We start from the raw sequence: 130,590 nt of genomic DNA on the forward strand, positions 1-130,590 counted from the left end.
GAGTCCGGTGTTTGGGAGAATGGCCGCCTCTCCCCAGCTGCAACTCTAGTGGGCCGCAACGTGGGTTCCGGCCTCCTGGCCTTGACGGGCTCCAGTGAGGTGTCACTCAATTCAGTGGTGCACCCCAGATGTGGGTAGTGTCTGCCCATGTCTGCACAGCTCAGAGGTCATGTCCACCCCGCTGAGGTTATCAGTTATGCCAGAAATTGTGTAAAATTGAGTGTAAATAACTTTTTCTAACATTTCAAGTGGATTCGACCTATTCTGTTAATATGCCAGCATATTTTTTTCCCTGCTGCAGTTTGGGCAACGTATAAACATGACTGCTGAATAGGCTACATTTCCCAAGATGCTTAGCTTTAAATTTGGCTAAAGCTTAGTAGAATGCTGAATAGACTACATCATTTTGGCTAAAGGCTAGTAGACCCTATTTATTAAGAAATATGTACACTGGGGGGCGGGGCCTGACTGCAGAGGGGAGCAGACGCATGTCGCTGCTGCTCCCGCTAATCAACTCGCCTAAAGCCGATTATCGATCACCGGAGGCAGTAAACTGGAATCCCGGTGCTCCCAAGCGTTAGGGGACATCGAGACCAACATGATGACACCACGCAAGTGGTTCTGTGTTCCGGACCCGACCCACGCAAGTTTGCGGCCTACAAGCATGGTAGCGGTGGGAGAGACGGCCGCTCCCCCACTGCAGACACACACGGCGAGGCAAAGCTGGAAACCCCGTTCCCCCCCCTATGGACCGGCGGGGGTTATCCCGGTCCCCACCGAAGCAACACACATGGCTATGCGGAAGGCATCTGCCCACTCGGGCTTGGGCTCCGGACGCACCGGGCCTAGCAACTCTGCAGAAGTCCCTAGCCTTATAATTCCTGAAACCGCACAAGCCACAAGCCTGGATTTAATATTCCAACAATTCATGGAAAAGCTGGACAGAATCTTTGCAGCACCCCGAGTACACAACGTAGGTACAGAATGTGGGCCGGGGAAACAGGGACGGACAGGGCCTACTACGGGCACCATATACCCTTCAGCGCTAAAATCTAGCACCGACCGCCCTCCCGGGCCGGGGGTCACCAGGAGGCTAACTCCACAGCATCAGCCACATCGCCGGAAGCCTAACCGCCGCTGGCGGCGACGAACCACCGGGGCTATCCGAAGCGCCCTCACAGGGAAGAACTCGGCCCCTTGTGGCACCCGAGTTCGTGGAACCAGGATGCAGACACCACACGGAGCCCGGGGCCAAGGGGAGACCCGACCGCCCCCACACCCCCCCCCGCACTCAACGCACACAGCCCCTCACCGGCAGCAGACACGGATGGAGGTTCTCGTCGGGAACTGCCGGAGAGGGCGACTCACCAAGGCATCATTCCGACCACGATACCTGGCCCGTCCAGCCAGAGGCGGCTCTAGACTTTTTGAGGCCTTAGGCGAAAATCAAATATGAGGCCCCCCCCCCCCCTGCGCCACGCACGCTAAAAAGAAAAAATAAGCAGCCGATATTAAAATTAACTGTATAAATTATATATTTTAAGGCAAACATTAATAAACCTCATAATCTCACTATTCACAAACTTATTTTTGTTATTAAATTATTCTACAAAATACCTATACACAAACATAGGGTTTGTGGCTGACTACTTAGTTATTCTTGTTGATGTCTCCTAAAACTGAAATAAAGTTGAAATAAAGTTCAACAGTGTATTAAAAGAACACTACAGTATCAGGAGCACAAATGTGTATTCCTGACCCTATCGTGTTTAACTATTTAGCCCCCACCCCCCCCCAATGTAGTAAAAACGTACCTAATTTCTAGAGCTGCACAAGTCCGCCAGCGCCGGATCCGCCCAATTGGCTAACATAATCTAAACTGATGATCTCAGTCAATCACAATGCTTTCCCATAGGAAAGCATCGGATTGGCTGAGATCTTCAATTTTGATGTCAGTCAAGGAGTCAATACTATACTATAATACTATACTGTGATTAGAACATATTACATATTATCATAATATTATTGTTAATATTAACATATTAACAATTAATATAGGGACACTCCAGGCACCCAGACCACTTCTGCTCATTGGAGTGGTCTGGGTGCCAACTCCCACTACTCTTAACCCTGCAAGTGTAATTATTATTTTTATAAACTGCAATAATTACCTTGCAGGGTTAGCTCCACCTCTAGTGGCTGTCTACTAGACAGCCACTAGAGGTCACTTCCTCCTTCATAGCACAGATTATCTGTGCTAGAGCGTCGCTGGACATCCTCACGCTGTGTGAGGACCTCCAGCGTCGCTCATTTCCTCATAGGAAAGCATTGAAAATCTTTTTCAATGCTTTCCTATGGGGAGCGCTAATGCCGCGCATGCGCATTAAGTCTCCTCGGCCGGTGGGCGGGATTAGTCTCGCCCACCGGCCGACGGAGACAGTAGGAGGAGCGGCGCGGAGGAGGAGACAGCGACGAGGGACATCGTCACTGCCTCAGGTAAGTGACTGAAGGGGTTTTCACCCCTTCAGTAACCGGGTATTGGGGGGTGGGAGGGAGAGGGTACCTCCAGTGCCAAGAAAAACCGATTGTTTTCCTGGCACTGGATTTTTCCTTTAATGATAATAATTAATATAATAATTAGGATAATATAGGGGATAATATATCCCCTTTAATTTATTTTATTTTGCTCTCCTTTAATTGATTTTACTTTGCTCTCCTTCCCCTCCCCTGTAATTTATTTTCTTTGTCTCTCCTTCCCCTCCCCTTTAATTTATTTTGCTCTCCTTCCCCTCCCCTTTAATTTATTTTATTTTGCTCTCCTTCCCCTCCCCTCCCCTTTAAATTTATTTTATTTTGCTCTCCTTCCCTTCCCCTTTAATTTATTTCTTTTGTCTCTCCTTCCCCTCCCCTTTAATTTATTTTATTTTGCTCTCCTTTAATTTATTTTACTTTGTTCTCCTTCCCCTCCCCTGTAATTTATTTTCTTTGTCTCTCCTTCCCCTCCCCTTTAATTTATTTTATTTTGCTCTCCTTTAATTTATTTTATTTTGCTCTCCTTCCCATCCCCTTTAATTTATTTTATTTTGCTCTCCTTTAATTGATTTTACTTTGCTCTCCTTCCCCTCCCCTGTAATTTATTTTCTTTGTCTCTCCTTCCCTTCCCCTTTCATTTATTTTCCTTTGCACTCCTTCCCTTCTCTTTAATGTATTTTCCTTTGCTCTCCTTACCTTTTTCTCTCTTCTCCTCTGCTCTCCTGAGTCCTTCTGTTTTCTCAGTTTTCTCTCTTCTCCTCTGCTCTCTTTTCTTCAGTAGCAGCTACTCTTCTCTCTTCTTCTTGGTACCGCAGGCGGGGGAATGCAGGGAGGGGTTACGTCGTGACGTCGCCGCGTCGTGACGTCATCGACATCGCGGATTGGCCGATTACCAGGAAGTGTGCAGGAGGAGGGGAGGGGACTCACTCCTGCACGGGGAAACCCATTTGAGAGGGTTTCATCTTTTAATAGCGCCGGCGCCGTGGCAGTCTTGATGCGGCCGCCGACCGGCATTAAAGTATTTAATTTTTTTTTTTTTTTTTTACTGGGAAAGAAAGCCCTGAAGCGGCTCTCTAATTACACGGTTTAGGCGGCCGCGAGGCCCCTTCTAGCGCGAGGCCTTAGGCGGCCGCCTAAACCGTGTAATTAGAGAGCCGCCTCTGCGTCCAGCCAGCACTCAGAGCCGGTATAGGCTGAGCATACCGTACTGTATGTACGATACTCCTGCTAACCTCACAGTGGAGGCAAGACTGGACTCTGTCGGACAATATATCATTTAACAACTCGTTAGCAGTATAGTGCTTAAGCATGCAGTATTTACCTTCCTTTGAATATTACTAACAGATACTCACTGCTCACAATGCTAATGAGTCTTAAGCTCCCGTTTGCCAGTATATAATACCTAGACTAGACCTCCAGCTAAGACTAACTAAATTTGTATACCAATAATACTTCTAGTATATAGCCTGTTCCATCTGTTAAATGACGCATGCGACCACAACAGCTTTAGGTCACCTTTTCTATTTGTTCAGCTTGAATGTCTAGGCCTCTCCTTATACTTTGTCGATGTACATAAATTTGTGTAGCAGTGTTCCATGCCTGATCAGCCTGACACCAGCTCAGAATACCTGTTTAGCCAGGTCGTGGGCCCCATAGCCTGTTTATCTCTCTGTTATTTCCATGCCACACTAAGCATAGATTGTATACCGTATGTTAATCATCAGTTATACGCTTGTTTCTTTTACTTTATCGCTGACGGTATCACCGTATAGTCTAAAGCTACCTTTCTCGTTACTACTTTACGCAGGATCTTAACTATTTGGAAAGCGTACTTAATAAAAAATAATGAGGCTCCCAATCGTAGGAGATGTACTACTGTGTTACAATGATCCCACTATGTACTTTTACTATGCATCCCCTCCTCTTCATTCTGTATCCCATTTAACCCCTGCCTCAATAAAAGAAAGATTGACAAAAAAGAAATATGTACACTAGGAATGTATACATCCAATGAGAAAAATACACATATATAAAATATGTTTTGCTTTGATTCAGTTTTCCAGATTTAAGGATTTGTTTTTGTAGCCCACTGATGAGTTTTATACTCCTTAACCCAAGTTATAATAAATTTAGTGATGTTAGATCTGCCATTCTTTGTGAAGGTGAAAAATACTCATGATATAGACAAAGGCGTAACTAAACACCATGGGGCCCCGGTACATCTACCACATACGTCCCTGCCCCCCACACACATGCAGAAAAACCGATACACATGTAGACACACACATAGAAATACAGACACATACATACAAACACACACATGCACACACAGAGACCCAAACACACTCGGACACATACAGACATACAAACACACACACACACATACAGACAGACGCACACACATACAAAGACACACAAATACATAAGTCACCCTCCTGTTTCTTACCTTTTTGCTGCAGGAGGGTGACTTTCCCTGGGGTCCAGTGGCTCAGGCTGATGGGAGTCCGAATTCCCACTCTTCCTCCCGCTCGGCTCACGGTGGTTGCTGGGAGGATGTTCTACCGCATGGCTGGGGCCGCGACACATGGCCCCTGGAGTGGCAGGCCCGGTCGCAGCTGATACACCCGCGGTAGTTCCACCACTGGATATTGACTGTTATTAACCGCTTACCCTCCAATCCATGTATGCAAGACTATATAAGGCACACAAAGCTCTGCTTATTCACTCTCCGCTCTCTTGCTAGTCTTCCTCTAGCAGGAAAACACATTTCTTTTTTTTTTCTTTCTTTTTGGCATGACATTGCAATACAGTGGTGTGGTAGAGCGTACATTACATGGTATAGGCATTAATCAACATAGGTTTGTAGACAGGTTATACTCCATTTTACATCTGTTAGTACCACATCTCCAATTTGAATGTACTTGCTATTTAGTGTCATTTTTCTTCACTTATATTTTGTAGAAAACAAAACAAAATAACTAAAACCAAAATCAAAATTAAAATTGTGAAAACACATTTCTTAAAGGGTTACTCTAAGCACTATAACCACTTGAGCTTGCATCTAACTCTATATATCCCACCATAACCACTATCTATATGGTAATTCATACCATAACCACTATCTCATTACTGAATCACACCATAACCACTATCTCTTTCCTTACAAAATCACACCATAACCACTATCTCGTGAATTAGTCCCACCATAGTCACTACCTCCATACTAAACCACACCATAACTATCTCCTCAAAGAATCCCAGCCTGACCTCATCTCCATCTCCACATAACATCCCACCATAATCCCTGTCTGTCCCCTTATTGTATCACAAAATAACTCCTTTCTATCTCCTCACTGAATCACAAAATAACTTCTGTTTATACCCCTGTGTGTCGCTCATTTTAACCCCTTACGGGACCCGGCCATTAGATGTCTCTAGGCTGTCATGATGATCTGGTCTTTAAATATCCTGATTCAAACTAGGTTATCATCTAATTTAGTGACATGGAGCTGCTGACGGTAATAATTAGGACGGTTAATAATTGGCATAAGGTCTTTAACCCCTTAAGGACACATGACATGTGTGACATGTCATGATTCCCTTTTATTCCAGAAGTTTGGTCCTTAAGGGGTCAAGGGCCAGATTTTGACGATTGTTAGGAATGTGACATTTCAGAAAGCGTTGAAGGTTTCCTTGTGTTTCGTTTTTCCAGAATGTCCTTTGTACTGCCTGTTGGTGATGTTTCTGTATAATTTTTCCTTGGCTGTCCTCACGCAGTCCCACTGCCGTCACGTGACTCCCCCGCTGTCCTGCATTCTTCCAAACAAGCTGTCATTGATTGTTTTCTGGAAGATGTGGGGTGACAGCGGGCACAAGAACGTGGCATGAAGGGTACTTCCCATGATACAGCAGGAGAGCAAAATGAAAACCTGAGCTCAGGGAATATTCCATTCAGTAAAGTAAAATCGAAATAAACAAAAAAAAAACAATGTTCACGGCAAACAGTGCATTTATTAATCCCGGGTAATGAATTGGAATAGCTGGAATTAATTTAAAATGGAGAGCCGTGTTATTCCAGAATATGGCTTGGAACGGTGTGGTTTAAGGTTACTCGCGGCACAGGGAAAATGTCACAGAGCTGTCAAAGGTTTTTAAGATAATTTTTTACATATCCCCAATTTTTTACATTTATGTGTTTGTAAGATCTGCTTCAACGTCAATCATTATTATAAACTCTGACCTACTGCACATAGTATGTGGAGCTAAATTAAAAACGAGGAGATGATTGCATGTAAAAATCTTAAAGTGGAGAAATTACCATGGAAACCGATGGAATGTCGCTGCCGATTGCTCCATTTTTAGAACTTTGCTCCAGAATTTATCTTTATGTATAACGCACTACATTCCTGTTTCTCCGTCTCCAATGTATCAATTGCTAAATCTTTCAGACAAAATTCCACTATACATTTTAAAGACACATCACATAAAAAGTTAGCACAAGTCATATTTGATCTATTATTTAATAGTGCCATTCAAGTGAAGTGAGAGTTTCCCTTTAGGATGTGAGTGTCCCCTAAACCTACATCCATGTTAGTTAGGGGTTCTCCTGCACCCTGGATACTGTCAGTTGGACCCCATCATCACTGTGTGTGATCACTGCCTGAGAGTGATGGGACTACAGAGTCCACCTTACAAGGGACTATCCACAAGATACAATTGATTTTAATTCTCATCATTCTGGGATTACAAGCTCCCTAGTGGCCACTTTTAATTATTAGCAGTCTATTCCCAGGGGTTATGGGTACGCATGCAATTGTGACAGTCACAATATTGACACTATTGTAATTCATGTAACACCAGTGGAATGTCACAAAATGGACGCTCGGCCTTTTAAGCTCCATCGTTTGATTGTGCATAAACATACCTTATAAAAAGATATAGATAGAGGTTAAACAACAGGGGGTACGTTGCATTCAGGGGAGCTAGAAAGGGGCCAAAAATATTAAAAGGAATGTCACAGAAGATAAAGGATATACAGAGTGTTGTAAAACTAAGCACTCAATTACAGAGAATTGAAATCGAAATGTCAAAGTTTGGGGTAAAATAACTCAGCTTAGAGAATTTTTCAGATCTACAATTGTTCCCACAATTTAGCAGTTTATCTTTCAATTCACTCCAATTTGGCATTCAGTGAATACACGTCAGTGTGCTTTTTCCCAATGGAATATAAAAGAACATGTTTTGGGGGTGCTGTGCGAGCTATGAGAATCCAGGGACCTGTATAAAGGACTAAATGTTTAATTGCTCCCCTGCTAGGCATTGTACGGAACATAAGCAATAAAACATGCTGTCCTAACGTGTGCGGTGCCAACACGACACAGTGACAGCAGAACATTGCTTTTTATTACAAGGGGACATAGAAATGAAAAAGAAACACGGAGGGGGTGGGCAGGTGGACAGGCCTTTCAAGGGGACAGGTGAATGACATGCAAAGTGCGTAGTAGGGGGATAGGTAGAGTGTCGGATAAAGCGGGGAAGGAAGGATATGGGATAAGAGTAACATAGAGTACCATGGGGGACCAGTAGGAAATATTAGGAGCAGTCCGTGCAGAGAAAAGAGGGGGCGGTAAGTGAAGGAGACTGGAAGCACATACAGAATAAAAGGGGTAAAAAAAAAACAGAAAGAAAAGGGAGGCGATAGAAAAGAAAAGAGGAGGGCTCTGTAAAAGGAAAATAGAAAGACAATCACAAAGAGGAGGAGAGGAAAACTGTTGGGGAAATAGAGAGAAAAAGAAATCAGAGCAGAGGAGGGAATCACAGGAGGAGGAAAGAGGGGGTGAGAGAATCAGAGGGGGAGGAGGAGAGAGAAAGGAGGGGGAGGGAGGGAGAGGCTGCAGCAGAAAGAATTGGTGCAGGATCAGAGGGAAAGCAGTGAGGGGGGGAGACAGTGACAGGGGGCGAGGAGAGACCCCCCATCCTGCCATATTCATCTGAGGACCCCCCCAAACCCACGCAGCTCCCTCCCCTAGGAGACATGTCCAGCGAGAAAACAGGTGAGGAGGGTGGGAGATGGGGAAACGAGATGATGGAGAGGAGATAAGTCTATAGTGAGACAGGAAAAGGCGATGGAGGAGGAGGGAGGTTAGGAGAGATGAATGAAGAAAATCTGAGTAGGAGTGCGTGAGATGAGCCTTGAACATGTATCTATTATCTGTCAATAGGACTAGCCATTTCCATCTGCTACTCTGTGTCTGACAGTCTATCTGTGTCTAACGGTCTATCCATCCATCGTCCGTCCATCATTTATCATTGCAAGTCTCTGCTGATCTCATCAGCACCACAGGAGAGCTGGTGGTCAGAGGAAGGGCATAGGGAAATACGCAGAGATGCAACAGAGAAGAGAGAGGATTCATGGAGGAGACTGGTGAGCAGGGATTGCATTGACAGGAGAGGATTGGGAGAACATTTAGAGGTTCCAAGAAAAGATTGGGGGGAATGGAGGAACCTGGTAAAGTGAGGTAACAGGAGAGGGCTGAGAAGAATGGATTACACTGGTAAATAGGGGTACCAGGAGAGAATTGGGGGGATGGAGGAGATTAGTGAGGGGAGATAGAGGTATCAGGAGAGGATTGGGGGATGGAGGTATCAGGAGAGAATTAGGGGGATGGAGGAGATTAGTGAGGGGAGATAGAGGTATCAGGAGAGGATTGTGGGGATGGAGGAGACTAGTGAGGGGAGGAAGAGGTATCAGGAGAGGATTGGGGGGATGGAGGAGACTAGTAAGGGGAGGAAGAGGTATCAGGAGAGGATTGGGGGGGGGGGTGGAGGGAGAAGGGGCAGGTTAAAAAAAACATATAACAAACTTAGAAAGGCCTGGGGAGGTGGTGGAGCAAACAAGATGACAGATAAAGATCAATTAAAAAGTGGACAATGGAGATTTAACCAGCTGGGGAGTCACAGAGAAGGCTGATACATATGTAGCATAATTATAAATCCGTGTCAGTGACCCTGACCCCAGGTAGAGTTTACGGGTATCTGGAGATGTGAATCATTTTATGTTAGTCTATTCAGGTAGCTGGTTTATGTGTTTTTTGCAAGAAGAGGTGATTTCAATGTATATAATCAAAGTAAAATAATGTCCTAACGATGCTCAGTGAGTGGTAGTCTGTACAGTTTGTTAATCGCATGTAAAGGGGTTTATTTACTAAACAATACATTGGAATTGGAATTTTGCGTATTATGGAAACAGAGAAGCATTGGAGAATTGTTATCAGCTTTGTAACCAGGACTTACATTTTACAAATTGTGCTTCACAGAGACACTCACCAGAGTACTGATTTTGTTGCATAGATCCTGTCCTTTTTATCTGTCTTCAATGTGAAATATTGCCATTTCTGCCAAAGGGCAATGTTTAAATTTTGCCTTATATGTGCCTTTATTGGCTGTTAGACATTCTCCTCCTTCAGACGTTTTATTTCATGAGATCTAATGTTCGACATCATCATCACGCACAGCATGATGATGCTGAATGGTGCTAATGCTTCTCATGGCCATTTATTGGATTCAATCCTCTTCTACGAGCAGCATTGAATTGGTGGAACTCTGAGATTGCTGCGCATGTGTCCTCTCTGACCTCAGATCCTCTCAATGAGAAGCATTGAATTGGTGGAACTCGGAGATTGCTGCGCATGTGTCCTCTCTGGCCTCAGATCCTCTCAATGAGAGGCATTGGATTGGTGGAACTCGGAGATTGCTGCGCATGTGTCCTCTCTGACCTCAGATCCTCTCAATGAGAAGCATTGAATTGGTGGAACTCTGAGATTGCTGCGCATGTGTCCTCTCTGGCCTCAGATCCTCTCAATGAGAAGCATTGGATTGGTGGAACTCGGAGATTACTGTGCATGTGTCCTCTCTGGCCTCAGATCCTCTCAATGAGAAGCATTGAATTGGTGAAACTCAGAGATTGCTGTGCATGCGTCCTCTGTCCCCAGTGCTTTATAAACAATTTGACAACAGGCAGTGTGTGGGGTGGAGGGTCCAGTACTCTAAACAAGGAACACTCTAACCGTAAATTATTATGTATATTTAGTATTGTTTCTTTAAGTTCACTGTTTATTAGTTATTAGGAGAATAAAATGCATTCACAATAATATATATGGGACTATTTACAAAACTCTGTATTTGTTGTAGTAAATTCTAGAAAACGAATTCATAGCAATTTGGGGCAAACATTTCACATTTCCTGTACTTTGTATTGTATTTAGCTGGTTTTGGGTTTATTTATTTAGCAATTAAATTGCTCCGAATCGAATACGTACATTTGGGTGAGATGTCTGACTTAGCATTTATATTGATATCAATAAATGTTCTAATAGCAATCTCTGGACAGATTTATATTTGATTGCAAATTTTGCATTATGTAGCATTATTCAGGGTTCAGTAAAGAACCCCCGCTGAGACATGCACGCATTCATGAACCGCTTGTATAATATCATGCGACAAATCTATCTATTTATCTATCTATCTTCTATCTATCTATCTATCTTCTTTCTATCTATCTATCTATCTATCTATCTTGTATCTATCTATCTAGTCTGTCTGTCTGCCTGTCTGTCTATCTATCTGTATCTTAATGAGAGTAATGTATGTAAATGTATGCTTCTGTATATATATCTTGTCCCCTGTCAGTTCTCATGTTATTTATCCAGTTTTTGCCCCGGGGGGCACATTGTGCGGTAATGTCCTTTCTCCTCCCTCCCTCCTGTTCTCTCTCTCTGTCTCTCTCTCTCACCTTCAAAATCCTATTTTCTTTCCCCAGGCCCTCCGGACTCCGGACCCCACAACTCACCCCCACCTTATAACCAGCCTGCGGGGGATGGACCATGTAATGGAGTAATACCTGGCTATAATGACCCTCCACCTCAGCCATCCAGTGCCACACTCCCCCGCCAGGATCCCAAGGGATACCTACAAGAGACCCAATTTACAGGTCCTCCCCCTACTCCCCAAGGCTATGTGGTGCAGACTCACACTCAAGGGGGAACGTTACCTGGAGGGGGCTATGTTCCACAACAAGCAGGCTACCCCATGCATTTGCAGCCATGCACAGCGTATGTACCCGTTTACCCAGTGGGAACGGTAAGTGTCAGCATTGGAAATGGAAGAAAGGGTAGGTTGTTATGGGAATTGAATGCAGATGTAGAGCTGTCACTGAGCAGAGGTGATACATTTATTTTTTTTTGAAATCTTGTAATATTTTATAAATATGTTTAGTTTGGGATGGTAGAGCATAGGACATGATAGTTTAGGACAGCGGAATGTAGGTTAGGATAGTTTAGGAGAGTGAAGGATAGAATAGGATAGCTTAGTACATTAAAGCATAGAATGGGATTGTTTAGATCAGTAGACAGTAAGATGTTTAGGACAATAGCTTATAGGATAGGCTAGTTTAAGACAGAACAGCGTAGAACACTATAGTGTATACTGCTAAGAGCAGTAGAGTGTAGACTAGGGTAGTTTAGGACAGTAGAGTGCAGGATAGGATAGCTTAGGACAGTGAGTGTAGACTAGGATAGTTTAGGGTAGTAGAGTGTAGACTAGGATAGTTTAGGACAGTAGAGTGTAGACTAGGATAGTTTAGGACAGTGAGTGTAGACTAGAAATGTTTAGGGTAGTAGAGTGTAGACTAGGACAGTTTAGGACAGTGAGTGTAGACTAGGATAGTTTAGGACAGTAGAGTGTACACTAGGATAGTTTAGGACAGTAGAGTGCAGGATAGGATAGTTTAGGACAGTGAGTGTAGACTGGCATAGTTTAGGGTAGTAAAGTGTACACTAGGATAGTTTAGGACAGTGAGTGTAGACTAGAAAAGTTTAGGCTGGTAGAGTGTAGACTAGGATAGTTTAGGACAGCGAGTGTAGACTAGGAAAGTTTAGGACAGTACAGTGTAGACTAGGATAGTTTATGGTAGTAGAGTGTAGAATAGGGTAGTTTAGGGTGGCAGAGTGTAGACTAGGATAGTTTAGGACAGTAGAGTGTAGACTATGATAGTTTATGGTAGTAGAGTGTAGACTAGGATAGTTTAGGGTGGCAGAGTGTAGACTAGGATAGTTTAGGACAGTAGAGTGTAGACTAGGATAGTTTAGGGTGGCAGAGTGTAGACTAGGATAGTTTAGGACAGTAGAGTGTAGACTAGGATAGTTTAGGGTGGCAGAGTGTAGACTAGGATAGATTAGGGCAGTAGAGTGTAGACTAGGATAGTTTAGGGTGGTAGAGTGTAGACTTGGATAATTTAGGGTGGTAGAATGTAGACTAGGATAGTTTAGGGTAGTAGAGTGTAGACTAGGATAGTTTAGGGTAGTAGAGTGTAGACCTGCGTAGATTAGGGCAGTAGAGTGTAGACTAGGATAATTTAGGGTGGTAGAGTGTAGACTAGGATAGTTTAGGGTGGTAGAGTGTAGACTAGGATAGTTTAGGGTGGTAGAGTGTAGACTAGGATAGTTTAGGACAGTGAGTGTAGACTAGGATAGTTTAGGGTGGTAGAGTGTAGACTAGGATAGTTTAGGACAGTAGAGTGTAGACTAGAATAGTTTAGGGTGGTAGAGTGTAGACTAGGATAGTTTAGGACAGTGAGTGTAGACTAGGATAGTTTAGGGTGGTAGAGTGTAGACTAGGATAGTTTAGGGTGGTAGAGTGTAGACTAGGATAGTTTAGGACAGTGAGTGTAGACTAGGATAGTTTAGGACAGTGAGTGTAGACTAGGATAGTTTAGGACAGTGAGTGTAGACTAGGATAGTTTAGGACAGTAGAGTGTAGGAAATTAGAGAGCAGCCTTCATACTTTCCTTCTTCTTTCATCCCAATCAGCAATATCCGGCAGGATCTGTACCACCTCAGCCTGGGATGCCACCTCCACAAATTCCCCCTGGACTGGCCCTCTTAGAGCCACGGCGTCCCCCTCATGACTACCTGCCTATCGCTGTTCTCACCACCATCTGCTGCTTCTGGCCCACTGGAGTCTTTGCGATTATAAAAGCAGTTCAGGTGAGACATAGCTGATTCAATGACCCCTCGGACTTATCTACTATATACCATGTTACTATCATACTGCTCTAAAGAGGAGAGAGACAGACGCTCCATCATCAATGTGTCACCCTGCAGGGGAAAGGCCATACTCATATCGCCCCCTGTCTGTGTCACCCTGAAAGGGAAAAGGCATTCTCATACTGCCCCCTGTCAATGTCAGAGGGAAGGTAACCCATAGCTTCTTCTATCCATGTCACTCTACAAGGGAAGAGACACAGCTTGATCTGTCTTCGTTACTATGTCACCCTACAAGTGACACAGGGAAGAGACAGACACATGGCATCGTTTGTCTCTCACTATGTCACCTGTGTGGAAGAGATGGACTCAAAAGCTCCTGCCGCCTCTGTCATTTGTAGCGGGAGGGACAGCCTGTCATATAGCTACTTCTTTATGTGTCACTGTGTTACCCTGCAGGGGAGGGACAGACTTGTAGCTCATTCTGTCTGTGTCACTGTGTCACCCTGCAGGGGGAGGGACAGACTTGTTGCTCCATCTATCTGTGTGAAAATGAAGATTTTCAGATAATCAGTTAATTGGTAACATTTCTAGCCTGAGATTGAACACAGATAATGTAGAGCAAGCATGTCAAACATGCGGCCCGCGGAACTGGAGGGTGGACGCTCATCATAAGGTAGAGGAAGGGGAGTTTGGGAAACCTTCATGTGTAGTGTGTTCAATTGGGGAGGGGGGGGGCAGTGTAATAATTTGGGGGAGGGAGTGGGCAATGTATTAATTTGAGGGAGAGAGGGGTCCAGTGTATTAAATTGGGGGGGGGGGGGGCGTGTATTAATTTGAGGGATGGAGGGGCAGTGTATTAAATTGGGGGAGGAAGTGGAGCAGTGTATTAGAGTGATAGGAGGGGCAGTGTTTTAAATTGGGGAGGGAGGGGGCAGTTTATTTAATTGGGGGGAGGGCAGTGTATTTGATTAGAGTGGAATTCATTTTATTAGATTAAGGGGTAGTGTATTGGATTTGTGGGCAGTGTATTAGATTGGGTCTGCATGGAGGCACTGAACACTCCCCATACAGATATTGATTGGCCGCGTAGCTTTTCCCACACATGCATAATAGCCTCCCATGGGATTGGCTGAGATCATCAAGTTTGATGATCTCAGCCAAAGTGAAGAACACACTCCAAGGACTTCAAAATCAATAAGTTAATGTAATTTAAGCATACATTCACCATTTCAGTCCCATTACCAAACTTTTCTTAATATGTCAAGGTAGTTGGACTGAAACATTGGTTATATGCAAATACGTGAGTCGTTAAAATTAATTTGCTCTTTTGTTTACTTTAAAGCCCTACGAGCGCGAGGACATCCAGTGTCAGGCATCTTTTTTTTATACTGTACTTTTCTAAATACACCTACGTTTCTATGAAAACTGAAGTTTTTGTTTTTTTCGGCCCACATAAACTTAAACCTTGTTTATTTGGCCCGTTTCGCCTTTGAGTTTGACATGCTTGATGTAGAGTCTATAAGACTCAGTTCTTAATCGATTGTTTATCAGCGTTGTATCTGAAATCTATTATTTTGGTTCATTTACTGCATTACATTACATTTTTTTTTTTTTTTTACCAAGAAACGTTGTTTGATCTGTGGATCATTTACAGTGGTTATGGTTGGATTTTAGTGATAGATAGATAGATAGATGGCAGGCATGTTTATAGGTATTCTTGGTATTTAAATTAAACCATCATCAAAAAGTGTGGATCCATTATCTTTAAAAACAAGTCGATGACAAGCAGCTTTGGGTAGATAAATAAATATCATCAATGCCTTGTGTCAGCAGATAGCAAATGAAACAATTCAATACATTGTTTACCTCCTCCAAAACCCAAAGATGGACTGCAATGGTGGTATTAGCAATCCAGAATTGAGTTTGGTAAAATAATTAGCATTCCATTTGTCAAAAGAATCCTCCAAACACCATAACCACCACAGGATACTGCAGTGGTAATGGTGCATGGGGTTTCTTTTAATTCAATTTAATGACAAGTCGCAATGTGATTGTCATTGCGCTTTGCAGTGAGCATTGCGTCTTTTGTAATAAATGTGCAATTTTCTTTTGGTTTTGTAAGTATTGTTAGTGTTTGTCTTATTATAAAATCTATCAGTCTGATTGCACAGACTAAGCAATTCCTTCATATTTCTTTTTTTGTCTCTTTTTCACAAGATTTACCATAATTGTGTTTTTATCAGAAATAACGTGGAATGCTAAGCACCATAATCTCCGCAGCTTGCTGTAGTTATGGTACATGGAGTCTTGGGTTGCTACCCCTGCGGTTTATGTCAGATTTAGTTTGATGGAAACAGGGGCACCTAAATCTTCTCTGCTGCGCGTCGGCTGACGCAGAAATAAACGCACACGTATATGTGTTAGGCAGGGAGTGCTAGCTGTGCGTTAACCCAGGGCTCACAGACTATTGTTGCCATAATAGCTTAGGAGAGCCCTATTCTTCTGGTACAACCAGAACTCTGGAATGTGTTTATTAGATGGAAGTCGTTTTCCAACAACGATTCGATTAGATGAGATAAGCTATTGTAATTGAAGAGCAATTTTCCATTTGACTTCTATGGAAAAAAATGCTATTTAATTACAAAAGACATAATAGAATCTAGCCCAGTGTGTTTAATTGTATCCATTAGTCTTTCTGTTTTATTTATTTATTTTTATAAATAATGGCATTTAATAGCTACAGTTTCAGTGCAGGTTCTTTGGACCTGCATAGTTTGTTAAAAGCAACTTTTTTTTAGGTATAACGAGTAACGATAGCATTCAAAAAGGACGTAGCTACTTATATCCACTTCTTTAACTCCTTCATGACCAGTAATGGATCTGCTTATAACAAAAAAAAATATCACAGCCAAAAAAGTGATTTCAGCCCCCATATGTGCATTAAAGCAGTTAGGTTCTGTCCCTTTACCCCTTCCTCCCAGTAGTAGAAGCAGGGACACTTTCACTGCTGGTAACAGCAAAGCCCGGATATAATCTGGATGTTCCGCCTATAAGCAAAGGCCAAAATGATTGGTTCCACGCTAACGGGTTGGCTGCTTGAAGCCTCAGTTGAGCACTATGTATATCTATGGCATCCAGCCTGGCTGCTCACTCACGAGCAGCACAGTGACGTCATCTGAGACATGGGCTGCATTCACAGAGTGCTAACGGTGTGCTCTGCACTGTGCATACTGATGTTAATTTGGAGTTAGTATTGGAGTGGGCAGGGCCGGATTAACATAGGGGCTAATGGAGCTGAAGCTCCAGTCCCATGCTCATGGAATAGGACCATTGATTAAAAATGCATTCACTCTGACTGACCTTCCAATTCTTCGGGCAGACCTGTCCCCTTTCCAGGTGGGACTGCCCCTTTGTGCGGTGCTAGTGAAACATGATTGGTACTGTATTAAATATTTTTTTCACCGTTAAATATGAATAAAGAAAAAACAGGGTTTATTTACCTCACAGTCATATATAAAGACTGGAAGTAAATAAATATATAAGGGTTACACAGGCCAGGAGTAGAGCTTCCTTGGAGAGATATCCGGAGGTTTTAAGCCCTTGGGACACCGGTGTATTTTACACAATTTGATTGTGCTTTTTACTTGTCAGGGTGTGTATATACATATGTTTTTAAATTGGTTTGAATTAAAATACTACACCATATACGTTAATATATTTCTAGTCTTTATATATGAGAATTGTGGTTATGCACCACTTCCTGTGAGGTAAATATACAGTTTATATTTTTTCACATTTGATGGAGATAATAGAAAACTATTTAATACAGATTGCACCACAGACGTTCTTTTGTTTGGAATCTGCCCTTTTTTGGGAATCTAGAGGAATTCCACCCTACTTGGCAGCACTTCGCCGTATATGTGCACAGTTTAGAATTTTTGCACATTGACACTTTGTATATAAAAATAGCGCTTTATTAGAAATTGTTAGCAGTTGTACAAAATAATGATTAAAAAAAATCATTTGGCAGGAACACACTGCGGCCTAGCCGACCCGATACCTCAACCGCAGGAAACAGAGGAAGGTCTCGGCTCTGATAGAAACGAGAACAGCCGGTAGGACAAAGGCTTTGATTTAATAAGCTTTCCAAATGATTTAATTCCATTAGAGAAACTTTCAAATTGATTAAACTACAAAATGCCCAAAGACCTTAATGGGGAATTCTATAGATATATCATTCAGTATTGAATCATTAGAATAGCTTATTAAATCGAGCCGTTGAAAGGAATGCCTGAGACTTGGACAAACCTTTCTGCTCCAGGATGGGTGCAGTGGAATGCAATAAACTATTTGGGGGTCCAGAAATGGCCTGAATGACAGTACCTTGAGAACCCTGTTTTAGAACTTAATCCCAGAACTGATATTACTTACTGAACCCCCAGCGCCTGCTTTGAAAGCAATGGACAGAACCAAAGATCCTGTTTTTGTTACCATGTCACTCTCTTACTATGTCACTGTAGCCATGTCAGTGTTACTACGTCTCTCTGTTACCATGTCACTGTTACCATGTCACTCTCTTACTATGTCACTGTAGCCATGTCAGTGTTACTACGTCTCTCTGTTACCATGTCACTGTTACCATGTCACTCTCTTACTATGTCACTGTAGCCATGTCAGTGTTACTACGTCTCTCTGTTACCATGTCACTGTTACCATGTCACTCTCTTACTATGTCACTGTAGCCATGTCAGTGTTACTACGTCTCTCTGTTACCATGTCACTGTTACCATGTCACTCTCTTACTATGTCACTGTAGCCATGTCAGTGTTACTACGTCTCTCTGTTACCATGTCACTGTTACCATGTCACTCTCTTACTATGTCACTGTAGCCATGTCAGTGTTACTACGTCTCTCTGTTACCATGTCACTGTTACCATGTCACTCTCTTACTATGTCACTGTAGCCATGTCAGTGTTACTACGTCTCTCTGTTACCATGTCACTGTTACCATGTCACTCTCTTACTATGTCACTGTAGCCATGTCAGTGTTACTACGTCTCTCTGTTACCATGTCACTGTTACCATGTCACTCTCTTACTATGTCACTGTAGCCATGTCAGTGTTACTACGTCGCTCTGTTACCATGTCACTGTTACCATGTCACTCTCTTACTATGTCACTGTAGCCATGTCAGTGTTACTACGTCTCTCTGTTACCATGTCACTGTTACCATGTCACTCTCTTACTATGTCACTGTAGCCATGTCAGTGTTACTACGTCGCTCTGTTACCATGTCACTGTTACCATGTCACTCTCTTACTATGTCACTGTAGCCATGTCAGTGTTACTACGTCGCTCTGTTACCATGTCACTGTTACCATGTCACTCTCTTACTATGTCACTGTAGCCATGTCAGTGTTACTACGTCGCTCTGTTACCATGTCACTGTTACCATGTCACTCTCTTACTATGTCACTGTAGCCATGTCAGTGTTACTACGTCTCTCTGTTACCATGTCACTGTTACCATGTCACTCTCTTACTATGTCACTGTAGCCATGTCAGTGTTACTACATCTCTCTGTTACCATGTCACTGTAGCCATGTCAGTGTTACTACGTCGCTCTGTTACCATGTCACTGTTACCATGTCACTCTCTTACTATGTCACTGTAGCCATGTCAGTGTTACTACGTCTCTCTGTTACCATGTCACTGTTACCATGTCACTCTCTTACTATGTCACTGTAGCCATGTCAGTGTTACTACGTCGCTCTGTTACCATGTCACTGTTACCATGTCACTCTCTTACTATGTCACTGTAGCCATGTCAGTGTTACTACGTCGCTCTGTTACCATGTCACTGTTACCATGTCACTCTCTTACTATGTCACTGTAGCCATGTCAGTGTTACTACGTCTCTCTGTTACCATGTCACTGTTACCATGTCACTCTCTTACTATGTCACTGTAGCCATGTCAGTGTTACTACGTCGCTCTGTTACCATGTCACTGTTACCATGTCACTCTCTTACTATGTCACTGTAGCCATGTCAGTGTTACTACGTCGCTCTGTTACCATGTCACTGTTACCATGTCACTCTCTTACTATGTCACTGTAGCCATGTCAGTGTTACTACGTCGCTCTGTTACCATGTCACTGTTACCATGTCACTCTCTTACTATGTCACTGTAGCCATGTCAGTGTTACTACGTCTCTCTGTTACCATGTCACTGTTACCATGTCACTCTCTTACTATGTCACTGTAGCCATGTCAGTGTTACTACATCTCTCTGTTACCATGTCACTGTAGCCATGTCAGTGTTACTACGTCGCTCTGTTACCATGTCACTCTTACCATGTCACTCTCTTACTATGTCACTGTAGCCATGTCAGTGTTACTACGTCGCTCTGTTACCATGTCACTGTTACCATGTCACTCTCTTACTATGTCACTGTAGCCATGTCAGTGTTACTACGTCTCTCTGTTACCATGTCACTGTTACCATGTCACTCTCTTACTATGTCACTGTAGCCATGTCAGTGTTACTACGTCTCTCTGTTACCATGTCACTGTTACCATGTCACTCTCTTACTATGTCACTGTAGCCATGTCAGTGTTACTACGTCGCTCTGTTACCATGTCACTGTTACCATGTCACTCTCTTACTATGTCACTGTAGCCATGTCAGTGTTACTACGTCTCTCTGTTACCATGTCACTGTTACCATGTCACTCTCTTACTATGTCACTGTAGCCATGTCAGTGTTACTACGTCTCTCTGTTACCATGTCACTGTTACCATGTCACTCTCTTACTATGTCACTGTAGCCATGTCAGTGTTACTACGTCGCTCTGTTACCATGTCACTGTTACCATGTCACTCTCTTACTATGTCACTGTAGCCATGTCAGTGTTACTACGTCGCTCTGTTACCATGTCACTGTTACCATGTCACTCTCTTACTATGTCACTGTAGCCATGTCAGTGTTACTACGTCTCTCTGTTACCATGTCACTGTTACCATGTCACTCTCTTACTATGTCACTGTAGCCATGTCAGTGTTACTACGTCGCTCTGTTACCATGTCACTGTTACCATGTCACTCTCTTACTATGTCACTGTAGCCATGTCAGTGTTACTACGTCGCTCTGTTACCATGTCACTGTTACCATGTCACTCTCTTACTATGTCACTGTAGCCATGTCAGTGTTACTACGTCGCTCTGTTACCATGTCACTGTTACCATGTCACTCTCTTACTATGTCACTGTAGCCATGTCAGTGTTACTACGTCGCTCTGTTACCATGTCACTGTTACCATGTCACTCTCTTACTATGTCACTGTAGCCATGTCAGTGTTACTACGTCTCTCTGTTACCATGTCACTGTTACCATGTCACTCTCTTACTATGTCACTGTAGCCATGTCAGTGTTACTACATCTCTCTGTTACCATGTCACTGTAGCCATGTCAGTGTTACTACGTCGCTCTGTTACCATGTCACTCTTACCATGTCACTCTCTTACTATGTCACTGTAGCTATGTCAGTGTTACTACGTCTCTCTGTTACCATGTCACTGTAGCCATGTCAGTGTTACTACGTCGCTCTGTTACCATGTCACTGTTACCATGTCACTCTCTTACTATGTCACTGTAGCCATGTCAGTGTTACTACGTCTCTCTGTTACCATGTCACTGTTACCATGTCACTCTCTTACTATGTCACTGTAGCCATGTCAGTGTTACTACGTCTCTCTGTTACCATGTCACTGTTACCATGTCACTCTCTTACTATGTCACTGTAGCCATGTCAGTGTTACTACGTCGCTCTGTTACCATGTCACTGTTACCATGTCACTCTCTTACTATGTCACTGTAGCCATGTCAGTGTTACTATGTCTCTCTGTTACCATGTCACTGTTACCATGTCACTCTTTTACTATGTCACTGTAGCCATGTCAGTGTTACTATGTCTCTCTGTTACCATGTCACTGTCACCATGTCACTGTTACCATTTCTCTCTGCTACCATGTCTCTCTATTACCATGTCACTGTCACCATGTTTCAGTTACCATGTCTCTCTGTTACCATGTATCTGTTACCATGTTATTGTCACCATGTTTCAGTTACCATGTCTCTCTATTATCATGTCTCTGTTACCATGTCTCTGTTATCATGTCTCTCTGTTACCATGTCACTGTCACCATGTTTCATTTACCATGTCTCTCTGTTACCATGTCTCTGTTACCATGTCACTCTATTGTCATGTCTCTGTGTTACCATGCCACTGTTAACATGTCACTGTTACCATGTCACTCTTTTTTCATGTCACTCTGTTACCATGTCACCGTTACCATGTCTCTCTGTTATCATGTCACTCAATTGTCATGTCTCTGTGTTACCATGCCACTGTTAACATGTCACTCTTTTTTCATGTCACTGTTACCATGTCTTTGTTACCATGTCACTCTATTGTCATGTCTCTCTGTTACCATGTCACTGTTACCATGTCACCTGTGGGACAGACTTGAAGCTCTTGTCTATGTGATTTCCTTACAGGTGAGGACGGCTCTGGCTCGTGGTGACATTATGTCAGCAGAGATAGCTTCTCGAGAAGCTCGGAACTTCTCCTTCATCAGTTTGGCAGTGGGAATCGCTGCCATGGTCTTGTGTACTATTCTCACCGTGGTCATCATCATCGCTGCCCAGCACCATGAAAACGAGTGGGGGCCATGAGTTATCCATCGTGGCAAAAGGAGAGCAGAAAGATGTGCCAAGACCTCCAAATATTCCTAATTCTCTCACTCTCTTCACTTTCTTTCCATTTCATATTTTTTCCCCCGATTTCAATTTCTTTACCTCTCCTTTCACAACGCTCTCTCATCTTTTTTTCATTGCATCTCTTTTCACTCTTTAGATATTTTATTATTTTCTTGCCCAACAGGTTCTATCATTTTATATATTTTCTATCTCCCATTAATTATTTTCCTTACATTAAACTTTCTTTCACTTTATACCTTGTCTATTCTTCTAACTTTGCACCTATTCTTTTGTATCTTCCACTTGCTCCCTACCTGCACATTTACCCTTCAGCCCATGACTTCTCCTTGGTATAACAAGTAATACAGGTGCCACCTTGGGGGGTATTACAGGGACACTAGATGAATATTATAAAAGTATTATTGGGGCTGTGAGAGTATTATGGGAGTATCTTTCAACTTTGTTTTAATTAGACCGAGTGCCAAAAAAAATGGGCCATGATATATGTGGGTTTGGGGAGAAGCCACAAAATGGTACAGATTTTGAGAAATCAGACAAAGAATGAGTTAGGCGGACTGTGAGAATGCTGATTAATGAAAGAGGATGGGAAGGATAGTGAGCTATGAGTGAGTGAGACAAAAAAGATATTTTTAGAAGTAAAAATCATTGTATGTGTGTGAGATTTACAACTTGAAGGAAATAGCGTTTTAGACAGCCATACAGAACTTATTGGATAGAGAGAGGACTCATTTTATCAAGTGATCAAAACACTCTCCAACATTCCGTGAAGTCCTCTAGTCAAGCGGTTAGATGTCTCAACCCTTGATATCAACAACAAGAGGAAAGCAACGATTTGGAATGTTTTGAGTGTTCTTTCTCATAGTTTCGTACAGGTAGATTATTCAGAAACAATGCAAAAGATAAAGGCGATAGCGGGGCTATTGTCATAGCGTGACGTCTAAGGGTTGGCGTAACCCCTGGTAAATGTCTGAGAAGGTCTCCTGCTGCATTAATTGTTAATTACACTCCCGCCGTTCGCTAATGAATTTTATTTAATGTTGTATTGCGTGAGGTCCTGTCTACAGTGTGATCGAGAACGTGATCATTTTCTGAGAGGGTAACTATGAATGTTACAACGCTGAGTAATATTTCATGTTGACTGGTAGGAGTTTAATTAACACTTGCTTCTAGTATATGTGCTGATAGCCAAAATATCTAATGGTAAAACTGAGGGAGTTAAGACAAAAAAAAGGAAATTATTGTGATAGGGAACTATCTAAAATAACTAGATGAAGAGTTGGACAGTCAGATGGATATAAAGTTTGCTTCTGGGGCAAATTTGTAAAAGTGGAGCAACCTGCAGGAACATTTAGGTGGTGTCCATGGAAACTGCTCCACTGTATGAATTTCGCTGTCCGGTTATTCTTTATAAATAACTTCTATAGCGTGCTGGGGTGTAATACGGAAAGATGGCTGGTGGGCGCAATAAACAGAACTTGGGAGACCGTTCATATATACGTGACTTGAGACTGTGTGTTAAAGATGAAGCTTCTATATTTAAGCACAGTGTTATATTGGGTGGGAGGGGTGGGGGTTCTTATCTCTGTGATATACAAATTATTTATTGTTCTAAGTAATATTCTCCTGATTAACAACTTATTTATTTATTGGTTGGAAGGATGCATTGTGGGTATTTATTCATTAGCGTTTGGAATGATAATTTAGCTGCATTATCTATAATAAAAGAGAAATTTATTGAAATATTTGTTGTCACGTCTCTTTATGTAAAAAAAAATTAAAAAAAATTTATAGAACACATTATCATATATTTTTAACGTCAGCGTAAGTGGTAAAACAATTGCACTAATTGCGTAAGTACTAAAAACTTGCAAGCTCCCAATTCTCCTCCCCTGTGCCTTCATCATCACACTGAGGATTCACTTCCTTATTGCCGTGTAAATAGGCAATGTTTGCTCACATGGTGTAATGTTCTGCTGTGAGCACCGGAAATAACCGGATTCACTGATCAGCGTGCACAAAAAGGGTTAATAGTGATTCTACACAACAGAAAGAAATAGATGTAGCTCTACGGAATCTGTTGGCGCTATATAAATGGCAATAATAATATTAACAATACCCTGCAAATCCTTTTTTTTGTTGTTTTCAATCTATGTATTGTGGATGATGAGTACTATAGTCATTGCTGCCGTCCAGTAGTGGGAGTTTGAGTGCAGGCCTCCATTTTGTGTTTGAATCCTGCAATAGCCCAGTGCGGGTTGTAAGTCTGTTTGACAAAATCCAGAGGGATGTAATTTATTAGCACTATAACCACTGCCACAAGCTATACTGCTTATGATGCCTCGTGTCCCTTTAAATGGTAGTTGGCTGTCAGAATGTGCTTGTCCCTCTGAATCTTTTTTCCTCCTGCAACCGAACTCATTTTAAAGCCATTATAGTCTCCATGGTTACCACATAGCCCAAAGTACACAATCCTTTGTGTTATCCTCTACACCGACCCCGAACCCTGCAGGATGCCCTGTCACCGTATTAAAGAACATTTATCACCAGCAGGAAAAGTAATTGCGGTTTGTCAAATAAAACACAGTGAGCCATTACCTCCCCCATAAACCTGGACCATTCCTACTGAATTCAAGGCAAAATCCATCTGCTTCCAGCGCATATTGGTTTAAATGATCCATTTAGTATTTAACCAGCACCTCCCCAAACATCATATTGTAGCTATGGCTATTGATAAAACAGCAGATGTTGATGAACTGCATTTCCCATAATACTCAGCTAGACTTTAGGTGAACCACCAGTGTTCTATGGTAATGGCGGCAGACCACGTACTGCGGATGCTGGTTCATGCGCAGGCCTGGATCATTCTGTTTCTAGCATTAATAAGAGCACAAGCATGTACGCAGTCCTTGTTACCCCTTTTTATATTTTAATAATTGTGACTTTTTTTTATTCTCACAGTGATCTGCATTACTTTATAAAATGTTCTCCAAAAATCAGAGCCTCAAGTATTAACTGAAATAAATATTAAAATGAGCTACGAGAGCACAAAAGCATTAAAGATAGCTAAACTGAACAAAAAGCTGACGTAGCTCTCTGGGGGAGACTATACAATGCTGCCCTCTGTCACAGGAACTGGGTCAGAACACTGCAGAAAGATGTGGATCTCACCTGGCTCAGTTCCCCTCACAACAATTTTGTTTATTTTTAATTTGGAGTTTAGGTGTAGTGCCTTTTTTTCCGCATGGTATGGGGGATATTTAATTTTTTTTTATTTTTACATCTGGTCTATTACACCATCATCAACCATAAGGTTACTCTAGCAACTCCCTCCCCCCCAACTACAATTGCATTTTATTTTTAATTATATATTAAATAAAATAAAAAATATATATAAATTACTTTTACCTACACCAATCCAGGATTCACCAGGAGCTTTAAATTCCCCCCCCCAAAAAATGGAGAGGAATGGTATTATTGATTCTGATTGGAGGCCCTTGGTTTCTAGGACAAAATGATGGCGCATGTACAGGAATTCCAACACACACGTAAAAAAAAAAAATAATTAAAAAAAATTAATAGGAGAACCAGGATCAGGCAAGAAATGTGAGTCCTCTCCTCGTTGCAGAGAAGATTCCTGGAGGAAGCACAAATCCTTGATGGCGCTGATAGATACCGTATATACACTCGAGTATAAGTCGAGTTTTTCCGCACATTTTTTGTGCTGAAAAACCCCAACTCAACTTATACTCGAGTCAATGTCTGTATTATGGCAATTTACATTGCCATAATACAGACGGGGCTGGCAGGAAGCACTTACCTCTCCTGCAGATCCTGTCAGCTCCCTCCTCCTCCGCGCCGGTCCGTTCAGCACCTCTGGCAGCTCCCAGTGTAAGTCTTGCAAGATCATAGTGCGGCTCTCGCGAGACTTAGCTGGCAGAGGTGCTGAACGGACCTGAGCGGAGGAGAAGGGAGCTGCAGGAGAGGTAAGTAAATGCTCTGCCAGCCCCCTCCTACACAGTGCCCATCCACTGGACCACCAGGGAGTGAGAGCCCCCCCTCCCTGCCATGTATCAAGCAGGGAGGGGGGACGAAAAAAAAAAAAAAAGCCCACTCCCCACCAAGACTCTGCAACACACACACACTGTAAATAAATATTCAATTGATATAATTTTATTTAGAAATTTACCAGTAGCTGCTGCATTTCCCACCCTAGTCTTATACTCGAGTCAATACGTTTTCCCAGTTTTTTGGGGTAAAATTAGGGGCCTCGGCTTATACGGTATACAAAAAGGTAATGGCAATTTTTATTGGACCTTAGTAATAGATTTCAAATAATGGGTGGTGTAACCAACCAGAACTGCACCTTTAAGCTTGTTCCTCTTCAATATAAAAATCTATATAATTCTAGAATTAACATGAGGCCATAATTAGACAGACACAGATAATGGTTCATATGTTTATTAAGAACACAGCAGGTATATTCCTCGCCCCCTCTCAATCCAGAGACTGCTGAGAGGAGGGTCATTCTCCTGCTATGGGGCACTTTCCTATTCAGTAAGGCGAAGGCTCACATGGTTGCAGAGCTGAGGTAGGTGGCGAACCTTCAGTAGGCTGAGAAGTCAGGGGAGTGGAAGGGTCCGAGGGCGGAGGTCGCACCGTAGCATCTTTCCTTTTCCCACCTAATAGTAACAACAACAACAAAAATAAATCAATAATAAATTCTGAATATGAAAAACTTTCCATTGAGTGCTGGCTGGTTCTAAACATCATGGAGAGGTTTTAACACATTTGTAGTAAATCGAAAACAGGATCCATTTATCAAAAGAAGCAAACAAAATACAGGCATCTATTCACTAAAGTGTGAATTGAAAACCAAACTGCAAAATTCAATATAAAGCACCCGGGCTACGGTTAAGGCAGGATTTATTTATACCAGGTAGTTTATGCATTTGATTTTTCAGTTCACCATTTAGTGAATACACCCCACGTTTGACCATAAATTCCATGGCTGACACTAAAAGCCTCCCCCACAGACTAAAAATAATAATTTTGGCCTACATTTTGACGTTCGATTCACTGTCAGCGACACTAGCTATCTGCATACAGTCAGGTCGCGGTGTGATTACCAGTTTACATTACACTATACACTCCGCTACAGCCCATCTAGAGTTCATTAATAAACCGGCTTCCCTCCTGTAGAGTTACTGCGCACCTGGGGCGCTAGGAAATAGGTCAGATCCCCTGAAGCAAACAAGGATAGGATATCCCTTCCCCTCCATGATTTATAGTCTACACGGAAACTTTATATCCACAACAGCACTAATTAAAGTGGTCTGACTGTTTAGGTGAAGATTTAGGTTTTTAAACTAATATTCCCATAGGTTTTCCCATCATTGATCAACCACATAATAAATCAAACTCCATCCCAGGAGAGCATGGCAGCCCTGCTCAAACACACTTACATAAGATTATATTCCAAGTGTGAACTGGCTGACACATCCAGTCTAATTAACTAAACAGTGAGATACTGTGAAATGAAAACAAAGTCGGGTAGTTTAAAGTAAAAATAGTCAATTCCCAGCTCTGGCTTTCTAAGATTTACTACAATTCCCATTTTACTGAATAAGCACATTCAGTGACTTTTCATGCTGTGTAGTCCGTGTCATGGTCACATTGTAACCAGGAGGTTTTGGGATCTGTGGGTGTTTGACAACATGCAACTCACTCAGCAGTGCCCTCTTCAGATCTGCAAACTCTATAGAATTGGTTCCCCCTTTGGATTATGTGAGAGTAAATTTACAAAAAAGGTGCTACTCTAAATTTGGACAAATAGTTCAGGTATTACATAATAAGGGGAGGGGAGGGGAGGGAAATTAGGAAATCCCCCTTCCCCTCCCCCCCCCCCCCCCCCCCCCCTCGGCTAAAATAGAAAATTAATTCTTCATAAGGGTGTATTTTTAACAAGCTTTGATTTGAAATTGACAGAACATGAAGGTGCCCAATATCAGAATACTCTTATTTTAGAAACGGTAATGAAGACATACGGTAGGGGGACCCCCAGGGGGTCTTTAGGGTTAAAATTCCTATTAACTCTTCACCTACTGCAAGCTGTGCAAGAGGGTAAATATGGAGCAAGACGCTCCCTCCGGTTTCATTGCCAAGGAAACCACCAGCAATTACGAATATAGGTTGAGGTTAGCATCCCATTAAGCCATTTGTGATGTGCAGTATACCTCCCAAGTGTGCCTATTTAGAAGAGATAGTCTCCATTTTGGGTCCAATCCCTCTGCCCCTCTTTTCTAGGAGCTCCATATTGTTGGTGTGTCGGAGTGTATTACAGAGCTCCACAGCAATAATACTCCCAGTAATGTGCCTGAGTGTATAACAGAGCTCCACAGCAATAATACTCCCAGTAATGTGTCTGAGTGTATAACAGAGCTCCACAGCAATAATACTCCCAGTAATGTGTCCGAATGTATAACAGAGCTCTGCAGTAATAATACTCCCAGTAATGTGCCTGAGTGTATAACAGAGCTCCACAGCAATAATACTCCCAGTAATGTGTCTGAGTGTATAACAGAGCTCCACAGTAATAATACTCCCAGTAATGTGCCTGAGTGTATAACAGAGCTCTGCAGTAATAATACTCCCAGTAATGTGCCTGAGTGTATAACAGAGCTCCACAGCAATAATACTCCCAGTAATGTGTCTGACTGTATCACAGAGCTCCACAGTAATAATACTCCCAGTAATGTGTCTGACTGTATAACAGAGCTCCACAGCAATAATACCCACAGCAATGTGTTTTTAAACGGCAATAAAAGGATTTTAGAAATCAGTCTGTGTAAATAAGATACATTGCTCTTGTTTGAAGTTACATAAATTGTTTTGGTAACTACTTAAAAAGTCTCCGAACAGCTTGGCCACACCCATAATATGACGGTGGGTGGATATTAAGGGAATACAATAAATAAGTAAATTTCGTTCTCACTGGATTTTATTCCTCAGACATCATCCAAAATAAAATAATAAACATGGATAATATTTGCACGCAGCCCGTCACATGTCACGCCTGGAGTGTTTTACAGTGATACTGTGCCTTTTATTACTGCAGCCTACATGGCAGAGAGGGGAATGTGGCTGCTATGACAACATACACAGACTGGGCATCAGCTACCTGTACGAAGAGCACAAGAAGACTTCATGGAGCCCTTGGTGGCTCCACAACCTCCATCTTTCTTCTCGCCATCATCTTCACGCCCAACAGCTGCTCCTATTTTCCTGGCCACATAGCGGCAGGCTGGAGAATAAAAAGGAAAAATAGTTAAACCTGTTCATTCAGATTCCTCATAACCAGTCCAAGAACCGACCTATTCACTTAACCCTCAACAGGCCAATGGGTTATTAGATATATTATGATACATATGTAGAGATAAAAAATATCAAATATACAAACATTGATTAGGTCATCAGAAGAAGTTTATTTTATGCTAAAGACACAGGGATGCCCAGGAAGTCTTAATGCATCCTTACTGGTATAAATAAAATTCTACAGAGCAGTCCATCAGGTAGAATAATGTATAATGTCTAAATCCATACCCTCTTCTAGCAGTGGTTATATTTATAGAAACTTTACAAATCACCTAATAGGGACAAAAAAAAAAAAAAAAAACCACACACACCACAACTTGTGTAACGTATGTTGTAAACTCTGTAAATTCCCAGAAATATTACTTTCCTAAAAAAAAAAACAGGAAGAGCAGCTCCCCCCCCCCCCCTTTTAATCCATGTAACAAGATATCCAGCACTGTAGCAGACACAGTACAGAGCACTGCAGCATTTATTAATATAACGCCAACATATTCAGCAGCGCTGTACAATTAATCAATAACAGATCACAGCAACCGGTAGTTTTAGTGTGTTTACCAGAACGTTTATCAGCCTGTTAGTGTAATTTAACATGAATGTGCAATAAAATACCTTTACATTTTCTCTAATTCCCCAGTTTGTGCCTCAATACCTCAAAACAGCTTATTCTTCCTTCCCATAGAATCACAGGCCATGTAACACATTGCCATTATTAATAAACTACATACCACTGGCTAATAGCACACTGCCATTATTAATAAACTACTACTGGATAATAGCACATTGCCATTATTAATAAACTACCACTGGCTAATAACACATTGCCATTAATAATAATAATAATAGGCTGCTTACCACTGATTATTAATCACACCATCCTCTCCCAATCTTGATCTGCTCTTGATGCAGTATTTGATAGCTGCTAGCTGGGTCTTTGTCACTGAGCTCCTCTGATCACCACTCCCTATTACACAAACAGGGCTCACATTTAAAGGGCTGCAGTGCATGTGGGCGGGGCCGCGGGGCATTCTGGGAGATCCATGCATGCTCTTCCTGGTCTCTCTTTCTGTCTGTATGTAAGTGGGTGTAAGGTGAGTGATATGCAGAGTGACATGGCATGTTACTGCACTGCCTGTCTCTCAATCTTCAGTAATGTTAATGTTTGTGTATGTGAGGTAGGAGCAAGGTAAGTGTGCATGCTGGAAGGCTCCTATAATCATTCTCCAAGTCTTCATTTCCCTTTTATAAAATAAATGGCTTTGAATGACGTTATTTAGCAAAGCATCATGGGAAATGTGGTGCAGTAAGGAGTGGAGTGCCAGAGGTTAGCCATCACTACTGCAGGATGGATAAGGAAATATTCCCTGTAAAAAAGGTCACAGCTGTCAGGACAGAATTCAGATTATACTCTCATTGAATTGAGCCACCTATAGCATAGACAACAGGCATCAGTCCCCTCAAATTTAATATAAATCCTATTAGGAAAGCTACCGGTGGACAAAATGCTGTTGCGTAGACCTGGGCACAAATGCCTTTCAGCAGCGTTGAACTAATCAAATACCAGTTAATCTATGGGTGAACGAATGGATTTGTTTGGGGTTACTTTATAAATCGATTCGTTCCTCCATAGGATTAACAGGCATTAGATTTGTTAAATGCTGTCGGAGGGGATTTCTTTACAACACTATTGTTCCAGAGTTGTATATCAGGCCTGACCTCTCCAGTTAAAAACCCTTTTCCTTGTTTTCTCCGACAAACTATCTGCCCTAAGTTGCTGTGAAATTCTACAGCATGTAGAGACCGGTAACCCTAAGTGACCATTTACAATGCTCAGTCCGCAGAGAGATGTTCTGACTCTAACCCAAGCACATCCTGGTCCAAGAAGCAGTTTCAGTGAGGCCGTTAACAAAATCTGTGTTCCGATGAGCCAAAGCTGGACTTTGAACCTGATTCTTCACTCCGTTTGCACTGTGCCCTTGTCCGTCTTCTTCGTTATCCTGAAATGAACTCTAGCCAAGCTGCTCCTGGTCTCACTCGCTTCTTGAAGTTGTTGCTTATTATAACATAATAATGTAATGCTGATTTTGTGTTTCTTTTTTTGCAGACCTTATGCATGAACTTTATATCAGTATTTTCTGGCGGGTTCCTGAGTAGCAATGGAGGTTCTTGATTCTTCCTGTCAAGTCAAATTGCTATCCTGGCACTGTCCTGATGGAAGCTTCACCAAGACTGTTCTAGAGCAGGGATCTGGAGTGGACAAACCCAAAGAATGTTCCCGGTGCATGATATTTCTGGATTCAGTTTCCTCCCCTCCAGAGCAGTTAGGTTCCCCTACAAGTCTTGGGTATCCTGAAGGGTCCTGGTTTCAAGTTGAATTAGGGGAAGGGGATACATTTCAAGATCGTCTTGTTGACCAGTGCCTTGAAACCATGCTCTCTGGAGAGGCTTGCCAAGTCAACAGCACAACGGGTTTTAGCTTCCACTTGCGGATGGCAAGTTTTGAAAATGGAAAAGAGACTTGGGAGCTGGAAACCGATGAAAAACTCAGGAGGGCAATGAGAGACAGGGAAAGAGGAGGGGTGGCATACAGGGAGGGGAACATAGAAGGGGCAGAGAGGCGATACTCCAGGGCACTTCGACTTTTAGTGTGTACACCTGGAGAGGCAGAAAATGACAAGGTAACTCTTCTAGTCAACATGGCTGCTTGTGATCTCAAGAGGGGACGGCTGTGTGAAGCTGAGAAGAGATGTACGTGGGCACTGGAGAAGGAGCCAGGACATGTCAAGGCACTGTACCGAAGAGGGATGGCTAGAGCTGGCATGGCAGACTGGAAAGGGGCAAGAGGGGATTTTGAGGCGGTGCTAAAGCTGGAGCCGGGGAACAAGGAGGCACGGAGGGAGCTGGTGAGGGTACGGGAAAGGGACAGGCAAGAACAAGGGCAGATAAGCAAAGCTTTAGGGAAGATGTTCCTTTAAAAACAATATTCCCGTTCTTCCAGCTCTTGCCTTTGCTTGAGGGTGATCTAGTTAACTGATTGCCCGATCTGTGTGACATTCATTAATTTGTTTATTGTCATGAATGTGACATTGTACAGTTTATTGTAACATTTGTCAATAAATATTGTAATTTATTTCTGTGAAATCTCCATAGAAAGCATGGTATATGGCTAGTTAGCAAATGGAAACCTAATTTGACTGCCACAGTAATATTTATCCTTTGTTATAGGTCAGGGGTAGGCAACTTCTGGCACTCCAAATGTTATGGACTACATCTCCCTTATTGCCCTTACAGCCAGAATGCTTGCAAAGCATCAGGGGAGATGTAGGCCACAACATCTGGAGTGCCGAAGGTGTCCTACTCCTGGTATAGGTGGTTATAACCCACAAACACAAGTCTGCTTTAATCCAACAGCGTAATGTGATAGGTTTAGAGTTGGATGTCAGTAAAAGCACTGATTCTGGCTTTTGGCTAACACGCTATTTAGTACATTTCTGGCTGCGGGGCATTTTTTCCTCTCATCGTTCTGGTGGCTGCTTTGCCTCTAGAACTGAGACTGAAACACCTTATGCAGCCTCCATACTGTGCAGCAAATGAGATCACCCTGACCCACCCACCCACAGCAGTGAGACTCTAATTAACCTGTATTAACACCTACAGTGAAATCTTCAAACACTGTCACAAAAAAAAATAAAAAAATGGTACCTCATAGGGATAATTTATTAAGTGTTGTCTTTTTTTTTATCACCCTAGTAAGCTTTCACATCAACATATGCCTCGTTTCCACTGAGCGGAACGGTTCGGTACTGAATCGCACCATTCCTGGTCCTCCTTCAGATGTAGGGCGGAGCTACTAGCGTCACTATACAATCCATTGAATGGCGGACAGGAAAACGTCAATGCTCACGACAAATGACACTCTAGGCATTTTTACACCCCGCATGGCCCCTGAAGGTCTGACTTGCAGTGGAAACGCTCACCTGAATAGGCTGGACCATTCTAAACCTTCCAAACTGTACCGACCCGAACCGTTCCGCTCAGTGGAAACGAGGCAATAGATGCCCGTTTGTATAATAGTGATATTGCCTATCCTATACTTAGAACACCTATCTCTTCCAATCTGGTAAGAAAACCCATTCAAATCTTTTCTTACTGCCTTGCCATAATGAGAATGAGAGTCTGTATCCCGAGATACTCCAGAGGCTATTAACCTAAATGAAGCAGCTGTGTTAACTCATTGGAAGCGAGACCTTTCCTTAATATTGTAAAACTAAATACAGACTCTCTACAGCCATGTTTTTGGTGCAAATTAGGAGCACTCTGACATTTATAGACTGTGTGCTTCGTATGATGCCCCACCAGTAGAAAGCTACTTAAAAGCTGTGTACACTGTGACGTGTGTGCCTGGCTCCCTTTGGAGATATTGATTATTGGGAGTGTCCCTCTCCCCTCAGTGGAGCACCATGTGTGGTTTTATCATTATTATGCGCAGTTTCCATTTAGTTAATTGACATCTTTACCAAACAGCATCACTTTTGAAAAAAAAAAAATCTTTATTGACAACCTTTATTTACAGAATCAAGTAAAAAGATCGATGTGTAGAAGAACAAAGGGTCAGAGTGTCAACCAAGCCAAGAATCATGAACAAATAACATTATTACCAATACATTTGCAGCATACATTTATTAGCAACGAAATGTTATGTATATCGCTTGTAAACCCTCAATTGAATTGGGACCAATATGATTCCGTAGCTAGAGAATTGACAACAATTTAGCAAGGAAATAGTCTTTTGTAGAGAAGAGAAGTTAACAGTTTCAAACAGCATCACTGAGTAAAGAGACATGTCAAAATCAGGACGTGTGTATTGTTTGATACGTTATGTTATCCAAAAACCCAGCAGAGAAATACATGTGGGATATTGCTATAGTTTGTGGTCTTTGAAGTAGTTAAACAATTGGCGATGAAACAGCCAAGTGTAAAAGCCCTTAACCCCTTAAGGACCAAACTTCTGGAATAAAAGGGAATCATGACATGTCACACATGTCATGTGTCCTTAAGGGGTTAAATAATGTCCTGCATTATATTGCTCAAGTTGTCTTTTGTAACAGGTATGTTAGATAGGGTTAAAATGCAGTTGGAAATTTGAAAACCGACCCTATCATTTGTCACGAATCTGGTTAAGGTCTACATGGGGAGGCGGGTATTTCCGTACTGTTCCCATATTTCACGGTAGCGATCTCCCCCCCAAAAAATAAAATTTGTGAAAACTCAAAAACTTTAAATATAACCGACTATTTTGACGGAGATTGCTGATAAAATGTTTTAATGAAATGTCCAATTGCTGTCTTAATACTCTATAGTACAGTAGTACAGTGTTTTTATTGATCAGATTCGGATTCAGTGATTGCTATTAAAATCTGATTAGTAAATGGTTCAGGATCTGTAATTCACTGCTTGAAATATGTGTCCAATTACTTGTAAACACTATTTGCATTCCTAGACGTATTTCTGCCATTGCTCTGGGAGTTACACTGACTGCATGGTAATATGAGGTAGGTGGGAAAATAAGATTTTAGGCCAAAAAAAAACTAGGGAAAAAAATGAATTCTTCACCCTATTTTTTTGAATATAGTGTACAACTGAGTAAAGAACTACATTTCCCGAGAGCCTCTTTGTTTACTTGAAGCGGAAGTGTCGGCTCCGCAAAGCACGCTGGGAAACTTGTCAAACGATGACTCCTCTTTACGGTCTCTGAACGTTTACCAATCAGTTCCCAGTCAGCGAAGCTTCGCTCTGCTCCCATTGGCTTACGCACTCTGCGGACCTGTCAATCGTATCCGTCAGCCAATGCAATCGCGCGCTTTCTATCCTATCGGGAGACGGTGTGATCTCTCCTACTTCTCCGATTGGCTGAATGTATCAAGCAGCGACTCGTGATTGGCCGGGTCTTGCCGCTGGGCCCCGCCCTCTCGGACAGGGCTTGCTAGCGCTTCCTGCTATCGGTGAGCCCGAGGTCTGCGCAGTCGGTGATGTCACCTGAGGGTCTGGGCCTAAACGTGACAGTCCCACGGTATCCCGAATATTACGTTCAGGGCTCCCAGCATCCCTCGGGGCTGTGACGTCACCCGGCCAGGTCAAGACCTCCTGCATCCCTGGATTCTAGCTAGGTAATGAGACGGTTGCCTAGCAACTGCGCCATGGAATCCGCGCTGTATGAGGCATGTGACGTCATGTCTGGGTAGCAGGGGTTACCCCGTCCTCATATTACCATGCACTGTAACCCCAAGAGCTTGCAATCTACCTCCTTAGTCATCATTCATCCACAGCTTACTATGTAACCCCTCTATGACCATAAACTCTTATCCTTATTTATTATCATTTTTCTATATAATATCAGAAGGTTATGGGGTCTTTATTGACTAATGCATAGAGATATATCAATAAAATATCTGTACATCTTTTAATAAGGAATGATTGATTTTGAGGGATTGAACTGGCAAGCCTGCTCTCTAAATCTGACACTTTTTTTTTAATTCTTTCCCAACAGGTACCCGAAGCCAGAAAAATTATCACGTGCCGCCATGGGAACAGAACTCCTCTTGAGTGACCTGGACTCCAAATTCTGTGCCGATAATCTTTTAACCAACGAGGACTGGGGTACAATTATTATTTAGATTCATTTTTATTCTTACAAATATTGATCATTTTAAGCAGAGCTAATGTAGTGTGTAGAACTCAGAAGGGGACGACAAAACAGATTAGTGACAGCTCAAACTCAAGTGCGCTGTGATAAAAGGAAAGGATGGCCATGTGGGGAGTGTGCACACACCCTAACCATGGCCTTGGTTCAATGAGGAAGTGTCAAACATTTATACAATGTTAAAGCCCCAGTCAAGTAACAACTTGTGCTACAAGTACACGATTTGCATAATTCATTAGTTTACTTTCATTGTTCCTCATTTGTCTTTTTAACAGAGTACTATTGGCATCAGATGTTTTTTTGTTTTTTTCATTACATCTCCATTAGCCAGTGATTTTTCAGGTATTTTCCAAGCATTGTGTGACTGGTGTTTCTGTTTTCCGTTAACACCAATGGTTCTGCGTAATGAGACACTGTTTAATAAATGTTAAAGGTTCAGAATGTTCTTACTTTATGGTCTGTTGTCAGATTCTGAAGCAGTGTTTGGAAAAAAAATGTTCATGTGCTTGTTTGGAAAATAGGGACTCTCTAAGCACCAAATCCACTTTGCCTTTAAGGTTTAGATGCTGCCCCTTTTTACCTTACAATAAATAAAATTGCCATAAAGTACGATGACCCTCTGTGTGCCCAGTGCTTTGTCTAGAAAAGCATTGGATCCAATTCTTCTCTTTAAGAAGTATTTGTTTGGCTGAGTGCAGCCATTGCTGCCGTGCACCCTATGTCCCCTCTGTTTATTTATGGGCTTTGATTGTGCAAAAGTCATCATAACTGATAACTCCATCAAAAGGGTAGTAACTGTGTATGGTCTGGATTCTAAGTAGTGATCCTGCCATAAAGACTAAAATATATACAAAATACAGATTAGGGAACCGTGCACAGGCCAAAAAAAGAACAGTATTACTTTTTAGAAGTCTATTTAATATCACCTATCTTAGGGGGGGCGGCGGCGTTAATGTAGTTTCAATGCAGAAAGCTGTATTTCTGGGCATGGCAACGTAGGATAGAAAGAGAAAAATATATTTCTGCATTGCAAGACATCCCTTAAGTGCATTGCATCGTATAGCACAGAGTGGATAAATTAGGCTAAGGGTGGGCCTTATCCCCGTTCACACGATTCCATGGAATATCAGAGATGATCTCTTTTGTGTGAAGAGTTTGCCTGCTTGTCAGATTTTACCTGCTCACAAAACTCTCTCACTAGTTGATATAGAAACGAGCTGCAACTTGGAACATGGCAAGCCTTCCCTTTAGCTCGTCTTCTTCACATGCTTACCATTTGATATTGAAACAAATTAGAACTGGCAACACAACAAACCTCCTCCGCAGTCAGTCCTTCTCCCACTCTTGTCACAATCTGTACATAGGAGCTGCAGTCTACCACATGTTGTCTCCTTCCTGTCTGCCTGCTTCTTGCACTTGTCACATTACTGATTAGGGTTCCTTAGCGCCATTATAGAAGAGCAAGAGAGTTTGTGCACGCAGATAATTAGCAGCATTGAAGATAACCTTATTCAGCAGTAGCCAAATAATAACCAGAATCTATTTTATTGAATAGTCCAGCAATGATTCAATAATAACCAGAATCTATTTTACTGAATAGTCCAGCAACGATTCAATGATAACCAGAATTTATTTTATTGAATAGTCCAGCAATGATTCAGTAATAACCAGAATCTATTTTACTGAATAGTCCAGCAAAGATTCAATAATAACCAGAATTTATTTTACTGAATAGTCCAGCAATGATTCATTGCAGCCATAACTTGTGTAATGTGCATACCATGTTTCTTTACTGTCAGAACTAGATTACCTATCACAGTGTATGGAATTATCAGATTGCACATTGTTCCTGTTAACATGCACAGTGCAATACCTACTATGACATTTGTGTCTCAGAACATCAGAAGTATGTAGGGCTTTACTGAACTGGGTGTGACGGTCACCCCTGAGTAGTCGGGGTATTTACCGCCTAGATGTCCTTTTCCCCAATCTGGAAGGGCGCCGTGGAGTCTCAATACGACATTCTAGTATACTGCTATGATAAGCAAGTTCCTTAGAGCTCTGAGAAGAGCTAGTGATTACAACAGGTATAGCATTTCCCTACAACACGAGACGAGGCTGCGAGTTGAGGGTAAGAAGGTCTGTCAGTTTAATGGCACAGGCCGGATTTTCATACAATTCCTCAGGCCAGGGGAACACCCCCTGGACCTGTTGGAGCACCGAATTACAAGATGTACAAACCAATAAAAACAAAGTACAATGTCTGAAACTCCCACATACAGCACACAATCCCTATGGGTGACCAACATATCCAAAAATCACCCAGATCAGATCAGGGGTTCAGAAAATACCTAGAAGTCTCTTTTGACTGACCACACGCATGGGTTCATGCCCAAAATAGTTCCAGAGAATTAGGTTGTGCCGTCGGTCTATTTCCAATGATTAAAATGCACTTCCAATATTCGAACAGGACCGTTTATATTACAATGTCAGAGTTGAAGTGCGTTCGGTAGATTACTTTTACTGAACGGCGCTCTGTTCGTGGAGATTTAGTCAAAGTTAGCTGGAGGTGAAAGTTCTAGCGGTGTTCGTGCCGTCGAGTGTCCGATTTTAGTTCCATGCACTCGACGACAAAACACCGCTGGTCACGTTCGACTAAACAAGATGGCCGCCGCCACGTGTTCGACTATACGAATGGCAACCACCCAGCAGTTCGTCAATTAAGCTGCGGTTAACCACAACTTCTGGGAGGTTAACAAGCAGCACACTTCCCATTATGTGTGGTCCGGTACTTCGGCTGTTCGACGGTTCGAAGTACCACTTCAAATGACTTTGACAGGTCGAAGTGGTATTGGTAAAAGTTCCAGCAGGCAGAAATAATGTCCTAGAACCAAATAAGTCAGCGGGGCCATAGTTCCAAGGTAAAATACTGGCATATTTGTCCTTCCCATAACCCAGGGGCGAAGTGGCCTTCATTACACAGAAAAGGGAAACCACTATAACCACTGGGAAAACAGAGGGTTCCTGTTGCACTGGGGTTTGTGGGGAATTGACGAGGAAACTGCACAGTTTTGGCCATGGTAGAGGTGTTTGACACTTTTCTATTTTTTTTTTTCATTTCAGCAGTTTTATACTAATATTTGCAGTTCTGTTGCCAATTCCCTACAACTCATAGTTTATTGAATAACCCAAACGTGTGTTGTACCCTTCTAGCTAAAAATGTGTGTATACATTGTACAGCATTATCCATAATATGTCAGCATTTTATAAAACAAATAATGATAAATATCCACACACCCAGACACATTTGACTACTTCTCTGCTTATGCTAATTTTTCCAATTATTTAGCTACAGGCCTGTACAGTTACATTGATGAGACGGACGATAGCGGGGATTTGCTTCCCTCCGGGTTTGATAATTACCCTTTGCATTTGGTAAGTGGATCGCCATCTCGCTTGTCTTTTTCCCATGCCCCCTGCTCTTTCTGAAAAACGCTGCTTTTCTTCCCAGTATGACAGCCAGATGGATGTTGAATCATATTCCATGTCTTCAACCTGGGATGAAATCCAGAGCAAGAATTTGTCAGGTTTGTATACATTGGATTCCGTATTTCCATTTGCATGTTTTGCATTCAAGCAAGGTTTTCACTCAAGGGTTTATTCCCTAAACAGGGAAGTGAAAACTTCACTTCAAACATTTGCTCAAAATAGCTGCATCTAAAAACACTTAAGATATTCTGACTTCTTCTTCTGTGTTAAGATGACAGCCTTCTGATGTGTGGGGAATAGTAGATTAATTATTTTAGTACTCAGCCAATTCCACAACAGAGAGAGCTGAATCATTTCAATGGCCTTTAATAGCACTGAGATATAAACAGATCCTGGGAGTGCTGGAAATGGTATCCTGGGGAGAAAATAATTTATAGGGGAAAAAATGGAGCCTGGAAACGTGTATCAATACAGAATGTACACTATATGGACAACAGGGGGGGACATCGCTTAATTATTGAATGCAAGTGTTTCCATCAGACCCATTGCCAAGTGTATAAGTTCAAGCACCTAGCCATGCAGTCTGCATTTACAAACATTTGTGAATAAATGGTCGTTCTGAAGAGCTCAGTAGCGAGGTACTGTGATAGGATGGCACCTTTCTAATAAGTCAGTTTGTGAAATTTCTTCCCTACTAGATATTCCATAATACACAAGGTATTATTGGAAAGGGTGAAGCATTTAGGAACAGCAGCAAGTCAGGGGAACATCATGTCAAGTCACAGAGCGCTGAGGCGTAAAAGTCTCCAGTGCTCTGCTGAGCGAAGCAGAAGACCACGTGAAGTCACAGCGCTGAGAGCCTAAAAGTCCCCAAAGCTCTGCTGATTCCTGAAGAGTTTCAAACACTTTCACTGGTTATATTATTAGCACAAAAACCAGGTTTCCATGGCTGAGCAGCTGCATACAAACCTCACATTGTACACCCAAGTACAATGCCAAGGGTCGGAACAAGTGGTGTAAAGCACTCTTGAGCAGTGGAAGCGTGTTCTGTGGAGTGATGAATCGCTCTACTCTGTTTGGCAATCGGATGGGTGAGTCTGGGTTTGGTGGATACAAGGAGAACGTTACCTGCCTGACTAAAGTGCTTCTTCTAGTGAAGGGAACTCTTAATGCTTCAGCATACCAAGACATTTTGGACGATTCTATACTTCCAACTTTGTGGGAACAGTTGGGGAAGGCCCTTTTCTATTCCAGCATGACTGTGCCCCAGTGCATAATACAAGGTCCACGAAGACATGATTGGATGAGTTTGGTGTGGAAGAACTTGATGGCCCGCACAGATCCCTGACCTCATCCCCATCGATTGTAATGTTCAGGTGTCCCTGAATACTATTGTCCATATAGTGTATCTCTCATTTACCAATGCAAAGCTATAATCAGGAGATTCAATAGCACAGGGTCTTATGGAACCAGATTGGGATAATATTGTACACTTGGGGGAGCACAACAAACTGAAATAAAAATGTATAGGCATGCATAAATTCATAATTGCCGAATATAATCTTCGCCGTTTGGACTTTTATGATATACTTGGTTTTAGTGGAGCGCCAAATAATAAATAAATAAATAATACAATGAAAAAATATTAAAAATGAGAAAAGGGTATCCAATGAAAAAGCCACCAAAGCGGAGAAACACGTTTGGAGGATTGACTCCTATCACCAGCATCCAGTACACGCAAGATCCTGATTCTAATTTGATGCAGAAAGAACATGCTTATAACTCGGGACGCTGAGCAACTCGCTTGAGGTCCGCACTTTACTTAATATTCTATAAGATTTATATATCACCGTACAGAGACATAGATTGTCGATATTTTATAAATATATACTAATGCTATTTTTATGAAATATGTTTCTAATAAAGTAAAAACATTTTGAAAGTATTAAATCTTTGCTTTCAATTACCGGGGATAGATACTTTTATGTTTGATTGGTTTTGATATACCGGGATGTGTGCTATGGCATGAGCTGCTAATCTGGATTACTTTAATACCAAACGAATCTAAAGGACTAATTACAGGACTCTATCATATATATTTTTTGCAAAGGCTGAATATTTCCTTTTTTTCCCCCACAGACTTATGAATTGTTTTGTACTTTTTAAAAATATATACCAAGTTTGTTTTTTAAACCAGATGATATTATTGGAAGAATACTATATTGATCTCTTATAAACCAGAACAAGTGGTATACCCAGAGAATTGGGGAAATTGTGTTTATTTTGCATTTCAAATGTTGTTTTTATTTCACTACAGTTCACTGTTTAGTAATTCTTATCTTTTGACTCCATACGCATGTTGTGGAATGCTCAGCAAATTCATGATCAGCACAATATGAGACTTAGTTGTGTACTTTTTTGTTTCCCAGATATAAGCTTAACACATAGGTCTAGGTTCTATTATAACACATATTGAATATACATGTTCTCATAGCCATTTTGAGAACTTCTGTTCAGTTCCTGAGTTATGCTTCTCTTGTAATAGAATCCAGTATGCCCTTTACTCTTGGCTCATTGTTTTTTAGAAATTAGAAAAGTGTAATATAGTAATCAGCCACTAGGGGTCCCCCAGCACCAGTGTATGTGTAAGTTAAGCAAATCAGGTGGAAGTAGTTTATTGTGCATTGTATATTGATCATCTATGGTGGGATGTGGCAAAGGATTATGGAAAGTGAAGTCAAGCAGTCCTGTTCACATGAATCGCTTGCGTACAAGCCACATCATTAAGTTTCCTCCCCAGTGGGTCCCTTATTTAAAATATGACTCACATCAGTTAAAATAAATGGTATTAGTGAGAGGATCCCAGTGATAATAACTGTCCAGTTAATATTAAAGGGTTTGTCACTGTATACTTCATAATCAACATTATCCAGTTATATGACCAGGATCTTAAATGGTAGAGTGAGTTCAAATTTGTAGTAAAATGTAACACCATTAACAACCAGTGCACACTCTGACCGTGTAACAGGTTAGGCATTCATTGGTTTTATTGGCTAATGCTCATCTTGCATCAAAAATCACATTGGGTATAAATACTGAATACTAACCCAGGTAGCATGGCGGGAGTACTGGTAAGTGCAGATTAGCTAATGAGCTTGCAGGCAATCAGGTTATGAAGATGTTCTGTAACGGCTGTTTTAAACATGGTGTGTAGCTTATAAAATGACCATTCTTTTCACAGATCTCTTAGTAAAGACCGAGCCAGCATCTCCGTTCTCCTCGTCATCTTGTGACTCCTCCTCCTCCTGTGATGCACTTTATGCAGTAAGTACAGATCCATGTGACAGTCATGCTCCTTGTCTGTCTGTCTCTTAATAGCATTTTCATGACTGTTCTCTAAACACACATTTTTGTTCCATCACACAGTTTTAACGTTTTGCTTTATGTTTTCTCCAGCAATCTCTGGAAGATTTGGGAGCCACAGTGAAAGTTGAGTTCCCCCCTCCACAGCCATGTCACAACCAAGATGCATCACTTCAAACCTGTGGCGCTCTCCAAATAACCCTACTTCCTGTGCCTGCCGTGACAGGTGACTACCCACTGTCTGTTCCTTGTGTGTGGCTATATTGCGTTGCTCTTGGGTGTAATGTGACACATAAAACATTGATCGCTACAAATCCTCCATAAACCATAGATTATCTTCAATAAAACTGTGCTCCAATTGCTCTCTTAACTTGTTTAGGTTTGCCTTTGCACCTGATATTGTTTTTCCCCAAAGCCGTTGCTCACATTATTTATTTTGTAGATTGTATAGTCATTCCTTTGACTGTTCCATACATGCTGCAGATGTCCTTGCTCTGCTTTCCTCAAGGCATTTACACCCTTTTACAAATGAGACTAAACTCGTTCTTCTGCCTGTGCTGCCGCGTATGTCCCAGTCTAGTGGTTAGCAAATAGCAGGTCAATGTTTTGTAAAAACAATGCAAATGGTGTTGTGTCTGTGCTAAGCAATATGCTGGGTAGATATATCTTCCACAGTTGCACAAAACTGACCAAAATCAGCACTTACTACAATCAAGATGAGACTCTGTGTGCCCGAAGGGTTAGCAGCTATACAGCTTGATTTGTAGGAAGGGTTGCATTTGATCTATGTTGTACCAGTTAATTTCTTATTGTTTAAGTAATTTGTATGTTATGGAATTGATTACAAGTGGTTGTTTGCTGCTCCCAGCATCCTCTTGTTATGTGGTTGCTAATTGTTGATGAGCATTTCTGATAACATTGAAACTGCTTGCGTACCCCAGAAAACCGTGTATTTCTCTCTAGTTGTATGGGACCAAGTGAGATCAATGGAGTCCTTTCCGTCGATTTTAAAAATGAGCATGTCCCACTTTAAGAAACAGTGAACTTAGGCGACCCCCTTACCTTGCATTCTTGCAATCTCACCCGTGTGGTATCTTACACTGTAAATGGTACTTTTCCACCAAAATCAAGTGCAGTTGTTTAACATTTGTTTTTATTAAATAAGCTTTATTTTTTTTTAAGTTTAGTGTCTTTAAATTTCCAGCCTGCGTAATTGCAGGTGTTACTCCAATCAGTAAGATTTTCCTCTCTTATTAAATCAATAAATCCTATAAATGATGGGTAGCGGGGCTCCAGATTTTCTCTGTATGCTCCTTCCTACCCCGGGGGCCCGTAGTGCTGTAATGGTAACTCGACATTGTTTGTTTGTTTACGTTCTGTAACTGAGGAACAAACACAGACAGTATTAGCGCGGTTTTCCGTGGTGACTACTGCTGGACAGTCTGCACGGAGAATTGTCTGTCCAGATCTTCACATATTGGAGAGGAACATCAGTTTGGGGCGTAATTAAGTATTTAACATTAGCAATACGCAGTGGAATGTTTTAATTTTTAATTTTACCTCCAGGGGTGCAAGAGAGCAGTGCCTGCATCTGAATAATGTGACCGTGTTAAACTGGAGCTGTCCCCTGTCTCATCACGCAGTATTTTTTATTTTCATTTGACGTTTTTACAGCTAATTTTGTTGTAATACTATAATTATTAGGGATATGGTAGCTTGATGAAAGCTTACTGGATTCTTCCAGTGACGTATAGATTATACCAGAGGTATGAGCTGTAGAATTATTGGTTTATTATGGCTAACTGTATCAATGATTCGATAATTCTCTTACTAGTTAGAAATCTTTTTTCTCCCTTTCTTTCTTTCAGCTTCATCCGGATGCCTCTCTAAGTCTAACAATCTAGTTCCCAAGAAACCAGCTTTGCAACCAAGGCCTAGCCCAGGAACCAAACCTCCTCCACCCCAAAGCAACACGTCCCACGCCATCATCCTGCACCCTGTAAATAACGCTTCTACCCCAGGACCTGCACCTGCACCAGCTCTCACAGGTATAGCTCCCCTTTATACAGCCTTTCATACAATACATGTGGGATTGCTGGGTGATCTTTTCTTGTTAATTACCCAAGACTTGTGGATAGGTTTGAGTTAATATTTTTTTTATTGAAACATTATAAACTCCAACGCCATAGAGACTTTTCAAACCAATGCTAGGAGAATGGCATGTTGGAAGTGATGCTGACCTCCAGAACGGTTTATAATGGAGGATCTGTACTTGGTTCCAGACAGAGGGTTTGAAAAGCCTTAACTTGAACAGGAAGGGTTAATAAGCACTGAGTTTATGCAAGTACGGCTTCACAGTAGCTGGGCTTTTACTTGCACCATGTTACCTTCTACAATGAATCCGTTTCCAGATCAAACGCTGTAACTCATGAAATACAAGCTGAGTACGTAAGTCAAAAGATGAAGCACTTCTTGCAGTAAAATGCTGTCAATATGGCTGGAGTTTTAATTACACATGATTGCCGCGATGGCCGTTTTGATAGGATTGGCTTAGCCTCTTATTATAAGAGTTAACACACTGCAATAGAGATTTTTAGATTGAGATTTTGATAAGTTTGGCCCCTGTAAGCACTCTTTAATTAGTAAATATCTGTTGAGCTGTGATTTTCCTTTTTCAAAGTGTTAAAGAGGAGGTTAGCCTTATATGTTATACCAAGGATTAGGCATATTATTGCAAACCACAAAACCCATTTCATCTCTGCCCGAGTGCCGCCTTAATATAGAGTTTGTTATGATGCTTTATAATCACTTTAAGGCCTGCCGAGTCTTGGATCGAACAGTGGAAACCAGAGCGAGAAGTGTTACATCAGGGACCTAATAAAGAGACTGGGCAGTCTGCGGAGCAGTGCTAGCCAATCTCAAATTCCCCAGCTATTAGCGGAATGCAACTCCTATCACTTCTTTTCAACAGTAGCGGCTGCTCAGTGCTTGCTATCTGTAGCCCTCCTTTAAAATTCTGAGCCAAGACCTGTCCAGAAATGAACAGAGCATTAATGCAGTCATCTATTTGAAAGCCAGAGGCAATGCATTGGACTCACTCTTGGCACTCAAAGGGTTAAGTAGATCCAGGATTGGAGTCCATGACAAACCCGCCCCCACCTTCTATCCTTCTATCAGCCAGTAGGACCCTACCACTGCCAGAGGCTGCTATTCAGTGTGTTGTATTTTCAGCCAATTTTGCCAGTGAGTGTTTAGTCCCTTCCGTTGCAGCTTTGTGTGGACTTGAAAGGGTTAAGGACCTGGCAATAGACCACAATAGCTGTTTTCAAGACTACTGTGGAATCAGGACCAAAAGCCAGATATTGTTCCTTCCCTTGCGTTTTGAATTTTAATGAAATAACCTTTCAAGACTGCGGAATGTCCCTGTGATAGTATTCCCACAGGACTTCTCTGGAGCTTTACACTCTCAGCCAAGAAGTTTGTTTTTGTGTACTTTCCACTTGTAAATGGAAGCCCTTAAAAACATCACTGGAGAAAATGCTCTTGGGTAAGGTTTCACGCTGTCTACATAGCTAGCTAGGTATTGGAGATAGCATCTAAACCATTCTGTGGGTGGAAAGGCGGAGAACTGGTCTAACTTTATTAAACCCACAGAGTTCTCTTGTGACCTGCCTGTATGCCACCTGTCCCTGGGACAACAACGAAGAACACATTTTAACTGACAATACACCTACAACACATAGGGCAATTTAGCCAACAGGGTTATATTTTCCTACTTTTTGGATTCAATTTTGGAAATCCATTGTCAACTCACTTGAGAGAGCGAGTAAATTTCCGCAACATTCTGCTAGGCTTGGCAGGGACACAGTGAGTTTTGCCAATACGTCAAGCCTCCAATCCGGCATAACGTTTGGCAACCTGCAACTAGTGGATTTACAGAGCTGAACTCTACAGCTGGCTCAAGGTTTAATGAACAAATCCCCCTACACCCCTGCCGAAGGTCTTGACCCTCTGAATGATCTTTTTTTTTTTTTAAATACTTTATTTTTGCATCTTGGTAGACAGAGTTATGCTTCAAACAGTGTATGGGCTTGCGCAGAAGCCACGAAACATATTCATCATGAGTACATCATTTCAGGCTGAACAGTTATGCTGAGACAAGTCCTCCCATATCATAATGCTATCATCATCTCAGTCCGCCAAGGCATTTTTTCTTATATTTTCCTTCTTTGCGTTGTATAGGTGTAACCATTATAAAACATTAGAAAAAATAGAAACATAACATGACATTACGGAACATATCGTAACTCAATGGGCCTGAGCGACAAGTCCCTCCACTCGGGACCTCGCCAGTTGATGTGTACCTGCGTATTTGTCTGGCACTTCGAGTTTGAGTACTGGTCATGCACTGTAGTGTGTTGTGTGGTTATTCGCTAGTGTTCTGGAGATTATGAGAAGGATCCCCACGTTCTCCCTACCCCTATATTGTAGGGAAGGAGAGACGCAGAGGGAGAGAAGAAAAAGAAGAGAAGAAAGAGAGAAAAAGCGGAAGGGAGAGGGGGGGAGGGGGGGGGGGGGGGGGGGTCCTATGCGACGTCCCAGCTCGGCTTGCAATTAATGTGAATTTTTGGTAAACTGTAGATCTAGGGGGGATTGAGAAGAGCATAGGCATGCCAAGGCTCCCATAGTTTGTCGAATTTAGATGTGGTCCCTCTCAGTCTAGCCGTTAGGCTATCCATTAGGTGTACCTCCTTTATGTTTCCTATTACTCTCTGGATGTTGGGTAATTCCGTTTGTAGCCAAGTTTGCGCCATAGCTCTCCTAGCCGCCAGAGTGATTTTATGTACTAATTTTTGTTCCTCTCTCGTCCAGTTAACTATGGGTCTGTTTAGGAGGTATGTCCATGGGACAAGGTCAGGTGCTTTATGGAAAATTCCAAACAGTACGAGTTGAATCTGAGACCAGTATCGTTGAGCTTTGGGGCAGTCCCACCACATGTGAAGGTATGTGCCCCTGTGTCCACAACCCCTCCAACACTCATCAGTGGGTGTTTGTCTCATGCGGTGCAGTGTGACTGGGGTGGTGTACCACCTAAACATTGTTTTGTAGGATTGTTCCTGTAATGTTACACAGATGGATACGTTGTGGTTTGCCTCCCAAATGTCTCTCCAATCCTCCCCCTCCAGCGCCTCCCCCAGATCCCTTTCCCACGCCTCTGTGTATGTTAGTGGACCCCATTCCTTTGTTTCTGAGCATATGTGTGTGTACATTGTCGTTATTAAGCCTTTTCGCGTGGATTCGTTTAGGCACATTCTCTCAAAAAATGTCATAGGGCCGGTCGCTGCCTGTCTAACGTCTGGCCGCTGGACATAGTCTCTTAGCTGCATATACCGGAAGAAATCAGTGGGGGTGAGGTGTGTTCTCTGTTGGAGCTGATCAAAGGGTACTAGTATCTTATGTTCGTACATATGACAGATCCTCTGGATCCCTGCGGTCTCTAAGTTAGTGAATTCTCTAGCTGCTAGGCCTGGCAGGAAAGCCCTATTCCTCAGTATGGGGGTCAAGGGAGATAATTTTGATGTTAGATGATACCTGTGAGCATGTGCGTCCCAGATGGATAGGGAGTTCAGGATAGCTGGGCATGCCGTTCTCATGATAGGTCTATCTTCTCTGCGTACCCACATATGATACTGTGGGAGGTCGGATCCTGTCATGAGTGACTCTAGGTCTACCCATCTTCTCCTCTCTAGAGGTGTATGCCACATGGCAACCTGTGCTAATTGTGCTGCTAAGTAGTATGAGTAAAGGTGTGGCAAGCCCAACCCCCCTCTTTGCTTCTGCCTGTATAATATATTTCTGGAGATCCTGTGTCTGCGGTTCTGCCAAATGAAATCACCTATTGCTTTTTGAAGGTGCGCTAGATCGGATTTGAGCAGCTTGACTGGCAACGCTTGAAAGAGGAATAGAATTCTCGGTAAAACATTCATCTTTACCGTATGGATGCGCCCTATCCAAGATATGGGTTTGTCGTGCCATCTTTCCATATCTTGTATGAGTGTCCTGATCAGAGGAGTGTAGTTCAAGAGGTGAATTCTCTGCGGGTCAGTCGGTAGGCGTATTCCTAAATATTTTAAGTGGTCTCGTACTATCGGAATGTTATGGGTATCTCTTATGGTTGCTATGTCTTCTGCCGTCATGCCGATCGGGAGGGCGCTTGATTTTTCCAGGTTCGCCTTGTAGCCGGAAAAGGCACCGAACTGTGTTAGAAGGTCTCTGAGCGCTGCCATGGATTCGTTGGGTTTCGTGAGGGTCAGCAATACGTCATCTGCATAGGCAGAGGCAAGAAATTCCTGCCCCGCCACTTTTATCCCTGTGATCAGAGGGTGTTGTCTCATGGCTTGCATCAGTGGCTCAAGTGACAGTACAAACAAAAGGGGGGAGAGGGGGCAGCCCTGTCTGGTTCCATTCCTTAGCCGAAAAGGTTGAGGCCCGGCTCCTGCAATCGTAACCTGAGCGGAGGCGTGGTCGTACATGGCCTTAACTGTTGTCACATATCGTTCTGGGAAGTTCAGATGTCGTAGGAGGTCGAATAGGTACGGCCACTCGACCCTGTCGAAGGCCTTCTCGGCGTCTAATGATACCAGGAGTGTTGGTGTGTCGGATGTCTTTTGGCGCCAGATGAGGTCTATGTTCCTCCGGGTGTTCTCAAAGAGTTGCCTGTCAGGCACGAATCCCACCTGGTCCGGGTGGATCAGAGTATTCAGTGCAGGGTTCAGTCGTTCTGCAAGTATCTTCGCTAGTATCTTGACATCGTGATTAATCAGCGATATAGGTCTATAATTATCAGGGAGTAGTGGGTCCCTACCAGGTTTCTGCAGGAGTATTATGTTAGCTAGGGACATACTGCTTTCTGTGCTGCCTCCCTCCATAAGGTCATTAAAGAGTCGTGCCAGTCGCGGGGAAAGTTCCTCCCGAAAGGCCTTATAGTACGCCCCATCAAAGCCGTCCGGTCCCGGTGCCCTGTTGCTCTTCAGGCCTGCTATAGCCCTGTCCACTTCCTCCCTCGTTATTGCCTCATCAAGAAGTTGTGCCGTTGCTGTCGGAAGTTTCGGTATCTCTAGGTCCCGTAAGAATTTCTGCATTTGTGCGGTGGCCTCCTCCTGGGATGTTTGTGTCCTAGGCGAGTGGTTGTAGAGTTGCGTATAATAGTCTGTGAAGACTTGCGCAACCTCTGCGGGGGTCCTTTTCACCGTTCCGTCTCCGTGTTTGATTGTAGTGATCGGGGCGCTATTTCGACGCGGACGAAGGGTTCGGGCCAATAGTGTATCCATCTTGTTCGAATGTTCATAGTATGTTCTCTTCGTCCAATTTAGTGCCTTGATGGAGTCATCCATCAGTAAAGTGGTGATGGATCGTCTGATCTCCTGTACTTGCTCCGTGAGGTGGGGGTTGGGGGCATTTTTATGTTTTTGCTCCACCTTTCTCAATACCTCCAGGAGCCGTGTAACCTCTTTGGTCTTTTGTGCCTTCTTCCTTGTTGCCAGTTTAATGCAGGTGCCCCTGATCACTGCCTTGTGGGCTGCCCACATGGTTTGCGGAGTTATGTCCTCTGTGTCGTTCTCAGCGAAGTAATTTTGCAGATCAGCACGTATTTCCGCCTTGGTTCCCTCATCTCTCAACAGGTGGGCACTCATCCTCCAATTCCATGGTCCCGCCGTGCATAGGTGGTCTAGTGTCAAAGTGACGTCGGCGTGATCTGACCACGTAATGGATCCAATCGTCGTCTCCTTTACTCTTGCCATGCTCGCGTTGTTCACCAGGAAGTAATCGATCCTCGAATAGGTGCCGTGTGGAGCAGAATAAAAAGTATAATCTACTTCTCCGGGGTGTTGGGCTCGCCACACGTCAATCAAACCAGTGCCCTGAACAAAACTGTGAAGTAGCCTATCCTGTCCCCCCCTGCCCTGTGACCTCTGCATCCCTGCCTTGGCGCTTCTGTCAACCGCTGGGCACGGTACGGCGTTAAAGTCGCCCCCCATGATAATCAGACCGTGGGGTAGGGTCTTTATTTTTTCCGTCATTGTCTCCCAGAATGCTGGGTTCGGTGTGTTAGGGGCATAGATGTTGACGACATGCAGCAAGTGTGAATATAGTGTCCCCGAGAGGATAATGTACCTTCCGTCAGGGTCTAGTTCCATGGATCGAATATGAAACGGGCATCTGTTGTGCACTAGGATAGCCACCCCGTTAATTTTCCGGTGTGATCTGGCTTCATAAGATGTATTATATGTACGGTCTCTAATTTGAAGTGTCGTGTTCTTAGAGAGGTGAGTTTCCTGTATGAGTGCCACATCTGGGTTAAGTCGTTTTATCTCCCTAAGCATTAGACGCCTCTTTCTTGGGGCGTTCAAACCCTTGGCATTTATGGAGAGCAGTTTCAGGGCCATACCCAACTTAGTTTTGTTCGCTCATCACCACCTAACTCCCCATTGCTGCCGTGTCTGCTAAGTATTGATTCGTTAGAGTGCTCTACCGTCGCTGGGCCCGTCCCATAGGATAGGGGGGGGGAGGGGTAAGGAGGGGGAAAGAGAGAGAAAGAAAAAAGAGAAGAATCTAAGGATATAGAAAGAAGATGACTGGACTTACCAAGCGCCAGTCCTGTGTGGGGTGTCGTCCCCGTGTCCATATCCCGCACTTTAGCGGATTCTGTATGGGGTACGGGTGTCGGTGCCGTGGTGGGTCCGCACCGCGTAAGACGCTATATGTCATGCTGATGTATGTTCCATTAAGAGTGTGTGTGTATACGTCCCAGGGTAGGACATCATTATTATGTGGCTTTGTGAAGCTAGAGATGGTCATGGGAGGTAGCAGGTGTATCCAGAAGAGGCCCTCCCTCTTCTGGAAAAAAGAACCACCACCAAGGAGGGGGTAGGAGCGCGACTTCCACTGTGGGGCTAGGGGGGGGGTGGTGGCAGGGAGAGGCCGTGCTTGTATGGGAGAAGCAAACGTTGCAAGTAACGGTTTACATGTGGGGCGTGGGACCTGCACAGTAGAGAATACCAATACATAGTCATCATTAAGGTATATTACATACATTATTATCCATAGGTCGTTACACCTGGTTAGTGGGCAATATATACCCGTACCTTTTTGGGCGATACAAGTCTCCAGGGCCGGGTCACCTGTCTACCATATTTGTTATGCCGTGAGTGCTACATGCGTGTTTGCTAGCGATAGGGGTGGGCACATGCGGGGGATAAAACAAGACAGCATCCATGGCGGTTCACAATTAGAGCGCATTACTTTCACTATAGATGTTATCGGTACTTGATTCACATTTGAGGTGTGTTACATACATTTCTACCCTTGGCTCTGACCCCACTGGTACATAAGCAAGAAACAGTTACCGCTCCTATCGTGATGGGGCAGCGTTGCGCATGTTTAGCTACGATATGGGTAAGCGCAATTGCGTGAAGATGGGCATCCCTCATACAGATACCCAGTCAGGGTACAGTGCATCCATTACTTCCCCCAGGTCCGCCCCCTCTTACTAGTACACCTGGGTATGAGGTCTATCTGATGCCGGGGCGTTCTACCCCAGCCCCCGGGTGTAGGGCCACCGATTGCAAGCCCGTAGACACTCAGGGTATACATATGCGTAGGAAAGAAGCATGCATCTCAAGAACATATAAACATACCTATGACCATTGGGGCATATCATCCCCGTTTCTTCCCGTGAACCCATCCCCTCCGGGTAAGTAGTGTTTGTCCCCCGGACCCATAGGCTAGAGGCCTAATTGAGATAAGGAAAATGCCTCTGATCTCTCTCCGCTCCCCCCTGATCAATCCCCGGGGGTCAGGCAGCAGTTTTACACCTTTAGCCCTCATCCCCTCTCTAGACTGATCACCCAGACGCTCCTGGGGTTGTCTGGACTGTCCTGTGCCCGTCGAATAGATGTTTAGCAGTGGCGTTAGGATAAGGTTGGACGGGCAAGAACTTACTCCGTTAGGCACAAGTGCATTGGATATAATGGGGGATCCGGCGAGAGAGTCACTATACCCCTGGGGGATGACCGAGCCCGGCCATAATAACTCTGCAGTAATGAGCCCTCAGGGGGGGCCCACGGGGCCATCTGGTATGAGCTATGCCTGCGCTTGGTGCGGTGCCATACCTCCCTGGGCCTCTTCACATGTTAACGTATAAGGCCTACAAACAAGGATTATAACACATATACAGTTTACTTTGTCCAATTGGGTTTTGCTGTGGGATAGCGATCCCCCCCTTATTGCTTTATTTTATATTTTTTTGTTTTTTTTTTTTTTGTTTTTTTTGTTTTTTTTTGTGTTTTGTTATTATTTTTTTTTTTTTTGTTTGTTTTTTTTTTATACGTTTGCCTCTCCCACTGTTATTCCCCATTTGAGCCGTTTAACCCCCCTCCCAAAGGGGACCACATGGCGTGCTCATAGCTCGATGTCCAAGCCTCTTTCGGCTGTATAGCCAAGTCCCCAGTCCTGATACCGGAGCGGGTCTCCCAATCCCCTCCCAACTCCAGAGTCACCGGGCTCCCCCCATGTCCCCCAGTGCAATTGTGGGTATGTCGCTGTCCCTTGATGGAGGTTTTACCCCTGTACCTTACTCTCCGACCAACTGCCATTCTCCTGGCAGGGGCTGCAGGTCCCCGGAGCCGGACATCGTGCTTGGGATTCTCTCAGGTGTTGATAGGCCCAGGGCCGCGAAGAACGGTCGAGGGTTCACTCCTGGCTGGAGAACGTGCGTTCTGCCCTCCTTGAATGCTAGGAGCTTGAAGGGGTGACCCCAAGCATAGCGGATACTTGCATCCCGCAGGGTCTCTGTGATGGGCCTCCACTCCCTCCTCCTCTGTAGAGTAGCTGGTGCCAGGTCTTGGAAGATGGATAAGTCAGCTCCCTGGAAGGGGATCCGGGCCTCCCTGCTTTTCTTGAGGAGGGCGTCCGTGGTTTGGAAATGTAGGAACCTGATTACAATGTCCCTTGGGTAGTTGTCATCAGACCTCCTTGCCCTCAGAGCTCTGTGTGCTCTCTCGATGTGCCATAGATGTTCTGGGAGATCTGGCAGTAGTGGCTTCAATATGTTGGTCTGAATGATCTTTTAAATGAAAAATAAACTTTGGTGTCTAAGAAGCAAACTGGCACAATAAGCACATTAATAAGCTAGCAGTACTGTCCATTATATTTGTATTTCATAAAGAAATATAATGACTTACACAGTTTAGAAAGCAAGACCAGAAATGGCAAATCTTTTCACCCATCAATGTGAGGGACCCTGTGACATTTAAAACTATTTAACTTTGATAGGGCAGTCGCTCTGCTGAATTTACATCCAGTATAATAGGATTTCATTCAAAGTATGTCCATCCATTTGCCTGTTGCACTGAAGGCATGAGCTTTGCCATATCATCCGTATACTGCTAGCCTAATGTCAAGACTAGCCCTGCTTTATTACATGTGTAGGAGGTGGGTGCTCAGTTATTCACTTTAATGGCCTTCATTGGGACTGCCAGCGCTGGGATGCTGGGATTGTTTTCAGTTAATATCCAGTTAGCGGACATACATATATGCAAGTCTTCCATTATGCATTCCATAGCATTCTAAGGGTTAATGTTTGGCAAGTTAAATTCTAAAAGGACATTTCATTGCATTTTTAGTTTTGGATATATAGAACCGAATTTACCGGAACCTTTGAAATTTAGACTAATGACCGCAATTAACTAGATAAGTACCGGTAATTTGTGTGGGAGAGCTGTGGTCTTGTCTCAGACTGTAAGCAGACCCCCCAATATTAAGGTTCCACTTGAAGTCTTCACTGGAGCTCAGTTAGATCTCACCCACAGACTTTGCTTTTTTCTCCCAATCCATTGTGTTATGAATTCAGCGTAGTCCTGAGTGTTCTGTGGTTTTAATTTTATCATTTTATAGGTTCCACAGTCCTCTCGAGTGTTAATGCCTATTGTCATTCCATTCCTCCAGCATCACCACCTGTTCTGGTATCACAACTTCTGACTGTACAGAATGCAAGATCCGGAACATCTCCTGCTAAGCCAGAAGCCAAGACTATTGTGCCGGCCCCGTGCTCCAGTAAAAGCAATCCCCCTGACGTGGATGTAAGTCTGAGGGCTTCTGATATTAGGAGAGGGAAGACTCTCCTGTGTATTTTCCTGCTTGGCGCTGAGAGGGTTAATAAAGGCCTATTTTCTGCTGCCCATTTCTTATAAATAAAGCCTGTTCAGCTTGTATCATGTGACTGAAGAGAGGTAATTTGAACAGTGTGTCGTGCAGGAAAGAGTTAAGAATGCATTCAGCATAAATGGTCAGCCAAGTCGCTAAAGTGCATACAGATCGAACAGGAGACTGTTACTAATTAAACACTCATATTACAGCATGTGATCTGCAGTAGATGACATTATTAATGGCCTTAATGTACAGCTTCCTGTGGATCTCATTTGTATGCAAGAGCATAAAGCTTCATGGGGATTACTTTCAGTATTCTGTTGAGGTCAGGGGTATTGGATAATGGTTTCCAAGACTTTTGTTGACAAAGAGGTTCACAACATCATGTTTTACAGCCAAAGCTCTTAAAGAGACAGCAACGCATGATCAAAAACAGGGAGTCTGCATGCCAGTCTCGGCGGAAGAAGAAGGAATATGTGCAGAGTCTGGAGGCGAGACTACATGAAACAGAGAGGCAGCTAGATATTGCTCGCAGAGAGAACAGGGAACTAAGGGAGACCCTGCAACATTTAATCAGAGAGGTATGACACTCGGGGAAACTTACCTGCAGAGTATCTCATCAACCAGGAGCCTGCAGAATTCTTTATTTTATAGAAAACTAACAATGGAAAGCATCTCATATATTCTATGTAAACATATTAAATAGAAACACTTGTATGATCTGAAAGCATTTTGCTTAGCATAGCTGGCAGCATAATTAAGACATTGATAAGAGGTATCTGCATGTGAGCGAAGCATATTATGTTGGTTAGAAGTCCAGAGTGACCCGTAATAGGTTTCTCAAGAATACATGTTCTATAATCTCGCAGGACTAATTAAACCGTTGAAAACGCAACAGCCTGTGAGTGTCCAATGTCAAAAGAATATCAGTCTCACATGAGAAAAATATATAATGATAGAACACTCTAAATGCTAAATGTTTCATTGTCTAGAACTCAACTCTACAAAGTTCATCAGGCGGAAGGAAGGTTGTCTGTGTGATGGTTGTCCTTGTGTTCATTGCATTCAACTTTGGGCCTACGAGGTGAGTCTACAGTACAAAGTGTAGCAGTGATGCCATGTTCGGGACTAGAGACCTTAGAAACTTCTACCTACTGCTTTTTCTCTTCAGTCTCATCCGCAACATAAAGGATGATAACGTGAGAAATCCTGAGATCTCCCATCATGCACGTCACTTACTGACTTATAACGGGGGAGAAGAGCCACCTGAGCCGCAAAAGCCGAAGTTTTACCGTACACACACCACTTCTACCACAAGGAGCACTTTCCGGTAAATGTCCTCTCTTTGTCTTTGCTCTGACTATTTTCTGTTGTGATTTGTGTGTATCGTGGTGCCAATTTGGGCTCCTTCCACTGTTCTCAGTAATGTTGCTTTGTTTCTGTAATTGTAACAGACTGTCTATCTCTTTGTCTCAGTAACTCAAGTGGCTCACTAGCAAATGTTAAGCATCTGATGGTTCGAGATCTAGATCAGCTCTTTCTCACGTCAGACTGTAGACACTTCAACCACACTGAATCACTCAGGTATGTATTAAGGTCTTATTTGGGCTGTGTCACAGGTTATGGATTGTAAGCTAGGAGGCTGCCGTTGTCCACTTGTTGATCCACATTGTGTCTTTTTGTCCCTGTATCTCTTACGGCTGTGTATCATGTTGTACATAAAGCTGAGCAATGTTCATTGTGTGTTAAAATGGTGGCAGTAACAGATGGCATTAGTTTTCCTCTAAAAACACCAATACTGATCATGATCCTCGATCACACATTGTGCTTCCATGAATACAAAACAAAATGTTGCATCAATTGGTGAGCTGGCCACGGTTTTCACCAATTACTGAAAGCCAGGAGAATTAAAGCTAGAATATGCCAAAGCGTGCACTCTTACACCGCTGTCATTCAGCATCCATTGCAGTAGCTTGTTTTGGTAACTCCACCCATTTTATTCCAGCTGCCATTAGTCTGTTATCGATGTCTGTCAAGTTTCCTCAAAAGCCAACATGTCTACCCAAAGCGTGTGGGGAGTTTCTATGCACAAAACGTAAAACCCTCCGCCATTGTACTGAGCAGAGCAGTTTCCTGGTAACAAGGCCTTGATATCATGCTAAACACGCTGTTACAAGCCCTGATTCTGGATTCAAGGGCTGTGTTTTTTTGTAATATATTATTGGTTTCAGTTTTGCAATGACTAAGAAACCGAGAGAGAAGATAGGTGGGATAGGTTGATGGATGAGAGGCCCGTGGTTCATTCCATGAAAATTGAAGTTTCACTAGGCGCAAGGTTCAGTTCGTTCTCTAGGCTCCGGCCTGCCAGAACATACTGTAATGATTGGATGGTATCCTGGGGGAAAAAATGTAGCCAGTTAGGGCAATCAGACTTTTAGACAGTGTTCTGTGGCCATGCTGTCTTTTAACTGACAAACACACCCAAAGCTAATATGGAGAGCCACTCTAATCTACACATCATGGCTGTAGTACAGGAGGCTATTGATGAAAACTAATGCTAATAACAAAACCTAAACCACATTAAATTCGCTTAAAGGAACACTATAGGGTCAGGAACACAAACATGTATTCATGACCCTATAGTGTTAAAAACACCATCAGCCCCCCTTACCCCTCTAAATATAGTACAATCTTACCTTTATTCCAGTCTGTTGGTGCTTGCTCTGCTCCTAAACTGCCTCCTTGGCTGACATCATCAGAAGTGGTGATCTCCGTCAACCACAATGCATTCTCATAGGAAAGCATTTGATTGCCTCAGAATGTGAAGGAGTGCGATCAGGGGCAGAGCCAGCACAAGCCAAATGCCACCCTGGCCAATCAGCATCTCCTCAGAGATGTCTCAAATCAATTAATCTTTTTGAGGTTAGTTTAGTGTTTCCATGCAGAGGATGGAGACACTGAATGTCAGTGCTGCACACTGTACAGCACTGACCCAAGAAGCACCCCTAGTAGCCACCTGAGGAATGGCCACTGGAGCTATCACTAGGCTGCAATGTAAACCCTGCCTTTTGTGATTCAGAGCCAGTCTCGAAGCTAGCTGAGCATCATGGGAAATGTATTTCATGAACCTCTAGTTAGCCACATTCAGCTATGACTCCTGCAGGCGAGAGATTCTAGAATCTAAGTAGAAACTTCTCTCAATATGAGGTAGCAAAAGTGCTCAAATACTGTTACCATAGAAACTGGCCTTTCTTTTTTTACCATGGTCTACTAGATAAATATACATCACAATTCTGTCTGTACAACCTGTGATTACAGTATATGAATTCAGTAGCTGTGACTTAACTAAAGCTTGGCTGAGTTTATTCGAATCAATCGTTTGTACTTTCACAAGGAAAGGGACAGGGAGAATGGAGAGCGACCAACAGCCATTCTTTACTCAGAGCAGATAAAGCAACATCTTTGTGTTCTTAGTCCGATCTGGTTTCCTGTCTCTATATCCTCCATGGTTGATCTAATGGAAGGGCTGATATCACTTTACCGTCATTGATTAGAATGAAGTCTTGCACTGCTCGGCAGGTGACGAGTATGATCTTGGGAACGTGGAATATATCATATTTTTAATATATTGCCTTAAACCTTCTGTGGGAATGATTTGAGAGAACCAGGAAGATCTGGATTCCACATGTTATTTAATGACAACAAATGTCTTCATGGAGTGATCGATTTTATACGAGTGTATTTTTTGTTTTTACTTTATTACAATATATATATATATATATATATATATATATATATATATATATATATATATATATATATATATATATATATAATATATATTTCCCATTGTGCTTATCCAGGATATGGGGTAATGGAGAATATCCTCAGTGTCTACTTTAAGACGGGGAACACTCCGTTGTAAAGCGCTGAGGAATATCCTAGCGCCACATAAACGCCAATAATAATAATATGCTATGTCATCTTGGGGAACAGTACATTTTGTATTCCATGCTCCCCATAATGTAGGGGTACCCCAACAAACATCTCTCCAGTTTTTGGGGAATTATATTGTTAGAGATATAAAGCAGCTGTAGGTGGTTATATTGTATATCACCCTCACTCACCCTGTTCTGTCTATTTTGCAACGCTGAGTGCGTGTACCCCTATAGCGAGTATAAAACTCCCAGCTCCAGATAAGCAAATATAATGAGAATTTAGTGCAGGCAGTCTCCAGAGTTACCAGCCCTTAATGTTATTTCTGCTTCTATTTGAGTGGCCACATATTAGTCAGAGAGCCCGGTTCTCTCTCTGTGCTCTAAGATGACCAGACAAGGCACTCATCACAACCCTGCAAGCTGTATTTATTAGACAGCCCTGTTCTCTCTTTGTGCTAAGATGACCAGACAAGGCACTCACCACAACCCTGCAAGCTGTATTTATTTCAAGTATGCGTAACCTTTTCATTTCTGAGGGAAAGGCTATTCCTTTGGGATTGTGGAAATTAAGCATCATATTGTTTTAATCTGCCTGTCACTAGCAACGGCTGAGTGGGTCTTGCGTTTCTGCGTGTCCTTTTAGGCATGCCCTTGTACTTGGGAAATTGATGGAGCAAGTTAGGATTGCCTCAGGTATGGTTGCAGTCTTTATTCTCCTGAGGAAATCTCGATACAGAGATCGCAGCCTAAAAAAACGTAGTTTACAGAACCAACGTGTATTCCTCTGGAAGATTTGCTGATTAAAGGGGAATGACACATGTACCGACATGTGTGTCCACTTACTGCCTAAAACATGTTTGCAAAACACCAGGATTATGCATAATCAAATAAATAGCCATAACGAGCCCCAGATAAATTGCCCAGCCTGTGCTCTGGTTCATAGGCTTCATATCTCCTGTCAGGCAGCTGGAACAAATATTTAACCCTTTGGTTGCCAATATGTTTTCAGTTTGATTTCACACCGCAAACTCCTAGTCATAATTTATGGACAACAAAGATTCCGTGTGTACGTACCGCCAGACAGAATACAGAATTAATTACCATCCGACTAACAGGTTGTTCACCAAAGTGTGAATTGTTGGGAATTTGTAGCACATTCCACATTCTAGGCCAAAAGCAAAATTCAAAACACAACTGTCTGGAAGAATTCTGCATATATTGGTCTAATATATGTTGCACTTTGACTTCCTGACCATGCACACAGCTTGCAATAAATCTCCATTCTGTACTTCCTGTCCTCCTCTTCCTCCCTTTATCTTCCAGTGGTGTTATCCTTCTCTTTATAACATCTCCCTCCCCCCTCTCTTTTTAACATTAATTAAAAAAAAAATATATATTCTTTTCAGGTTGGCAGATGAACTCAGCTTGTGGGTGCGTCGACATCAAAACGAACGGAAGACTGGAAAGCAAGCCACCAAAAAAACAAGAAGAGTCAAGGTGGGTAGTTTTGTAAGCCGTGTGACATGATAAACGTTCTCCTTGTTCTAGATCTGTTAACTGATCTATTGTTGTTATTTTTTCCTCCCATCAGAAGCCATTAATTAGGAAGGCTGTGTCCCTCTCAGACCTGGTTCCAGCTCATACTTCTAGATTCACTCAGAGGTTCGTCACTTCCCTTCTTCACTTCTTTTCATTTATTGGATTTTCTTTTGAGATCTACAGATTTGCTTCTTCCCCTCTCCTGTGTTTTTATTCTGAAACTTATCTCTAACACTCTGTTCTTTAGGCTCCACACTGCTCCGTTACAGCTGTATGGTCCCACAGATCAAAGTGATAACTTTCTCATGGACGCCATTGAAAGACGAGAAGATACTTTCTACGTAGTGTCATTCCGAAGGGTCAGTATTGTGTCCTCCATTTAATCCTTTCTATTTGTTTTTCCTCTCAAGCTGCCTTTCAAGTCAACCACTTCTTTATCCCTTAAATTTAGGATCACCTTCTCCTTCCTGCTATAAGTCACAATAAGACCTCTCGCCCTAAGATGTCCCTTGTAATGCCAGCTATGTCTGTAAATGGTAAGTAGCCTTCAGGAAAAACATGATGTGGAATTACAAATACATGTTCAATATAGAGTGACCTGGCCTTAGTGGCTTTTCCCACATACTTCATTTAAGGAAGTCTAGCTCCCCATTAAATTGTTCAAGTATTTTCCTTCACTTAATAAAGAACAGGAGGTAGGTGCAGCGCCTAAATAGTCCTCATAGGGTTACACAATAGTGTAGTATTTAACACTTTGGTGTAAATTAGATAAAAAAATGGACACTCACACTTCTGTTAAGCTCTAATACAGCTCCAACTTATGCGCCTGGGTGGAATAATCCCAGCCTAAGGGTCAAGTGCAAGGTTGATTCTTTGTGTTGTCGTGGTTGTGGGAGGTATCCTCATAGAAATAAAAAGATAAAAAATGTATATGGTGTAGTATATTGAGCTATGGAGCAGGAGTAGGTATAGATAAAAATGCACACTTACATTTTATTGAGCCGTAGATATGTCTCCTAGGACAGCGTATGAAGTGGTATGATCTCCACTCAAGGGTATAGGTGCACATATATATGGAGTGCAAAACACAATAAAAAAGATAAAAGACCTACTCACATGTTCAAGAGTAAAATGTGGTTTGCTCAATCCAGTGCGCTTAGGTGGTATTATCCCCACCAAGGATATAACCCAAAAGATCCAACAGCAGCAGCAATAGGTCCAATAAAAAGTACTTTAATATAAAAAACAGTAACAGAGTAAAAAAAACACAATATGAAAATACACTTAATGCGTTTCACCTAATAAATAGGCTTTATCAAAAGGTGAAACTCGTTAAGTGTATTTCCATATTGTTTTTTTTTTTACAATGTTACTGTTTTTTATAGTTTTATTGTTTTTTCTCCCCTTTTATTTACCCCTATGAGGACTATGTAGGCGCTGAAACCTACCTCCTTTTTTTACCCAGCTTTCGATTGGAAGAGAGAGACTCTGTACTTGGTGTTTTAGCTGCCATTGGACTGTAATTATGTCACTTGAGCACTGAATTATATCTTTTTATGTTATCCTATTTGCCTTCACTTGCAGGAGCCTTGCCATGAGATGTCGATATCGTAGTTCCCTATGTGGCTCAGAGTGCTGTGTTCACATGGCACCTCCTGTCCGTGACAGAGGCTTTTATGAATGCTTTAAGCATGCTGTTTGTGCTCAGGCAGTGCTTTGACACTGCTTCTTAGGGCCATAAAAGTTAGAATACTGTGTAGTGGTTTGATGCTTGGAGTGTCCCTTTAAATGAGCTTATCAGACTGGTATAATTCTTTAAGACTGTCCACTTGTGTCGTACCATGTAATATTGCTCTCTATGAGAATAGCAGGAGGCTTCAGCCTGTCATAGGGCTGGCCAGTGACATACATATGGTGAACAAGTGGTTCACATCTGTATTCTAAATTCAATAGGGAATAAATCTGTATTATTATATTATTATTAGTTTCCGTATAGCTCCAACATATTCCACAGTGCTTTATAATTATAGAGAGGGGTGAGAAAGACCCTACTGAGGAGAGCTCACAATCTATGTGTTCCTCTTTAAATGTTAGAAGATGCAATATACAAAGAGTATTTGAGACACTTCTGGAAGAAAAGTTCTGGATAGTTATGTGTTGATGTCTTATCTGGAATTTTTTAAAATGTAAAATTACATCCCTTTTCCTGTTATTTTGTTAGAGTTTACAAGTTGGAAATGTAATTGTATAATGAATAGACTGTATTTTTCCTCTCTTATTTTTTTAACTGCCCCTCAATGGTTTTAACTATTGATATTCCTGTGTTTGCAATGCCCTAATCATTTCCTTGTATGTTCTTTTATCTGTCTCTATCACCCTTTCCCCTCTTTTCTTTACATGTAATCCCTCCATGCTCAATCTCCGTGTACCCTGTCTGTTGCAGACACTGTATCTAATAATTCCCGGGGATACGAAACCATGATGCAGATTGACTGCGAAGTTATGGACACGCGTGTCATCCAGATCAAATCATCCACTGTGCCCCCATCTCTGCGTACACCCCCTCAACATCCCACGCCAGAGGGTGCCTCCCGTGGGAACCTCTCTCTATACCTCCAGGACCATACACCACCGGAAGATGGGCAGAACTGAAAGAAGGGGAGTGAGTGAGAGTGGAATGAGTGTGAGTGGAGTGTGAGTGTGAGATTGCACGTGTTGTATAATGTATAGAAGCAAACCATATTAAGTGTAAAGTACACATGCATATCTTCAGAAATAGAATCATGTATGGATTTTTATATGTGTAAATAATAATATGTATATATATGAGAGAATATAAGTAATTATGAGCACACAAACAGCTGACACACACACATGTATACACGCAGTGTATCTGTGTGCCGAGACACGGAGAGCATCTTTCTGTTTATATGTGTATGTGTGTGTTTTATTTATATTATATATAATAGCTACACATACATATATGTACATATATTCAGATCAGAATCCATATGACTTGGATGGGTATATATATGTGTATATTCATATGTTTGTGTGCGCGTTTTCTTCATTTTTTATGTTTTTAAAGGGAAATTAAATGGCAGTCCGGGGCAGGCATGTAGTGTTTCTTCTTGCTTTGCTTAGAGGGAAACCGCACTTCGGGATGGGTAGCAACGCGTGGAATAGGCCCTTCTGAGTACTTGTAGAGGGCAGTTGTCTATTCATGTACAGATATTACAAACCCCACTGGGCTGCAGGTCAGTTTGTGCGATGCGTAGAAGAGTGTATAGGAATCGTGTGCAGTATCGTGAACTTGTGTTAGATGCAGTCATTTGTATTTTGGTTAAGATAAAAACATTTTTTATAATAAATATTTGAAAAATGCATCATAGTCTTGTATTTTGTGTGAGAATGTATTATTTTGCACAAACAATTCTGGGGTGCTTTACATATATCTGAAGGTTATGTGTGATCGGATGTTCAGACGTCTGAGTGCAAGCACCAGAGACTCTTAAAGTCCCCACAGAATAACAAGAATCATATGCTTGAAGACGTGCTGAACACCATGTATAAAGAAGATATTTGCAAAAGAACACAAGAAAAAAATGAAGAGAAATGGGTGCTGTAATGCAGTGTACCATGCATTGCTGTTTGAGATTTTTGTCACTTTTCGTTGATTGTTTTAGTTACTGTTGATGCTATTTATTGTTATGATTTTTGTTGGGTTTAAATTCATACCCTCCCCCCCCTTTATTACTGGTGAAAAGCAAGTTTTTAAAGAAAAATTCTTAGACACCTGATCCCATTTGTGTGAGAGAAATCTACACGCGTGGTGCCACCTGTGTGAGAGGAATCTGTATGCGCATGGTGCCACCTGTGTGAGAGGAATCTGTGCGCGCATGGAGCTACCTGTGTGTGTGGTATCTGTACGCGCATGGTGCCACCTGTGTGAGAGAAATCTGTACCTGCATGGTGCTACCTGTGTAAGAGGAATCTGTACCCGTATGGTGCCACCTGTGTGAGGATTCTGTACCCGCATTGTGCCGCCTGTGTGAGCGGAATCTGTACCCGCATGGTGCTACCTGTGTAAGAGGAATCTGTACCCGCATGGTGCTACCTGTGTAAGAGGAATCTGTACCCGTATGGTGCCACCTGTGTGAGGATTCTGTACCCGCATTGTGCCTCCTGTGTGAGCGGAATCTGTACCCGCATGGTGCCGCCTGTGTGAGCGGAATCTCATTTAGGAATCTGTACGCTGCAGTTTTCTCCAATATTAACCCTGAGCTGTCTGGGTCCCAGTGAATGCAGCTGTGGAATCCCTTACTATACACTCCAGCTGATAATTATCAACTTTCCATCATTTTTTAGTACATTTAGTAGTGAACCGGAGGTTAAGTAGTTGAAACCTAAAGTAAAAACAGACTTGAGCCTGTGATGGCATGAGAATTAGACGATGCTTTATTCAGCTTGACGAGCAAACTGTGAAACGAGATACAGTGTTTTTTTTACTCTAGGTAATCCTCTGCTGTCAGTTACTGTTAACCGGTGAAAACATCCAGAGCTGGTTTACTCGTTATCATCGAGATCATGTACAGCCGTTCATGGGGGTCCCTGAAACATCATCAAGGGGGGACCACCCTCTTCCAATTTAACCTTTACAGCAACATGGAGTCAAAGCAGATTTCAAATGTTAGTCCAAAATAAACAAAGAAGAAAAAAAATCAGATTTTTTGAAAAAAAAAAATCTTTGTTTTACAAAAATTTTTCACATGGTTTTTGTATTTTGTCCCAATATTTGAAATCACGCTTTGGTGAGAAATGCTATCAGGGTTATTCAAAAGGAATTTCAAATGTAAGGTCAAAAAAGCCGAACAGGAAAAATTCTCCTAGCCAACTCTGCTTCTAGTATTGGCTACTTTGGCCCTTAGTTTGAAATTCACTTTGAGATCCCGGCAATCCCACAAAGTCAAGTTCCCACATTGAAAAGGGACACTCCAGACTTCTAAATCACTTTACCTCTCTCTCATTTTAATAAAAGGGCCGATCTCAATAAAAATTGACATTTTTACCACTCAACTTTTGTTACACTCTCCTGGCTGTCAATCAGACAACTGGTCCTCTTACTTCCTGGTTGTTCAGCTCAGTGGAACTAAACTCAAGAGGCAGCAATTATCCAGAGTACCTGCCTTTAAAACACTTCTCATTAATGCGGAACAGCCACATAGCGCCAAACGCACCAAAACACGTTCACAAAGCACATACAGAGACCCCATGGCAGGTCCGCTGAAAGACCATGTTAAACGCACTATACTCTCAGTTAACCCATGTCTAATGCATGCTAATCCGTGTTCAAACTGTGCAAGTTCTTGTATGTAACATGTTGTGTCAAGACTAAATAAAGAATTAAAAAAAAAAAAACACTTCTCATTGAGCTGAATTGGAAAGTCTGTGATTGGACAGCCTCAGAAAGTCTGGGTGGAGTTAGAAGGGGAGGTCTTACAAAGGCAGTAGGCTTTTAGATATACCCTCCGTGAAAAGAAATGCATAGTTAAATGCATTGATTTTCAATGTTTTTGTTACATTTGGGCAGTGGGGTGTCCCTTTAAGCTGCAGTGACACACTCCATGTATATCAGAACACCGTAAGTAGAGGGGCTCGTTTTACTGTAGTTGATCCATAATACATGTCCAATCAGAGAGATACTGTACACAGTGTTACACTGCCTTTCACATAGCAAGTTCTATAAACATAAATGGTAAAGAACAGAGTGTAAAAGCCACTAACCCAAAAATGAAACAAACTTGGTAGTTTGCCCTGTGGAAAGTTCCCACCGAGGAATATCTCCGACAAGCAACTCACATGTGTCATTGGTGTTGGAACCTTTCCACGAACGTATCAGACCGTTCCCACTCAAAGGGCTGCTCAGTCCTAAAATGTCAATTCACATTATGTATTTATAGATTAAAGATAACTATGTATTATATCTCCCACGCACACACCCTTTTTTTTCTTTCTTTCTGTACCCTCCATGATGTTTTTTATTCTTTCGTTGTATGAACATATATTTTTATCCTACATATGATCTGTCATTCCTTGGAGAGTGCATCTAATGGTAGATGTTCCTTTATGTCTGTATTTGTGTTAAGCACATTACCCATCTACTTCTTTGTAATTCATTTGTTTGGGTTTCTTTCAATTTTATTTTTTTGTTGAGCACATTAGCCTTTTAAAAAAAATGTTAATATGTAAAAATCTAGATATTTAATAAAAAAAAAACCAACAACTCTGTGTTCGATTCAGAGAACTGATAAAATAATAAAGCACTTGAGAAACACGGTGTAATGTGCTAAAGATAATTTCTAGAATAATATAGAACAAAACCAGAGCATGGTGTAATGTATAGATACGGGATATACACTTATCATACAAAAGGCATGAACATCTGTTTTGAATAATCCTCATGGAATAAAGAAATCTGGTTCTTATTTCAATGTATTTTTGTTTTCCGAAAGGGAAAAGGAACAAAACTGGTGACGTAGTGTAAATAGTTTGGTTGCGGTGTGACATGAGTTTAGAGGAAATGTGTATAGAATGTATTTTAGGGGCTTGTTAAGAAATATCTTATCTGATTGACTATAGATGGTCATTTCAGTCTCTGATATAAATGCTGTGTTTCCTTAGCAACCGTTTAATAGACTGTGCTTATCACAATCGGCTAACACTGCTTTCAAAGCAACAGGTTAATGGGGTCTGCTTATTACAGTCTGCTAACACTGCTTCCATAGCAACAGATTCATGGTATGTTCCTATCATAGTCTGCTAACACTACTTCCATAGCAACAGATTCATGGTATGTTCCTATCACAGTCTGCTAACACTGCTTCCATAGCAACAGATTCATGGTATGTTCCTATCACAGTCTGCTAACACTGCTTCCATAGCAACAGATTCATGGTATGTTCCTATCACAGTCTGCTAAAACTGCTTCCATAGCAACAGATTCATGGTATGTTCCTATCACAGTCTTCTAACACTACTTCCATAGCAACAGGTTAACGGTATGTTCCTATCACAGTCTGCTAACACTGCTTCCATAGCAACAGATTCATGGTATGTTCCTATCACAGTCTGCTAACACTACTTCCATAGCAACAGGTTAACGGTATGTTCCTATCACAGTCTGCTAACACTGCTTTCATAGCAACAGGTTAATGGGGTTTAACTATCACAGTCTGCTAACACTGCTTTCATAGCAACAGATTCATGGTATGTTCCTATCACAGGCTGCTAACACTGCTTCCATAGCAACAGATTCATGGAATCTGCTTATTACAATATGCTACTGCTTCCGTAGCAGCAAGATAATGGGGTCTATCTATCACAGTCTAACACTGCTTTCATAGCAATAGATTTATGGGGTCTACCTATCAGAGTCTGCTAATACTGCTTCCATAGCAACAGGTTAATGGGATCTACCTAACACAATCTGCTAATACTGCTTCCATAGCAACAGATTCATGGACTCTGCTTATTACAGTCTGCTACTCCTTCCACAGCAACAGATGCATGGAGTCTGGCTATCACAGTCTGCTAATACTGTTTCCATAGCAACAGATTAATGAGGTCTACCTATCACAGTCTGCTAACACTGCTTCCATAACAACAGATTAATTGGGTATGGCTATCACAGTTTGCCAATACTGTTTCCATAGCAACAGATTAATGAGGTCTACCTATCACAGTCTGCTAACACTGCTTCCATAACAACCGGTTAATTGGGTCTTCCCATCACAGTCTAAAACTGCTTCTATAGGAACATATTAATGGGGTCTGTCAGTCACAGTTGGCTAGCAGTTTCTATAGCAATACAAATAGAGGAGATTCCTACACATAAGTTTTATGTAGGAGTCTCCGAAATTGGTTACCTAAAGTAATCTCAACTGGGGGTAACCCTAATTGAGACAATAAAGAGAGTTTGAGAAAGACCCAACAAAGTGGGAATTTCCCAAGAGATTGCCATTAATTGAAGCCACTATACCAAGAAAAAGCTACTGTGGTTAGTAGACCATACCTATTGAATTATGAGATATGATTTAGAAAGATATATAGAGTGTAGCTGTATTATAAAAACTACTAAAAGTATTCCTATATTGGAAGTAGACTCGGAACAAATGGAGGAAGGAGAGAATATGAATAAATCTCTTTAAACTAAACCTCCTGTCCGATTGAGACCGATACACTGTAGGTAAGTGGTAGCCACCTAGAATAATGGATTAGATGTTACAAAAATGTGATGTTATGTAACCAAGCTCAATCAGGTAAACTAAAAAATACCACTTGGAACTCCCATTAAATTGCAAGAAGAGACAATTAACTGGGTATACAGATTGTTAGAAGGTAGCATTTGGTATGAAATTAATGTTTGAATACAAAACAGAAAGTTGTATTGGATTAAGAATTAAAGTTTAGAAAAAGGCAACAAAGTGTAGCCTCTATATTCTAAAGATAAATTCTATACCCCTAATAATAATATCCTACCCCCTACTGCTTTGAGGCAGTCCCTCGGGTGTTTAAATATAAAGCAGGGGGTGGTAAAGGAGTATGGATTAGAGTTTAGAACAAAGGCAACATTGAAGTGGAGTTCACATAAATATGAAGCTAAAGGTAGATACTATACTCCTAATAATAATATGTTAGCCCCCTACTGCTTCCAGGCAGTCCCCAGTATGACTAACAAGTCCTTTTCCTTAGAGTAAAAAGGTAGCCAAATGCCCAACCACAGAGCAAAGTGAACTAAAAACAAATGCACATTAGTGTATATCGCCCAAAAAGTGCCGTCGACCAGTTACCTTTTGTTCTATAAGCTGCTTTAAGTGTACAGTTCTCCTCTGTGAGAATGGTGATCATTTACACTCACAAACAAATAGAAGATCCTTCCACCCCAACACGTTTTACTATCCTGACACCCCCCCAAAGGACCTTATAAAAGGTCACCGAGTAGTGCTATGTTTTCATTCTCCTGTCCAATGACTCTGAGTACTGTAGGCCTCACTCCCTTACATGAACCCTGAGGGTCCAGCTCCCGGGCTAATATGTGCAGCATAACTGTAATATAAAGTACGTGTTGTCATATCTCGGAGACTGATTTTATTACATGGTCCCACATCATGTTTATTAGAGTCTAATGCTTCTTATATGTTCTTTGATGTCCTCTCCCTCCAAGCATTATTACATTATAAGCTGGCCTTGGAACAATTGATTGTCTCCTGCACTTCCTGGGGGCATGTGGGTGACCCAATAATCTTCGAACATGTGCGTTCAAACGGCCCAGTTAATGAAAAGCGAGCGGGTACTTAAAATGAATGGCTTTAAGATGCAAGTTTAGGGTGAGGGCCCCCATGCATTCTGAAATATTAATATCATCATACAGATCATGAACAAGAGCCTAAATTAAAATTAAAACCTGATGCAGATTTTTTACATTAAGTAAAATGTTAGCGATTAGCTGCAGCTATAAATATTAGCTGTCAGAATCCTGGAACGAAGATTCAAGGAGACGGATTCAATGGCATAGGATAAATGAACAGTGCGTCATTGAAACCTGCTAGGATTTTTACTAGGGACTGGAGAGTTAGATATTTTATAAGTAATCATAAAAGGGGAACCTTTATTTGTTTAAGATGAATTAAAGGGACACTCCCTTGCCCAAAAACACAAACAATAAAAATCACTGTTCATTTAGTAGATATACCAATAATGAAAACATGCATACATTTAATGGTAAAATTTTCTCATTGGGGGTATACCTAAAAGCAGTTTGCAAAAGCTGCAGTTCTCTTGTCTGCTGCCTTTGCAAGCCCTCCCCTTCTAACCCCGCCCAGACTTTCTGTGGCTGTCCAATCACAGACTTCCCAAAGCAGCTCAATGAGAGGTCTTTGCAAGGCAGGTGTTCTGGGTAGTTCCTGTCTCTTGAGTTTAATTCAACTGAGCTAACCAAACCAGGAATAAACAGGACCAGTTGTCTGACTGACAGCCGGGGGGTGGAACAAGGTTAATTTATAAAAGTGTCAATTTCTATTGAAATCTACACTTTTGTAAAATGAAAAGAGAAAAAAAGCATCAATAATTTCAGCAAACTCGAGTGCTTTAGACGTGGCATCTGTGGCTGAGATCATCAATCTCGATGATCTCAGCCAATTCAATGAATTCCCATAGGAAAGCATTGGAAGGCTATTGCACAGCATGGAGACACTGACTGTGGGTGCTGCACACACGAAGCACTTCTAGTGGCCATCTGAGGGACTGCACCTAGAGGTGTTAGTATGAAGCAATGTAAACGCTGCCAAGGCTGCAGGGATATGCTATAGACACCACCACTACTACATTAAGCTGCACGGGTTCTGGTAACTATTGTGTCCAGGGGCGGACTGACTGGTCGGGCAGATCGGTCACTGACCGAGGGCCCGAGTCAGTCAGGGGGCCCGGCAGCACAGCCATGCTTCTGCTGTGGAGATCTCTGATCAGAAGCAGAAGGAAGATAAAGAAAGTGCTGTAAGAAGGTTGCAGGGACCCATAATGAGTTGAAGGGCCCCTGCAACCCATCAACCCTCTGCAGACACCTCCCCACCCCCCCACCTCTCACTGCCAGGTCTCCTCTCTCTCTCTCCCTGCTCAGTGCTCTGTGTGAGGATGGGAGGGGGGCAGGAAGTGACATCACCCGCTGCTTCCCTCTCACACGGAGCGCACTTACAGCATGGATGGAGGGTGAGAAGAGGAGCCTGTCTGCCCCACTGCTGCTGGAGGAAGATGGAGGGAGAAAACATCAGATTATACAGGTATGCAGGCCCATGCACACACTGCCCCCCACCCCCCACACACACACTGCCCCCTCCCCCCCTCCCCCCACACACACACTGCCCCCCCCCCCACACACACACACTGCCCCCCACACACACAAACTGCCCCCCCATACACACACACTGCCCCCCCCACACACACACACTGCCCCCCCACACACACACACTGCCCCCCCATACACACACACACTGCCCCCCCTACACACACACACTGCCCCCCCCACACACACTGCCCCCCCATACACACACACACACTGCCCCCCCATACACACACACACTGCCCCCCCACACACACACTGCCCACACACACACTGCCCACACACACACTGCCCCACCCTCCACACACACTGCCCCACCCCCCACACACACTGCCCCCCATACACACAATGCCCCCCATACACACACTGCCCCCCCCACACACACACTGCCCCCACACACCCTGACCCCCATACACACACTGACCCCCCCATACACACACTGCCCCCCCACACATACGCCCCCCATACACACACTGCCCCCCCATACACACACTGCCCCCCCATACACACACTGCCCCCCCATACACACACTGCCCCCCCATACACACACTGCCCCCCACACACACACTGCCCCCCCATATACATACACTGCCCACCCATATACTGCCCCACCATAAACATACACTGCCCAACCATAAACATACACATAAACATACATAAGTCTATTTCATCCCTGATTACAGCCCACCCCATGAAGACGTAGGGCAGAGCTGTGGTCGGATAATTGATGGTTTTTATAAACAATCATACAGCGGTTATGTAAAATTAGCCATTAACTTGCTGACACACACGATACAGAGCGCTACTGAGTTATGTGGATTTATAAACCATTACCCTATGTTGAGTCAAATTCCCCCAGGGCATATATTTATTTATTTAGCAATTTACCAATTAGGTTGAGCTGTAAATGATCCTTCTTTCAAAATCCAAATCTTTCTCATGTTTTAAGCCCCCCCCATTCCTTCCAGCTAGGCCGTAAATCGAATGATTGTGTCTTAAATTATATCCCACTCCATTTTTAAAACTTCAAAATCAAAAGCCAATTAATTGTCCTGTCTAATTACAACGTCAATTTTCAATACTTGGAAGGAATCTGTAATGGAAGATGGAATTTGCGTGACGTGGATCTGTAAAACAAAATCATCAATTGTAACAAGTCCCCACTTGCACATTTTACCCCCGCTGTGATGTTTACGTCTTTACTGCGTGTGCCTATGGTTTATTTACACATATTTCATCATTTATATATATATATATATATATATATATATATCATGCATTTGATAATTTCATTGGAAATTTGCAGAAAGTGGTTTTAAAACAAAATTGCCCACACACACCAGTCAACTAAGAGGGGTCTAATTCATTCATTTATTTTATATCGTTTGATCCTCACCAATAAGGCTTTAAATTCTTTCCTCTGAGTTAAATGTAATTATTGTACAGCTGCAAAATTTACTCTTAAGGGACCAGTGGGCACCATAACGTCAACAAAATGAAGTTGTTATGGTATCAGGTGGTCCCTGGCGCTGGCTAACTGTTAGTGGTTAAACTGTTCACTGTTTACCACCAAATCTGTTTTCCAGCGCCAGGTTGCTCTGTGCCCCCCTGTCCTACCCCGAGCTGAAGTGGAAAAAGGTCTGCATCAGCTGGCCCCCTCTAAGCCGATTAGTTACGCCCCTGCCTGATGCCGCTCAAACTTTTAGTTATCTAGGATTTCATATAACGGAAGAACAGGGGAGAAGAGCAGTCCGGCTCCGGAACACAGATTTTTGGGTTAAACGGTTTGTGAAGGTGAGCCAGGGCGATCTTGGCACCATAACAACTTCATTTTGAACTTGATATTAAATGGCATTGTCAGGTTTTAACAGCAATGGTAGAATCTGAACACCCAAGCGTGCATAAAACCCATGATACTAACGCCATGATTTAAGTGCTCACATCAAGGTGATGACATCACGTGTCAGAAGGTTAGTGCTGCTTAGACGCAGTTATGGCACAGTGTCATAAAAGGTCAGCTGATTTACGGCACACTAGCGTTAGTTAATCATATAAGTACTAACAAACGTATGTAGAGCCTGGGTGCAGATCACAAACCCTCCCCCAGTTTTGGGGACTGCTTGTTGCCAAACTCAATAGAAATGTATTCCACCTGAATACCACTGAACCCTACAGGAACTACAGCAACAAGCACGCTTTAAAACATCCCACTCAAATCTGATTGCAGAGCTCACTTTTGTGGGAACCCAAACAGATTGTCATCAGAACGTTATGTGAACTTTGTCAACAGGCAAATTAACAGGTGTGCTTAAATTATACCTCCCAAGTGTCCCTATTTAGGAGGGACAGTCCCTATTTTAGCCCAAACCCCTCTGTCCCTCTTTTCTATCCTAATATCCCTCTTATCTAGGAGATTCATATTATTGGTGTGTCTGAATGTTTAACAGAGCTCCACAGCAATAATACTCCCAGAGCCGGTCTCCCAGAGCTCCAGGCAAGGTCAGCCTCAGGGAAAAAGAGACACAGGGGAAGGGGGAAGAAATAGACAGGGGGAATAGAGAGACACGGGGGGAATAAAGAGACACAGGGGAAGGGGGGAGAAAGAGACAGTGGAGAATAGAGAGAGACACGGGGAGAAGAGAGAGAGAGACACACACAGGGGGGAGAAATAGACAGAGGGGGAATAGAGATGGAGACACACAGGGGGAGAAAGACAGGGGGAATAGAGAAAGAGAGACACAGGGGGAATAGAGAGACACAGTGGGGAGAAATAGACATGGGGAATAGCGAGACACAGGGGGAATAAAGAGACACAGGGACAGGGGGGAGAGAAAGACAGAAGAAGGGGGAAGAAAGACAGAGGGGGAAGAGAGAGAGATACAAAGGGAGGGGAAGGAAAGAGACAGAGGGGGGAGAGAGAGCGACACAGGGAAAGGGGGAGAAAGAGACAGAGGGATAAGAGTGAGACACGGGGAGAAAGAGGAAAGAAAGAGAGATGGTGGAGGGGGAGAAAGAGACAGAGGGGAAGAGAGATGTGGGTGAGAGAGAGACAGGGAAAGGGGGAAGAAAGAGATAGAGGGGAAGAGAGAGACACAGACACACAGGTGGAGGGGGGAGAAAGAAGAGAGACACACAGGGGGAGGGGGAGAAAGAGGCAGAGGGGGAGATAGACACACGGGGGGAGAAAGAAACAGAGAGAGACAGAGGGAGGGGGAAAAGAGACAGAGGGGGTAGAGAAAGACTGGGAAGGAGAGGGGAGACACGTACACAGAGGAGCAGTGAGGGGGAGAAAGAAACATACAGAGGGACTGGGGGAAACAAAGAGGCACACAGAGGGGCTGGAGGTAGAAAGAGACACACAGAGGGTCTGGTGGAGCAGAGACACACAGACTGGCTTCGGAAGGGGAGAAAGACATACAGAGGGCTGGAGAATGGTAAAAAGAGACACACAGGGACTGGGATGAAGTAAAAAAAAAACACAAAGGAAGTCACAAGGGGGATCAAGAAAAACACAAGAGAAGATACATTTGTGTGTGTGTGTGGGGGGGGGGGGGGGGGAGGGGAATGCATTCTCACCTGTGTCTCCTGCTCTCCCTGTACGTCAGTTCAGTACAGGACTCTATGCTAAAGAGCTAATTGACAGGTGAGAGAAGGAGCTCTTATTAAATAGATTTTCCTTCCAATATATACATTTTGCTTGCAATCTGCTAACACAATGTACAGATAGACATGGTAATTGATGGGATTCTGACAGTATATTATTATTATTATTATTGCCATTTATATAGCGTCAACAGATTCTGTAGTGTTTTACAATATTATAAGAGGGGGGATTTAACTATAAACAGGACAGTTACAAGAAATCTTACAGGAACAATAGGTTGAAGAGGACCCTACTCAAACAAGCTTACAGTCTATAGGAGGTGGGGTATAAAACACAATAGGACAATAATTCGCAATCAAACAAGGTTGGAGTGAAGCAGAGCTGGAGGAGAGAGTAGAGTGCTGCCCTTTAGAAAAGTGGAAGAGACCGGTATGTGAGGTAGAAGTTACTTTGGGAGGCCATAAGCTTTCCTACAGAGATGGGTTTTAAGGCACTTCTTAAATGATTGCTAACTAGGGGAAAGTCTGATGGCAGAAGGCAGGCTATTCCATAGGAAGGGAGCCGCCCACGAGAAGTCCTGCAAGTGTGAGTTGGCCGTATGGGTGGAAAGGAGAAGGTCACGGGCAGAGCAGAGAGACCGAGAAGGGGCATACCTATGGATCTGTAAGAAAAGGGCGGATGTGGGCTATGTTTTTAAGATGGAATCTACAAGATTTGGTAACATGCTGGATGTGAGGCTCAAAGGTGAGGCCAGAGTCAAATATGACACCAAGACAGCGTGCTTGCAAGCAGGGGCGTTTTAGCCACGAGGCAAACAAGGCATTTGCCTTGGGCGGCATTTTCCAGGGGGCGGCAAAAAACGCCGCCCCAAATGCCCAGGGCAAATGCCTTGTTAGCCTTGCGGCTAACTTGGCTGCTGGTCGGGCTGATGGGCGGTCGGGCGGCGCTGGCGGGTAGACGGCTGGCGAGGGAGCTCTTCCTCTGAGCGCTCTGCTAAGCTCCCTCGCGCGCCACCCGCAGAGTGAGACTGGGAGCCGGAATATGACGTCGTCTTCCGGCTCCCAGCCTCACTCTGCGGGCGGCGCGCGAGGGAGCTGAGCAGAGCGCTAAGAGGAAGAGCTCCCTCGCCAGCCGCCTACCCGCCAGCGCACAGCAGCCTGCACGCCCAGCCGGCAGCCACTGGACTGCCAGGGAGACAGAGACCCCCCCCAGCATTCCCAAAGGTAAGGAGGCTGGGGGGGAGGGTAAATAAAAAAAAAATATATATATATATATATGTTAATGTGTGTGTGTGTCTGACTGTGTGTCTGACTGTGTGTGTCTGACTGTGTGTGTCTGACTGTGTGTGTGTGACTGTGTGTGTGTGTGTCTGACAATGTGTGTGTGTGTGTCTGACTGTGTGTGTTTGCCTGTTGTGTGTGTGTGACTGTGTGTGTGTGTGTGTGTCTGTTAGTAAGTGTGTGTGTGTGTCTGTTAGTGAGTGTGTGTGTGTGTGTCTGTTAGTGAGTGTGTGTGTGTGTGTGTCTGCTAGTGAGTGTGTGTGTGTCTGCTAGTGAGTGTGTGTGTCTGCTAGTGAGTGTGTGTGTCTGCTAGTGAGTGTGTGTGTCTGTTAGTGTGTGTGTGTGTGTCTGTTAGTGTGAGTGTGTTTGCCTGTGAGTGTGTTTGTCTGTTAGCTAGTGTATGTGTATCTGTCAGTGAATGTGTGTGTGTGTGTGTATTTAGAAGGCGGGACGGGGGGAAGGGATGGGTGGGGGTGGCGCGGGGGGGGGGGGGGGCGGGGGGAGAGAGGGGCGTCTGAGTTTTGTCCTGCCTAGGGCAGCACAAAACCAGGATACACCACTGCTTGCAAGGATGGACTGATGTGGTTACCACTGACTTCAAGGGAGAGCGAAAGAGGAGGATCAGTATTAGGGGGAGGAAAGACAAGGAGTTCAGTTTTAGAGAGATTGAGTTTACGAAAGCGGGAGGACATCCAGTCAGAGATGGAGGAAAGGCAAGCATTGACACGTTGCAGGACGGCAGGGGAGAGGTCCAGGGAGGAGAGGTATAACTGAGTGTCATCAGAGTAGAGGTGGTACTGGAATCCAAATGAGGCAATAAGTTTGCCAAGAGAGGCAGTATAAAGAGAAAATAGAAGGGGACCAAGGATGGATCCTTGGGGGACTCCAACTAAGACAGGACGAAGTTATCATTAGAAAAGGAGACACTGAATGAGCATTGGGAGAGATAAGAGGAAAACCACGAGAGGACAAAGTCACAGAGACTGAGGTCAAGAAGAATTAGGATGAAGTAGTGGCCTTTGGATTTAGCTGCGATTAGGTCATTAGAACTTTAATAAGAGCAGTCTCAGTAGAGTGGAGGGGGCAGAAGCCAGATTGAAGAGGGTCAAGGAGACAGTTGGAATTGAGGAAATGAGACATATGGGTAAAGACAAGTCTTTCCAGAAGCTTTGAGGAAAAAGGGAGCAGGGATATGGGCCGATAGTTAGAGGGGGTGGATGGGTCGAGGGAAGGTTTTTTTCGGGATAGGTATTACAGTAGCATGTTTAAGGTCAGCAGGGACAATGCCAGAAGAGAGAGAGAGCAGTTAAAGATGTGTGTTAAGGAAGGCACAAGACAAGGGGAGAGAGATCTGATAAAGTGAGACGGGACAGGATCGAGCGGGCAACTGGTGGGGCGAGAGGAGAGGAGAAGAGCATCCACCTCTTGTTCAGTAGCCAGGAGAAAGTCTGAAGGGTAGGAAAGGCATGACCTACGTGTGGTTGAGAAAGAGAGAGGCACTGTGGGGAGACTTCTTTCCATAGCTGTTCAATCTTCTCGGTAAAGTAATACAGATATATATATTATAAATATAGACATGTATATTAATATGTGTATTAGTTATACATGTAACTATGCCTATAATATTTACACATATATTAATGTACATGTATATATGCATAATACACAGAGAAATGTCATTAATATAAAACATATATGTAATGAGCACGTATTGGCCCAGTGTTGTTGCTAGGTGCAGACTCCAGCACAATAACACAGGGCTTCCCAAACTTTTATGGCCCGAGACCCACTTTTCAAAATAGTAATTTTTCGAGACCCACTTGCTTTTTTTAATGCATATTTTAAAAAGTGAACACCATGACAATCCGCTTTAGAGGCATACAATTGGCACACCATAGCAATCCGCTTTAGATGTACACCATGGCAATTGCTTTTAGAGGCATAAATCTGGCACACCATAGCAAACAGCTTAAGAGGCATACAATTGGCACACTATAGCAATCCGCTTTAGAGGCATACAGTTGGGCATACCACGGCAATCAGCTTTAGAGGCATACAATTGGCACACTATAGCAATCCGCTTTAGAGGCATACAGTTGGGCATACCACGGCAATCAGCTTTACAGGCATACAATTGGAACATTATGGCAGCTTTAGATGCATAAAATTGGTACATTATGGCAATCAGTTTTACATGTATAAACTTGGCACATCATGGCAACTTTAGGTGCATAAAATTGGCACACCAGTGCAATCAGTTTTAGAGGCTTACAAATGGCACACTATGGCATCCAGGTTTAGAGGCATACCATTGGAACATCAGGGCAGCTTTAAATACATAAACTTGGCACACCATGGCAATCAGCTTTAGATGTATAAACTTGGCACACCATGGCAATCAGCTTTAGATGCATAAACTTGGCATATCATGGCAATCACTTTTAGATGCATAAACTTGGCACATCATGGCAATCAGCTTCAGAGGCATACAATTGGCAAACAGTCAGAAGCATTAAATTGGCACTCCATGGCAATCAGCTTTAACCCCTTAAGGACCAAACTTCTGGAATAAAAGGGAATCATGACATGTCACACATGTCATGTGTCCTTAAGGGGTTAAAAGCATACAATTGGCACACCATGGCAATCAGCTTTAGATGCATAAAATTGGCATATCATGGCAGTTTTAGAGGCATAATTTGGCATATCATGGCAGTTTTAGATGCATAATGTTGATATATCATGGAGTTTTAAAGGCAGAAACTTTGCATATCATGGCAATCAGTTTTAGAGGCATACAACTGCTTACTCACACCTGCTCATCCAGGCCCCTCACATTGATTATCCCAGTGGTGGAACTAATGTAGAGAGAGCCCTGGTGCAAGTATGCTTTCTGGGGCCCCCTCTAGTGCAAGTGTGGCCAAAAGGTAGATCTCCATCTGTCGGAGAACTTCAACAATGCTATGCCTGCTGGGAATCTACCATTTGCCCATCGTTGCAGGGTTATATTTGTGAGCAGTGTTTGAGCGTTTAAATGTAAGCATGTTTGTGTATTAACTCCTTAAGGACACATGACATGTGTGATATGTCATGATTCCCTTTTATTCCAGAAGTTTGGTCCTTTAAGGGGTTAAAGGACCACTATAGTGCCAGGAAAACAAACTCGTTTTCCTGGCACTAAAGTGCCCCGAGGGTGCCCCCACCCTCAGGGTCCCATTCCTGCAAGGCTGAAGGGAGAGAAAGGGGGTTAAAAACTCACCTTTCTCCAGTGCCGGGCTCACTCGGCGCTGTGGACTCTCCTCCTTTAGCCGTCATCGGCTGAATGCGCATGCGCGGCAAGAGCCGTGCGCGCATATAGCCAGTCCATAGGAAAGCATTCTCAATGCTTTCCTATGGACGCTGGCGTCTTCTCACTGTGAAAATCACAGTAAGAAGCGCTGAAACGCCTCTAGCAGCTGTCAATGAGTCAGCCACTAAAGGGTGGATTAACCCATTTGTAAACATAGCAATTTATCTGAAACTGCTATGTTTACAGCAGGCAGGGTTAATCCTAGCACCTGGCACCCAGACCACTTCATTAAGCTGAAGTGGTCCTTTAGGTATGTGTGTGCATGTATGGGAGTGTTTGTATGTACTGTTGCCATTGGAATGTAGTGGTGTACTTGTTTGTAATGTTTGCGGCTGAACGCAGGGGTGTTTGAATGTAGTGCTGGACTTTAAACGCAGGTGTGCTTTTTGTGTGTAGTGTCGGTGTTTGAATGAAGGGGTGTTTGTATATCATTTTAGTGTTTTAATACATGGGTGTGTTTGTATGTAATGTTTGCGTTTGATTGCAGTGCGTGTGTAGTGGATGCAGTGTGTGTATATTGTGTATATAAAATATACATATACACAATGTGTGTTTGGATGTAAGCATGTTTTTTGCATGGAGTATGTGTGCAGTGTATACACATACAGAGACACACAAATACACACATACAGAGACACACACATACACATACTGACACAGCGATACACACACAATGACACTTATTTTCCTACACACAGATACACATACACTCATGTAAACAGATACACACTGACACACAAATACACACACACTGACACAAAAGGAGACTCAGATACACTGTTAAGACACCTTTTGTCTTAGTAAGTAAGTCACTGTTTAGTCTACCTTCCCCTCTCACCGTATCAAGTCCTTGTTCGTATTCTGCACAATCCACGAACCATAACCAGGGGAAGGAGTAATCTCTCGAGTAACGATATCCACCAAACGGCATAAGTTCCCAATAATAGTCCTTGAGCGTAAAATAAGAATCCCCCCAATAACGAGACTGAAGCTCCGTGTTGAGGGTCAAAACAAGATCTGAGGACTGGAACATCCAGCCTGCTTTTTATTAGAAAAAGGCACACACAGGGCACTCCCAGGGGGAGGATGAAAATAACCAATTATACACAGGGTAACACCCCCACCTCTCCTCCCCTCAGATAATCACATAACACAATTAAACTGTACAATAATTCACCCCAGTTATGGATGTACCCCAAAACCAGGGGGTACACCCTTGAGTCCAGCACCGCTTGAAAGATCTTGGTTAGGGGAACACTCTGTCCAAATCTCAGCCCATTCGGTTAAGGGGTTCGGGAGTTATGGACGATTGAAGTTTTGACCGACTGCACGGATCTTCTAGCCGAAAAGAGTTCCACAAGTTTCGGCCCTGCAGTCGGTCTCCGTTCGCCGGTTAAAATCACCCGAAATCTTTATCATCCACAACTGTCTCCGAGTTCGCTGGATTCCCCATAGCTGATTATACGTAACTACCGAATGGCTCGTCGTTCGGTTGTTCCAACACGAACTTCTGGGTGTATGGAGGTCTCAGCGGTGTTCGCCTGTTTGGGTATCCGTTTTTAGTTCCACGCGTTCACAGGCAAACACCGCTGTTCGTACACAAGATGGCCGCGAACACGTGCAACAGTCCCGAAATGGCGGCCACCCATCTGTTAGACAGAGAGTTCGTACGGAACGAGGCGAACGGCTGGAAACAGGCTGGAACGGTAAAACATACTTTATAACATCCCAAATCAGTCCTTTATACGGATGGCCCAAAATAGCCGAATCCACAAGAGTACTGGACAGACGGATGGTTCCGTCACACGGCTCCCCCCTTGTGGAACACTCCGGCAGACCCGGCTTGACCCTGTGGCGGGTCAACTTGGGGATGTCCGGACTTACGAGGTGGTGGATATGTCGGTCTGTCGTGATAAGCCATCCGCATTTCCGTTCAGCTTACCGGGTCTGTAGCTAATAGTGAAATTGTACGGTTGTAATGCCAAGCTCCATCTCAGCAGTCTCCCATTGTCGCCTGAGACCCGGTTAAGCCAAACGAGGGGGTTATGGTCTGTTACAAGGGAAAATTCTTGCCCATACAAGTAGGGACTTAACTTTTTCAATGCCCAGACTAGGGCTAAACATTCTTTTTCGACTGCCGCATAACTCACTTCTCGGGGTAGTAATTTTCGGCTGAGGTATGCGACAGGATGCTCTCCTCCATCTTCCCCAACTTGGCTTAACACAGCCCCCAGTCCATACATGGAAGCATCTGTGTGAACGAGAAAGCGTTTGTTAGGGACTGGGGCAGCCAAGATAGGGGCATTCACGAGAGCTTGCTTCAGTGCCTGGAACGCAGCTTCACAAGCCGGGGACCACAGGACCTGCTTAGGCAAATTCTTTTTCGTCAGATCTGTCAGGGGCTTAGCAATAGAGCTGTAGTCAGGAACGAAACGTCGGTAGTACCCCGCTGTCCCTAAGAAGGCCAATACCTGGGTCTTAGTAGTGGGTGTGGGCCAGTTAGCCACCGCTTCTACCTTGGCGGGCTCTGGTCTCTGGTTCCCACATCCCACTCGGTGACCTAGGTACTGTACCTCTGCCATACCTACATGGCACTTTTCTGGCTTCAATGTCAGGCCAGCGGCCCGGATCTTATCCAGCACTACCCCTATGTGTACCAGGTGTTCCTCCCAGGACCCACTATAGATCGCTATGTCATCCAAGTATGCACATGCAAATTCTTGGAAGCCATCCAGGAGTCTATCCACCATCCGTTGGAACGTAGCCGGAGCATTCTTCATCCCAAACGGCATGACCCTAAATTGGTACAGGCCGAATGGGGTGACGAAGGCCGACTTGGGGATAGCATCCTCGGCCAGGGGAATCTGCCAGTAGCCCTTACATAGGTCTATGGTGGTCAGATAACGTCCCCTGGCAATACGATCCAATAATTCGTCTACCCGGGGCATCGGGTAGGCGTCAGTGGTAGTCCGCTCGTTGAGTCGCCTGTAGTCCACACAGAACCGGGTGGTCCCATCTTTCTTCGGTACTAGGACTACAGGCGAAGCCCAAGGGCTGTCAGAGGGTTCGATGACCCCAAGCTGGGTCATTTCCTGTATCTCCTTCCGCATTCCATCTCGGACTGCTTCAGGGATACGGTAGGGCGGCTGTTGTAAGGGGGTCTGTCCGGGGGTCTCTACCTTGTGTATAGCGAGGTGGGTGTAACCTGGCTCCTGGGAAAAAGTTGCTTGTTTTTCCCATAACAACTGTTTTGCTTGGATCTTTTCTGTGGGGTTTAACCTGTCTCCTAACTGTACGAGGGAGGTGAGGTCAGTCTGGGGATCCCTTTCTAATAGATCAGGGAGAGACAAATTCTCCGGGTCATCTGCAGCTGGGGCACATACCGCTGCAATGTTCTCAGGTCGTTCTTGATATTCTTTCAGCATGTTCACATGAAAGGATCTCTGGACCCTTTCGTCGGAACAGCTGGCTATCAAATAGGTAGTATCGCAGATCTGCGCCACTATCCTGTACGGGCCTTGCCAAGAGGCTTGCATTTTGTTGGCCTTCACAGGTTTGAGCACTAATACTTTTTGCCCCACCTGGAAGGCTCGCTGTCGGGCACCCTGATCGTACCACCTCTTCTGCTTCCCCTGGGCCGCCTGGAGATTTTCCCTTACCATCAGGGACAGTTTCTCCATGCGGTCCCGAAGTTCCAGAACGTATGGCACTATGGGGGTCCCTTCTTGCTCGGTCTCCCCTTCCCAGTGTCCCCGGATGAGATCTAGGGGTCCGCGGACCCGTCTCCCATACAGTAACTCAAAAGGGGAGAACCCAGTAGATTCCTGGGGCACCTCCCGGTATGAAAACAGAAGGTGCGGCAAGAATCTCTCCCAGTCCCTGCAAGTGTCCGTAAAGGTCCTCAGCATCTGCTTGAGGGTACCGTTAAAACGCTTGCAGAGACCGTTAGTCTGTGGATGGTAAGGCGAGCTAAGCAAGGGTTTAATGCCACATACTTTCCACAGCTGCTGGGTGAGCACCGCAGTAAATTGGGTTCCCTGGTCGGAGAGGATCTCTTTAGGGAACCCAACCCGGGTAAAAACCCTCACCAGGGCATCAGCAACTGTCTCTGCCTCTATGTTCGACAGCGCTACTGCCTCTGGATAGCGAGTGGCATAGTCCACTACAGTAAGGATATACTTCTTGCCTGATGGACTAGCCCTGGCCAGTGGACCCACAATGTCAACAGCTATGCGGGAAAAGGGCTCCCCTATAATAGGCATCGCTGATAGTTTAGCCTTAGGGTGGTCCCCCCGTTTTCCTACCCGTTGACATGTGTCACAAGTACTGCAATATATCCGTACAGCCTGGTTGAAGTTGGGCCAAAAGAAATTCTGGGAGATCCTATAGGCTGTGCGACGTGACCCTAGATGTCCTGCTAAAGGGACATCGTGCCCTATCCGCAGAAGCTCCTGCCGGTATTTTGCGGGTACTACCAGCTGATGGTTCTGCGGAGGGGCTATCTTTTTCTGGGAAGGTTTCGGGATTCTGTATAGCCTGTCCCCCACCCACTTATACCGCTCTCCGTCTATCCCTTCTTCCCCAGCGTCTGCTCGGTCCCTGTACTTTTGTAAGGTAGGATCTGCCCGGGTTTCCCTCCCAAACTCCTCTGGGGAATCCCAACGTAAGGGGGTCTGAGCTAAGGTGTCAGTCGGGGAAAAGGGTCTTACCTGGGTCTCCTCGGCAGGTGGGCTGGTTCCAGAGGCACGGGTCTGAGAGCGAGTAGTCACTGGGTTAACGTCCAAGGGACCCATTGGAGCATAGGCCGAAACCAAAGGGGCCAAATCATTACCAAGAAGCACATCAGCGGGCAAGTCTTTCATAACCCCAACATCCACGTGTCTAGCGCCCACTCCCCAGTCCAGATGAACACGGGCAACAGGTAACCGGAATACGGCTCCCCCTGCTACCCTCACGGCTACTGTGTCTCCGGTGTGCTGGTGTTCTGAGACCAAGTTCTTTTGGAGCAGTGTCATGGTGGCTCCTGTGTCTCTAAGTCCATTTACCACTCGGCCATTTAGTTTCACAGTCTGCCGGTGTTGCTGGCGATTGTCCTGATGGGCGGCTTGCACCGGGTCGGCTTCGTGCAAGATACCCCAGAATTCCTCCTGTTCTACACAGTGAGCAGCAGGCTGTGGTGGTCGCTGATTCGGGTTGGCTGCTCTCCTCCAGGACTGAGCTTGGTTAGCTTGGTTCAGCGGACACTCCGGGCGTTTGTGTCCCAACTGTTTGCACAGAAAGCACCGGATGGGTTGGGAATAATCCCGGGCATTAAATTTAGATGGCTGTACATAATTTATAACTACTGGGCTGCGATGCACTGGGGGTTGGTAGGTTGTTGAAATCGGAGGGGCTGCTGGTCGGTATTCCACTCTGGTCGGAACTTTAACCACGGTACTGTCCAGTTTGCGAGCATCAGTATATTCATCTGCCAACCGGGCCGCCTCGGGTAGGGTCGAGGGTTTTCTATCTCTGACCCACTCCCGAACCCCGGTAGGCAATTTCTCGAAACAGTGTTCTAGTAAGAATACCTGTAGTACCTCTTCCCCTGATACTGCTTGGCATCCAGCCATCCAGTGGGTTGCAGTACGGTGAACTCTGCAGGCCCATTCCATATACGAATCGCCACTTTGTTTTTTGGTTTCCCTGACGCGCCGTCTGTAAACTTCTGGGGTCACCGCATACCTGGCTAGAAGCGCATCCTTCACTGCCCGGTAGCTGGTGATCTCCTCCTCTGGGATGGCCCGAAATGCATCACTAGCCCGGCCGGATAATTTCCCAGAGAGGATGGTGACCCATTGGTCTGTGGGTACTTGATGGAGGGCACACTGCCTTTCAAAATCGGCCAGAAACCCATCGATCTCTCCTTCATTTTCAATAACGTTTTTGAATGCAGCAAATGGTACCTTTTTCCTTCCGGAATCGTTATTGGGTACCTCTGCTGCTGCAGCTCCCCTTCCTTGGAGTGCTTGGTGTGCTGTTACTGCAGCTTGCACACGTTCCACAATGTCTGCTGAGGGGTTGGGGCCAAAGTGTGCCAGCCTTATTTGCACTGCCCGGTTAAATTGTATCTCCTCGGGTGTTAAATCCAAACTGCTGGGCACATTAGCGTTCTCCGTTCCCTGTGTTGCATCCATTTCCCTTAGCAAAGCAATCATTTCTCGTTTCTTCAAATTGCTTGCTGATCGACCTCGGCGTTCTATTATGTCCTTAAGAGTAGCACGTCTTAACTGTTCATACTGCATTTCTTTCCTTCTGTGTTGTGGGATTCATCCCGTCGCTTGCCACCAATTGTTAAGACACCTTTTGTCTTAGTAAGTAAGTCACTGTTTAGTCTACCTTCCCCTCTCACCGTATCAAGTCCTTGTTCGTATTCTGCACAATCCACGAACCATAACCAGGGGAAGGAGTAATCTCTCGAGTAACGATATCCACCAAACGGCATAAGTTCCCAATAATAGTCCTTGAGCGTAAAATAAGAATCCCCCCAATAACGAGACTGAAGCTCCGTGTTGAGGGTCAAAACAAGATCTGAGGACTGGAACATCCAGCCTGCTTTTTATTAGAAAAAGGCACACACAGGGCACTCCCAGGGGGAGGATGAAAATAACCAATTATACACAGGGTAACACCCCCACCTCTCCTCCCCTCAGATAATCACATAACACAATTAAACTGTACAATAATTCACCCCAGTTATGGATGTACCCCAAAACCAGGGGGTACACCCTTGAGTCCAGCACCGCTTGAAAGATCTTGGTTAGGGGAACACTCTGTCCAAATCTCAGCCCATTCGGTTAAGGGGTTCGGGAGTTATGGACGATTGAAGTTTTGACCGACTGCACGGATCTTCTAGCCGAAAAGAGTTCCACAAGTTTCGGCCCTGCAGTCGGTCTCCGTTCGCCGGTTAAAATCACCCGAAATCTTTATCATCCACAACTGTCTCCGAGTTCGCTGGATTCCCCATAGCTGATTATACGTAACTACCGAATGGCTCGTCGTTCGGTTGTTCCAACACGAACTTCTGGGTGTATGGAGGTCTCAGCGGTGTTCGCCTGTTTGGGTATCCGTTTTTAGTTCCACGCGTTCACAGGCAAACACCGCTGTTCGTACACAAGATGGCCGCGAACACGTGCAACAGTCCCGAAATGGCGGCCACCCATCTGTTAGACAGAGAGTTCGTACGGAACGAGGCGAACGGCTGGAAACAGGCTGGAACGGTAAAACATACTTTATAACATCCCAAATCAGTCCTTTATACGGATGGCCCAAAATAGCCGAATCCACAAGAGTACTGGACAGACGGATGGTTCCGTCACATACACATACACGCAGAGACAGGTGAGGGTGACCGTGTGGTAGGGAGTGTGTGCAGGTAACAGTGTAGGGGGCAGGGTGAAAAAGGGATACAGTGGGCGGCGGGCAGGGGGAGAAAGTGTTACAGTGGGTGGGCAGGGGAAAGAAAGGGCTACAGTGTAGGGGGCAGGGGGAGAAAGGGCTACAGTGTAGGGGGCAGGGGGAGAAAGGGCTACAGTGGGGGCAGAGGGAGAGAGGGCTACAGTGGGGGGGCAGGGGGAGAGAGGGCTACAGTGGGGGGGGGGGCAGGGGGAGAGAAGGCTACAGTGGGGGGGCAGGAAGAAAATGGGTTACAGTGGGGGAGCAGGGAGAGCAGGCGTTACAGTGTGGGGGGCAGGGAGAGCAGGGGTTACAGTGGGGAGAGGGGGGCAGGGAGGGAAGGGGTTACAGTGTGGGGAGGGGGGCAGGGAGTGAAGGGGTTACAGTGTGGGGAGGGGGCAGGGAGTGAAGGGGTTACAGTGTGGGGAGGGGGCAGGGAGTTAATGGGTTACAGTGTGGGGAGGGGGCAGGGAGTGAAGGGGTTACAGTGTGGAGAGGGGGGAAGGGAGTGAAGGGGTTACAGTGTGGGGAGGGGGGTAGGGAGTGAAGGGGTTACAGTGTGGGGAGGGGGCAGGGAGTGAAGGGGTTACAGTGTGGGGAGGGGGGCAGGGAGTGAAGGGGTTACAGTGTGGGGAGGGGGCAGGGAGTGAAGGGGTTACAGTGTGGGGAGGGGGGCAGGGAGTGAAGGGGTTACAGTGTGGGGAGAGGGCAGGGAGTGAAGGGGTTACAGTGTGGGGAGGGGGCAGGGAGTGAAGGGGTTACAGTGTGGGGAGAGGGCAGGGAGTGAAGGGGTTACAGTGTGGGGAGGGGGCAGGGAGTGAAGGGGTTACAGTGTGGGGAGGGGGGCAGGGAGTGAAGGGATTACAGGGTGGGGAGGGGGGCAGGGAGTGAAGGGGTTACATGGTGGGGAGGGGGAGGGGGCAGGGAGTTAAGGGGTTACAGGGTGGGGAGGGGGAGGGGGCAGGGAGTGAAGGGGTTACGGGGAGGGGGCAGGGAGTTAAGGGGTTACAGTGTGGGGAGGGGGAGGGGGCAGGGAGTGAAGGGGTTACAGGGAGGGGGAGGGGGCAGGGAGTGAAGGGGTTACAGGGTGGGGAGGGGGAGGGGGGCAGGGAGTGAAGGGGTTACAGTGTGGGGAGGGGGCAGGGAGTGAAGGGGTTACAGTGTGGGGAGGGGGCAGGGAGTGAAGGGGTTACAGTGTGGGGAGGGGGCAGGGAGTGAAGGAGTTACAGTGTGGAGAGGGGGGAAGGGAGTGAAGGGGTTACAGTGTGGAGAGGGGGGAAGGGAGTGAAGGGGTTACAGTGTGGGGAGGGGAGCAGGGAGTGAAGGGGTTACAGTGTGGGGAGGGGGCAGGGAGTGAAGGGGTTACAGTGTGGGGAGGGGGGCAGGGAGTGAAGGGGTTACAGTGTGGGGAGGGGGCAGGGAGTGAAGGGGTTACAGTGTGGGGAGGGGGGCAGGGAGTGAATGGGTTACAGTGTGGGGAGAGGGCAGGGAGTGATGGGGTTACAGTGTGGGGAGGGGGCAGGGAGTGAAGGGGTTACAGTGTGGGGAGGAGGGCAGGGAGTGAAGGGATTACAGGGTGGGGAGGGGGCAGGGAGTGAAGGGGTTACAGGGTGGGGAGGGGGGCAGGGAGTGAAGGGGTTACAGGGTGGGGAGGGGGAGGGGGCAGGGAGTTAAGGGGTTACAGGGTGGGGAGGGGGAGGGGGCAGGGAGTGAAGGGGTTACAGTGTGGGGAGGGGAGGGGGCAGGGAGTGAAGGGGTTACAGGGAGGGGGAGGGGGCAGGGAGTGAAGGGGTTACAGGGTGGGGAGGGGGGCAGGGAGTGAAGGGGTTACAGGGTGGGGAGGGGGCAGGGAGTGAAGGGGTTACAGGGTGGGGAGGGGACAGGGAGTGAAGGGGTTACAGGGTGGGGAGGGGAAGGGGCAGGGAGTGAAGGGGTTACAGTTTGGGAGGGGGGGGTAGGGAGAAAATTATTTACATTAGGGGGCAGGATCTGGGGGCTGTGTCCTACCTTCATTTAATTTCCTGGTGGTCCAGTGTCTCCCTGGTGGTCCAGTGGGGTAACTCTCCGGTCTGAGCTCCGCCGGGTGCAGAGCTGCAGACAGTGTAATAAAAGTCTCGCGAGCTCCCTGAGTGTTGCCATGGTAACGCTCTGGGTGCTCGCGAGACTCCTATCACACGGTCTGCAGCTCTGCACCCGGCGGAGCTGCAGACCGGAGTTGCTGGGCAGACTGATTGGAGGGAGCCCGGCGGCATACAGGGCAAGCCGCCGGGCTCCCTCCTGGTGTCAGTCTGCCTGACTGCCCGGCGGCCCTGGATGTGTGGGTCAGCGCGACCCACCAGTGGGTCGCGACCCACAGTTTGGGAACCGCTGCAATAACATATTCAAAGTGAAGAGCGCACTCATAGGACTTCAAAATAAACAAGATAACAGCTTTGTGCCCTACAAACATTCACCATTTCAGTCCCATTACCAAACTTTCCTTAATATGTCAAGGTAGTTGGACTGAAACATTGGTTATATGCAAAGGCACGTCTGGTTAAAATAAATCTGCACTTTTGTTTATTTTGAAGCCTTTGAATGCTTTCTTTCACGTTGGAGTAATAATTTTTACTTTTAAGTTATCTTTTCTAACTCTGTGTCTGCGCACTATGCTGGCGCGATGCATTATTGGGCTGGTAAATCAGTTTTTTCCAGGTCTGCTTTTAGTTTCCAGTCCAGCCCTGATTCTATAACGTAGATATAGCCGGTATAATAAATGGGAGTTCGTTACTGAACAGCCGAGCGTTATCTGTTATCTAACCCTGGTCTATGGGTTAAAACCAGACCATCTATAAATGTTTGTCATGCCATGTTCTTCTCTATGTCTGCATCTTGTGAGATCTCCCAGCGCATTCTTCGAGATCATCTGTCCTCTGTCTGCATTCTGTGCGTTCTGATCGGGCTGATTTATGCCGTAATAAAGGTTTCTAGACATCTTGCATCTGGTATCCTGGATTCTCTTTATCTGAAATCGTTACAGTGCTCAATATATTATCTCATCTCCAGTAAAGTGTGTTAACAATGTGTGTTGTGCAAACAGCTTGTCTGGGACATGATGACTGTGGATTAAATGCACTTTTTATTTCCCAAATTAGCAGAGATTAATTACCTTTCAATTGCGTGCATTTCTTCTAGATCAGGTCCTTTTTGATGCATAATAATGGCGTTTCCTGATACATATTAGCATTTTGACAATTGGGGTGCCGCCATTTTGTTCTTTAACTATATACTATAGACTATATATACACTATAGTCACCAGAACAACTGCAGCTTAATGTAGTTGTTCTGGTGAGTATAATCATTCCCTTCAGGCATTTTCATGCAAACACTTTGTTTTCAGAGAAAAGGCAGTGTTTACATTGCCCCTAGGGGCACCTCCAGTGGCCACTCCTCAGATGGCCACTGGAGGTGCTTCCTGGTTCAGTGCATGGAGACGCTGAGTTTTCCTCATAGACGTGCATTGATTCAATGCATCTCTATGAGGAGGTGCTGATTGGCCAAAACAGCGTTTGGCCCTGCCCCCATCCCGCCTCATTGCCGTTTTAAAAATTGTAAATTCTGATGATGTCACCAATGAGGCTGATCAGGGACGGGGCCAGCACCGGAAATAAGGTAAGTTTTAACCCCTTCTAAGTAAGGTTAATGGGTGGAAGGCCACCTAAATGGTGGTTCAAACACTATAGGGGCAGGAAAACATGTTTGTGTTCCTGACCCTATAGTGTTTCTTTAAGGAGACCTATCATATAGGTGAGAAGTAGGATTAGTAGTTAACAACCAGCTTAGAATTATGGAGGAGTTGCAGATGAAGATGGACTCATGGCTTGTTTCAGGACACTGGGATACAACTAGTCCTTCTGATGTCAACCTTTTCAGATAACATAGCTGGATATTATGACAATAGTTTGGAGAACATTGTCCCCTTTTAACCCCTTAAGGACCAAGCTTCTGGAATAAAAGGGAATCATGACATGTCACACATGTCATGTGTCCTTAAGGGGTTAAACAGTTCAGCTCCACATCCTACAAAATGAAAAGCTATATGGGAAATATTGACATATCTGACTCATGAATATAGTTACATAGCTGAAAAAAGACTTGCGTCCAAGTTCAGCCTTTCTCACGTCTGTTTTTGGTGCTGATCCAAAAGAAGGCAAAAAATAAATAAAAATAATAATACAGTTTGGAGCGCTTTCCAATGTTGTACCAAACTAGGAAAAATCAATCTGTGACCGAGAGCCCTGTGTCTAGAATCAATCTGTGACTGGGATCACTGTGTCTAGAATCAATCTGTGACAGGGAGCCCTGTGCATAGAATCAATCTGTGACTGTGATCACTGTGCCTAGAATCAATCTGTGACTGTGATCACTGTGCCTAGAATCAATCTGTGACTGTGATCACTGTGCCTAGAATCAATCTGTGACAGGGAGCACTGTGCCTAGAATCAACCTGTGACTGTGATCACTGTGCCTAGAATCAATCTGTGACTGTGAGCCCTGTGCCTAGAATCAATCTGTGACTGGGAGCACTGTGCCTAGAATCAATCTGTGACTGGGAGCACTGTGCCTAGAATCAATCTGTGACTGGGAGCACTGTGCCTAGAATCAATCTGTGACTGGGATCACTGTGCCTAGAATCAATCTGTGACTGGGAGCACTGTGCCTAGAATCAATCTGTGACAGGGAGCCCTGTGCCTAGAATCAATCTGTGACTGGGAGCACTGTGCCTAGAATCAATCTTTGACTGGGATCACTGTGCCTAGAATTAATCTGTGACTGGGATCACTGTGTCTAGAATCAATCTGTGACTGGGAGCCCTGTGCCTAGAATCAATCTATGACTGGGATCACTGTGTCTAGAATCAATCTGTGACTGGGAGCCCTGTACCTAGAATCAATCTGTGTCTGGGAGCACTGTGTCTAGAATCAATCTGTGACTGGGAGCACTGTGCCTAGAATTAATCTGTGACCGGGAGCCCTGTGCCTAGAATCAATCTGTGACCGAGAGCCCTGTGCCTATAATCAATCTGTGACTGGGATCACTGTGCCTATAATCAATCTGTGACTGGGATCCCTGTGCCTAGAATCAATCTATGACTGGGATCACTGTGTCTAGAATCAATCTGTGACTGGGAGCACTGTGCCTAGAATCAATCTGTGACCGGGAGCCCTGTGCCTAGAATCAATCTGTGATCGAGAGCCCTGTGCCTAGAATCAATCTGTGACTGGGATCACTGTGCCTAGAATCACTCTGTGACTGGGAGCCCTGTGCCTAGAATCAATCTGTGACTGGGATCACTGTGCCTAGAATCAATCTGTGACTGGGATCACTGTGCCTAGAATCAATCTGTGACCGAAAGCCCTGTGCCTAGAATCAATCTGTGATCGAGAGCCCTGTGCCTAGAATCAATCTGTGACTGGGAGCCCTGTGCCTAGAATCAATCTGTGACTGGGATCACTGTGCCTAGAATCAATCTGTGACTGGGATCACTGTGCCTAGAATCAATCTGTGACTGGGATCACTGTGCCTAGAATCAATCTGTGACTGGGATCACTGTGCCTAGAATCAATCTGTGACTGGGAGCACTGTGCCTAGAATCAATCTGTGACTGGGAGCACTGTGCCTAGAATCAATCTGTGACTGGGAGCACTGTGCCTAGAATCAATCTGTGACTGGGATCACTGTGCCTAGAATCAATCTGTGACTGGGAGCACTGTGCCTAGAATCAATCTGTGACAGGGAGCCCTGTGCCTAGAATCAATCTGTGACTGGGAGCACTGTGCCTAGAATCAATCTTTGACTGGGATCACTGTGCCTAGAATTAATCTGTGACTGGGATCACTGTGTCTAGAATCAATCTGTGACTGGGAGCCCTGTGCCTAGAATCAATCTATGACTGGGATCACTGTGTCTAGAATCAATCTGTGACTGGGAGCCCTGTACCTAGAATCAATCTGTGTCTGGGAGCACTGTGTCTAGAATCAATCTGTGACTGGGAGCACTGTGCCTAGAATTAATCTGTGACCGGGAGCCCTGTGCCTAGAATCAATCTGTGACCGAGAGCCCTGTGCCTATAATCAATCTGTGACTGGGATCACTGTGCCTATAATCAATCTGTGACTGGGATCCCTGTGCCTAGAATCAATCTATGACTGGGATCACTGTGTCTAGAATCAATCTGTGACTGGGAGCACTGTGCCTAGAATCAATCTGTGACCGGGAGCCCTGTGCCTAGAATCAATCTGTGATCGAGAGCCCTGTGCCTAGAATCAATCTGTGACTGGGATCACTGTGCCTAGAATCACTCTGTGACTGGGAGCCCTGTGCCTAGAATCAATCTGTGACTGGGATCACTGTGCCTAGAATCAATCTGTGACTGGGATCACTGTGCCTAGAATCAATCTGTGACCGAAAGCCCTGTGCCTAGAATCAATCTGTGATCGAGAGCCCTGTGCCTAGAATCAATCTGTGACTGGGAGCCCTGTGCCTAGAATCAATCTGTGACTGGGATCACTGTGCCTAGAATCAATCTGTGACTGGGATCACTGTGCCTAGAATCAATCTGTGACTGGGAGCACTGTGCCTAGAATCAATCTGTGACCGAGAGCCCTGTGTCTAGAATCAATCTGTGACAGGGAGCACTGTGCCTAGAATCAATCTGTGACTGGGAGCACTGTGCCTAGAATCAATCTGTGATTGGGAGCACTGTGCCTAGAATCAATCTGTGACTGGGATCACTGTGCCTAGAATCAATCTGTGACTGGGAGCACTGTGCCTAGAATCAATATGTGACAGGGAGCCCTGTGCCTAGAATCAATCTGTGACTGGGAGCACTGTGCCTAGAATCAATCTGTGACTGGGAGCACTGTGCCTAGAATCAATCTGTGACTGGGAGCACTGTGCCTAGAATCAATATGTGACAGGGAGCCCTGTGCCTAGAATCAATCTGTGACTGGGAGCACTGTGCCTAGAATCAATCTGTGACTGGGATCACTGTGCCTAGAATCAATCTGTGACTGGGATCACTGTGTCTAGAATCAATCTGTGACTGGGAGCCCTGTGCCTAGAATCAATCTATGACTGGGATCACTGTGTCTAGAATCAATCTGTGACTGGGAGCCCTGTACCTAGAATCAATCTGTGTCTGGGAGCACTGTGTCTAGAATCAATCTGTGACTGGGAGCACTGTGCCTAGAATTAATCTGTGACCGGGAGCCCTGTGCCTAGAATCAATCTGTGACCGAGAGCCCTGTGCCTAGAATCAATCTGTGACTGGGATCACTGTGCCTAGAATCAATCTGTGACTGGGATCCCTGTGCCTAGAATCAATCTATGACTGGGATCACTGTGTCTAGAATCAATCTGTGACTGGGATCACTGTGTCTAGAATCAATCTGTGACTGGGAGCACTGTGCCTAGAATCAATCTATGACCGGGAGCCCTGTGCCTAGAATCAATCTGTGATCGAGAGCCCTGTGCCTAGAATCAATCTGTGACTGGGATCACTGTGCCTAGAATCACTCTGTGACTGGGAGCCCTGTGCCTAGAATCAATCTGTGACTGTGATCACTGTGCCTAGAATCAATCTGTGACTGTGATCACTGTGCCTAGAATCAATCTGTGACTGTGATCACTGTGCCTAGAATCAATCTGTGACAGGGAGCACTGTGCCTAGAATCAATCTGTGACTGTGATCACTGTGCCTAGAATCAATCTGTGACTGTGAGCCCTGTGCCTAGAATCAATCTGTGACTGGGAGCACTGTGCCTAGAATCAATCTGTGACTGGGAGCACTGTGCCTAGAATCAATCTGTGACTGGGATCACTGTGCCTAGAATCAATCTGTGACTGGGAGCACTGTGCCTAGAATCAATCTGTGACAGGGAGCCCTGTGCCTAGAATCAATCTGTGACTGGGAGCACTGTGCCTAGAATCAATCTTTGACTGGGATCACTGTGCCTAGAATTAATCTGTGACTGGGATCACTGTGTCTAGAATCAATCTGTGACTGGGAGCCCTGTGCCTAGAATCAATCTATGACTGGGATCACTGTGTCTAGAATCAATCTGTGACTGGGAGCCCTGTACCTAGAATCAATCTGTGTCTGGGAGCACTGTGTCTAGAATCAATCTGTGACTGGGAGCACTGTGCCTAGAATTAATCTGTGACCGGGAGCCCTGTGCCTAGAATCAATCTGTGACCGAGAGCCCTGTGCCTATAATCAATCTGTGACTGGGATCACTGTGCCTAGAATCAATCTGTGACTGGGATCACTGTGCCTAGAATCAATCTGTGACTGGGATCACTGTGTCTAGAATCAATCTGTGACTGGGAGCCCTGTGCCTAGAATCAATCTATGACTGGGATCACTGTGTCTAGAATCAATCTGTGACTGGGAGCCCTGTACCTAGAATCAATCTGTGTCTGGGAGCACTGTGTCTAGAATCAATCTGTGACTGGGAGCACTGTGCCTAGAATTAATCTGTGACCGGGAGCCCTGTGCCTAGAATCAATCTGTGACCGAGAGCCCTGTGCCTAGAATCAATCTGTGACTGGGATCACTGTGCCTAGAATCAATCTGTGACTGGGATCCCTGTGCCTAGAATCAATCTATGACTGGGATCACTGTGTCTAGAATCAATCTGTGACTGGGATCACTGTGTCTAGAATCAATCTGTGACTGGGAGCACTGTGCCTAGAATCAATCTGTGACCGGGAGCCCTGTGCCTAGAATCAATCTGTGATCGAGAGCCCTGTGCCTAGAATCAATCTGTGACTGGGATCACTGTGCCTAGAATCACTCTGTGACTGGGAGCCCTGTGCCTAGAATCAATCTGTGACTGGGATCACTGTGCCTAGAATCAATCTGTGACTGGGATCACTGTGCCTAGAATCAATCTGTGACCGAAAGCCCTGTGCCTAGAATCAATCTGTGATCGAGAGCCCTGTGCCTAGAATCAATCTGTGACTGGGAGCCCTGTGCCTAGAATCAATCTGTGACTGGGATCACTGTGCCTAGAATCAATCTGTGACTGGGATCACTGTGCCTAGAATCAATCTGTGACTGGGAGCACTGTGCCTAGAATCAATCTGTGACTGGGATCACTGTGCCTAGAATCAATCTGTGACTGGGATCACTGTGCCTAGAATCAATCTGTGACTGGGAGCACTGTGCCTAGAATCAATCTGTGACCGAGAGCCCTGTGTCTAGAATCAATCTGTGACAGGGAGCACTGTGCCTAGAATCAATCTGTGACTGGGATCACTGTGCCTAGAATCAATCTGTGACTGGGAGCACTGTGCCTAGAATCACTCTGTGACTGGGAGCCCTGTGCCTAGAATCAATCTGTGACTGGGATCACTGTGCCTAGAATCAATCTGTGACTGGGATTACTGTGCCTAGAATTAATCTGTGACCAAGAGCCCTGTGTCTAGAATCAATCTGTGACAGGGAGCACTGTGCCTAGAATCAATCTGTGACTGGGATCACTGTGCCTAGAATCAATCTGTGACTGGGATCACTGTGTCTAGAATCAATCTGTGACTGGGAGCACTGTGCCTAGAATCAATCTGTGACTGGGATCACTGTGCCTTGAATCAATCTGTGACTAGGATCACTGTACCTAGAATCAATCTGTGACCGAAAGCCATGTGCCTAGAATCAATCTGTGATCGAGAGCCATGTGCCTAGAATCAATCTGTGACTTGGATCACTGTGCCTAGAATCACTCTGTGACTGGGAGCCCTGTGCCTAGAATCAATCTGTGACTGGGATCACTGTGCCTAGAATCAATCTGTGACTGGGATCACTGTGCCTAGAATCAATCTGTGACTGGGAGCACTGTGCCTAGAATCAATCTGTGACCGAGAGCCCTGTGTCTAGAATCAATCTGTGACTGGGATCACTGTGCCTAGAATCAATCTGTGACTGGGATCACTGTGTCTAGAATCAATCTGTGACTGGGAGCCCTGTGCCTAGAATCAATCTGTGACTGGGAGCCCTGTGCCTAGAATCAATCTGTGACTGAGATCCCTGTGCCTAGAATCAATCTGTGACTGGGATCACTGTGCCTAGAATCAATCTGTGACTGGGAGCCCTGTTCCTAGAATCAATCTGTGACTGGGATCCCTGTGCCTAGAATCAATCTGTGACTGGGAGCACTGTGCCTAGAATCAATCTGTGACTGGGAGCACTGTGCCTAGAATCAATCTGTGACTGGGATCACTGTGCCTAGAATCAATCTGTGACTGGGATCACTGTGCCTAGAATCAATCTGTGACCGAGAGCCCTGTGCCTAGAATCAATCTGTGACTGGGAGCACTGTGTCTAGAATCAATCTGTGACTGGGATCACTGTGCCTAGAATCACTCTGTGACTGGGAGCACTGTGTCTAGAATCAATCTGTGACTGGGATCACTGTGTCTAGAATCAATCTATGACCGAGAGCCCTGTGCCTAGAATCAATCTGTGACTGGGAGCACTGTGTCTAGAATCAATCTGTGACTGGGATCACTGTGCCTAGAATCAATCTGTGACTGGGAGCCCTGTGTCTATAGGCAGTCAGAACCTTGGAGCCTTGTGCCTACAGACAATCAACCCAGCACATGGAATCACTAGGAGTCTAAGAGCTTAGCTTCACTAGGAGCCTGGGAGCTCTGTGCATACATTCACTAGGAACCTGGGAGCTCTGTGCATAGCTTCACTAGGAACCTGGGAGCTCTGTGCATAGCTTCACTAGGAACCTGGGAGCTCTGTGCATAGTTTCACTAGGAGCCTGGGAGCTCTGTGCATAGCTTCACTAGGAACCTGTGAGCTCTGTGCATAGACTCACTAGGAACCTGGGAGATCTGTGCATAGACTCACTAGGAACCTGGGAGCTCTGTGCATAGACTCACTAGGAGCCTGGGAGCTCTGTGCATAGACTCACTAGGAACCTGGGAGCTCTGTGCATAGCTATCACTAGGAACCTGGGAGCTCTGTGCATAGACTCACTAGGGAGCCTGGGAGCTCTGTGCATAGCTTCACTAGGGAGCCTGGGAGCTCTGTGCATAGCTTCACTAGTAGCCTGGGAGCTCTGTGCATAGCTTCACTAGTAGCCTGGGAGCTCTGTGCATAGCTTCACTAGGAACCTGTGAGCTCTGTGCATAGACTCACTAGGAACCTGGGAGCTCTGTGCATAGACTCACTAGGAACCTGGGAGCTCTGTGCATAGACTCACTAGGAGCCTGGGAGCTCTGTGCATAGACTCACTAGGAACCTGGGAGCTCTGTGCATAGCTATCACTAGGAACCTGGGAGCTCTGTGCATAGACTCACTAGGGAGCCTGGGAGCTCTGTGCATAGACTCACTAGGGAGCCTGGGAGCTCTGTCCCTGACTTTGAACCCATTTGTTATATAATTTTAATGCAATATTTACCACGTCTTGATAACTATAACAATGAACCTTCTCTCACTTTTGGAGTCGTTATATTATTAGAGGCCGGTTGATGTAACTTTGGGATAGAAGCCGTTATGATGTTATCATGATAAGGTAAAGTGATCCTGCAGCCTAGAGTCATGAAAAGTAATGTTAGATTGTGTAAATATCTGGAGGAATGTAACAAGCTGGGTGCCAAGGCACTGTGCAGAACATCAGGCTGTTAAAAGGTTTAGGCTGTGTTAATATGAGATGTGAGACAAGCAGGGGGCACTCTGCACGGTATGGAAGGCTGGACATGGCATTACTGCTCGACTGCTGGTTAGAGGCTCAGTTTGCCTGATCAGTGAGCCAGAGTGAGTCAGGGTCGACTTGGACAGTATATAATCCCTGGTTCAATAGTAAGCAGTCCGCAGAGCTAGCAGTGACTGCCCAGTGTGATGTTTGGCAGCTCTTCAAAGAGTCCATGATTCAAGGCCTCTGCGGTCCTTGGGGTTGATATCACAAGTGAAAGTAATGTTGGCCAAGTATCAGTGGCTGGGTCCTGAGCTCCGTACCCGCCAAACCATTTCTCAGGGACAATCTCAGGTTTTGGCTGGTTTCTTATTTTTCCACCGAGTTCCAAGTTTAACACTTGGATTATGACCACAAATCGGATATAGTCAGCCCTTTGGAATAGAACGCTGAGGACTAATCAACTAATAGACTATGGTTCGCCAGATTTGTTTTATTTTCACATCAAATTGTGATATCACTCCATCTACTAATTTGAAGTAATGGAGAATCGTTGTAGAAATGGGTCACTTACACATCGGGACAGAACGAGCCTCATCAGCCATCAACCTTCTTAGTTGAACATGCACGTTTTTAATTGATTAATGTACGCACATGTAACCTAGAGACTAGCGTGTTTACACAGCCATCAAAACGTCAAAGCAAGTAAATCATCATCATGCAACATATAGCCGTATGTTCCACCAACTGCCATGATCTGTAAGTCGACTCACTTACTGTAATGGGACACAAATAACATTGTTCCTACCAACTGCAACAGTCGCTGGCAAATCGCTGACCACCATAGGTGACAGACCCCGGCAGCCACCTACAGCTGGAAACACAGAAAAAAGTCACTCACCATGATTTCACAGAGACAGCAGCCACAACCAACTGCTAGAATCGCAGCCAGATCACTGAAAAAATTGGATTTTGGGGCGTTTTTGTATGATAATGTCACGTGTCTATTTTTACCATAAAGGACTTGCTAAGCAATGTTTTCGCCTCGCATCCTGACCTTAAATGGTTACTCAAACAACCATGACCATGTCAGAGAATTAAAGGGACACTACAGTCACCTTAACAACTTTAGCTCAATGAAGCAGTTTTGGTGTGTAGAACATGCCCCTGCAGCCTCACTGCTCAATCCTCTGCCATTTAGGAGTTAAATCCCTTTGTTTATGAACCCTAGTCACACCTCCCAGCATGTGACTTGCACAGCCTTCCATAAACACTTCCTGTAAAGAGAGCCCTATTTAGGCTTTCTTTATTGCAAGTTCTGTTTAATTAAGATTTTCTTATCCCCTGCTATGTTAATAGCTTGCTAGACCCTGCAAGAGCTTCCTGTATGTGATTAAAGTTCAATTTAGAGATTGAGATACAATTATTTAAGGTAAATTACATCTGTTTGAAAGTGAAACCAGTTTTTTTTTTTCATGCAGGCTCTGTCAATCATAGCCAGGGGAGGTGTGGCTAGGGCTGCATAAACAGAAACAAAGTGATTTAACTCCTAAATGACAGTGAATTGAGCAGTGAAATTGCAGGGGAATGATCTATACACTAAAACTGCTTTATTTAGCTAAAGTAATTTAGGTGACTATAGTGTTCCTTTAAAGTGGTGATGGTACTTGGAGTCTGTGTATTCAGCTTTTTTTTTTTTCAAACGGTGCACAGATAGCATTAATGCCCCGTGCTGTCAGAGGTGTCACTCTACTTCAGCATCGTCATTAGGGTGTTATAAACCAGCCCGTAGGAAAAGTTCCGGCTAGGCTAATGTTAATTACAATTGTGCAATTTGTTTTTCGGAACAATTAAATTTCTTCTGAAATTCATCTAATTCAGCAATTCAGGAATGTCAGAATTTCCGAATGACTGCAACATGTAAACAAAATAAAAACTACTGGATCTATAACAAGTTGAAATGATGCGTTTCAGATAAATCCTTTTTGATAAGGAGTGCACATTTTGGAGTTGCCTACTAGACGCGTGCACTTCATCCGAAATTTAACTGATTTTGCCAATTGGGGTGCGTCCGAATTTCAGAAACACAAAAATAAATGATCCATAACAAATTGAATGGATTTGTTTTATATTCATTCATTTTAAAAACGTAGAAAATTAGGGAGTTAGTTACCAAACAGCTGAAAGATTAAACTTAAGAAAACCACTTTCCTGCATTTTTATATTTCAGCAGTTTAGTAGATAACTCCTGAAATTGGTAACGCTTATGTAGGATTGCCATATATAAGGATAATAAATGAGGGTGCCGTTTAGCAGATAGCTTCCTTATTCTGTGCAATCCCATATACAGATAACAAAGTAACGAGTTATCTGCTACTCAGCTGAAAGATCAATATTAAGTTTAGCACATAATTGCCTTAATTTGTATTTGTAACGTTGTCACTGTCACCTTCATTTAAATCTTATAGGGAATAATGGGAATACACATTTTGGAATATAATAACATTTTTGATGAATTTCGGTCAGTCTGAATCAATATTTTTCAAATTTCAGACAAAACAAAACTAAAAAATGTACGAATAAAAACAAAACCAAATTTTCATCCATGCAGATATCTAATATCAATTCTGTGCATATTCGTCATCATGTACACGATGTAGGGAGCAGGTGAGCGTTGGTGCAATGGCTCAAAGTTGATACTTGCTACAATGATCAAGGTGACTGCATCTAAATTACTTATTTACATTTTTGAAAGACTCTAAGAATATACATAATGCAAACGGAGAGTAATATTGTAATGAAACTGAGAATGGACGAAATCTCAATAGATTGCATAATTAACTGTTCTCACTGCGGAGTTATGAGACGGGTTCTCCTCCAATTGTGCCGATACAGCCGTTGCATGGTACCATAGGTTAGGTACAGCGAGATCCGAACAGCAGTGACTAACGTCTAGAATGAATGACTGATTCTTACCCTAATAGGACAACAGACACAAAATGCTGGGCTCACAGTAACAGGCCACATACAGATAGCCGTACAGGGGTACGAATAGCTCGATTTGGGCGTTCGGGGGAGTGTCTGCATTCTGTAACTCTGAAGTGACATTTAGATTAACCACAAAACAAACCAAATGGAAATTGACCGAGTTGTTTTGTGATTCGGAGTTTCATTCATGATACCAAAAAAGAAATGATTGATGGCTAGGGGAACAGCCTCTAAATGTTATTCACAGATTAAGTGAGATCAAGTGGAAAGTGACAGAGAAAAAAAATGTAGAAAGAATAAATCTCTATTTATATATTTTTAAAATATATAATATATAATTATATAAATATTGATTTTTGTTTTACGGCTTCTACTTTTTTTCCTCTGTTGGCTAATGTTTCTCACTTGATCTGTGAACCAAATGACATGACTGCTGACCCCAGACCAAAACCCCCCACCACCCGTTGCCCAATAAATACCCAACACCTTTTGTATGGGTAAGGGCAACGGCCAAAGCTTTATTAATAGATTATCATAGATTATCGCCAGCGTCCACAACCTGTCAGCTGTTGGGGGATTACCAACAGACAGCTCTATCAAATGACCCACGAGTCCGGAGCAGCCTGCCCCCGCCATCAGCTCTCAGCAGGCTGCGACTCCCCAAGTTGCTTGGGCACTTTCTTCCAAACCTCTACGCTGGCAGGACTACCGCGAGCTGTGACAAAACAAAGAAAACAACAGCATACAACCAAACGCAACACCATCATAAACATGTTTTTGGGTGGGCGGGCGGGAAGCTAGCAACACTACATCTCTGCCCGGGAACTGGTGAGTACCCTCCCCTTTCTCCCCATCTTAATGTCCCCCATGTGCCACAATGTATAACCCTTATGACCCAACCCCTTATCCCTGCCAGCAGTCATGTCCTCCCTTCCTTAAGATTTCCAGGGAGGTACTTGACTGCTGACCCCGGACCAAAGCCCCCCACCACCTTTTGCCCAATAAATACACAACACCTTTTGTACGGGTAAGGGCAACGGCCACAGCTTTATTAATAGATTATCATAGATTATCGCCAGCGTCCACAATCTGTCAGCTGTTGGGGGATGACCAGCAGGCAGCTCTATCAAATGACCCACGAGTCCGGAGCAGCCTGCCCCCGCCATCAGCTCTCAGCAGGCTGCGACTCCCCAAGCCACTTGGGCACTTTCTTCCAAACCTCTTCACTGGCCAGGACTACCGCCACAGCGGTTCCTCCCTACCTACTCCCCTGGGAGGGGCCGCGCCCCCGCAGCCAGCGCCTCCTCAATACCAGACTGTAGTCCCGCATTTAGGATATCCAACCCTGTGAGGGAGAGGTGTACCCCATCCTTACGCATCAAGTTGGAATTGTCCCCTTCCAGTTCTTTGTGCCTAATGACAAAACGCCGATTCGGCGGACAAATTTTCCAATGGCCACATTTAGCTTGCGCCTACTACGCTCCACGCCCTTTGCGTGAGGCAGCGAATGCCAACACGGCCTGGACACTATGTCCGACCAAATAAGGGTCAACTAGGGGAAAAGGGCCATACACCGAGCCAGATCATGCCTAATTGCATGCAGGAGGTCCACTGACCTGTTGCGCCCTAGGTAATTTCCCCCTGCATGAATAACTAGAGTAATTGGCCCCGACACGTACCTACGAAGAGATACGCACTCGGAATACATCTGCTGCCATAACATACCCCTAATACCACATTACCCTGGCTATCTCATAGGGAAAACCCACATTTCTCCCATAGGGACGCTCCTCAGCTCGCCGCGCTGCCCAATACACGTATGAATGTCCCAGTATCCAAATGCAGCGGGGCCGAGGACCTACGGAGAAAATGCGTTATAGTAAATGAGGTCTGACATAGGACCTGTAGCGGTGTGAACCCCATTTACCCAAGCGCTGAATCGCTGCGTCCGAGAAACCCCACAAACTAGCCTGGGTGGCTGCCCCTATCCGAAAAGAATGAGCCGAGTACTGGCGAGGATTTACCCCGCATTCAGCCAGAGCCGCACGGAACCTGGCTGAGAACTGGTAGCATGTGAGGGGGGACCCATCCCTATGAACCAGAAAGGAGAGACACCACACCGGCCTAATCTGCAAATAATCCCAAAAAAGACGGACTGGACAAAACATGCCACCCGTGGTGCCGATACGTACCCATGAACCCCTACCTACCTGGTCCGTCTTGGAACGCCTGATGAAAACATCTACATAGTCCTTGGACCACCGGATATCTGCCAGAAACAGCGGCCCGACCGCCCTACGGTTGCGTGCAACCAATTCGCCCACCTTAAAAGCTCTGAAAAAACAGAATGCAAATGAAACCTGAAATAATGAGGTTTCGTAGTCTGAGAAACAAACCGCCCCCAGGGCCGACTGGATTCGTCCCAGGAAGTCGGCTGACACCGGGCGGCGGCGGTCTGGGGCCCTCCTAAGTCTCCAACCCCGGATAACTCGCTGGATACCAAACCACCGTGAAACGTCTTGCCAACCCATAAACCGACACAGAAAAGATAGAGCGGTCAATGACTTTACGGCTGCAGAACAGGACTTACCCTGCGTAAACATAGTCTCCAGCATTGTCAGAGTCGCCTCCAATCGCCCGGACTCCGACCCCAGCACCAGGCCCTGCGAGAACAAGGACAGTCATGTCCGCCAGACGGCTTGAAATGCCTTCCACGAAGAGTCAGCTAAGGAGTCGACACCAAGCTTCTCAATCCTCCAATTGGATCTCCCATAAGGAAACCGGACATCTGATACCCACTGCCTCCGCAGCTGGCGCCGACTCCCGAAAACGGTCCCACTGAAACCGAGAAAGAGAGTCAGCTACCACGTTATGAACACCCAGGACATGACATGCTTTAATCCAAATATTACATTTTAAGGAAAGAAGGACCAACCGGCGCAGCAGCGCAAGAACCGGAGGGGAACTGGAGGAGTAACGGTTTATCACATGGACGACACTCATGTTGTCCGTGTGAAAAACCACTGTCCTGTTGCCAAGAGCCTCCCCCCAGAGCTCCAAGGAGACCACGAAGGGAAACAGCTCTAAAAACGTCAGATTGCGCATCACATCCAAGCCCAGCCATTGTGCTGGCCATGCCTCCGCGCACCATTTGCCCTGAAAGTATGCCCCAAACCCCACGGAGCTGGACGCGTCTGTGAAGAGGTTCAACTCTGAGTTAGACGCAGCCTCCAGCAAACAGCAGGAGCGACCATTGTAGTGCTCCAAAAAGGAGCTCCACACCTGTAGGTCCACGCGCAGATGCCGTGTGACCCGGATAAAATGAAAGGGCTCCCGAACCCCCACCGTGGACAGAGAAAGGCGCCTGCAGAATGCCCGCCCCATGGGAAGAACTCGGCACGCGAAGGCCAAGTGCCCCAGAAGCACCTGCATTTGTCGCAGCTGTACCTTCCTCGCCCCGCGAACCAGGTCAATCAGTCGCAAGAGGACCGACAATTTTTCTTCCGGCAGACGGAAAACCATACCGACAGAGTCGATCTCTATCCCTAAAAACGACAAAACCTGAACCGGGCCCACCGTCTTAGCCTCCGCGACGGGGACCCCGAAATATCCCATGACTGCCCTAAATGCTTGTAAAAGAAGCTCACACTCACCCGAACCCGGTGGGCCAACGAACAGAAAGTCATCCAAGTAATGAGTAGCCGATGCCAAACCCGCCTCCTGTCTCGTAACCCATTCCAGAAAACACGAAAACATTTCAAAATAAAAACAAGAAATTGAACAGCCCAGGGGTAAACACATGTCGTAGTAAATAAGCCCCCGGAAAGAACAGCCTAATAGGTGAAAACAGGAGGGGTGAACAGGCAAAAGACGGAAAGTTGATGCTATGTCGGATTTTGCCAACAAAGCACATTGACCGGCCTGACGAACCAACTCCAAAGCCCTATCAAATGATGCATATCGCACGCGACAAATGTCCTTACCGCCTTCACCGCAACTTTTCTTGCAAAATCTCTTCCTTGCCCTTAACCGAGAGGAGATTGTCCGCAAACTGAGGCAAGGAAGAGGGAACAAAGGGGATCCAAAAACCTACCTTAAAACCGTCGAACAATGTGTGCGCATCGCGACCCCTATGATACCGGGCGAGCCAAGGGCGCATCCTTAGGGCGTCCACCGGCGTCAACACCCTAGGTATGTCGTCTCGAGAGGGACCCTTCCCGGACACTGGCTTCCCCTTTCTGAAGCAGCGCACAGCTGGGTGCGCTCCCCCGCAGTGTGCACATTCATGGCGAAACCTACAAGAGCTGTACCAGCGACAGTGGCTCTCGTTAAAGAGCCTACACACACCTTTCTTTTGCCCTGCCGAGGAGCCGGAGGTCCCTCCGGCAGGCCCGGGAAAGGGGGATGGTCTACTGGGAGCCAGAGACTGCCATCCTGAACGCCGAAATCCATACCTGGGCACACTGCCATTTTTTGCCGAAATTGCTGGTCATACCTATACCAGCATTGTCCCCCGTAGATTTTATATGCCCCCCATATCAGGTCGAGGTAGCCAAATAGTGAAGGGGCCTTGTCAGGGAAACGACGCACCAGAATGCCTGAAAAAACATTAAAACCCTGCAAACAGTTGCCAAAGGTCCTGGGGATATGCTTACCCTTATCCGCCTCTGGGACTTCACCCCGGCGCGGTCTGTCCACGGAATCCTTGTCGGGAGAGACCAAGGACAGCAGATCCACATACTCACCTCTCCAAATTTTTTCTTGAATATCCTGCGGAACATGCAACCCTAAAGGAGCTAGGTCACATCCCACCGTACCCGCGCGAAATGCCCCTGCGGCCAGCTGACCCCTGGAAACCTGGACCCCTGGATCCTGAACCCCAGAATGTAAGGACCCTCTATGTAGCCCTGTGCCCTGCGCTGTGAGCCTGCTATCTTGCCCTATGGAGTCCCTACTCCCAGTAATCTCCTGTGTAAACCTATCCACTAGGGCCCTAAGCAGGTGCAACCACTCCCCTGGGTGCTCTAGTTCACCAGCGCCGGCGCTACTAAACTCACCGAACCGCTGGGGAACCGCAGGCACTGGAAGCTCCTCTTCCTCCGACACAGACTCTGACCTGGATCTTCTCTGGTCGTCAACTGCAGGACCTGAGTTGCTCTCCAGGTGAATGCTTCCGAATCCGGCTGCCTGGGGGTGATGGGAGTGTCCTCTCCTTCCTGCCGACCGTCCTCCGCATCCGGCGCCCTGGGCGCCAATGTTGCACCTCACTTCCGGGTTCGCTGACTGATGACGTCCGGCGCTCACTTCCGGGTTCGCCGACTGATGATGTCCGCCGCCCTGACGTCCGTCATGTTCACGGGCGCCGACGCTTACCGTCACTTCCGGCATCGTCTGTCTTCCCGCCATTTGGACCGGAAGAGATGGCTGGCTCATGGATCTCACCGCCACGCCGCCATCTTGTCCTTCAACGATGGTGCCAGGATCCGACCTCCGGCTCACTCGTCCACGAACTGGTGAAGTCCTGGCAGGGACGATCCGCTCCCCTCGCTGCCGACCACGCCATCTGGACACTGGACTTGGTGACAAGCGCGTAGGAGGCCTGGAACGCCGGGCCCTCCTACCACCCTCTGGCACATCCTCTACCGTCTCCGACCTTACAGCTGGCGCCGATCGGGCCTCAAGACCGGCAATCCCCTCCTCCAAAGAGCCGGCTCCATGGGACTCCAGGTACGCCTGTAACAAGGCTACCACTGCATCTCTGGACACCGCTGCCATTCTCCCAATACCAGCTAAGTACTCAACGAAAATTTTAAAAGGAGTGAAATAGCTAATTAAACTATCTAATTACTATATGCTGAATATAATATTCTGTATTAATTTTATTACAGTCCCAGGGGAAGCTAGCAACACTACACCTCTGCCCGGGAACTGGTGAGTACCCTCCCCTTTCTCCCCATCTTAATGTCCCCCATGTGCCACAATGTATCCCCTTATGACCCAACCCCTTATCCCTGCCAGCAGTAATGTCCTCCCTTCCTTAAGATTTCCAGGGAGGTACTGGAATATGCGCTTATCAGTGTATTGCAAAATGTATTCAGAATATTTACATTAACAGGCACCTTTTCGTACCATGGTATGGTTGTCCGACTCGTATTTCACAAAATTATTGCATGGTCGAAACTGAAACGCCACATAAGCAAAACCCAAATTGGCTAAAAACTTTTTTTTTTTTTTTACCAACAGACTTTGTTTGCCACGCACAACTCTAATAATTCTATTGACCAGTTGGGAATGGGGGACTGGACAATCGGGTTAAGTTGGTTAGACTTGAGATGAACATCTTAAATAATCAAATACACAGCAGTAATAATATGTAGGGTATGCAGAAATTTCTGGGGGTATTACAATACATTATAGGGGGGAACTTCATGCGGACCCCATAAAGCAGTATTAGGCCATGTGTACAGCAGCCTCCTGTAACCGTGCATTGAGTGTGTCTACGACGGGAAGGAGAGTTTGGAAATTTGCCTAGGGCTTGATGAAGTCTTAAGCTGGTTCAGTGAAATTGGGATCAGTTGAGATGGGGCATGCCAGCTCCGGCCCTCAGGCTGAAACATGCCATGTGTTCCTGAGTATGTTATGTGCTGTTTATACATGACAAGGAAAAAAAAGCCTCTCCGATACATTCCTGCTCTCCTTCCATCCTCCCTCGCCATCGCTCCCCCTTTCCCCTGTTTACTAAGCCCCAACCCTGTAGCCATGGTAACACACTTATGTGTGACATCATAGCTTTTCCGCTGACCTCACCCCGAACTTCTCATGACCTGTAAAATGCTGCTTCCTTAACCTTTTCTGTGCCAGAACATAGCATTAAAACATCGTCTGTCAGAGGAAACCTGCATTGAATTGTTCCACGAACCATTACCATGCCAAAGCCACACCAGCATGGCATCTCTCCACCAATCCCACCCCATAAAAGGCCCGGTGATATCCATTAACTTGTGTCCTGCCAGAGACACCTTTATAACATGGATCCATTAATCTCGCCCCTGTTAAAAGGGGCTGCAGAGCATCATGCCAGGAGGAGGGGCCTGCAGAGCAACGTGCCAGGAAGAAGGGTCCACAAAATATCACAACTAAAGGAAGATCCTGCAGAGCATCTCACCAGGATGAAGTGCTGGCAGGATATTACACTATTCTGATTCTGGCAAAGACACCTTATACAATGCTAACTCATTAACTTGTTCCCTGCCAGAGAATTGCTGGCGAGTAGAAAGCTGTAGGTGGGATTATTGCCTAGAAATTACAAAGAGTAACTCAATTAATTCCTACTTCTAAAATAACTCTCCTTTGGGTCTGTCTTATCCCTTCCAGTCAATAAGATTCTATCCTCTCACTGTTAACCCTTTCCGTTATTTAGGTACTGTGTACCTACACACACCATACCAGGAAGATCCTAATATATATTTTAACCCTTCCCTTCAGGAAGAACCTGCTAAGTCTCTGGTAACCCTTACAGTCACAAGTATCCTAACTGGTCCATTTTAACTTTCCATTCAAAGACATCATGGTTTATCCATTAACCCTTCCTTCAGAGGGCTCCTGTAATTTCTCTGTTAGCTTTTTCCATCTAAGAGATCTTGTAGATTCTAAATTAACCCTTTCCATCAGAGAGATGCCATAGTTTCTCCATTAACCCTTTCCATCAGAGAGAAAGTTCAGTTTTTCCATTAACCCTTCCCATCGGAGGGATCATGTAATTTCTCCATTAACCCTTTCCATCAGAGAGATCCCTTCGTTTTTCCATTAACCCTTTCCATCAGAGAGATCCTGTAGTTTCTTCATTAACCCTTTCCTCTGCAGAGATCCTGCAGTTTCTAAATTAACCCTTCCCATCAGCGAAATCCCATAGTTTTTCCATTAACCCTTTCCATCTGAGAGATCATGCCATTTCTCCATTAACCCTTACCCTTGGATCGATGTAGTTATATATATATATATATATATATATATATATATATATATATATATATATATATGGTTTATTTCGCAATATTATAGCAGGATTATCGGAGGGATCATGTCATTTCTCCATTAACCCTTTCCATCAGAGAGATCCCTTTTTTTTTCCATTAACGCTATTTTATCATCAGAGAGATCTTTTAAGGTCTATATTATCCTCTTCCTATTAGAAAGACCCCGAGGTGTCTATATTAACCCTTTCCCATCCGAAAAAGAGAAGGAGCAAGAGCTTCAGAGCCTCTGTTAACCCTTTCAGCTCAGAAAGATCTTGTTATGCCTCCATTAACCCCTTCAATTCAGGGTAGTGTCTGCACTGAGATGTAATGCACCCAAATAGTTATCCCAGCTAATAACATATAGGTGTACTCAGCACGTTACAGGTTACATTACGATAGAGGGAGGTACAGTAAGTACTGTAGGTATACAGTGTATGTATATCTTATTTATATAGCACTAACAGGTGTACTCAGCACGTTACAGGTTACATTACGATAGAGAGAGGTACAGTAAGTACTGTAGGTATACAGTGTATGTATATCTTATTTATATAGCACTAACAGGTGTACTCAGCACTTTACAGGTTACATTATGATAGAGGGAGGTACAGTAAGTACTGTAGGTATTCAGTGTATGTATATCTTATTTATATAGCGTTAACAGGTGTACTCAGCACGTTACAGGTTACATTACGATAGAGGGAGATACAGTAAGTACTGTAGGTATACAGTGTATGTATATCTTATTTATATAGCACTAACAGGTGTACTCAGCACGTTACAGGTTACATTACGATAGAGGGAGGTACAGTAAGTACTGTAGGTATACAGTGTATGTATATCTTATTTATATAGCACTAACAGGTGTACTCAGCACTTTACAGGTTACATTATGATAGAGGGAGGTACAGTAAGTACTGTAGGTATTCAGTGTATGTATATTTTATTTATATAGAGTTAACAGGTGTACTCAGCACGTTACAGGTTACATTACGATAGAGGGAGATACAGTAAGTGCAGTAGGTATACAGTGTATGTATATCTTATTTATATAGTGTTAACAGGTGTACTCAGCACGTTACAGGTTACATTACGATAGAGGGAGGTGCAGTAAGTGCAGTAGGTATACAGTGTATGTATATCTTATTTATATAGCGCTAACAGGTGTACTTACCTGCTGATAGCCATTTGCAGAGCATTGCTACAGTCTGCTGATACCGTGTGCAGAGCATTGCCCTATCCCACTGATATCATGTGCAGAGCATTGCCCTATCCTGCTGATACCATGTGCAGAGCATTGCTCTGTCCTATTGATACTGTGATGTAATTCCAGTAAAATAAAAGTTTAGCAGGCTAAGATTGCCACAAGGCATATGTATGTACATGTGTTTGTAGTATCAGTTAGTTAGTTACACGTAGCTAAGATACTGTCATCACTGTACTGAGCATGTGCAGGAATGTAGGAACTGGAATTACGCGTCCCTCTCCTTTGTTTCAGATGAGCCACGTGGTTAGACCGGATGGATGAGTTTAGACTCTATTCATTGAATAGGTTAAGGGTATGTGTGGGCGTAGTTAATTGTGGGAGGAGCTACAGTGCTATATAAGGAATGTACTCTATGTATTCAGTGCTCAGATCTTTGCTGTTTTTGGTGACATTAGTCCCTCTGAGTCCCGATCGGTGAACCGAATAAAGAATCTCTTCCTTCCTGAAGAAACCTGTGTCCATCTCTCTGTGCTTGGCTTCCGTCAGTTTCTCCGGTATCATTTGGTGCATTGGCCGGGAAGCTCATCGTTCAACGGTAGCTGAGAAGCAGAGGCGTGAGACGGTCTATCTTTGCCCACGTTCTCTACGGCTGCACCCCTGAACTTCTGCGTGGACCTCCCTTCGTCTCGGCGCCACTGGTCTGTTGTCCAGGAGATCATCGGCCTCTACGTAGTAAGTGCTGGGGTGTCCCCGTCGATGAGTGTGAACTCAGGTTCAGGAACGAGGAGGTAAGACGACCGCTGTTTTAGACAGCGGACCCACTAGGGGTATACCGATTGTGCGGTAGGCCCATAAGGGGTTTGAATTGTGTACGGAATCTGCCCCCTCCAGTGGAGGGAATGAGCGAAGGCGCACCGCTCAATTGAACGCTCTTTAGTAAGACCGTTTAATTTGGTTTGGAGTCAGGCGGGGTTCTGTGTAAATAGCCCTAGCCGGACACCGGTGTCTTGTCTAGACTAGCGTTCTAGGGTGTACATTTTGTTCGCTAGGTCGGAGGGACCGGGAGACTAAGCGGCGTCTGTGTAAATTCGGTCCGCTAGCTCTCAACCTATCTTGGCTAAGTGGGAAGGCGTGTAAATTTGGAACCTACTAGACTTTTGATAGAGTAGATAGACTAAGAGGGTTCTGTTGTAAATTCCGCCCTCTAGTTCGCTATATGTGGTGCTTGGGCAGTGTGGCTAACCAAAACGGATGTAGATAGTTTTAGGTAGTCCATCAAGGTACTGGCCAATAGATTAGTTGGGAATTGTATATGTGTTAAAGATTGTTTTAGTAGCGTGTATATCTTGTTAGATAGCGTGAGCTCTGCTAGTGTGTAGCTGTATTATAGTGCACGGTACCATAATCCTGTATATTTACTGACACTGTATATAAATACTAATGATTGTCGTCTATTGCATGTCTAACACCATAACCACTATTAATTGTACTGTGACCTTAAATTGTACTTTGACCTATGCTAACTGTACTGTAACTGCTGTTTGTAAAGACGATGTTACTGGGGTATGTTATAGACGGGTAATTCATATATAGGGAATTATAGCGTGGGTGACTGTATAGTTTCGCCAAAGGGCATAGTATCTATTATTTAGTGACTGGTGTAACAGCTGTGTGTGTACGGGAATTCCTTGAGTGTTTTTATTGTGTGCGTTTCACTTAGTAACTGTACCACGTGGTGCTGTTGCCGAGGGAACGGGTGTGACCGTTGAATAGAGTGCGTGTATAGTATTCGTTGGAAACGACGCTCCATTGCTAAGTATGGGCGCGTCGGACTCGACGATTTTGGATCCCTTAGGATGCATGTTAAAGAATTTTAAAAAGGGATTTACAAAATGTGATTTTGGGGTTAAAATGTCTTCTGTACGTTTGATTACGTTATGTACTAGGGAATGGCCTACTTTGGTTGCCGCATGGCCGCCACGTGGCGTTTAGATCCTAATCTGGTACAGCGTGTACACGTGGCTGTATCAGGTAGGCCTGAACTTTACGGACAGTTTCCATACATTGATTGTTGGAGGCAGGCCGTAAATGACTCGCCAAGATGGATCCGAGTATGCCACGAGGAGCAATGTCGCCTCATGGTGGCCAGGACTCGTTTGTCCACTAGGGCCATGATTACGCCCATTTTGGACACGCCCCCTGAGTCCGAGATCCCTATGCCGCCCCCTTACTCCTTCTCAAGAGGAAGAGGAAGTGATACAGGAAGTTCTACACCCCTTTCCCCGTTGTCCCCATCTACTTCCTCCTCTAGTTCAGAATCCATCCCCCTCATTGCTAAACCTCCCCTTCCGGTACCAACCCCCGTTAAAACCACATATCCTGATTTGGCGCCATATCAAGCTTCCGGTCAGGCTTCCTCTAGCCCGGCCCGGAATATTTTATTCACCGACCTTCCCCACAATAAAGCTTCCACATCCCCATGCCTTACTACCCCTCGACTGGAACCCCTAACCGACGCCCCTCAACGAAGCCCTATACTAACCCGACAACTGACCGGTACCCAAAAGACTAAACATTATCGAATGCCACTTCGTTTGGCTCCCGGTTCAGCACACCTTAATGATGAAGGTCAATTAGTATATGCTGACCCAGTCTTCGTATACGTCCCGTTCACAACTACCGATCTCTTAAATTGGAAAACCCATAATTCCTCGTACACTGACAAACCTCAAGCCATGACCGACCTGTTCACCTCGATAGTCCAGACGCACAATCCAACTTGGGCTGATTGCCAGCAATTATTAATGACATTATTTAACAATGAGGAGAGGACTAGGATAAACCAAGCGACCATTAAAGCGCTGGAAGAAGAAGCCCGTACATTAAATCAAGCTAATCCAGCAGCATGGGCCGCAGCCCATTATCCTAACGCTGATCCTGAATGGAATGTTAATGGCGCAGATATGGTTCATTTAAAAGCCTACAGAGACGCTATAATTGCTGGCATGAAAGCTATAAATATGTCTAAGACGGCTGAGGTGTTACAGAAAAGTGATGAACCGCCCAGTGTCTTTTATGACCGATTATTGGAGGCATACCGCTTGTATACCCCCTTTAATCCGGAAGCCCCTGAGAATTCCCGAATGGTAAACTCTGCCTTTGTCAGCCAAGCCTACGGAGATATTAAGCTCAAGCTACAAAAGAAGGGTTTGTAGGAATGTCCATCACCCAACTAATGGTGGTAGTAAGGTTTACATGAATAGGGAATCAGAGAGTAAGAAAGAGGAAGAGCGCAAGATGCGTAAAAAGGCAGATATGCTAGCGGTAGCGATCGCAGGCGTAGACAGACGGGGACCAGATAGAGGCGACAGCAAGTGGAATAGGGAACCCCTGAGTAGGAATCAGTGCGCATACTGTAGAGAAGAAGGGCATTGGAGAAGCGAGTGCCCAAAAAGAGAGCAGTACGAGAGCAGTACGAGAGAGACCAACCCAGGGCAGGATATGGAAACTTTAGAGGTAGAGCGAGAGGTAGAGGAGGTCCCGGAGGGAGTAATGGTAATAGAGGAAGTGTAAGAGAAGATTGATATTATCCCGCAGCGCAGAGATCCCGCGATAGAGAAGACAGGGACTTTGTAGGATTGGCTGACACGGTCATGGATGACTATTGATACCGACCGGGCTCCATCCCCCTTGGCCGAGCGGAGCCTATGGTCGAAGTATCAATAGGGAGAAAAAGGAGTACATTCATGATTGATACTGGTGCTGAACATTCGGTGGTGACTGACCTAGTTGCTCCTCCATCTGGAAGAACTATCACCGTAATAGGAGCAACTGGAAGGAGTGCTGCAAAACCGGTTCTTAAAAGTCGACAATGTACATTGGGAGGCCACGTAGTGAAACATCAATTCCTTTAAATGCCTGAATGCCCAGTCCAATTGTTGGGACGTGATTTGCTATCAAAACTACGAGCGCAGATAACGTTCCTACCAAATGGAACAACATCCTTAAAGTTTAATGGACCTTCAGGTATTATGACATTATCAGTACCAAAGGAAGAAGAGTGGCGACTTTATACAGCGTTGACTAGCCAAAACCCTAAGAGTGATGAATCCTTATTCAACATACCAGGAGTTTGGGCAGAGAACAACCCACCAGGACTGGCCCGCAATATTCCATCCATTCGAATTGAACTAAAACTTGGGGTTTATCCAGTGAGCCTACGGCAATATCATATCCCGCAGAAGGCTAAGAAGAATATTCAATCTTATCTGGATAAGTTCATACGGTATGGTATCCTAAAATTCTGTACTTCCCCCCTGGAACACCCCATTGCTGCCTGTTCAAAAGCCCGGTACAGATGAGTATCGCCCTGTGCAGGACTTGAGAGCAGTCAATGATGCGGTTGTAAGTATACACCCAGTTGTGCCCAATCCATATAACCTGCTTGCTTTAATTCCGGGCGGGGCTACCTATTTTACAGTCTTAGACCTCAAAGATGCCTTCTTTTGCCTCCGAATTGCTGCAGAAAGCCAATGTATCTTCGCATTCCAATGGGAAAATGCTGTAACGGGCTCGAAACGCCAGATGACTTGGACAAGACTGCCCCAAGGGTTTAAAAATTCACCTATCCTGTTTGGTTCAGCTTTAAGTCAAGACTTACTGGATTTCAAGTCCATCCCAGGAGAGTGTGTACTATTACAATATGTAGATGATTTGTTGATAGCCGCAGTTACAAGGGAAATATGTCAGCAAGCAACACACGATCTACTACACATTCTCTGGAAGGCAGGATACAAGGTGTCTAGGAAGAAGGCTCAGTTGTGTCTGCCAACTGTCAAATATCTGGGATTCCATATCTCTGAAGGTCAAAGAATAATGGGGCCAGAGAGAAAAGAAGCTGTGTGCCAAATACCAATACCCAAGAATAGAAGACAAGTGTGAGAGTTCTTGGGGGCAGCAGGCTTCTGTAGGATATGGATTCCCAGTTATGCGATATTGGCGAAACCTCTGTATGCAGCTATCAAGGGTACAGAACACGACCCCTTCCTATGGACCCCAGAACAACAAAAAGGCATTTGAAGATGTGAAGAAGGCTTTGATGAGTGCCCCAGCATTAGGTCTACCTGATCACACACGACCATTCTACCTGTATGTACACGAGCAAAGAAGAATGGCTGTGGGAGTATTGACACAGTACTTGGGATCATGGCAAAGACCTGTTGCCTATATGTCTAAGCAACTGGATGCAGTGGCCAGTGGTCTTCCACCTTGTCTAAGAGCCGTAGCTGCAGCCGCCCTGCTGGTAGCTGAAGCCGATAAACTCACTCTGGGTCAAGAACTTTATGTACGAGTCCCGCACGCAGTACAGACGTTGTTGGATTACAAAGGCAATCATTGGTTCAGTAACAGCCGCATGACTAAGTATCAAGCAATGTTGTGTGAAAACCCAAGAGTGCATTTAGAGACTGTCAATACCTTAAATCCAGCTACCCTTTTGCCACAACCTACTGAAAGTCAACACGATTGTTTGGAGGTGATGGATGAAGTATTTTCAAGTAGACCAGATCTTCGTGACTTTCCCATCCAGAACCCTGATGTCCAATATTATACAGACGGCAGTAGTTATGTGAAAGAAGGGATTCGCTATGCAGGATATGCAGTAACAACGATAGACAAGGTGATAGAAGCTCGGCCACTGTCAAAAGGAACATCGGCACAGAAGGCAGAATTGATAGCACTAACACGAGCGTTACAATTGGCTGAAGGGTTAAGAGTAAACATCTACACGGACTCCAAGTATGCGTTTTTAACCACTCATGCCCACGGAGCTTTGTATAAAGAAAGAGGACTATTGAATTCAGAGGGCAAAGAAATCAAGTACGCAGCTGAAATACTACAACTATTGGAAGCAGTATGGGAACCAAAAGAAGTTGGTATTATACATTGTCGAGCGCATCTGAGAGGCGATGGTGATGTAACCAAAGGAAATCGGATGGCAGATAATGCAGCTAAGCGTGCCGCTGAATCAGGAAGACAGGAATATGTGGAACATATAGCTGCTCTTATACCAACTCCACTGTCTCAATGGACTCCAGTTTATACAGCTCAAGAAGAAGAGTGGTTAAAGACTGAACCTGGAAAATACCTGGAGAACAAATGGTATCAGTTAGAAGATGGGAGAATAGTTATTCCAGCATCACTAGCGGTAGAAATTGTCCAAAATTATCACAACGGGACGCATTCTGGAAGAGATAGTACAGAAGAATCTCTCAGAAAACATTTCTACATACCAAGATTGTCCAACTTAACTCAAGCCATTGTACAAAGATGTGTAACGTGCTAAAAATAATGCAAGGCAAGGACCAGTAAAGCCACTAGGAGTTCAGTATATGGGGGGACTCCCTATGTCCGATCTACAAATTGACTATACAGTTATGCCTAAATCTGGTGGACATTGCTACTTACTAGTAGTTGTGTGCACCTATTCAGGCTGGGTAGAAGTATGTCCTACTCGTACAGAGAAAGCAGGAGAAGTTGTGCGATTCCTGCTACGAGAAATAATACCCCGATATGGACTACCCTGCTCTATAGGATCGGATAATGGTCCAGCCTTTGTTCACCAGTGCCTACAACAACTGACTCATATGCTTGGTATTAAGTGGAGACTTCAAACAGCATATAGACCTCAGAGTTCTGGTAAAGTAGAAAGAATGAATAGAACTATTAATAATAATGTTTAATACTTCTGTAGGAGAATTAACTTGTCTAGGGCAAAAAGCTTATGATGATGATACAAAGAATACAACTTGGTGGTCGGCTTCAAATGTCTCAGAACCATCTAACCCATTTGCAAGATATGCCAATTTAAATGACGTATGGTTTGACTTATCCATCACATCTAATTGGAAAGCCCCAGCAAATTTGTACTGGATCTGTGGTAAGAAGGCCTATTCGGAGTTGCCACAGGACTGGGAAGGGGCATGTGTGTTGGGTATGCTCAAACCATCCTTCTTCTTGTTGCCTATTGAAACAGGTGAGACTTTGGGAGTTAAAGTGTATGATGTGAATCATAGGAAGAAAAGGGGACCCATAGAAATAGGCGCCTGGGAAGATGATGAATGGCCTCCCCAGCGTATTATAGATTATTATGGATCAGCCACTTGGGCAGAGGATGGTACTTTCGGGTATAGGACCCCAATATATATGCTCAACCGCATTATAAGGTTACAGGCGGTGGTTGAGATAATTACTAATGAGACCTCACAAGCGCTCAATCTTCTAGCGAAGCATAATACCAGGATGAGGACAGCAGTTTACCAAAATAGATTAGCCTTGGATTACCTATTGGCAGTAGAGGGAGGTGTATGTGGGAAGTTTAACCTGAGCAATTGCTGTCTTCAAATAGATGATGAAGGGCAAGCAATAGCTGAGCTTACTAGCCATATGGTTAAATTAGCACATGTGCCTACACAAGTATGGAAAGGGTATAATCCAAGTAGTTGGTTTGGTAACTGGTATGAGCAGTTTGGAGGGCTTAAGGCATTGGTAGGGGGAGTCATGCTAATCTTGATGCTGTGCCTTCTCCTACCATGTTTGATTCCTTTAGTAGTTAGGTCAGTGCAGAGCCTGATAGAAAATATAGCAGAGAGAAAGGCTGCAGCACAGATAATGGCCATATATAAATATGAGGCTTTAAATCAGGGAGAACCAATGCAGGAAGAGGAGTGTTGAGGGATTCACATCATAGAAAAGTCTGGTCTGGTTCATGGTAACCTGAGGTATATGCAAACCAAGGTTAAGTGATGCCTCAAGTAATTGTGAAATATCAGAGGCATCAAAGGGGGGAATGTGATGTAATTCCAGTAAAATAAAAGTTTAGCAGGCTAAGATTGCCACAAGGCATATGTATGTACATGTGTTTGTAGTATCAGTTAGTTAGTTACACGTAGCTAAGATACTGTCATCACTGTACTGAGCATGTGCAGGAATGTAGGAACTGGAATTACGCGTCCCTCTCCTTTGTTTCAGATGAGCCACGTGGTTAGACCGCATGGATGAGTTTAGACTCTATTCATTGAATAGGTTAAGGGTATGTGTGGGCGTAGTTAATTGTGGGAGGAGCTACAGTGCTATATAAGGAATGTACTCTATGTATTCAGTGCTCAGATCTTTGCTGTTTTTGGTGACATTAGTCCCTCTGAGTCCCGATCGGTGAACCGAATAAAGAATCTCTTCCTTCCTGAAGAAACCTGTGTCCATCTCTCTGTGCTTGGCTTCCGTCAGTTTCTCCGGTATCAATACCCTGTGCAGAGCATTGCCCTATCCCACTGATATCCTGTGCAGAGCATTGCCCTATCCCACTGATACCATGTGCAGAGCATTGCCCTATCCCTCTGATACCATGAGCAGAGCATTGGCCTATCCTGCTGATACCATGTGCAGAGCATTGCCCTATCCTGCTGATACCATGTGCAGAGCATTGCCGTATCCCTCTGATACCATGTGCAGAGCATTGCCCTATCCCGCTGATACCATGTGCAGAGCATTACCCTATCCCGCTGATACCATGTGCAGAGCATTGCCCTATCCCTCTGATACCATGTGCAGAGCATTGCCCTATCCTGCTGATACATGTGCAGAGCATTGCCCTATCCTGCTAATACCATGTGCAGAGCATTGCCCTATCCCGCTGATACCATGTGCAGAGCATTGCCCTATCCAGCTAATACCCTGTGCAGAGCATTGCCCTATCCCGCTGATTCCATGTGCAGAGCATTGCCCTATCCTGCTGATACCATGTGCAGAGCATTGCCCTATCCTGCTAATACCCTGTGCAGAGCATTGCCCTATCCAGCTAATACCCTATGCAGAGCATTGCCCTATCCTGCTGACACCATGTGCAGAGCATTGCCCTATCCCTCTGATACCATGTGCAGAGCATTGCCATATCCCTCTGATACCATGTGCAGAGCATTGCCCTATCCCGCTGATACCACGTGCAGAGCATTGCCCTATCCCTCTGACACCACGTGCAGAGCATTACCCTATCCTGCTGATACCCTGTGCAGAGCATTGCCCTATCCCACTGATACCATGTGCAGAGCATTGCCCTATCCTGCTGATACCATGTGCAGAGCATTGCCCTATACTGCTGATACCATGTGCAGAGCATTGCCCTATCCTGCTGATACCATGTGCAGAGCATTGCCATATCCAGCTAATACCCTGTGCAGAGCATTGCCCTATCCCGCTGATTCCATGTGCAGAGCATTGCCCTATCCTGCTGATACCATGTGCAGAGCATTGCCCTATCCTGCTAATACCCTGTGCAGAGCATTGCCCTATCCCGCTGATACCATGTGCAGAGCATTGCCCTATCCCTCTGATACCATGTGCAGAGCATTGCCCTATCCCGCTGATACCATGTGCAGAGCATTGCCCTTTCCCGCTGATACCATGTGCAGAGCATTGCCCTATCCCTCTGACACCACGTGCAGAGCATTACCCTATCCTGCTGATACCCTGTGCAGAGCATTGCCCTATCCCACTGATACCATGTGCAAAGCATTGCCCTATCCCTCTGATACCATGAGCAGAGCATTGGCCTATCCTGCTGATACCATGTGCAGAGCATTGCCCTATCCTGCTGATACCATGTGCAGAGCATTGCCCTATCCTGCTGATACCATGTGCAGAGCATTGCCATATCCAGCTAATACCCTGTGCAGAGCATTGCCCTATCCCGCTGATTCCATGTGCAGAGCATTGCCCTATCCTGCTGATACCATGTGCAGAGCATTGCCCTATCCAGCTAATACCCTATGCAGAGCATTGCCCTATCCTGCTGACACCATGTGCAGAGCATTGGCCTATCCTGCTGATACCATGTGCAGAGCATTGCCCTATCCCTCGGATACCATGTGCAGAGCATTGCCATATCCCTCTGATACCATGTGCAGAGCATTGCCCTATCCCGCTGATACCACGTGCAGAGCATTGCCCTATCCCTCTGACACCACGTGCAGAGCATTACCCTATCCTGCTGATACCCTGTGCAGAGCATTGCCCTATCCCACTGATACCATGTGCAAAGCATTGCCCTATCCCTCTGATACCATGAGCAGAGCATTGGCCTATCCTGCTGATACCATGTGCAGAGCATTGCCCTATCCTGCTGATACCATGTGCAGAGCATTGCCCTATACTGCTGATACCATGTGCAGAGCATTGCCCTATCCTGCTGATACCATGTGCAGAGCATTGCCATATCCAGCTAATACCCTGTGCAGAGCATTGCCCTATCCCGCTGATTCCATGTGCAGAGCATTGCCCTATCCTGCTGATACCATGTGCAGAGCATTGCCCTATCCCTCTGATACCATGTGCAGAGCATTGCCCTATCCCGCTGATACCATTTGCAGAGCATTGCCCTTTCCCGCTGATACCATGTGCAGAGCATTGCCCTATCCCTCTGACACCACGTGCAGAGCATTACCCTATCCTGCTGATACCCTGTGCAGAGCATTGCCCTATCCCACTGATACCATGTGCAAAGCATTGCCCTATCCCTCTGATACCATGAGCAGAGCATTGGCCTATCCTGCTGATACCATGTGCAGAGCATTGCCCTATCCCTCTGATACCATGTGCAGAGCATTGCCCTATCCCTCTGATACCATGTGCAGAGCATTGCCCTATCCCTCTGATACCATGTGCAGAGCATTGCCATATCCCTCTGATACCATGTGCAGAGCATTGCCCTATCCCGCTGATACCACGTGCAGAGCATTGCCCTATCCCGCTGATACCATGTGCAGAGCATTGCCCTATCCCTCTGATACCATGTGCAGAGCATTGCCCTATCCCTCTGATACCATGTGCAGAGCATTGCCCTATCCCTCTGACACCACGTGCAGAGCATTGCCCTATCCCGCTGACACCACGTGCAGAGCATTGCCCTATCCCTCTGACACCACGTGCAGAGCATTGCCCTAGCCTGCTGATACCATGTGCAGAGCATTGCCCTAGCTGATACCATGTGCAAAGCATTGCCCTATCCCTCTGATACCATGTGCAGAGCATTGCCCTATCCCTCTGACACCACGTGCAGAGCATTGCCTTATCCCTCTGATACCCTGTGCAGATCATTGCCCTATCCCTCTGATACCATGTGCAGAGCATTGCCGTATCCCTCTGATACCATGTGCAGAGCATTGCCCTATCCCTCTGATACCCTGTGCAGATCATTGCCCTATCCCTCTGATACCCTGTGCAGAGCATTGCCCTATCCCTCTGATACCCTGTGCAGATCATTGCCCTATCCCTCTGATACCCTGTGCAGAGCATTGCCCTATCCCACTGATACCATGTGCAGAGCATTGCCCTATCCCTCTGATACCATGTGCAGAGCATTGCCCTATCCCTCTGACACCACGTGCAGAGCATTGCCCTAGCCTGCTGATACCATGTGCAGAGCATTGCCCTAGCCTGCTGATACCATGTGCAGAGCATTGCCGTATCCCTCTGATACCATGTGCAGAGCATTGCCCTATCCCTCTGATACCCTGTGCAGAGCATTGCCGTCTCCCTCTGATACCATGTGCAGAGCATTGCCCTATCCCTCTGATACCCTGTGCAGAGCATTGCCCTGGCCTGCTGAAACCATGTGCAGAGCATTACCCTAGCCTGCTGATACCCTGTGCAGAGCATTGCCCTGCCTTTTGAAGCCCATGTGCAGAGCATTGCTCCGCTGGCTCTGAATAGCCTTATCTCATGCTGCTGAGATTCCTCTCTTGTGGGAAGAATCCCTGGAAAGACATGAGAGGAAATGAGTTCACTAAAGAAATGAGGATAAAGGAGAACAAGCCAAATGGCATGAAGAACAGATAGAGTAAGCAGCGGAGGAGAGGTGAAGATGCTGTTAATTAGCATTATTAAATCTAAGTAGAGACATTTGCTAAGGATTATGGGAAGATCTCTTTGCTTATATTATAATGGGAAAAGCCCCTTAGGTTTTTGGAAGAGTTCCTCCTCCCCTCCCTCCATCCTTCTGCCACTCATTCCCTCACAAAAACTGCGTTGTCATTAAGTGGAAAATCAATGTCACCCTCGTTAACACGTCTTTCTAATCCTGGGCAGGGCAGGGATGTGGGGACAGGGAGTGTGCAACACTTTTGGGCACAAACACGCAGCAAGATGACAACTTAAACATTCTGGGGCAAAGACAAACAAACATTGGGACTGGTAATTAACTCTTGTGGCAATTAGTACACACCGGGGGTAAATACTGTGACAGTCCTGTATACACTGGGGGATAAATACTGTGACAGTCCTGTACACACCGAGGGTAAATACTGTGACAGTCCTGTACACACCGGGGGTAAATACTGTGACAGTCCTGTCCAGTACACACTGGGGGTAAATACTGTGACAGTCCTGTACACACCGGGGATATTTACAGTGACATTCCTGTTTACACCGGGGGTAAATACTGTGACAGTCCTGTACACACCGGGGGTAAATACTGTGACAGTCCTATACACACCGGGGATAATTACAGTGACAGTCCTGTATACACCGGGGGTAAATACTGTGACAGTCCTGTATACACCGGGGGTAAATACTGTGACAGTCCTGTCCAGTACACACTGGGGGTAAATACTGTGACAGTCCTGTACACACCGGGGTAGATCCTGTGACAGTGTTTGTTAGAAAAGAACATGTGGTTTTTGTCTTGATTAATTCTGCTGTTTCCACCCTTAGTGATGCCCTGAGAGGCTGAGCATGTAATCATGCCAAAAACGTGACATGCTTAGCCCTCTCTAACATGCTCCCTGACTCACCCATTGGTTTGATATTGGGTTGTGAGATCCAAATAGACATGCCTGGTACTGTCTTGGCTTCTAAGCCTGTCATTGAGTAGGAGTATCAGGGGGTGGAGTCGGGCCTCTTTAAAGTGGTTATTGTTTCCTAAATATGCATATCTATAGGTTTATAGTGTGGAACAGGTAATGAGCTCTCATTGACTCAGGGTTGAGAACAGGGGGTTAAATGAAGAGAGACTGAAATGTGAGGGGGTAGAGTCACGTTCTGCCACAAAATCTTGTATTCCACCATTTTAAACTTTCAACAGCCACCACTGGAAACCACACGCAGGATCACACTCATAGGCAGACGGACAGGCACACAGAGATATACACACAGACAGTCAGACACACACAGGCAAACAGACCGACAGACACATAAACAGACACAGAAAGACACGTGCGCACACGCCTTCCAGTTTGCTCATTCCTGTATCTGGTATTTTGGTTTCCCCATTCTGCTCGTAATGTTCACCCCAGAACAAATTGTGTAACAGCCCATAAAACCTGTCCGTGCAGAATGTTTTCCATGTTCCTTCATATCCAGCGTGATACTCGTGGAAGGGAAATATATTCACAGATTAGATACAGATCTATCTTCCAGTCACTTTTTCCTAGGAACAATTCATCATTCATACATGCGTGCACACGCTGACAGAAGCTGACCCCATGTAATATCACATTACTAACACTTCATCAGCTGGTCCTTTCCTCACACTGTCAGGGGAAGCACTCACTGGGGGGTACAGATATTAGTGTGGGGTATCATGGCCTCCAACACACAGTAATTATACAGTCACACAGGCCTAGAGTTCATTTTGGTCTGCAACAAATGTATCAACATGCAGACTGTTAGAACGTCTTGTGGAGTTTCTCAGCCCCTTATTGTTCCGTCACATCTGTAACCTGACTATTCCATCGATTGCTGGATTTTATTGTTGCTGGACAATTTGTTGGATAAACCTGCACTGCACCAAATACTCACCAAGAAGATGACCACATACATGCCCTAACGAGTGTTCGGGAAAAATTCTAAATTCCATCCATATGAAAGTCAAAAGAGAAAACACATGTTTAGTGAAATGATTTCACTCCAATGGTAGATGTACAGTGCAGGTGTATGAGACTTAGAGATTGGACAAAATAGGTTATTTAAATAAGGAACCCCTACATTATACCGCTCATCATTATCAGTATTATCTCCTTGAGATATTTTATTCAGCTAATCTTCTTTGTTTTTCTCAATATCAACCCCACCCATGTGTTTTGATGAATTAGATTGTTTCGACTTAATCTTCATGAATATTTTTAAAGCTCTTTTTAAGCAGTCTTTACTTTCCCAGTATAAAAAAAGACCAACAAAGACAAGGTACAAAACCGGGTAGACCCAAAACAACATCCTGAATATTGTTATTTATTGAGGCATCTGATTAACTTTTATATCCTTGCTCTTTCCATTCAAAATAAACACAGCTTGAAACGAACACATCTATTGTGACTGGTGAAGACGAGTCCTAGTATTTGGCAGAGGATGTCCATGTTACATGGTGGGTCAGAAAGTCCAAACACTTTTCTGCCGATTTGCTACTTGGGATGTTTCCGTGGGTATCTACATATTTTTAGGTAATACAATAATGTAACAAAGTTCTGACTCCACACTTCCTTGTTTGTTTGTGTCTCATGGTTCCCTTTTGCAGCTTATCTCATGCCAAGCTGATCGGAAAAGAATAGGGGCTTCTCTATGACTTATTGCAGCCAAAGCAGAACATGGTAACTTCCATGTCCTTGTCTGAGTGCACAGTTTTGTAAGCTCCTTTCTATGAATCTATACATATATATGTAACTAAATGTGGACTCTCGATTTTCCTCAACAGAGAAGAACAAAATAAAGCTGAGAATCCCAGAATTAGGAATGAATGATACAATTGTCATTTCCACGCTGCCACAGATGACTCTGAAACACTTCAGACCCAACCAAGCTGCAGCCTTTTCTTCCAAGCAGGTATCGTTCTGTCTGCCTATTCCTCTGCAGCCATCCTTCCAGGCAGGTATACACCTCTGCCTGCACTGTGATAGCTCCTGTCTTTACAAAGACACTTGCGGCTCTCAAGCTTAGCTCTCCTTTTGCCTTCTCATGGGCTAGAGGGATCATGCAGATAGCCAGGCCCGGACTGGCCATCGGGCATACCGGGCAAATGCCCGGTGGGCCGCGATGGCCGTGGGACCAAGGCCGGCAGGGGAGATCACAGGATCTCCCCTGCCAGCCCCTGCAGGGCCAGCGCTACCCGAGCGCCGGCCCTGCTGTGTGTCTCCATGGGCCGGTGGGGAGATCAAAGATCTCCCTCACCTGCCCAGAGACACTGACAGGCGGCCGCCGGCAGGAGAGGGAGTGAGGTAGGAAGGCAGGCGAGAGGACCGGCGGAGCTCTAGCCAGCAGCTCCGCCGGGTCCTCTCGCGAGGTCTGAGCGTTGCCGCGGTTACCGCGGCAACGCTCAGATCTCGCGAGAGTGAACTATAGCCTTCAGGCTAAAGTTCACTCTCACCACTGGACCACCAGGGAAGGAAGCTGCACGGCACCCCCCCACCCCCCAGGCAGAACGGATCCCCCTCTCCCCACAGGCAGAACAGACCTTCGGCTAAAAGGTAAGAAGGGAGGAGGGGGGGTATAAATTTTTTTTTTTTTTTATTAATAAAAATATATATATTTAAATGTAAATAAAATATACATTCACACACACAGCACCCAGACACACACACAGCACCCAAACACACACAGCACCCTCAGACACACACACAGCACCCTCAGACACACACACAGCACCCTCAGACACACACACAGCACCCCCAGACACACACAGCACCCTCAGACACACACACAGCACCCTCAGACACACACATCACCCTCAGACACACACAGCGCACTCAAACACACACAGCGCACTCAGACACACACAGCGCACTCAGACACACACAGCGCCCTCAGACACACACAGCACCCTCAGACACACACACAGCACCCAAACATACACAGCGCACTCAAACACACACAGCACCCTCAGACACACACAGCACCCCCAGACACACACATACAGCACCCCCAGACACACACACACAGCACCCCAGACACACACAGCACCCCCAGACACACACAGCACCCTCAGACACACACACAGCACCCTCAGACACACACAGCACCATCAGACACACACAGCACCCTCGCTCACACATATACAGCACACTCCCACACACACACACATATATATATATATATATATATATATATATATATATATATGAGCTCTTTCTAATTTTCTTTGTCTCACTGAGGGTTATTTTATTTATATATATATATATATATATATATATATATATATAAATATAAATAAATAAAATAACCCTCAGTGAGTGAACAGACTAAGAAAATTAGAAACCTAGAATGTGACGGCACATAAAAACACCCTCACACACAGCACCCCTCTTACATACACACACACTGCGCCCCTCACGCATACAATATGTCCAAATATATATATACACACACACTAAAGCACCCCTCACACTGCACCACTACACACATTACGCTCCAGATACACGCTAGATCCCTTACCCTATATGCACTCTTAATCCTCTACACACACACACACACAATCTCCTATACACACTGGGTCCTTTACACAGTAGATCTCCTACACACACACTACATTCCTTGTCAGCAAACACATACAACATTCTCTAAACACACCCTCTCTACAACCCCTACACACACTACGTCACCTATACACACACACTTCAACCCGTATACACACACTCGCTACATCCCCTATAACACTATGCTCCCTATACACACACTCTCTACAGCCCCTAGCCACACATATTACACCACAAACACAAATGAAATTGACCTATTTACACAATACCACACCACACTCTACACACACGCAATCCCTCAAGCAGGCTCCAAACACATGCACCATACACTTTCCTGGCCCTTTTGTCCTCTGGTATCCCACTTGTGGAGACACCAGAGACAATTTAAAAGCAAACACAGCGCAAGCATGTTATTAAATTTGCTTGCGCTGCGCAGAACAAATTCAGGGCCTTTTTCTAATGCCAGAGCTCTTCAGTGGGGCTCTGCGCATTGAACTAACATGCTCACTTTGAGAGGGGGCGTGCTTGTCATTAGTGATGACAAAACACACCCTCTCTGGCCCCGCCCCCTTCTTAGGGGGCCGCTCTGATTGAAAAATGCCCGGGCCTAATTTTTTTCCCAGTCCGGCCCTGCAGATAGCCAATAGGTTTGAAGACTCTGTTACTGGAATCTTTAAAAATCTACACAGGACACAGGGTTCCAAACGGATCTAACATAAAATTTCTTTATTTTGGACAAGGACTAGCCTTTGGGGACTATTCCTTAAACATGTGGTGACAAACATTAAATAACCAAATACATAGAACATTAGCAAATGAGCAATTATAATTATTTTATGACATATATAATGCAAGTAACATTTCCAAATACAATAAAAAGCAACAATATATACATTTCTACTTATTTGGTTGCCCTAATTTGCATACCAGTATTATGTAAATGCACACTTCCATTCAGCCAGCAGAGGGTGCTGCAGAGTTATCAAGTAACAATGAATAGTTGTATTTCAATTGCTACCATCACAGGCCACTTTCAGGGACAATTGGGACCAGGTCCATAGTCCGGGGGCAAGAGACTGGCCTTCAAGCCTCTCAAAAAAGGCCATGGCATGGGAGCTTCTGTCACAAGGATCATCTTATTAAACAAATTGTTCTTGTTTTTTTAGAAAGAGGGTACTTGGTACTAGCATATCGTGCACATATAAACAAGATTACAATAAAATTGTTCAATGTTTTAGTTGCTGTTAGCAGTTATGCATCGCAGGTATCAAGAGACCTACCGTGCACATTTTCCAGAAACCTTTGTAGAAACATACGGTTCTGCCTTTATTATACTGTCGTATGCACTATGTGTAGGAATAAACTCCAATATAGTAAAATGACAAGTAAGTAATAATAAAAGATAAAATAATAGTAAGTAATAATAAAAGATAATTAAAAGAAAAAAAAAAAAGAAGATAAAAATAGTTGCAGGGAATACCCAGTCATGGAATTGTGAAGTAATTATTAGGCCGAAAGAAAGGTCTTTGTGGTTTGTAGGTTACCCAAATTAGATCTTCAGCCAATTTGTCCATGTTTCAAGGTGTGAATTGTGGTTTTTAGTGAATTGGTAGTGTTTCTCCTCTAAAACCTTTGTTGACTCTACTTTTAAGAATCAATTCCTGAAGGGCTGAGAAGAATTGAAAATAGAATGACCTGGTTTTCGGCAGTCAGCCGGCGGTCTACGAGGGATAATTTGAATTTTACATGAGAGTCAATTAAAATAGGTCAGCAGTTGGCATCAATTGGATGTCTCTATGAGTAATTAGTTTGATGTATGCCAATATCCATTTCCAAAATGTTTTAGTGATTGGGCAGGGACCACTTTATGTGCAATACTTCTGTTAGAGTCATCGACATCTATGACACTGCCTCGATGGACAACAAGGAAACAATTTATGTAGTTATGTGAGAGGCATATACCAACATGCTGTACGTTTGTAGTTGTTTTCTTGTGTGATTGTATTAAGATGCATACAATGTGTCATTTGAATATTTTTTAAATTAGAAATAAATCTATATTTGGAGTTCTACTTCTCAGTGTTTGTGTAGGAAGGGGAAGATGACGTATGGACCTGTTGCACTAAAGAATACATTGATGGGTTGTGTAGTTATACATAAGCATCCATTTAATGTGAGGGGTCTGCTTTAATAAGAGTAATTGGGCACTGAGTATATAAATTAATAAAGGACTTTGATCACGAATGGCTCAAATTTCTTCTCTTGTAATGGATTACATATTGTATCAGATTAAGAATTAAATTGAACTAAGTTTATTTCTCTTTGCTTCATGGTTCTATACATACTGCCTTCCCTCATGCTCCATAACCAAGATTTAGAGAAGATGCCTTGACTTTTGCTTTGTGTTGTCAACTTCAATTGGTTTCTATGAGATGGACATATCTTCTCAAGGTGCTGCACCATCTTTCAGAACTTGGCTGTCCACATTACTCCATCTTGGCCATTGACACTCTAGGTGATTGCCAATGGGACATATTTATGACAAGTCCAATCACTGGCACCAAGAGGGCATATAGTTTAAGTCAATTACCTCCTTGTCTATCTCCATGTAACACAATATCTCAGATTATGGTGTCACATACAGACATGGTTCCCAGTC

At 44.7% G+C, this 130,590-nt stretch overlaps 3 protein-coding genes and 1 long non-coding RNA gene across 8 annotated transcripts; 3 read left to right on the top strand and 1 right to left on the bottom strand.

Annotated features, from left to right (window-relative positions):
• The first annotated feature begins 8,415 nt into the window (after positions 1 to 8,415).
• PRRT1 (proline rich transmembrane protein 1) lies at positions 8,416 to 23,910 on the top strand. 4 transcript variants are annotated; one of them, XM_063431491.1, is made up of 4 exons: positions 8,416 to 8,585; positions 11,351 to 11,670; positions 13,398 to 13,574; positions 22,133 to 23,910. In XM_063431491.1, the coding sequence occupies exons 1-4, from the start codon at positions 8,567 to 8,569 to the stop codon at positions 22,307 to 22,309; spliced, it is 693 nt and encodes a 230-aa protein (XP_063287561.1). In that variant the 5' UTR covers positions 8,416 to 8,566; the 3' UTR covers positions 22,310 to 23,910. The 4 variants fall into 4 exon arrangements, with proteins under 4 accessions (XP_063287561.1, XP_063287559.1, XP_063287558.1 ...); XM_063431489.1 differs by lacking the exon at positions 8,416 to 8,585 and adding an exon at positions 8,604 to 8,673; XM_063431488.1 differs by lacking the exon at positions 8,416 to 8,585 and adding an exon at positions 8,646 to 8,708.
• Positions 23,911 to 26,796: 2,886 nt separating this feature from the next.
• Positions 26,797 to 30,696, bottom strand: LOC134573504 (uncharacterized). The gene is made up of 3 exons (XR_010085331.1): positions 30,578 to 30,696; positions 29,532 to 29,654; positions 26,797 to 27,033 (listed from the first exon to the last, which is right to left on the bottom strand). It is a non-coding gene; the product is annotated as an uncharacterized LOC134573504 (long non-coding RNA).
• Positions 30,697 to 30,751: 55 nt separating this feature from the next.
• Positions 30,752 to 33,376, top strand: FKBPL (FKBP prolyl isomerase like). 2 transcript variants are annotated; one of them, XM_063433277.1, is made up of 2 exons: positions 30,752 to 30,813; positions 31,827 to 33,376. In XM_063433277.1, the coding sequence occupies exon 2, from the start codon at positions 31,879 to 31,881 to the stop codon at positions 32,695 to 32,697; it is 819 nt and encodes a 272-aa protein (XP_063289347.1). In that variant the 5' UTR covers positions 30,752 to 30,813; positions 31,827 to 31,878; the 3' UTR covers positions 32,698 to 33,376. The 2 variants fall into 2 exon arrangements, with proteins under 2 accessions (XP_063289347.1, XP_063289348.1); XM_063433278.1 differs by lacking the exon at positions 30,752 to 30,813 and adding an exon at positions 30,836 to 30,908.
• A 2,295-nt stretch (positions 33,377 to 35,671) lies between these two features.
• ATF6B (activating transcription factor 6 beta) lies at positions 35,672 to 64,342 on the top strand. The gene is made up of 17 exons (XM_063431506.1): positions 35,672 to 35,889; positions 36,270 to 36,379; positions 39,772 to 39,857; positions 39,934 to 40,009; positions 43,153 to 43,235; positions 43,368 to 43,500; positions 45,143 to 45,322; positions 55,281 to 55,414; positions 55,877 to 56,062; positions 56,474 to 56,565; positions 56,653 to 56,811; positions 56,958 to 57,065; positions 60,826 to 60,916; positions 61,011 to 61,081; positions 61,206 to 61,317; positions 61,410 to 61,494; positions 63,402 to 64,342. Exons 2-17 carry the CDS (start codon positions 36,304 to 36,306, stop codon positions 63,608 to 63,610), a joined length of 1,881 nt encoding a protein of 626 aa, XP_063287576.1. The 5' UTR covers positions 35,672 to 35,889; positions 36,270 to 36,303; the 3' UTR covers positions 63,611 to 64,342.
• Positions 64,343 to 130,590: the final 66,248 nt, after the last annotated feature.

Source organism: Pelobates fuscus, chromosome 9 (assembly GCF_036172605.1).
Source record: "Pelobates fuscus isolate aPelFus1 chromosome 9, aPelFus1.pri, whole genome shotgun sequence".
In the NCBI taxonomy this organism is placed as follows: domain Eukaryota; kingdom Metazoa; phylum Chordata; class Amphibia; order Anura; family Pelobatidae; genus Pelobates; species Pelobates fuscus.

Bases quoted from the DNA above. Each gene is read 5' to 3' on its own strand.
- PRRT1 (XM_063431488.1), top strand. From the start codon at position 8,684: ATGAATGAAGAAAATCTGAGTAGGA. The intron at 11,671-13,397 runs GTAAGTGTCAGC...CATCCCAATCAG, and splicing joins CCGTTTACCCAGTGGGAACG to CAATATCCGGCAGGATCTGT. The intron at 13,575-22,132 runs GTGAGACATAGC...ATTTCCTTACAG, and splicing joins CGATTATAAAAGCAGTTCAG to GTGAGGACGGCTCTGGCTCG.
- FKBPL (XM_063433277.1), top strand. From the start codon at position 31,879: ATGGAGGTTCTTGATTCTTCCTGTCAAGTCAAATTGCTATCCTGGCAC.
- ATF6B (XM_063431506.1), top strand. From the start codon at position 36,304: ATGGGAACAGAACTCCTCTTGAGTGACCTGGACTCCAAATTCTGTGCC. The intron at 43,236-43,367 runs GTAAGTACAGAT...TGTTTTCTCCAG, and splicing joins CCTGTGATGCACTTTATGCA to CAATCTCTGGAAGATTTGGG. The intron at 61,318-61,409 runs GTCAGTATTGTG...CCTTAAATTTAG, and splicing joins ACGTAGTGTCATTCCGAAGG to GATCACCTTCTCCTTCCTGC.